General features: G+C 44.8%; 2 protein-coding genes and 1 long non-coding RNA gene across 16 annotated transcripts in view; 2 read left to right on the plus strand and 1 right to left on the minus strand.

Moving 5' to 3' along the window:
* The first annotated feature begins 18,145 nt into the window (after positions 1–18,145).
* On the plus strand, positions 18,146–74,073 carry ATIC (5-aminoimidazole-4-carboxamide ribonucleotide formyltransferase/IMP cyclohydrolase). Its single transcript, XM_040440769.1, has 16 exons — positions 18,146–18,297; positions 27,573–27,699; positions 28,891–28,967; positions 31,218–31,284; positions 31,375–31,463; positions 36,235–36,386; positions 36,468–36,624; positions 38,475–38,600; positions 38,858–38,965; positions 39,782–39,867; positions 41,724–41,813; positions 46,999–47,127; positions 64,041–64,133; positions 66,505–66,687; positions 66,780–66,932; positions 73,881–74,073. The coding sequence occupies exons 1-16, from the start codon at positions 18,285–18,287 to the stop codon at positions 73,998–74,000; spliced, it is 1,770 nt and encodes a 589-aa protein (XP_040296703.1). The 5' UTR covers positions 18,146–18,284; the 3' UTR covers positions 74,001–74,073.
* Positions 74,074–98,470: 24,397 nt separating this feature from the next.
* FN1 (fibronectin 1) overlaps positions 98,471–144,179 on the minus strand; it is a 67,960-nt gene continuing 22,251 nt past the window's right edge. Inside the window, exons 13-46 of one of the 14 annotated variants that reach the window (XM_040439693.1) lie at positions 143,811–143,932; positions 141,219–141,393; positions 139,465–139,641; positions 137,165–137,293; positions 136,945–137,034; positions 136,621–136,815; positions 135,296–135,568; positions 134,885–135,151; positions 134,005–134,099; positions 133,170–133,338; positions 132,968–133,054; positions 132,413–132,604; positions 129,587–129,859; positions 127,909–128,091; positions 126,712–126,801; positions 125,481–125,750; positions 125,285–125,401; positions 124,837–125,001; positions 124,547–124,702; positions 116,081–116,194; positions 114,581–114,850; positions 114,004–114,191; positions 112,925–113,012; positions 112,515–112,691; positions 112,315–112,404; positions 112,000–112,179; positions 111,290–111,379; positions 107,959–108,419; positions 105,491–105,629; positions 104,797–104,964; positions 104,558–104,683; positions 103,825–103,931; positions 103,099–103,282; positions 98,471–98,481 (exon numbers count right to left, since the gene is read on the minus strand). In XM_040439693.1, coding sequence (XP_040295627.1) covers positions 98,480–98,481; positions 103,099–103,282; positions 103,825–103,931; positions 104,558–104,683; positions 104,797–104,964; positions 105,491–105,629; positions 107,959–108,419; positions 111,290–111,379; positions 112,000–112,179; positions 112,315–112,404; positions 112,515–112,691; positions 112,925–113,012; positions 114,004–114,191; positions 114,581–114,850; positions 116,081–116,194; positions 124,547–124,702; positions 124,837–125,001; positions 125,285–125,401; positions 125,481–125,750; positions 126,712–126,801; positions 127,909–128,091; positions 129,587–129,859; positions 132,413–132,604; positions 132,968–133,054; positions 133,170–133,338; positions 134,005–134,099; positions 134,885–135,151; positions 135,296–135,568; positions 136,621–136,815; positions 136,945–137,034; positions 137,165–137,293; positions 139,465–139,641; positions 141,219–141,393; positions 143,811–143,932 — 5,609 coding nt within the window. In that variant the 3' untranslated portion in view covers positions 98,471–98,479. Of the gene's footprint in view, positions 98,482–100,285; positions 101,075–103,098; positions 103,283–103,824; positions 103,932–104,557; positions 104,684–104,796; positions 104,965–105,490; positions 105,630–107,958; positions 108,420–111,289; positions 111,380–111,999; positions 112,180–112,314; positions 112,405–112,514; positions 112,692–112,924; positions 113,013–114,003; positions 114,192–114,580; positions 114,851–116,080; positions 116,195–124,546; positions 124,703–124,827; positions 125,002–125,284; positions 125,402–125,480; positions 125,751–126,711; positions 126,802–127,908; positions 128,092–129,586; positions 129,860–132,412; positions 132,605–132,967; positions 133,055–133,169; positions 133,339–134,004; positions 134,100–134,884; positions 135,152–135,295; positions 135,569–136,620; positions 136,816–136,944; positions 137,035–137,164; positions 137,294–139,464; positions 139,642–141,218; positions 141,394–143,810; positions 143,933–144,179 lie in introns of those variants that run through there. The other 13 variants (XM_040439696.1, XM_040439695.1, XM_040439691.1 and 10 more) reach the window with 13 other exon arrangements.
* On the plus strand, positions 106,118–110,197 carry LOC121007632. The gene is made up of 2 exons (XR_005780448.1): positions 106,118–106,482; positions 109,919–110,197. It is a non-coding gene; the product is annotated as an uncharacterized LOC121007632 (long non-coding RNA).

The following is a 144,179-nucleotide window of genomic DNA, read 5'->3' on the forward strand; positions in this document are numbered from 1 at the left end:
CTGCAGGGTAAACCGTTCGGGCCGTAGGTTAGCGCTCTGGTAGAAACAGCCTTGTACCTGGCCTTCCATGGATTCCTCAGGTCAGGCGAGCTCATGGGCACCAATACGCTGGCTGGGTGCTTGCGGAAAGGTCAGCTCATCCGGCGCGGGTCCATCTATGTCCTCACCTTGGCCTCGTCCAAGACGTCACGGCCGGGGGAATCGGTGGCGGTCAGATACTTTCCCACGGACAGCAGATGGTGTCCGGTGCAGGCCTGGGAGGCTTGGCTGCGTAGTATTTAGTCCAAGCGGCATGTTCTCCCGTACTCGAACTAGGCAATGCCCGGCTAACCACCGCAGCCTTTCTTAGGTACATTCGGGTTTAGTTGACAGGTTCAGGGGTTGGTCCTCTCTGGATCACTGGACATTCCTTCTGCATGGGCGCGGCAGCTGCGGCGTCCATGCATAAGGTGCCAGTACATGTCAACAAACGGTTGGGTCATCGCAGTTCAGCGTGTTCCATGCGTTATATCCCGGATCCTTAATACGAAATGTCACTGGCTTTCGAGTTTTGGTTTTGTAGTTTCTGTTATCAAAGTCTTTTCAAACTCCTATGCATGGTTCTTTTGGCCCCTTTAGGCTACCCTTCGATAAGCAGTTCCGGCATAACTCTGCTGCTTCTAGGTAGGGGGAAGGGAGTATAGGCTTAGGTAGGGGACCCTCTCATCATGAGCCGATCCAAGCACAAGTGGTAGGCAATTAAGAGTGCCGTGTTTGTGTGAGGGGAGGCGGGGCTTTAATTATTTAAACCTGGCTCTCCTCCCCCCACTTGTCGGTTCGAATGCTTTCGACCCACCCAGAAGCCCTCTCTTCTTCTCAGGACTCTTCATTGGTGTGGCCCCCTTTAGGCTACCCTTCGATAAGCAGTTCCGGCATAACTCTGCTGCTTCTAGGTAGGGGGGGGAGGAGTATAGGCTTAGGTAGGGGACCCTCTCATCATGAGCCGATCCGAGCACAAGCCTTTGAAAAGAGTGAATGGGATAGAGAATACTTGAAGCCAAAATGTACAAGTATGGGAACAAAGCTGTCCGTTTACTAGCTAATCTGGCTAAGGGTCAGAGAATGCCTCAGTTCATATCCAGTCTTAAAGATGATAAAGGGAAGGTGGTTATTGAATAAATAAAATTGTAGGTCACTACTATGCGGCTTTGTATGAGGACACCCTCTCATCCCCACTAGTAGATACCCTATTAGACCATGTGAAATTACCCACTGTAAAACCTGAGCAACTCAAGAGATTAAATGCGGAGGTGACCCTGGAGGAACTCCAATTGGTCATTAAAGGCCTAGGAAATGCTAAAGCCCCGGGGCCTGACGGATTCTCGGGGGAATATTATAAGATGTTAACCACTTGCCATCTGGGCCTAATTTGCAAAACTGACATATCTCACTTTATGTGGTAATAACTTTGGAACGCCTTTACTTATCCAAGTCATTCAGAGATTGTTTTCTCGTGACACATTGTACTTCATGACAGTCATAAATTTGAGTCAAAATATTTCACCTTTATTTATGAAAAAATCCCAAATTTACCTAAAATTTTGAAAAATTCGCAATTTTCTAAATTTCAATTTCTCTGTGTCACGAGTTGGAGGTCCCAGGAAAGACCACCGCGTTGTCAAGCAATAAACAAACAGAAATCAGGCACAGACACACAAGAGTTCACCGCACAAACAAAAAACAGGGAAGGCAACACAGACAAAACATGAGCTCTATGTACCGTCAGCACAGTGGGAGAAAACCCCCACTGCGCCACTGTCCAGTAATACTCCAGAGGGGCGCGACTAAGCAACTCCTGGTATTCACTAGGGCCCCAGAAGGTAGGGTTAGGCTTCGCCGCAGGAAGTTGCCAGGGTCCACTCTGGAGCGTGAACTAGACAGTGACAGCAGGAACGAATTGGACAACAGGCACCAGAAGGCACCGACGGCACATAGGCATACATAACAGACAGGCAAACACAAACAGGGCAACCTATAACACAAGCAGGAGTACATAGCAAGGAAACAGGAGTGACAATGAGCAGAGAAGGACTAGCTCCACCAGTGGTATACTGCGTGGCCTTGCGCATAGCACTCTGCAGCTAGGCGCGCTGCAGCAAGGGCTTGCTGAACAGAGACATATGAATACACACAAGGTAACTAAAAATACAAGCAGGAGTTCACGCAAGGGAGCAGGAGTGGCAATGAGCAGAGAAGGACTTGCTCCACCAGTAGTAAACTGCATGGCCTTGCGCATACCACTCTGCTGAAAAGAAAGGTGCAGCAAGGGCTTGCTGAACAGAGACATATGAATACACACAAGGTAACTAAAACATAACTGGCAGAACAGATAACAGAAAGACAGGAAAGAGGACATCAAAGAGGACAGGAAAGAGGACGTCAATGAACAAGTAGGGAAACCCACAGAGCACAGACAGACAGACACGGATCCCATGGGTCAGCAGCATGGGAGAGAGAGTACAAACCAGGAGGACAGGACAAGACAACACACACCAGGAGAGCTGACCCAGAACTGAGGAAACCTCAGCCTTAAATACAGGTTCCATGAGTGCAGCAGAGAGGCCACACCCATGGAGCAGACAGAGAGGATTAACTCCTAATAGGCACACAGGGGAGTTAAACCATAAAGAACCACAAATAACACACAGAAACAAAACTTCAGCGAGGAGCGCCGAACGAGCAAGGACGGAAGGTCCCAGCCAGAGATAGTGGCTGTGACACTCCCACCCCTCTCCTCCCAAAACAGAAAACGGGAGGAAGTGGGGTAACAAACCAAACAGAACCAGGCAAGGGGACAGAAATCAAAGGGGTGACGAGGTACATGGGCCGGAACACAAAAGACGACCGCAGCCAGCACAAGCCCCTGAAAACCAGCCTGCACAGAAGGTCCGCAGCCAGTACGCCAGGGGAAGATAGCCAGTCAACACGGAAAACAAGTCAAGTGAACCGCACAAAGAAGTTACCTCCCCCTCCACTCTCCCTCCGGAGAATGACATGTCTGCCAAGAACAGATTGGCCAGACATGCAGACACCCCCTTCCGGAGGAGTGGAACCAGGAACGGGAACCAGACTGGAATACAAAGACAATCGGAATCAAAGGGGTACAGAGGTACACAAGCAGAACACATAAGACGACCGCAGCCAGCACGCAGCCCCTAGCAACCAGCCTACACGGTAAACGCAGCCAGTACGCCAAGAGAAATGCAGCCAGCCTACACGGCCACAAAAGTCATGGTGAACTGCAGTGTGCTAACACCTCCCCCTCCACTCTCCCTCCGGAGAATGGTATGTCTGCCAAGAACTGATTGGTCAGACATGCTGACACCCCCTTCCGGAGGCGTGAGTACATAGGCAGATACCTGCACCGATAACAGAAAACACAGCCGTAGGCAGAACTGCAAGCTAAAAGGCTACACCGGACGTCGCCCCTGGCAACCAGCATACATGGAAAACACCGCAGCCAGTACACCAAGGCAACCAAATCCGATACCTAAAGGCAGCATAAAGAGGGAAATACAGAATGCACACACACCACAGATAAGCAGAAAACAGAACAAAAAAACTCTGTGAAAGTTCACTTTCGCACAATTTATGTTTCTTTTGTGGAAAGAGGGGTCATTTTGTTTTTTCTTGTCCGTATGTTGAATCACAGGGGAAAGTGATAAAGAAAAAGAAAAAAAAAAACTCCCTCACACTTGGTAGTATGAATGGTGTGGTAGAGCAGACTGGTATGCAAGTTCCCTGCAGTTCCCGTTTTCTCCTTTCAGCTATGGTGGCGCTAGAGTCTCGAAATGTGTTTGTTGATGTTTTTCTTGATTGTGGTGCTGGGGTAAATTTAATTGACTTTCTGTTTCTTGAGGGTTTGGGACTAAGTATTTGCACGTTAGAGAACGAGATTCGTGTTTTTGCCATTGATTCTTCTCCTCTTTCTCAAGGGAGCCTTACTCACATTGTTCATGATATTCATTTAAGGGTGGGTGATTCACATGCTGAGATTATTTCCTGTTTCGTCATGAAGGATTTGCCAGCTCCAATAGTTTTGGGGTTGCCATGGTTGTCTAAACATAACCCAATTATAGACTGGCAGGCGAGACAAATCATTGGTTGGAGCAAGTTTTGTTCGGATAATTATCTTGTCACATCTATTTCTGAAGTGTCCGTTACGGCCTTGCCTCAGTATCTCTCAGATTTTTCGGACGTGTTTGCGGAGGGTGGGGCTCCGGAATTGCCCCCTCATCGTGACTATGATTGTCCTGTGAATCTCATTCCGGGGGCTAAGTTGCCCAAGTCTCGGCTCTACAACCTCTCTCAACCCGAGAGAGAGGTCATGCGAAAGTATGTCGCCGAGAGTTTGGCAAAGGGTCATATTAGACCATCTAAGTCTCCAGTGGCTGTAGGTTTGTTCTTCGTGAAGAAGAAAGATGGATCACTGAGACCGTGTTTGGATTTCCGGGAGCTGAATCGTATTACAGTCCGGGATCCATATCCCCTGCCTTTGATCTCTGATCTTTTTGATCAGATTGTTGGAGCCAAGGTGTTCTCCAAGTTGGATTTGAGAGGAGCATACAATCTGATCAGGATCAAGGAGGGGGATGAGTGGAAAACGGCCTTCAATACGCACGAGGGTCATTTTGAGAACCTAGTAATGCCTTTTGGGTTGACGAATGCGCCAGCGGTATTTCAGCGATTTGTCAATGGTGGGGAGGTTCGTAGTAGTCTACCTTAATGACATTTTAATTTATTCTCCTGATCTGAAGACCCATCAGGATCATGTGAGACAGGTTTGACGATCATGCGGGAGAATAAGTTATACGCCAAATTGGAGAAATGTTTGTTTGCTGTGCAAGAGCTTCCATTTTTGGGATACATGCTTTCTGATTCTGGTTTTCGTATGGACCCCGAAAAGGTCCGGGCGGTTCTGGAGTGGGATCGACCGGAGAATCAGAAAGCTTTGATGCGATTTTTGGGGTTTACGAATTATTATAGAAAATTTATTTTGAATTATTCCACGTTAGTCAAACCTCTTACTGATATGACCAAGAAGGGCGCTGATGTCTCTGTCTGGTCGGATGAGGCATTGCAGGCCTTTTCGGCTATTAAGGATCGTTTTGCGTCTGCTCCCATTCTGGTGCAGCCGGATGTATCTCAGCCATTCGTGGTCGAGGTTGATGCATCAGAGGTGGGCGTTGGGGCGGTGCTTTCGCAGGGTCCTTCTCCTGACAAGTGGGTCCCGTGTGCCTTCTTCTCCAGGAAGCTCTCGGTCGCCGAGAGGAATTATGATGCCTTTGAAGAATGGCGTCACTGGTTAAAGGGGGCTTCTCACCCCGTTACTGTGTATACAGACCATAAGAATTTGGCTTACCTGCAATCTGCCAAGCGTCTGAACCCTAGACAGGCCAGATGGTCATTGTTTTTTACCAGGTTCAATTTCGTGGTTACCTTTCGCCCAGGGGTCAAGAACGTCTCGCAGCTTCCCTGGGGGAGGTGATTCAGAAGATCCAGCGCCGATTTTGGCGGATGGAGTGGTGGTCTCCGCTCTGTACCCTGAATTGGAGATGGAGATGTTGGGAGCTCAGGAGGGGGCTCCTGGTTCGTGTCCCCCAGGGAGGTTGTTTGTTTCTGAGGGCCTACGATACAAGGTGTTCAAGGAACATCACGATACTGTTCTCGCTGGACATCCTGGTGGTAAGTCCACCTGTGATCTGGTGTCCCGGAGGTTCTGGTGGCCAGGTTTGCGTAAGAGTATTGAGAACTACGTGGCAGCTTGTGAAACCTGCGCTCGGTCTAAGGTTGCTCATACTCGACCGCCTGGTTCACTTCTTTCATTGTCTATTCCATCTCGTCCTTGGACACATTTGTCCATGGACTTTATTACGGACCTATCGAGTTCCTCCGGGAGAACAGTGATTTTGGTGGTAGTCGATCGTTTCAGTAAAATGGCTCACTTTATACCTCTAACAAGTCTGCCTAATGCTAAGACTCTGGCGCAGATTTTTGTGGATAATATTGTTAAATTGCACGGTATTCCTTAGGATATTGTCTCTGATAGGGGCACTCAGTTTGTCTCCAGGTTTTGGAGGGCGTTCTGCTCTCGACTTGGCATTCAACTTTCTTTCTCGTCGGCTTTCCATCCACAGTCGAATGGTCAGACGGAGCGTACCAATCAAAACCTGGAGACCTACTTGAGGTGCTTTGTGGCTGAGAATCAGGAGGACTGGTCCTCATTCTTGCCCTTAGCAGAATTTGCATTGAATAATCGTAGGCAGGAGTCCACGGGTAAGTCGCCATTTTTTGGCGCATACGGTTTCCATCCTCAGTTTGGTACCTTTTCTGGGTCTGGTTCCTCCGGGATGCCAGAGGAGGAGAGTTTCTCTTCTGCCTTATCCTCTATCTGGCGGGGGATTCAAGGGAATTTGGAGAGGATGGCTGAGAGGTATAAACGAATGGCTGACAGGAGACGTGTGACCGGTCCGGACCTGTGTGTGGGTGATTTGGTGTGGTTGTCCACTAGGAATATCAAGTTAAGAATGCCATCTTGGAAACTGGGTCCAAGATTTGTTGGTCCATATAGGATTTCTGCTGTGATCAATCCTGTGGCATTTCGACTTGATCTGCCGCAGACTTGGAGGATCCACGATGTCTTCCACAAGTCTTTACTAAAAAAGTATGTTAAACCGGTGGTACCATCGCCATTGCCTCCTCCTCCTGTTCTGGTCGAGGGAAACTTGGAGTTCGAGATCTCCAGGATTCTCGACTCGAGAGTTCTGCGGGGTTCCCTCCAGTACCTGGTTCACTGGAGGGGATATGGTCCTGAGGAGAGGATGTGGGTTCCGGCGTCAGATGTCAACGCCAGCCGTCTGGTGAGGGCCTTTCATAGGTCCCATCCGGATAAGGTTGGTCCAGGGTGTCCGGAGGTCACCCGTAGAAGGGGGGGGGGGTACTGTCATGCCCCATTCTGACGATGTACGGAGGTCAGCCAGGATTGCAGCACGAGTCTAGTATTTGTTTTGATGCTGTGCTGGATCCGCCTCGCATCAGGTTTAAATGGTCTCCAGCTAAAGTGCTCTGAGCGGATTATACTGTTCATTAGTGTCTGGGAAGTTTGGAAGAAAGGTTGGCTGTTTGTTCCTGCTCTCGGCAGATAAGTGTCTTTTCTTGTTTGGTTGTTTATATCATCTTACCCATCCAGGTTCTGTGCGAGCTGGCTGCTCCTTTCTCCCCACTTCACCATCTCAGGGAGTTCAGGGTTCTGTTAGTTTAGGCTGGTGGACACAGGAAATCTACCATCAAGGTTTGTCTGTGGGCTGAGCATTGCAGGGAAAGAGGTCAGGGATAAATTAGGAGGTGACCCTTCCCCTGTCTCTCGTCCAGAGCCTGGTTGGTGTGTTGTCTGTTTAACTGTGCACGTCCGCCGTGACACAGGGTGAATAGGAAAATGGATTAAAAGATCCCAGGTTCTGGCCCCTAAGGGGGAAAATAGTTATTAAATAAAAAGTAAAAAAAAAAAAACATCAAAATATTAAGTATAAATCACCTCCTTTCCAAATAACACATCCTAGATCTGAGTTAATTAAATATTCTTCTGAAATACTTTGTTCTTTACATAGTTGAATGTGCTGGCAACAAAATTACACAAAAATTTAAAAATGGAAATCAAATTTTTCAACCCATGGAGGTCTGGATTTGGAGTCACATTTAAAATTTAAGTGGAAAAACACACTACAGGCTGATCCAACTTTGATGTAATGTCCTTAAAACAAGTCAAAATGAGGCTCAGTAGTGTGTGCGGCCTCCACGTGCCTGTATGACCTCCCTACAACGCCTGTGCATGCTCCTGATGAGGTGGCGGACGGTCTCCTGAGGGATCTCCTCCCAGACCTGGACTAAAGCATCTGCCAACTCCTGGACAGTCTGTGGTGCAACGTGACGTTGGTGGATAGAGCGAGACATGATGTCCCAGATGTGCTCAATTGGATTCAGGTCTGGGGAACGGGCGGGCCAGTCCATAGCATCAATGCCTTTGTCTTGCAGGAACTGCTGACACACTTCAGCCACATGAGGTCTAGCATTGTCTTGCATTAGGAGGAACCCAGGACCAACCGCACCAGCATATGGTCTCACAAGGGGTCTGAGGATCTCATCTCGGTACCTAATGGCAGTCAGGCTACCTCTGGCGAGCACATGGAGGGCTGTGCAGCCCTCCAAAGAAATGCCACCCCACACCATTACTGACTCAATGCCAAACCGGTCATGCTGGAGGATGTTGCAGGCAGCAAAACGTTCTCCACGGCATCTCCAGACTCTGTCACATGTGCTCAGTGTGAACCTGCTTTCACCTGTGAAGAGCACAGGGCGCCAGTGGCGAATTTGCCAATCTTGGTGTTCTCTGGCAAATGCCAAACGTCCTGCACGGTGTTGGACTGTAAGCACAACCCCCACCTGTGGACGTCGGGCCCTCATATCACCCTCATGGAGTCTGTTTCTGACCGTTTGAGCAGACACATGCACATTTGTGGCCTGCTGGAGGTCATTTTGCAGGGCTCTGGCAGTGCTCCTCCTGTTCCTCCTTGCACAAAGGCGGAGGTAGCGGTCCTGCTGCTGGGTTGTTGCCCTCCTACGGCCTCCTCCACGTCTCCTTATGTACTGGCCTGTCTCCTGGTAGCGCCTCCATGCTCTGGACACTACTCTGACAGACACAGCAAACCTTCTTGCCACCGCTTGCATTGATGTGCCATCCTGGATAAGCTGCACTACCTGAGCCACTTGTGTGGGTTGTAGACTCCGTCTCATGCTACCACTAGAGTGAAAGCACCGCCAGCATTCAAAAGTGACCAAAACATCAGCCAGGAAGCATAGGAACTGAGAAGTGGTCTGTGGTCACCACCTGCAGAACCACTCCTTTATTGGGGGTGTCTTTCTAATTGCCTATAATTTCCACCTGTTGTCTATCCCATTTGCACAACAGCATGTGAAATTGATTATCACTCAGTGTTGCTTCCTAAGTGGACAGTTTGATTTCACAGAAGTGTGATTGACTTGGAGTTACATTGTGTTGTTTAAGTGTTCCCTTTATTTTTTTGAGCAGTGTATATAAACAATAAATATACATATTACATATCGCCACGTCTGAAAAGTCCAAACTATTAAAATATATTTTAAAAAATGTCCTATGCGGTGAGTGCCGTAACAGAAAACAATTAATAAATAAAAACTGTGTGATTCGCCATTTTATTTTAGTCACCTTGTCCCCCCAAAAAATAGGATCGGACTGTTCTATTATGGGCCGGACGTTCCATAAAATGCGGAATGCACGCAGTGTTTTATTTTTTTCGCGTGGTATCGAGTATTGCAATACTTTTTTATGGTATCAAAACCGAATCAAAATTTTGGTATCGAAACAACCCTACCGTACATAAGACAATCAGCCAAAAAATAAAAAAGATATGGCTTTCAGAAAATGGAGACATAAAAACATATTTTTTTGTTTAAAAAATGCTTTTATTGTTTAAAACCAAAATAGATTTAAAACAACCAACATATTAGGTATCGCCACATCCGTAACAACCTGCTCTATAAAAATATCACATGAGCTAACCCGTCTGGTTAACACCGTAAAAAAAAAAAAAAAAAAACGTGTCAAAAGATCAATTTTTTTTGTCGCCGACCATCACAAAAAAAAGTGTAATACCAAACGATCAAAAAGTAGTATGTACCCCAAAATAGTACCAATCAAACCATCATCTTATGCCGCAAAAAATTAGACCCTAAGACAATCGCCCAAAAGATAAAAAAGATTTGGCTTTCAGAAAATGGAGACCTAAAAACATGATTGTTTTTCTTTCAAAAATGCTTTTATTGTGTTAAACCAAAATAAATATAAAAAAATAGGCAAATTAGATATCGCCACATCTGTAACAACCTGTTCTATAAAAATATCACATGATTTACCCTTGTCAGGTGAAAACCGTTAAAAAAATTTAAAGCGTGCCAAAAAATGATTTGTCACCATACATCACAAAAAGTTTAATACCAAACGGTCAAAAAATAAAATGTACCCCAAAATAGTACCAATCAGTCACTTCATGCCGCAAAAATTAAGCCCCGTGTTCCCGTAAACAGTTTACGATCACATGTGGGGTGTTTCTGTAAAGTGCAGAATCAGGGTAATCAATATTAAGTTTTATTTGGCTGTTAACCCTTGTTGGGTTACAGGAAAAAATGAATTAAAATGGAGAATCTACCAAAAAGGTGACATTTAACCCCTTAAGGACGCAGGGCGTACCGGTACGCCCTATTTCCCGAGTCCTTAAGGACTCAGGGCGTACCGGTACGTCCTAACTTTAAATCGTTATGCCGGCGCCGCAGGGGTTAATCGGAACAGGATGCCGGCTGAAATCATTCAGCCAGCATCCTGTCACAACGCCAGGGGGGTCATGTGACCCCCCCCGTATCGACGATCGCCGCAAACCGCAGGTCAATTCAGACCTGCGGTTTGCTGCGCTTTCTGATCCCCGCGGTTCCTGACCGCGGGGATCAGAAACTTTAGTGTCCCTAAAATATCGATTTTCCACCCCCCCCCTGCACCCCTGCATGATTTTTTGCCGGCGGGTGGTGCAGGGGATGGGGGGGGAGTTGTGGGCGGTGCGGGAGGTGGGCGGTGCGGCAGGCGGGATCGCGATCCCCCGCCCGCCTCCCCTTGAATAATCGTTGGTGGTTAGTGGGTATACCAGGGTGCCAGCACATTGCTGACACCCTGGTATAAACGGCTGGTTTAACCCTTTCCATACCGCGGTCCATACAGACCGCTATATGGAAAAAGTTAACAGTAAGAGGGAGCTCCCTCCCTCTCCCATCGGGGGACTGCTGTGCCTTTGCAGCCCCCCGATGGAGAGAGCTCACAGACAGCCCCCCGACAGCCCCGTCGTTACCCTTCCCCGTCTGCGAAGTTCTGACCACAACTGAGCAGACGGGGAAGGTTCCCATGGCAACAAGACGCCGTCTCAGGCTAAAGGCAGAGATCTGTTCAGACAAAGTGTAAGTAAAATACAGTACAAAACACTATATGGTGTACTGTACTGTATTATACAGACATCAGACCCATTGGATCTTCAAGAACCAAGTGGGTCTGGGTCAAAAAAAAAGTGAAAAAAAAGTAAAAATCAAAAAACACATTTATCACTGATTAAAAAAATAAAATTCCCTACACATGTTTGGTATCGCCGCGTCCGTAACGACCTGATCTTTAAAACAGTCATGTTAATTACTTCCCAAAAAAGGTAATAAAAGTGATCAAAAAAGTCGCATGTACGCCAAAATAGTACCAATCAAACCGTCATCTCATCCCGCAAAAATCATACCCTCGCCCAAAAACTGAAAAAACTATGGCTCAGACTATGGAAACACTAAAACATGATTTTTTTTTGTTTCAAAAATGAAATTATTGTGTAAAACTTAAATAAATTTTAAAAAGTATACATATTAGGTATAGCCGCGTCCGTATCGACTGGCTCTATAAAAATATCACATGACCTAACCGCTCAGGTGACCACCGTAAAAAAATAAAAACGGTGTAAAAAAAGCAATTTTTTGTCATCTTACATCACAAAAAGTGTAATAGCAAGCGATCAAAAAGTCATATGCACCCCAAAATAGTGCCAATCAAATCGTCATCTCATCCCGCAAAAAATGAGACCCTACTTAAGATAATTGCGCAAAAACTAAAAAAACTATGGCTCTTAGACTATGGAGACACTAAAACATATTTTTTGTTTTAAAAATGAAATCATTGTGTAAAACTTACATAAATAAAAAAAATTGTATACATATTAGGTATCGCCGCGTCCGTGACAACCTGCTCTATAAAATGACCACATGATCTAACCTGTCAGATGAATGTTGTAAATAACAAAAAAAAAGTGCCAAAAAATCTATTTCTTGTTACCTTGCCGCACAAAAAAGTGTAATATAGAGCAACCAAAAATCATATGTACCCTAAACTAGTACCAACAAAACTGCCACCCTATCCCGTAGTTTCTAAAATGGGGTCACTTTTTTTGGAGTTTCTACTCTAGGGGTGCATCAGGGGGGCTTCAAATGGGACATGGTGTCAAAAAAACCAGTCCAGCAAAATCTGCCTTCCAAAAACCGTATGGCATTCCTTTCCTTCTGCACCCTGCCGTGTGCCCGTACAGCGGTTTACAACCACATATGGGGTGTTTCTGTAAACTACAGAATCAGGGCCATAAATAATGAGTTTTGTTTGGCTATTAACCCTTGCTTTGTAACTGGAAAAAAAAAATATTAAAATGGAAAATCTGCCAAAAAAGTGAAATTTTGAAATAGTATCTCTATTTTCCATTAAATCTTGTGCAACACCTAAAGGGTTAACAAAGTTTGTAAAATCAGTTTTGAATACCTTGAGGGGTGTAGTTTCTTGGATGGGGTCACTTTTATGGAGTTTCTACTCTAGGGGTGCATCAGGGGGCTTCAAATGGGACATGGTGTAAAATAAAAAAACAGTCCAGCAAAATCTGGCTTCCAAAAACCATACGGCGCACCTTTCCCTCTACGCCCTACTGTGTGCCCGTACAGTAGTTTACGGCCACATATGGGGTGTTTCTGTAAACGGCAGATCCGGGCAATAAAGATATAGTCTTGTTTGGCTGTTAACCCTTGCTTTGTTAGTGGAAAAAAATGGGTTAAAATGGAAAATTAGGCAAAAAAATAAAATTCTCAAATTTCATCCCCATTTGCCAATAACTCTTGTGCAACACCTAAAGGGTTAACGACGTATGTAAAATCAGTTTTGAATACCTTGAGGGGTATAGTTTCTTGGATGGGGTCATTTTTATGGAGTTTCTACTCTAGGGGTGCATCAGGGGGCTTCAAATGGGACATGGTGTAAAAAAAAAAACAGTCCAGCAAAATCTGGCTTCCAAAAACTGGCTTCTAAAAATGTAGTTTATAGAATGGGGTCATTTTTGGGTGGTTTCTATTATGTAAGCCTCGCAAAGTGACTTCAGACCTTTAGTGGTCCCTAAAAATTGTTTTTTTGTAAATTTCTGAAAAATTTCAAGATTTGCTTCTAAACTTCTAAGCCTTGTAACATCCCCAAAAATAAAATATCATTCCCAAAATGCTACAAACATGAAGTAGACATATGGGGAATGTAAAGTCATCACAATTTTTGGGGTATTACTATGTATTACAGAAGTAGAGAAACTGAAACTTTGAAATTTGCAAATTTTTAAAAATTTTTGGTAAATATGGTATTTTTTTATGCAAAAAAATTTACTTTTTGGACCCAATGTTAGAAGTGTCATGAAGTACAATATGTGACGAAAAAACAATCTCAGAACGGCCTGGATAAGTCAAAGCGTTTTAAAGTTATCAGCACTTAACCCCTTAAGGACCGGGCTCATTTTCACCTTAAGGACCAAGCCATTTTTTGGAAATCTGACCAGTGTCACTTTAAGTGCTAATAACTTTAAAACGCTTTGACTTATCCAGGCCATTCTGAGATTGTTTTTTCGTCACATATTGTACTTCATGACACTGGTAAAATGAAGTCAAAAAAATTATTTTTTTTGCACAAAAAAAATACCTAATTTACCAAAAATTTGGAAAAATTTGCAAATTTCAAAGTTTCAGTTTCTCTACTTCTGTAATACATAGTAATACCCCAAAAAATTGTGATGACTTTACATTCCCCATATGTCTACTTCATGTGTGAATTGTTTTGGGAATGATATTTTATTTTTTGGGGATGTTATAAGGCTTAGAAGTTTAGAAGCAAATCTCGAAATTTTTCAGAAATTTACAAAAACTAAATTTTTAGGGACCAGTTCAGGTCTGAAGTCGATTTGCGAGGCTTACATAATAGAAACCACCCAAAAATGACCCCATCTAAGAAACTACACCCCTCAAGGTATTCAAAACTGATTTTGCATACATTATTAACCCTTTAGGTGTTGCACAAGAGTTATTGGCAAATGGGGAGGAAATTTGAGAATTTAATTTTTTTGTCTAATTTTTCATTTTAACCCATTTTTTCCACTAACAAAGCAAGGGTTAACAGCCAAACAAGATTGTATCTTTATTGCCCTGACTCTGCCGTTTACAGAAACACCCAATATGTGGCCGTAAACTACTGTACGGCCACACAGCGGGGCGTAGAGGGAAAGGTGCGCCGTATGGTTTTTGGAAGGCTGATTTTTATGGACTGGTTTTTTGACACCATGTCCCATTTGAAGCCCCCTGATGCACCCCTAGAGGAGAAACTCCCTAAAAGTGACCCCATCTAAGAAACTACACCCCTCAAGGTATTAAAAACTGATTTTACATACGTCGTTAACCCTTTAGGTGTTGCACAAGAGTTATTGGCAAATGGGGATGAAATTTGAGAATTTCATTTTTTTGCCTAATTTTCAATTTTAACCCATTTTTTCCACTAACAAAGCAAGGGTTAACAGCCAAACAAGACTGTATCTTTATTGCCCTGACTCTGCTGTTTACAGAAACACCCCATATGTGGCCGTAAACTACTGTACGGGCACACAGTTGGGCGTAGAGTGAAAGGTGCGCCGTTTGGTTTTTGGAAGGCTGATTTTGCTGGACTGTTTTTTTGACACCATGTCCCATTTGAAGCCCCCCTGATGCACCCCTAGAGTAGAAACTCCATAAAAGTGACCCCATCTAAGAAACTACACCCTTCAAGGTATTCAAAACTGATTTTACAAACGTTGTTAACCCTTTAGGTGTTGCACAAGATTTAATGGAAAATAGAGACACAATTTCAAAATTTCAAATTTTTGGCAGATTTTCCATTTTAATATTTTTTTTCCAGTTACAAAGCAAGGGTTAACAGCCAAACAAAACTCATTATTTATGGCCCTGATTCTGTAGTTTACAGAAACACCCCATATGTGGTCGTAAACAGCTGTACAGGCACACGGCAGGGCGCAGAAGGAAAGGAATGCCATACGGTTTTTGGAAGGCAGATTTTGCTGGACTGTTTTTTTTTGACACCCTGTCCCATTTGAAGCCCCCCTGATGCACCCCTAGAGTGGAAACTCCAAAAAAGTGACTCCATTTAAGAAACTACGGGATAGGGTGGCAGTTTTGTTGGTACTAGTTTAGGGTACATATGATTTTTGGTTGCTCTATATTACACTTTTTGTGCAGCAAGGTAACAAGAAATAGCTTTTTTGGCACGTTTTTTTTTTTTTGTTATTTACAACATTCATCTGACAGGTTAGATCATGGGGTAATTTTATAGAGCAGGTTGTCACGGACGCGGCGATACCTAATATGTATACATTTTTTTTTATTTATGTAAGTTTTATACAATAACTTCATTTTTAAAACCAAAAAAATGTTTTAGTGTCTCCATAGTCTAAGAGCCATAGTTTTTTCAGTTTTTGGGCGATTATCTTGAGTAGGGTCTCATTTTTTGCGGGATGAGATGACGGTTTGATTGGCACTATTTTGGGGTGCATATGACTTTTTGATCGCTTGCTATTACACTTTTTGTGACGTAAGATGGCAAAAAATGGCTTTTTTTACACTGTTTTTATTTTTATTTTTTTACGGTGGTCATCTGAGGGGTTAGGTCATGTGATATTTTTATAGAGCCGGTCGATACGGACGCGGCGATACCTAATATGTATACTTTTTTTTTATTTATGTAAGTTTTACACAATGATTTCATTTTTGAAACAAAAAAAAATCATGTTTTAGTGTTTCCATAGTCTAAGAGCCATAGTTTTTTCAGCTTTTGGGCGATTATCTTGAGTAGGGTCTCATTTTTTGCGGGATGAGATGACGGTTTGATTGGTACTATTTTGGCATACATGCGACTTTTTTGATCACTTTTATTACCTTTTTTGGGAAGTAAGGTGGGCAAAATTTTAATTTTCTCATAGTTTTTATTTTTTTATTTTTATGGCGTTCACCGTGCGGGGAAAGTAACATGACCATTTTATAGATCAGGTCGTTACGGACGCGGCGATACCTAATATGTGTAGTTTATTTTATTTTTTTAATTTTTATTCAGTGATAAATGTTTTTTTTTTATCTTAACTTTTTTTTTACATTTTTTTGACCCAGACCCGCTTGGTTCTTGAAGATCCAGTGGGTCTGATGTCTGTATAATACAGTACAGTACAATATATATTGTTCTGTACTGTATTTTACTTACACTGAACAGATCTATGCTTTCAGCATAGATCTGTTCAGCACCATGGACAGCAGGACGCCTGAGCAGGCGTCCTGTTGCCATGGGAACCCTCCCCGTCTGCTCAGAACTTCGCAGACGGGGAAGGGTAAGCACGGGGCTGAGGGGGGCTCTCTCCCTCTCCATCGGGGGGCTGCAAAGGCACAGCAGCCCCCCGATGGAGAGGGAGGGAGCTCCCTGACCGATGACAGTTAACTTTTTCCATACAGCGGTCCGTACGGACCGCGGTATGGAAAGGGTTAAACGGCTGACATCTGCACAGATGTCAGCCGTTTATACCAGGGTGCCAGCAATGTGCTGGCACCCTGGTATAACCACTAGAAGCCAACGATCATTCATGGGGAGGCGGGCGGGGGATCGCGATCTCGCCTGCCGCACCGCCCGCCTCCCGCAACGCCCCCACCGCCTGCGACACCCCCCCCCCGCCGGCATCAAATCATGCAGGGGTGCAGTGAAAAATATAGATTTTAGCCACTCTAAAGTTTTTGATCCCCGCGGTCAGGGACCGCGGGCATCAGAAACTGCAAAAAGCGCAGCAAACCGCAGGTCTGAATTGACCTGCGGTTTGCTGCGATCGCCGACACGGGGGGGTCACATCACCCCCCCTGGCGTTGTCACAGGATGCCGGCTGAAGGATTTCAGCCGAAATCCCGTTCCATTTAACCCCTCGGGCGCCGGAATCCCGATTTAAAAGTTAGGACGTACCGGTACGTCCTTGGTCCTTAAGGACTCGGGAAATAGGGCGTACCGGTACGTCCTATGTCCTTAAGGGGTTAAAGTCCTTAAGGTGAAATAGGGCTGAGTCCTTAAGGGGTTAAAAATGTCATCTCATTTTTCCTTAAATTCTTGTGGAACACCTAAAGGGGTAACAAAGTTAGTAAAATCAGTTTTGAATAACTTGAGGGGTGTAGTTTCTACAATGGGGTCATTTAAGGGTGGTTTCCACTATGTAAGGGCTTGTTCACACGACCGTTGCCCCTTCGTGCCCGTGCTGTGGACCGCAAATTTCAATCCGCAATGCACGGGCACCGGCCGTGGGGCTGCCGCATGCAGATTACGACCCCATTCACTTAAATGGGGTCCGCATCCGTGATGAGGAATTCACACGGCCGGCGCCCTGTGTATTGCGGAACCGCCGTATGCGGCCAGCAATACGGCGACGCGTGCTTCCATTCCACAAAAAAATACTTGTTCTATCTTTTTGCTGAACGGATGGATCTGGACCTTCCCCGCCACCGCACGGACGTTGCCAATGCATTAGGGGCCGCGATCCAAACGGCCGCGTGCCCCCAATGGAAGCGCTCATTAGTAACAGGAAAATACCGGTAACTAACATTGTGCGGTAGAAAAAAAATTACTGGAACCGAAAGGGCCACTAAAATACCGATGTTGTGAGATATTTTCCTATCCGGCGAACTGAGCATGCTCAATACAAGTGACGTCCCCATCTGAGGTAGGAAAATATCTCAGAACACCGGCCTTGCCAGTCAGATACCGGCCGGGTGTCCCTCAATGTGAGCTGGCTAAACACTAGCTCTGTTCCGGACCTGTCCTCTAGTTTAGACACAACCATAATGACAGTGAAAGATGTAGCCGCCGGTGATCGCCGCCTCCCATCATCCAGAACGGTAATTCCGCTGCGTCACACAATGACTGCCCGCCTGCCTCACTGCAGCCTCTGCCCCGCCCACATCACTGACTGACAAGGGTGCTCGCCAGGCCCCGCCCCCGAAACGAGCCTCACTGCTGCCTCTTCCCCGCCCACATCACTGACTGACAAGGCTGCTCGCCAGGCCCCGCCCCCGAAACGAGCCTCACTGCTGCCTCTGCCCCGCCCACATCACCGCCCACAAGGCTGCTCGCCAGGCCCCGCCCCCTGGTTTGAGCGCTACATTAGTTCGGCGTCTGTCGTATTTTCCTGACATCTGTAAACCCCGCCCACCTCGTCCATAGGCCCGGACTGACTCTGACTGCTCCCACGTGTAGACGCGGGTCTAGTGCTGCGGCGAACATGGCAGAGCTGGGTAAGTGCTCCTAGTCGTGCGCCTCCTTCTCTCCCTCACATTCTCTCTGCATTTTTTTAGCCTGCTGTAATATCATCTATACTGACTGTATAATCAGCTCTGCTATATTCATCTTCTCATCTGTTACAGTTATATATAGTGTATTTATGATTATATGTATGTAGTGGTGTGTGTACACATAGTTCTGTATTTATATACGTATTGGGTTGTGTGTGTACATACATACATACATATTTTACACACAGTAGTTTGAGTATTTTGGATGCCTGCTCTTCCTCCCTGTAGTTTTTGGATCTGATACATGTGTAACTACAGGCCTAACAAAGCCCCCCTTTTACCCCCTTGCTGTGCATTACTGTGATGGCTATGATTGGTATTAATACCTGTAGTAATATCCGCTGTGTACACATGGTCTGACTTTGCTTTCTCTTCCACGTGGGACTTGGTATAGGAAGTTCCTTCTGGCAGTGATTGCTCCTAGTGAATGATCAGGATGTACAGTGGATGATGGGCGATGTACCTTATGTCTATTTTACAACTTTCCCTCTGAGATAACTGCAGAGACCTCTTTGTTGTGTGTCGGGTCTCGTGGCCTCTGCCGTATGATCCACTTTCTGAATAGTGTCCTGTGTAATTTCATTCTCCCTGCTCCATGTGACTATACAGAGAAGGCCTTATACAGACTAGACAAGGGTCCCGGGACCAGTTTAGGACACATGAATGTACTTACAGGGGTCGTTCTGGTAGAAGGGTGTAACTTATTGGATATATAATTTAAAGTGAATCTGCCACCTGAAAGGGGTTTTCTGAAACTTTTTTTTTAACTGGTGATGACCCTTCTCTTCTAGGTCATCAGTATCTGATCTGTGGTGGTCCGACACCCCCACTGATTAGCTGTTTGTGAAGCAATGGGCAGGCATAGCGGTTGTGCTTGGTATCACTTCTCAGCCCCATCCACTTCTATGGGGCCGAGCTGCTCCTAGGCCACGTGACCAATGAACATGACTGGCCCAGGCAAAGCTGCGAGAAGGCCATGGTACTTGCAAGAACACCAGAACATACCTATCATTTAAATGGTCTCTGAAAACCCCTTTAAATCTGTCTGATCTGCAGACAGCGTGTTATAGAACTGGTGGAATTGAGCAGATTAAAGGGGTTCTTTCTTCCAAAAAAAAAACAGCACCACATGTGTCCAAAGATTGGGGCTGAGGTGTAACACCACACATTCACTTCAGTAGAGCAGATCTGCAATACCCGAGACAACCCATGGACAATTGTGGAGCTATTTTTGGAAGAAGACATTCATGTTTCTCTAATCCTGGACAACCCCTTTAATACACATTTTTGTCTTGGCCCCTTTGGGGCAAAACCCACTACCTCTCTGATTGCCGGGGTCCCAATTTAAGTGTCCTTATGAGCGCTCAGAGAACTGACACAGACACACTGCTGAATCAGATTCTCTCTCCTTTATTCCACACAAGTATACATCTTTATAACACTACAGGTAATCGGAGACAAATCTGGCACACCACCAAGGGGCTGGAAATCAAAACGAATGATTTGATTAGTTATTCATAAAAGGCAATACTTCCGCACCATACTAACAATTAGTTTTTAATGGTTAAAAAGTTCCATAGCATCTTATCTCAAAGTTAGCATTCTCTAGCAGCACATCCTTAAAGCTACAGGGAACGCTGATAAGGGAGCAGCTGCCTTGGCCTTGCGGCTAGGAACATTTGATCTATATACACAGACTCCCTACATCCTGCTCGTTAATTTTCCACATATGCACAAGATGGAAGAAATACTCATACAAAATGGATTCTCATCCCTCACAGTTCCCCCATTTTGAGATCACTTGGAACTGACATCTTAACCCACGGGGACTCCAGTTGGGATAGGCCCAAATGGATTCTCATCCCTCACAGCCCCTTAACGCATAATGCCATAAATGCTCCATACGTGTAGTACAGCAGACACCGTCATAATGACAGGGATCGACGATGAATCTGAAACCCATGAGGTGCCGCATTCAGTAGCAATCGCAACATCTGTGAGAATAGGCAGAGGGATGCGGCTCTGACCTATACTAGTAGCCCCCACTGTGAAATTGCGGCGTTTCGACCAGTTAGAGCTATGGAGCGAGTCCATTGCGGGAATCGCGCGCCGTGTGTGCTTGACCTTATTTCTACAGAATCTTACTGACCGCTTTATGTCGCTATGATTCTGTGGAAAAAAGGCCATGCAGAGACGCATAGCATTATAAATCATGATAATGCTGTGCGCTCCTGCAAGTCCACAGCAGAGGATCACACTCGCACACTGAGCGTGATTTCCGCAATGGACTCGCTCGTGTGAAACAGCCCTTACCATGACAGGCTGGTGCCTGCTGAAGTTTTCCTGTCATGATAAACTGCCTGAAAAACTGCATGAGGCACAGCTCAGCAGGCAAAGCGGCAGAATCCCATTCACAATAATGAATCTCAATTGCACCCAAACTGTTGAATAACGGTTATCAAAAAGTTGTATGTAGCGCAAAAATTGTACCAATAAAAACTAAGTTCGTCCCGCCAAAAACAAGCCCTCATACAGCTCTGTAGACCGAAATATAAAAAACGTTTTGGCTGTCAGAAAATGGCAATGCAAACAATTTTTCCAAAGGTTTTTATTTTTCAAAAGTAATAAAACAAAAACAAAAAAATTAGGTATCGCTGTAATTCTACTGAGCTGCAGAATAAGAATGCTATGTAATTTTTAGCGCACAGTTAACGTTGTATTATCAAAAACTTGGCAGATTTTATTGAATTTTACCCCACAAATATTTTCTAATAAAGACATGGTAAAATAAATGGTGCAATTTAAAAAAAAAATAATAATTTTGTCCCGCAAAAAATAAGCCCTCATAGCCCTATATGTGAACGGAAAAATAAAGTTACGGTTATTGGAATGTGGGGAGAAAAAATCAAAAAATGCAAAAACCACAGTAGGCCAAGTCCTTAAAGGGTTTCTGTCAGCAGGAAAATGATTATTAACCCCTTCACGACTGCAATCCGTTTATATATGTGATATTTGCACATGCCCCGTGCAGCTACCACGTGTATAAACGTCAAGCCAGCTCTTTAATCCAAGCGCTGCAAAGCTTGATTGATCATGTGATGAGCGTAGGGGCGTCATCAAAGGTCCTATTGCTCACAGATGAAGACAGAAGAGATGCCGGCTGCACGAACAAGTGGATTAAGGTGATTTTTTATTTTTTTTTTAACCCCTCCAGCCCTATTTTACTTAGCATTCTGAATACAGAATGCTATTATTTTCCCTTATAACCTTGTTATAAGGGGAAATAATAATGATCGGGTTCCCATCCCGATCGTCTCCTAGCAACCGTGCGTGAAAATCGCACCGCATCCGCACTTGCTTGCGATTTTCACTCAGCCCCATTCACTTGTATGGGGCCTGCGTTGCGTGAAAAACGCACAAAATAGAGCTTGCTGTGAATTTCACGCAACGCACAAGTGATGCGTGAAAATCACCGCTCATGTGAACAGCCCCATAGTCCGGATTCAGTGCGGGTGCAATGCGTTCACCTCACGCATTGCCCCCGCGCGGAAAACTCGCCCGTGTGAAAGGGTCTTTATACTTTGCAATGGAAGAGCATTGCAAAGTATAGTACAGCCATCAGCCCCACTGGATCTTCAAGATCCAAGAGGGACTTGATAAAAAAAAAAAAAGTAAAAATAAATAATGTAAATTAAAATAAATAGCCTTTTCCTATAAAAATGCAAAAAAAAAACACGCACATATTTGGTATCACCGCGTCCGTATCGACAGTCTCTATAAATATATCACATGATCGACCCCGTCCAATAAACGCCATAACAAAATAAAAACTGTAAAAAAAAAGCCATTTTTGTCACCTTACATCAAAGTGCAACACCAAGTGATCAAAAGGGCGGATACACCCCGAAATAGTACCAATCAAACCGTCACCTCATCCTGCAAAAAATGATACCCTATTTAAGACAATCGCCCAAAAAATAAAAAAGCTATGGCTCTCAGACTATGGAGACACTAAAACATCATTTTTTGGGTTTCAGAAATGCTATTATGGTGTAAAACTTAAATAAGAAAAAGTATACATATTAGGTATTGCCACGTCCGTAACAATCTGCTCTATCAAAAATGTCACATGACCTAACCCCTCAGATGAATGCTGTAAAATAAATAAATAAAAACTGTTCCAAAACAGCCAATTTTTTGATCACCTTGCCCCATAAGGCTACTTTCACACTACCGTTCAGAGCGGATCCGTTTGGGGTCTGCCCAGACGGATCCGCTCATATAATGCAGACTTTGGATCCGTCTGCATTATATTGTAGAAAAAATTCTAAGTGTGAAAGTAGCTTCAGACGGATCCGTCCAGACTTTACATTGAAAGTCAATGGTGGATGGATCCGTTTGAAAATTGAGCCATATAGTGTCAAATTCAAACGGATCTGTCCCCATTGACTGACTTACATTGTAAGTCTGGACGGATCCGTTTGCCTCCGCACGGCCAGGTGGACACCCGAACGCTGCAAGCAGCGTTCAGGTGTCCGCTTGCGAAGCGGAGGCTGAACGCTGCCAGACTGATGCATTCTGAGCGGATCCGCGTCCACTCAGAATGCATTGGGGCAGTACGGATGCTTTCGAGGCCGCTTGTGAGAGCCTTCAAACGGAGCTCACAAGCGGAGCCCCGAACGCTAGTGTGAAAGTAGCCTAAAGTGTAATAATGAATGATGAAAAAATCCTATGTACCCAAAAATGGTACCAATAAAAACCAACTTTCTACAAAAAACAAGCCCCTGCACAAGACGATCGGCAGAAAAATTAAAAATATATGGTGTTCAGAAAATGGACACACAAACGTAATTTCTTTTTCAAAAATGCTTTATTATGTAAAACTCAAACAAAGTAGACCTATTTGATATCACTGTGTCCGTAACAACCTGCTCTATAAAAATAGTACAATATTAAAAATAACAAAACTGTCATTTTTTTGTTACCTTGCCTCACAAAAAAATGTAATATAGAGCAATTAAAAATCATATGTACCCCAAAATAGTACCAATATAACTGGCACCTTATCCTGTAGTTTCCAAAATGGCGTCACTTTTTGGGAGTTTCTACTGTAAGGGTGCATCAGGGGGGCTTTAAATGGGACATGGCATCTAAAAACCAGTCCAGCAAAATCTGCCTTCCAAAAACCATATGGCTCTCCTTTCCTTCTGCGCCCTGCCGTGTGCCCTTACATCAGTTTACGACCACATGTGGGGTGTTTCTGTAAACCGCAGAATCGGGGTAATAAATATTGAGTTTTGTTTGAGGGTTTAACAGCCAATGTGTTGAAGAAAAAAATTTAATAAAATGGAAAATCTGCCAAAAAAGTGAAATTTAGAAATTTCATCTCCATTTTCCTTTAATTCTTGTGGAACACCTAAACGGTTAACCAAGTTTATAAAATCAGTTTTGAGTAACTTGAGGGTTGTAGTTTCTACAATGGGGTCATTTATGGGGGGTTTCCACTATGTAAGCCCCACAAAGTGACTTCAGACCTGAACTGGTCCTTAAAAAGTGGGTTTTGGAAGTTTTCCTACAAATTTTAAGAATTGCTTCTAAACTTCTAAGCCTTCTAACGTCCTAAAAAAATAAAATGACCTTTCCAAAATGATGCCAAAATAAAGTAGACATATGGGGAATGTTAAGTAATATTTTATGAGGTATGACTTTTTGTTTCTGAAGCAGAGAAATTGAAACTTTGAAAATTGCGAATTTTTAAACATTTTTGGTAAATTTGAGATTTTTACATAAATAAAGGTGCAATATATTGACTCAAATTTATGACTGTCATGAAGTACAATGTGTCACGAGAAAGCAATCTCAGAATGGCTTGGATAAATAACTGTTCCAAAGCTATTACCACATAAAGTGACGCATGTCAGATTTGTAAACTTTGACCTGGACACTGGGGCATCAATGACCTTTGGTCATGAAAGGGTTAACCTGGCTGATATTAGTGATGTACAAATGTCAGCTGAACATAACTATATTAGTGCCAGCTCACTGCATGCCGCCGTTATTGAGAAAAAATAACTTTATAATATGCAAATGAGCCTCCTAGGAGCAGGGGGGTCGTTGCTCCTTGAGGCTCCGTTCTCCCACCTCTGGCCATGCCCTGCTACACTCTGATTGACAGGGCCAGGCACCGTTGGTCTCCGCTTGCCGACCCTGTCTCCTGTGGAAATCTTGCACTTGCTCCGCCCCGTTCAGTATTTGGCGCAGTGAGTGAAGCCGGCAGCTGGCGAGCGTCCTTCACTTTCTGCGACTGCACCGAATACTGAAAGGGAGGGCGTAGGTGTGAGATTTCCACAGGAGACAGGGCCTGCAAGCGGAGACCAACGCTGTCTGGCCCTGTCAATCAAGTGTAGCAGGGCATGGCCAGAGGTGGGAGAACGGAGCCTCAAGGAGCAACGACCCCCCCCCCCCCCCTGCTCCTAGGAGGCTCATTTGCATATTATAAAGTTATTTTTTCTCAATAACGGCGGCATGCAGTGAGCTGGCACTAATATAGTTATGTTCAGCTGACATTAGTACATCACTAATATCAGCCAGGTTAATAATCATTTTCCTGCTGACAGAAAGCCTTAAAAGAGGACCTGTCACCGCTCCTGACATGCCTGTTTTTAATAGCTACATGCATTCCCCATGTAATAACAATTCTGGAGCATCTATTCTTATGGCTCTGTGTTGTGCCATTCCTTTATTATTTCTACTAGAAGTTATGAATGAATTGCTAGCAGTCTGCAGTAAGGGTACAGAGGGGAGGTAACCAGGTGTGTAGCTATAGGGGAAGAATGGGAAGAAGCTGCTTTGGGGCCCAGACCCACAAGGGGCCCCCTCAGGAGGAGGACTAAAAGATTTTATTGCTACGGCCACCTCAACAGTATTATACAGGGACATTGTAGGAAATGGACAAAGTGGCTGCCGGGCCTTGTCTGAGAGCTCAATCTTTACGGTACTAGCCATAGGAGTGGGTGTTGCAAAGAAGTTGCTGAGGTAAGGGGGGGGGGGGGGGGGCTTCAAAAATTTGCTGTTGGGCCCAGTCAGTTGTAATTAACCAGTTGGGTGTGTGTCCCTGCACAGTCTGACAATGGCAGCACTGACTGGATAGAGTCAGACTGTGCAGGTACACCCCCCCCAACTGGTTACCTCCCCTCTGTACCCTTACTGCAGACTGCTGGCAATTCATGTATAACTTCTAGTAGAAATAAGTGGAATGGCACAACATAGAGCCATAAGACTAGTTGCTCCAGAATCATTATTACATGGGGAATGCATAAAGCTATTAAACAGGCATGTCAGGAGTAGTGACAGGTCCTCTTTAATGGCTATGTAACTTTTTTTTTTATTGCATTTTACTCCTTTTGGGCAAGAAATAATTTTTCTGTTGGATTTTAATAAAAATAGTCGTTCTGTCACAAAGGGTTAACCATCTAGCTGTGTGAATCTTTCACTTTGTGTCGGTCATCGAATACCCTTATTTAAGCTACATTCTTATCAGTAAGCTAAGGATTGAGCTTTGAGTGTTTAAGGTCTGAGAGCAGAGATAAGAAGTCCGTCAGCTAGCTGTCTGACGGAGCAGAAAGAAAATTCAGATCTTGCTAGTAGTGCATCTCAACTCTGTAAAGAGAACAGGACCATATTTTTAATAAAGACCAAATAGAAATAAGGATTTTTACCTCCTAATAGAGTACAGTGCAATAATAAAACAAATTGCCCCCAAAGGTGTTCATAGCCTTTAAAGGGGATTTCTCAATTTGGCAAATGGCATTTATCATGTAGAAAAAGTATCCCTCACCTGGGAGCAGCTAAGCCCTGTTAACTAGAATAGAGCTTAGCTGCGCCCAGTCCCGTGATACTAGTCGTGATGTCAATGGGCCTGCGGTAAACGGAGGGAAGGCTGCGACTGGAGTGCTGCTGCCTTCTCAAACAGCTGATCGGCGATAGTCCCGGGTGTCGAACTCCCAACTATCAGATGCTAATGATCTATCCAGAGAAAAGATCACCAGAAAGAGAACCACAGAACCCCTTTATCTTTCTCTACATGATAAATGCCAGGACCACCCACTTGACTGGGATCAATATATATTTTTGTGAGAAAAGATTCAGTATAACTTGTATTTTATTGCATTAACCCTCTGCTCGAATTGGGCTTGCTAGTCCAATGGGTGGTCCTAGTCAATGATTAACTGCTTTGTATCTATGGACATTCATGTTGTGATCGCTGATGAGTGCCCACCGGACTCACTGGATTCACTAAACCTTGACACTTATTGATCTAAATCTCTACTCGTTCTGGGCTTAGCATTCCAGTGGGACCATCCATAGAGACATAGCAGTCAATCATTGAATAGGGAGGAAGTCGGGCCTTTAGAAGGCTTGAGGCAACCAGAGCGAACAAACAGGTCCCCTGATCTCCACGCAGGGAAGCCATTGAGGCTCCCTGGAAAAAGGCTTCTCTGAATGAGGGAGCTGCTCTGACCTCCTGACAGCCCATAAACGCTTACGTAAGCCATATGCTTAGCAGTTTAATCATTTAGCTATAATGAGTGTTATGAGCTGCCAGGAGGTCAGAAATGGGGGGGGCTATATATCGAGCCATCAGAGCAGCTCCCTGATGGATTCGGTGTGAGGCAGATAGCATTTGTCTGCAGGCGCCCTGAAACCAAAATGAGTAAAATGCAATGATAAAAAAAATTGCTCCCAAAGGTGATTTGAATCAGTGGTGCGTATGAATAACAGATGGCCCTCTGCTACTTTCTCCTAGTAAGGGCTCATGCACACGACCTTATGTAATTTTGTGGTCCGCGAAACACGGATCCTCAAAAGGTAGACCTCTGTGTGATGTCCGTGTTGCATCTGTTTTTTTGCGGATCCATTATAACAATGCCTGTCCTTGTCTGCAAAATGGACAAGAATAGAACATGTTCTAGTTTTTTACGAAATGGACATACAAACATGAAGTCATTTCCGGGTTTTTTCCAGCCCTTTGAAATGAATGGTTCTGCATACGGACCTGTAAAAAAAATAACGTCAGAAGCATTCGTGTGCATGAGCCCCCTAATACTCTTACTTACCAGTAGTCCTGTATCCCATGCATCTAACAGGTATAAATATATGGACCCATTTATTTGAATATTGCGTTTTTGGTGTATGATAAAGTTGGCTTTGTCTTCCAGCTCTCTTCAGTGTGTCTGATAAGGCTGGGCTTGTGGAGTTTGCCCAACGGTTGAGCGCTCTTGGTCTGTCTTTGGTGGCCTCTGGTGGAACCGCAAAATGTTTGCGTGATGCCGGTCTCACTGTCAGGTAAATACAAGTTACACAAAATACATCCTCTTAGCTCCATGGGGAACATTATATCTTCTGGTGTATATTCTATACATTCTTTCAGACTGCTGCTTTTACGAATATTTTTATTTTTTGGTGGGGGGGACGGGACCTTGGTAATACAGCTAGTGTTTGCCTACTAGCATTTTCTTCATGGCAATTTTTTCCCCCTATCGAAGGTGATGTGAAAACCTGCTAAGAGGTACGGCATGCTGCGTTTTTTAAAAGAAGCCAGAGAGACAAACCCGCATAATTAAAAGGGTTGTGCAGGCAATATATATTGATTACCTATCATCAGGATAGGTCATCAATATCTGATTGGTGGGGGTCCAACACTCGGCACCCCCGCCAATCAGCTGTTTGAAGAGGAGGTGGTGCTTCCGTGGTGTTTCTTTCCGTGCCTCCGCACCACAAAAAATTAGAACACGTTCTATTAATTTTTTTTACGGTGCGGACGGATCACGGACCTATTCAAGTTGAATGGGTCTTGATCCGTCGCAGCCACCGCACAGATGTTGCCCGTGCATTGGGGACTGCAAATTGCAGTCCCCAATGCATGGAACGGCCGCACAACAGCCGTGTGCATGAGGCCTTAGGCTATATTCACAGCAGCGTTCTGAAATCGGCCTGCTGGAGTTCACCGGTTCCGACATTGATGCACATGGCTGAGCGCCACCAGACCCCCATTGACTATAATGGGGTCTGACGTTGATCCGTCTGGTTTCCAGCATAAGTGCCGACATTTGCGCCAGAACAGGCTGCCAGATTTCTTGACACTAGTGTAAACCTGGCATCAATCAGTCTCTGCCTGTCTGTAGCAGCCCCATGCTTTTCCTCCCCATGGCCCCTCCACAGACCTCTGTAATGTGAGCACGTGGCCCATCTCCACTGAAGACTGATCTGAGCCACGAACTGAGTTAGTAAAGAGGGGATTCTGATCAGAGAAGGAAGCATCTTTCTCTGATGAAATATATTATAAAGTCTGATATAACTGCTTCTGCTATTCATTTATGATAAAACAGTGAAAGGACAGTTCTTAATAATCAGCTCAGAATTGGGCTTTATGTATACATTTGGGCATCTGTAGCCACAGTCCTAGACCTCCTTTCATGGGGACAAAAATGATGGGTAAGCACTGTAATTAGTCTGCTTTTGCATCATGTTTTGCAGAGATGTGTCTGAACTCACTGGCTTTCCAGAGATGCTGGGGGGACGCGTGAAGACCCTCCATCCCGCAGTGCATGGAGGTGAGATTTTAATGCTGGTAACCTTTAAAATACATTCAGTACTGTACATGAAGAGGTTAATGATCCTTTATCACCGATTACATGAATAGTAAGTCAAAGGGGTTGCTCCAGAATAAAAATGTATCCCCTATCCACAGGATGGGTAATAAGTGTCTGGCCACTGGGACCCCTTAGGTTTGGGCAAGATCATAAATATTCCCATGAAAATGATATTAAGGATATATATCGCGATAATACCCATTTAGCAGAAGAAAAAAAACACTCAAAACATGTACTTGTTTCCTTCTAGCCCTCCTACATTAGAATGTCTCATTGATGTACCCATACAGTAATATATCTCCCTGTTACTCCACCAAGAACTGGGTTCCCATGTCCCCCCGACCTGATGGAGCGTCTGGTCAGGCGTGTGCCTTGCTGCTCACTTTATTCTCTGTGGGAGTGCAGAAGGTAGCAGCGATCAGCTATCTCTGGCACTCCCATAGAAATAGGCCATGCTAGCAGAAAACCCTGCTAAATGGGATGTTCAGTGTGGCCATTAGAGTTGAGCGACCTTGCCTTTTGGCAGGTTCGGGATTTAAGTGAATTATGTAATGAACTCTGTTCTCACGGAATCCATCACGTAATTCAATGCCGCATAATATAAGTGTATGGCCAGCCCCGAGGGTTCTGTTCTGCTGGCCATACACTTGTATTATGATGGCATGCAAAACGGAATGCCTCGAAAGGCATTGAATTGCGTGATGGCTTTCGTGAGAACGGAATTCATTAAGTAATTCATTTAAACCCAGAACTCGACCCTGCCAAAAGGCAGGTTCGCTCAACTCTAGTGGCCATCAGAAGTGCACATTGTCAAAAAGGGCACTTTGGCATCATAAACATGCCTTTCAGTCAAATAAAACATTGGGGGTCATTTTACTAAAGACTGGCGCTTCACATATTGTTCTTAGTAAATATCCCGCTGGTGGAAGATCCAATCAATTTATTAAAGGGCTCATGCACTTCTCTATAAATTTGTCGAATCCTCTGCTGTTGGAGCGCCAGAACTGAAATCTACTCTCTGCAACTTATTTTATTACTGCCAAAAACAGTCTCTTAATTCATTTACAAAAAAAAAAATGAGAATTACAAATCATGTGACTAAGAAACCTTCAGCTTCCTTAGGGCTCATTCAGACGTTCGTAGGTACAGGTCTGCATCCTTTCCGTAATTTTGCGGATACATTCATAGTGCCGTTCCATGGCCTCGCAAATAATATAGAGCATTGTCCTATTCTTGTCTGCAATCGAGGAATAGGCATTTCTCTATAGTGCTGGCCCTGTGCGTTCTGCAAAATATGGAACACACACACGACCGGTATCCGTGTTTTGTGGATCTGCAATTTCTGGACTGCAAAACGCGGCCATCTGAGCCCTTAAACACACTGCATATCACTGGTCTATGCCTCATCCTGGCTGCGCACCATGACAATATATAATGCTACCCGCCCCCATCACACACCAGAGACTATCACTACACACCACAGCCATATTGCCCCAGCCTGCAGCTCTTTGCCTAGCACCCACCGGAGCATAGCGGCTGTTATCCAGCGCACGGTCTCCTGGTTCCAGGGGTTTACCACTGGTAGATCTATTTCCTGGTGAGCTGAAGGACCTGAGGTGACACTATGTCCATGTGACCAAACTTTCCTGTGGGCGGAGCAACGCGGGGACGTTTTCTAGACAGCGTGTTGGTTTCCCTGGTTTTTGGGCAGCTGCTGGAGACATCTACACTGTAGATACGGGCGTACTGATGTGTAACGTGCGCTGGGCGTTTTTAGAAGCAGTCAGCACTGTTGCTAAAATACCGCGGTAATTAAAACTGCAATACCGCTGTTTCTTAATACCGATGTATGTCATGAACACTGGTATATCGCCCAACGTGGATCCTCTGTGCCCTGTTAAAGGAAATCTGTCAATGGTTTTTGCTGCCCATAAAACTGGTGGCAGGTTCCCTTTAGATTTGAGTGACAGTCCAGCATGGCACATGTGAATAGAAGCCTTCAGGACATGGCAATCGGAATACATTTCTGGGTCACCAAACTTTCTCCAGGAATCTGGTACCAATACCTTGTAATATTGCACTGAAGACCCAGACAACCAGGCCCCTTGTAAGCTCTTTCAATGAATTTAACAGGACCCTTCCAGAAAAGTTGCTTGTAATAGTTCATGCAGTACATTCACACGTGGCTCTGATTGGTTTCTTTTGTCACAGGTATCCTGGCAAGGAGCTCCCCTGAGGACCAGGGAGACCTTACCAGATTGGGGTTCACCTATGTCAGGTAGGGAGCAGGACACTTTATTTTGTGAAGGTAGAAATGATAGGTTGCTCATTCTTTAGATTATGATGATGGGATATGTTTTTCATACAGAGTGGTTGTCTGCAACTTGTATCCCTTTGTGAAGACTGTGTCTGCACCTGGAGTGACGGTGGAGGAAGCTGTTGAGCAGATAGATATCGGTAAGTGGCTCTTCAGCTATTTCCTCCATGAGCGATGTCATGGCTTTTAAGCTTTGCTATATTTTCTATGCAGGATTCAAGGACTTCAAACAGTATGTGCTGCATTATTGTCCTTGTGTAAGAAATTGTTTTATAAACCTCAAATTCAGAGTTAACTAGTGTCTTGGAGGGTTTCAGGATCTGGAAAGTCTATATTGGACTTAAATTAGTTTTTTTTGTGGGTGGGTTCTTCACAAGTGAATGGACGCATAGGGGAAAAGATGGTGTATACATGTATCTTCATCCCTACCAGTGGCTGTGAAAATAACGTCTGAGAAGAAGCAGTGTTTTGTTAGGATATAAGGTTGCTGGTTTCCCTTGTTTGTCACAGGTGCTGTGGATAGTCATCTCGCATAGCAGTCAGAAGGCTCGGAATATGTCTACATATCTGTGACTTAAAGGGGTTGTCTCACTTCAGCAATTGGCATTTCTCATGTAGAGAATGTTAACACAAGGCACTTGCTCCTTTGCTGGCTGGATTCATTTTTCCATCACACTATACACTGCTTGTTTCCATGGCTACGACCACCCTACAATCCATCAGTGGTGGTCGTGCTTGCACACTATAGGAAAAAGCACCAGCCTGTGTGCTCTCCTACTGTCCCGGCCTCCAAAAAGGCCGGCGCTTTTTCCTATAGTGTGCAAGCACGACCACCAATGATGGATTGCAGGGTGGTCGTAGCCATGGAAACGAGTTATGTATAATGTGATGGAAAAATGAATCAAGGAAGCAATATGGACTATCACAATTGTAACGAACGCCTAGCACCACGACCGGGTACCTCCGTTGATAGATGCTCCTAGTGCTTTCCGAGGATTCAAGCACTCCACTTGACACTGTCAGCACTGCAGACCCCACGAACCGCCGAAGCTTGGTGGAGGTCTCGCCGTCTCCTACCCACCCTGGACCTACGACAAGGCTCCAGGCTCCAGTGGGTGAACCTCTCCTAAATGCAGAGAGCAGGAACCATGAACAAGCTCTTACAAGAGCTTATACTCAGGGGAGTATTGTGATATAGCAATCCCCAAGAGTGTAGTTATCCCATTCCCCAAACATGAGCCAAAACTTCATGAAGGTATAAAAACAGGAACTCTCTCTTTAACACACAAGCATTTTATACACATCTTCCAACAAGGTTACCACCCACAGGGTTTTGTAAAAACAGCCAATAACCACGTACAATACACTCAGACATTCCCACACAAAATCCTCCCCTCTGCCCGTGATGGAATTACCTCACACTGGTTTGATGCAATCATCACAGGCAGGCGAATACACAATATCCTCTGTCCTGGAGACAACCGAGAAGTACCGTATATACTCGAGTATAAGCCGACCCGAATATAAGCCGAGGCCCCTAATTTTACCCCCAAAAAATGGGAAAAATTATTAACTAGAGTATAAGACTAGGGTAGGAAATGCAGCAGCTACTGGTAAATTTCAAAAATAAAAATAGATACCAATAAAATTACATTAATTGAGGCATCAGTAGGTTAAACGTTTTTGAATATTTATTTCAAAGAAAAACAATATGGTATCAACAATAACTTTAACAGTACAAAAACCAACTAAGGCCTCTTTCACACTTGCGTTGTTGGGATCCGGCATGCACTTCCGTTGCCGGAGGTGCCTGCCGGATCCGGAAAAACGCAAGTGTACTGAAAGCATTTGAAGACGGAACCGTCTTCCAAATGCTTTCAGTGTTACTATGGCACCCAGGACGCTATTAAAGTCCTGGTTGCCATAGTAGGAGCGGGGAGCGGGGGAGCGGTATACTTACAGTCCGTGCGGCTCCCGGGGCGCTCCAGAATGACGTCAGAGCGCCCCATGCGCATGGATGACGTGATCACATGATCCATGCGCTTGGGGCGCCCTGACGTCACTCTGGAGCGCCCGGGGAGCCGCACGGACGGTGAGTACACTGCTCCCCCGCTCCCCACTACACTTACCATGGCTGTCAGGACTTTAGCGTCCCGGCAGCCATGGTAACCACTCTGAAAAAGCTAAATGTCGGCTCCGGCAATGCGCCGAAACGACGTTTAGCTTAAGGCCGGATCCGGATCAATGCCTTCCAATGGGCATTAATTCCGGATCCGGCCTTGCGGCAAGTGTTCCGGATTTTTGGCCGGAGCAAAAAGCGCAGCATGCTGCGGTATTTTCTCCGGCCAACAAACGTTCCGTACCGGAACTGAAGACATCCTGAACGGATTTCTCTCCATTCAGAATGCATTAGGATAATCCTGATCAGGATTCTTCCGGCATAGAGCCCCGACGACGGAACTCTATGCCGGAAGACAATAACGCAGGTGTGAAAGAGCCCTAAAGCTAAGAGTTAAAATCCTTCAAAACTGGATTCCTCATCGTCTGTATGTCCAAACAGAGCTTCAACTGTAGCTGGTGTGAGGTTATCAGGTTGTTTATTTATTTTTGTTCCCCCTACTTCATACTTGTCCAGGGGGAGGGGGGGCTCTGCAGGGGTCGGTACTTACTGCCGGTGTAAATCTCGCAGTCTGCTCCCAGTGTAAATCTCGCGGCCCGCGTGTCTCGCGAGATTTACACTGGGAGCTTGACAGAGGTGCCGCGCGGACGTGCTGGGAGCTGACCGGAGCAGCTGTAAAGGTAAGTAACAGCTTCTCCGGCCCCCAACATGTCATGGTCTGTATTATGGCAATGTAAGTTGCCATAATACAGACCTAGACTCGAGTATAAGACGAGGGGGCTTTTTGAGCACAAAAAATGTGCCAAAAACTCGTCTTATACTCAAGTATATATGGTAATTCAATGATCTCTCAGGACAAAGGACATCGCCAATACACACAGAGACAATGGAACAGACCTCCCTACTCAGCGTATACAATGTCGCACCCTTTTCAATACACAGACATTTAATATCCCAAAATGGCACGAATTAGACCAGGAGTTCAAGTTAGTCCAAGTCCTTTGTGAACAAATGAGGCCTGTCTGATGAGAGGGCCCATAATCCTGGGGCAAGAGGCTGGTAGCCAGGCCCCTCCAAAACCCAGTGGTGAGGTTGGTTTCGCCACAACAATACATTAGTAAGTGCCTTGTATTAACTTTCTCTACATGATATATGCCTCTTGCTGAAGCGAGACAACCCCTTTAAAGGGGTTTTCCCATCGTTAGGATATGCCCCCATTGTCTGATGGGTCCGGGTCCCACCTCTGGGACTCTCTCCTACAATGAGAACAAAGCGGGGAGAGTTGTGCCTGCAGGACCCCAGGTTTCCCAGGGTCCGGCCACCACCAAGCGCTACTACCATACAAGTAAATGGGAGCACACTGCACACACGCGGCCCCCCGCTCTCATTAATTTCTATGGGGCTGATGGAAAGTTTAGGCGGCCCCATAGGAATGAATGGACGGTGGCTGCGCATGCGCAGTGCGCCCTCCAGTACATTTCCCCGTTCTGTTCTCCATGTGGGTCTTAAAGGTGGGACCCACACCTATCTGACAATGGGGGCTTATCCTAGCTTTATGCCTCCATTGTATGTGATGGCCAAACCCCTTTAATCCTATATTACACTGCCATTTTTTGGACAGATAATCCCTAACGAGTGTTTGTGATCATCTAGCAGTATAATACTGCCGCCGATTGCAAACACTCGCTCATCGGGCAATCTGACTTTCATGTAAAAAATAAATAAAAAAATTGACATTTGCGGGAGGTGGTGGTGTCTAGTAACAATCAAGCCTGATGAGTGTTTTGGTGGAGAGCCACCATTTGTAATGGTTTATGAAATAAATGGATTTTTAGCATCCTTCATTCAGGCAGTGAAACTTACTATTAGGACACACTTACCCCATATCGGTTTTTTTGTTAAAGATGAGGGCTTTTGCCACTTACGATATGATGTTAATATGTAAACTCCTGCATGATAACTTTAGATCGAAATCGCTGTCGCAAGCAAAACTTTTAGCAGAACTGAGGAACTGTAAGATCCTCTAATTGCTGTGTGCAACTGCAGTCCTTCAGTGGTCAGGCAATGAAACCACCCATCTAGACCTGTACTCGCCTAAAGCCCCAGAGAAGTTGTATTGCAGAGCTGATCTGGGTCTTCTAAGACCCAGCAGCTCATGCAGACTCTCAGCCCCCAGGAATCATATGACTGCTGGCAACGGATCCAGGCAGTGGCCTTGTGCTTCTTGATCTGTATACACGGCACTCGTTGAGCGCTGTGTATACAGGGATGGTGATAAACCATCCCTGTCTTCTCTATGGGGAGTTCTGCTGTCAGTGACAGCGGGCTCGCCGCTCCAGCAGCTGCAATCTGTGCCGTGCAGAGATGTCCGGCCCGCCTGGGTGTTTAGTGTCTGTGGGAAGTTGGGAACTGGTTAAGATTCCTTCTATAAAGTTCACGTGGATTTGGCTACCATCACGAAACTGTGTATGAGTTGCATTTTGTTCATATTTAAAATGGTCTTGTGGTGAAAGGAAGACACAGTGGGCCTTAACTGAACACCAGCGCAGGGGGTGTATATGGAAACCAATCATTGATGTGATTGCTATAGACCACTGCTGCTCCTCTATCTGTACTGGTTATAATACCGTACCGCATGTGTAATGCATAATGTAATATTTAGGTATTCCCATTTTTTATATATATGAATAAAGGATCCACTTTTTTACTTCATTTGGAGTGCTGCCTCATCTTTGTAAAATATATATATATATATATATATAATTTTTTTTTAATGCTTCTTTTTGATCCAGGTGGTGTAACATTACTTCGTGCAGCTGCCAAAAACCATGCACGTGTCACTGTCCTGTGTGATCCCAGCGATTACAACAGTATAGCCGATGAAATGGAAAAATCTGATCTGAAGGACACAACCCTAGAGAGACGATGCCAACTGGCTCTCAAGGTATATTTGAGATGGGCTCAGAAATGTTCTCTATAATGTTCTATTCCCTCCTGCTATTGTATCTTCTGCTCCTCGTTTCAGGCTTTTACTCACACAGCACAGTATGATGATGCCATCTCGGATTACTTCCGTAAGCAGTATAGTAAGGGTGTATCCCAGCTTCCCCTGCGATACGGAATCAACCCTCACCAGGTGCCCGCTCAGATCTTCACTCGTGAACCACGGCTTCCATTGACTGGTAAAGGACCAGCCTTCATTTCTGTGTGATCTCAGGGATTGCATAATATATTACAGACTGGTGAACCCTAACCTGCAAATACCACTGAAAAGGAATCGATGGTAACCCGCAGGGTGAATGTGTAACTTGGCATCAGACGGCTTATTTTGTTTGTGCTCTTGGTTCAAGATTGCAAGTTGGTAATGATAACCAAAGCCGGAGTCACGGGCTATGGGGCGATTTGACCACTGGGTTGCTGTGTTCACTTGGCATACAATGAGCAGACTGTCATAAGAAACGCCATAAGCACGTTTATACATTTACTATACTGAAATAAGCCTAAATCAATTTATATATTTTTTGGGCCCCTTTAGAAATGAACGGTTCTTTGTGCCGTCCGGCAAAAAAATGTGGCTTGCAGCGCGTCAATCTATGCTGTGGATTTCACCCTTTGCAATGCTTAGGGTGACATCCTCATGCCACACGTTTGTTGCAGATTTTTTGATTTTCTCTCTGGATCTTGCTCACCGTGTGGGTACTTTCAGACATGGCAGGTTTGTTGTGGAAAGTTCTGCAAATGTCCTTTTCATTTGAATGAGGCTGGCGGACATTTGTGTGCTTGCTGCAGAAACTACTCCATTGAGAGCCAGAATTTTCAGTCGCCCAAACGTCTTCAATAAATCTGCCACATGTGAATATAACTTGTCCGTTCTTATGCACTGTGAGCTACCTGAGGAGTTAGTCTCTTTAAGGGCCCATTCACATGACCGTATATTTGTGTCCGCATCCGTTTTGTAATCTTGCAGAATGGATGTGGACCAATTCATTTTAATGGGGCCGCAAAAGATGCAGATGGCACACCCGCGTACTGTCCACATCTGTAATTCTGCTCCGCCAAAAAGATAGAACATGTCCTGTTCTTGTCTGCAATTGCGAACAAGAATAGGACTGGCTGTTCCCGCAAAACACAGCCTGTATCTGTTTTACGGATCTGCAATTTGCAGGCCACAAAAACTCGTATGGTCGTCTGAATGAGCCATAAGGGTGAATTATTTGTATTTTTTTTTTTTTTTTTTAAGATGTTAGCTGAAGGGCTATGGGAAGTATGAAATTCAGTACATACAAGCTTTTTTTTTTTTTTGGGGTGGTTTCTGTGGTTTTTCAGTGGCAAAAAAAAATCCCTAACTACTTTTCGAAGCTTTAGGAGGTTAAGTTTACATGGGTTTGTCTACCTGCTCACACCTCAGTCTATTGCCTTGTTTACATGTCGGTGATTGTGATCCAAAACCAGGATTGGAGCCTCTACAGACATGGGCCTCATGCACACGACCGTAGGTGTTTTGCGGATCCGTGAAAAAAGGGTGATGCTCCGTATGGCTTTTTTTTTTTTTTTTTTTGTGGATCCTTTGTAATAATGCCTATCTTTGTCTGCAAAATAGAAAAAAAATAGGACATGCACTATTTTTTGTGTCGGAATGGACATACTGATACGGACAGCACACCGTGCACAAATGAATGGGTCCGCGTCCTATCTGCAAAAAAAAACTGAATGGAAACAAACAACGTTCGTGTGCATCTAGCCATAAAGGGAAAGACTGTTCTGTGTTTAGAGCCGCACCTGGTTTTGGCTCAAAATCACTGACTAGTGAATGAGGCCTAACTGTCCCGGCAGAAAATAGTTTGTCAGAATTCACTGGATCCGGTTACTGCCCTTCACCACTGGACCCAATCGACTATAATGGGGATCTGGAGGGGATTCGGCTGGACAAAATCAGGTTCTAGTCGATGCGGTCTGGCAGTGTTCAGCTGGGTCAGGTAAATGGAGGTGTGAACATGGCCTTATTACGTTGTCTTCTGTCTCCTCTCTGCAGTACTGAATGGATCTCCAGGGTTCATTAATCTGTGTGATGCACTGAACGGCTGGCAGCTGGTGAGAGAGTTAAAAGCTGCTGTCGGTCTCCCTGCAGCCACCTCTTTTAAACACGTGAGCCCTGCAGGTAATAATCCTATGGATTTCATGCTTTACACTTATCAGTAAAAATCCTACAATAGTCACTGTATGTAATATGGTAATATCCTTAACAGCATTTGCTTTTACTGAGGGTAATAATTTTTTTTCATCTTGTACAATATTCATTATCGACTAGAAATTGTCTTAAAGAACAAAGCCCGTATTTCTCACTTTTATCCTACATTCATGCATACTTTGTTTAGCAGCAGGGGCATAGCTTGTAATATCACTTTCTACCACCAGGTGCCGCTGTTGGAGTTCCATTGACAGAAGAGGAGGCTAAAGTGTGCATGGTACATGACCTATATGCCACCCTTACTCCTTTGGCAACTGCCTACGCAAGAGCCAGAGGTAAGTGCTTGCTCACTGTCTGAGCTTCACATAATAGCACAAGCTCTGTGTAGTCATATATGTGCCAATAATTGAAGAATTTTGCCAAGATTTGACGTTATCCCCTATCCACAGGTTAGGGGATAACTAGCTGATCGCAGGGGATTCAACCGCTGGGACTCCCAACGATCTGAACAGGGGTCCTGTTCCCCCGGTCTGATGGAGCAACAGGTTGGCCATGTGCCGTGCCACGCCAATCATTCTCTATGGGACTTCCAGAAAAGGCTGAGCACTGTACTCTCTCAGGTAGTCCCATAAAGAATGAATGGACCTATGATTCCTCCCCCTGTTTTTGGGATTGGTGGGGGTACGAGCAGTCAGATGCCCGTGGATATGGCATAAATGCAAAACTGGGCACAACCCCCGTTTAGGCTACTTTCACATCTGTGTTTTTGCTGGATCCGTCAGGGGCTCGGCAAAAACGCATCAGATATATAATACAACCATTCCCGATACGGCACCATTGACTTACATTGTGTTTGATGCTGGATCTGTCTTGCTCCCATGGGAACACAACCAAACAGAAGGCATTATGGTGGACTCCGTTCAGTTTTGTCCCCATTGACAAAGAATGGGGACAAAACTGAAGCGTTTTCCTTCAGTTTTGAGATCCTCTGACGGATCTCAATACCAGATGGGAAAACACAGATAGAAAATTAGCCTTCATGAATGGTAGGCAAGACGACACACGCCTCAAATGTATTGCATTGGCTTAAAAAGGTTTCACTAGCTCAACTTTTTATTGCTGTACTGCCTATTTAACTGTTTACCTCCTAGGTTCTGACAGGATGTCGTCTTTTGGGGACTTTATTGCCATTTCTGATGTGTGTGATGTTCCCACTGCAAAAATAATCTCCAGAGAGGTATGAAGATTTCAGGGACGGAGTAGCTGGACTAGTGGGAGTTGACTAGATTGACTGGTTTACCAGAATGTGCTGCTAGCAAACAGTGATTCTCTCTGGGGACGAGCGTAGCGACAATCGCTGCCTGATCATTGCCTATGCATCCGCAGGTGTAAAGGAGCCTTTACACTGGAATATTTGGTGTCTGGGTCTCCAGAATGTGAAACCAAGTGCTCTTCAATGTAGTGTACGGGACCACATGTCTCGCTTTTTAGTCCCTAAATTAGAATCTAAAGTGGTTTTCCAGGACATAAAAATCTATTTCCTATGCTCAGGATAGGTCATCAATATCTAATTGTGCGAGGGGTGGTGGTGTAATGCTCAGCACCCTTACTGGTTTGCTGTTTGAAGAGACTGCAGTGCTCTGACAAGTTCATACTATACCAAGCACCGCGCCGTACATTGTATAGTGTCCATGTGACCAATAGAAGTGACGGAACAGGCTTGGGAAGAGGCTGCAGTGCTCACCCAAGAGCTGTGGCCTCTTCAAACAGCTTAGCATCGTGGGTGCCAGGGGTCTGATCCCACCGATTTAGATATTGATCACCTTTCCTGAGAGGTTATCCAGGACTTAAAGGGAACCTGTCATCAACGTTATGCTGACCTCACTGAGGGCAGCATAAAATAGTGACCGAAATGCTGATTTCAGCGGTGTCACTTATGACAGTCGCAGAAAAATCCATATCCAGATGGCGACCAAAATGGTTGCCAATGCGACTTAAAATTTGCAGATGGTGACAAGACTTTTTAGTCTTGTTGCCATTTGCGACTGTACCGCCGTGCTCCTGCGCAGCCTAAGTTCTCTTCAGTAGCACAGTGCAGAAGGAAGGAGTCCCTCCCTCTCCACTGTGACGCGGCCGCCACTACCACCAATGGGGATATAGCAGGGAGGAGCTGTCGCCACTGCGCCGCCAATGAATGTAAAACATAAGTATAGGCAGCGGTATCACAGACCCGGCCTCAATAACAGGGCATGCGATACGCAGCAATTAACCCCTCAGGTGCCACATCTGAGGGGTTAATTGCCACAGATCGCATGCCCTGTTATTGAGGCAGGGTGCTGGGTCTGGGATACCGCTGCAGACAATTGTATAAAGGAGTTAGAGGACCTTTTCATGGGTCCAAAGAATATGAACTTAGTAGCAGGCTGCATAGAGCGGCGCCCAGGGATCTAAGTTACTATTATTCCTGGGCGCTGCTCCGTTCGTCCTCTGTGGCCCCCGGTAATTTCAACGTTCAGAGCAAGGAGGAGGAGACGCCAGTGTCTCTCCATCTCCCTGACAGCAGCGCAGTCCAATCACAGCTCAGAGCGAGGGAGTTTTTTTTTTTTTTTTTTTTTGTTTTTTCTCCCTGGCTCTGAGCTCTGAACCCACACCTACAATGAGAACTGAGCCGGGAAATGAACAGAGGGCGGCTGCGCATGCGCAGCCGCACTCAATTCATTTCTATGGGTCCGCCGAAAATAGCCGAGCATTGGCTCGGTTATTTCCTTCTGCCCCATAGAAATGAATGGGAACAGGGGCCACACGTGCCTGGTGCTCTCCATTAACTTCTATGGGAGCAGTGCTTGGTGGTGGACGGACCCTGGAAAATTCGGGGTCCTCCAGCCGCAGCTCTCACCGCTCAGTTTTTGTTGTATGTGCGGGTCCTATCAGACAATGGGGGAATATCCTAGCAATATGCCCCCATGTCTGAGATGGGAATACTCCTTTAAATGCAAGTCTTGATGATGGATCATCCTGAGTAGACTCGGCTTGATTATTTAATCTGCAGTCATCAGAGTTAGTAATTGTGTTCTCTTAATCGTGCTCTGATAGGTTTCTGACGGTATTATAGCTCCAGGCTATGATGAAGAGGCTCTGAAAATCCTCTCCAAAAAGAAGAATGGAAGTTATTGTGTCTTGCAGGTAATTAATTCTCATGCCGAGCATGTTTTACTGATGGCTCCTGGGTTCCATTATACAGTTCAACTAAACCATTTTAAGAGATCTAACTGGAAAAAGCTGAAATTCTGAAAATCCGTTTTAAATATAGAAGAACTTAAATTCCTAATTTAAGCAGCCTGTATTTGGGTGTGACGTGATGGATCTCCCCCCCCCCCCCCCAAAAAAAAAAAAATCTGAATTTCATTATCAAAATTGCAAGAATTAACCCTTTATTTGCAGAAGTATGTAGTAGCTGGCGGTACATGGCTTGATCCCTTGATTGGGTAGTAAGCACATCAGATAGGAGATTGGAGGCACATGTTGTGGTGGTTCTGTTCATGTGCTGCTAGTATGAGGTGGGAGTGGGTACATTTCTCATGGTTAGTGGACAGCATCTTTAGGGCACTGTTTTTGGAGCCAAAGCCAGAAGTGAATCCAGCAGGAAGTACTTTCTTTATCTTATTCTCTTCCCATTTTTTTTTTTTTTTTTTTTTTTTTAGCCAAAGCGGGTTGGATCACAAACTGCACCAAAAAGTCGTGTGTGACATCATTTGTTAATGTCTTAAACAAAACACACCTTTTATCTAAAAGGAAGGCTTTTAGAAGATCTGTAGCTTAATACACCTAGAAAAAGGGCCATGATTGTTCCTCACCGCCAGGTGAAATTAAATTATAAACACTGTAGTGAAGTATAAACCAAAATATGGCACTGCAAATTAGGGTTGTATCGAATTATCAATACCTAATCGATACTTTTGTACCCTGATCGATTCAATACCAGGATTTGCCTTTTACCGATACTAGACTGCGCTTTGAGCCATGTTCTCCTCAGCAGCACAGTGGAGAAAGAGGCAGTCTCTCCCTCCCACCAGTGAGAAGATAGAGAGGAGGGGCTGTGGCCACTGCGCCACCCAATGAATTTAAAGGGATTCTGTCACCTATTTTTACCCTATAGAGGTGCAGACATGCGCGGCTAGATCGCCGCTGGCATGTCCGCAATATACCTGTCCTATAGGACTGTGTGGTTTTATTGAGTGTAAAAAATTTATATATATTTTTTTTTTTTTTCGCAGTGTTCGTAAAAACCTGCTCTATAAAAATACCACATGACCTAACCCCTCAGGTGAACACCAGAAGTGTCAAAAAAGCCTTTTTTTTTTTTTTTTTTTTTTTGTCACCTTACATCACAAAGTGTAATAGCAAGCGATCAAAAAGTCATATGCACCCCAAAATTGTACCAATCAAACCGTCATCTCATACTGAAAAAAATTATCGCCTACATAAGGCAAAACAGCAATTTTTTGGGTTGCCTTGCCTCACAAAAAGTGTAATATAGAGCAACCAAAAATAATCTGTAACCTAAAATAGTACAAACTGCTGCCACCACCTTATCCCTTTAGTTTCCAAAATAGGGTCACTTTTTTTTTTTTTTTTGTAGTTTCTACTCTAGGGGTGCATCAGGGGGACTTCAAATGTGACATGGGGTGTTTCTGTAAACTACAGAAACGGGGCAATAAATATTGTTTAGTTTGGCTGTTTAATCCTGGCTTTGTTAGCAGAAAAAAATGATTTAAAATGGAAAATCTGCCCAAAAAAGTGACATTCTGAAATTTCATCTCCATTTTCCATTCATTCTTGTGGAACACCTAAAGGGTTAACACGTTTGTAAAAATCAGTTTTTAATACCTTGAGGGGTGTAGTTTCTAAGGTGATTTTTCTATTATGTAAGCCTCATAAAGTGACTTCAGACCTGGTCCTTAAAGTGGGTTTTGGAAATCTTCTGAAAAATTAAAAAATTTGCTTCTAAACTTAAGTCTTCTAACGTCCCCAAAAAATAAGATGGCATTCACAAAATGATCCAAACATGAAGTAGACATATGGGGAATGTAAAGTAATAACAATTTTAGGAGGCATCACTATCTGTTTTAAAAGCAGAGAAATTGAAATTTAGAAAGTTGCGAATTTATCCATATTTTCTTGTAAATTTTTTTTTTTTTTTTTTTTATAAATAAAAATTTAATATTTTTCAAATTTACCAGTGTCATGAAGTACAATATGTCACGAGAAAACAATCTTAGAATGGCTTGGATAAGTAAAAGTGTTTTTAAAGTTATCACCACAAAGTGACACATGTCAGATTTGCAAAAATTCAGTCTGGTCCTTATGGTGAAAAATGGCCCGATCCTTAAGGGGTTAAGTGTTCTTGCAAAGCAAGACCACTTACATTATTATTATAGCCAAATTTACCACCCTAACTCCTCCCACAGTTTTTACACTACATAGACAGTAATATACCGAAATGTGTGAATTGTTCCCGATTGGTGTGCTATTACTTTGTGGAACATTTCGCAGAATGGTTCACGAAACATTGGCATTTTTGTGACTAAATTAGTCCCATAGGAATGAATGGCGGAGTGTTCAAAACTAGATTTCTGGGGAAATTGTGTGATGTGTTCTTGCCGCCACCAGTAGTCTGCAACTGAAGTGGGCGGAGTAACTGGGTGGAGGGGCTTGAGTAACTGTGGAAAGGTTGGACTGAGAAGAGTAACTTTATGGTGTGGGCAGAGTAACTGTTTGGAGTGAGTAAAGATGGTAAACCTTACACTAACCAATTGATCAAATTTAAAAAGTGCACATGGCAAGCTTGATAGAGCGAGAAATGCATTTCAACTTTTATTTATAGAGCACGTTTAATTGCAATATTTACCAAAGTGCTTCCCGGTGACGTTAAAACATCCATTTACAGCTGTAAAGTGAGAGTAAATATCCCAGCATGCATTGCAGCAAGCATCTTCAGAGGAGTAGTCACATGACGTCCCCGCCCACCTCTGTTCCTATAGAGACAAGAGCCCCTCAGACTTCTGTACGGACACAGCAATAGAAAGCACACCCCAGTCCCAGCAGTTAAGAGAGGTCACTTCACTGGCGGTTGCCATCTTCAAACGGTTGTAGTTTAAAAATTATAAATCCTACAGCATAGAGCTTTATATTGTGAAAATCACAAGACCCAGACCTACATTTTGATGCGTAGTATGTCTCTAAAAATCTTAGAAATAAAGGCACAGTCGCAGTTTAGAAATTGCCCTTCAAATTTGAGGTGGCTAGAGTGGAGTTTCAAGGAATGTCAATGGGCGGCGTGAGTTGCAAACAAATGGTCATATTGTGAAAACTATCAGGACTATGGCTTAGCCGTGGACATTTTTAGTGGCAGCAGGGATTTCTGAATGTTTTGATATAATAATTGTGTAGGTGGTCTTGAAAATGAGGGAGTGGTGGCCATTTAGAAATCATGTCCTGATTTTTCAGCTCACACTCTAGCTTTTGTCAGCTCCCACTCTCTAGTTTTGAACATTCCGCCATTCATTCCTATGGGACCAATTTCGTCACAAACGCAGATATTTTGTAAACCAGTCTGCGAAACGTTCCACAAAGTCATAGCACACCATCGGGAACAACTCAACGTTTCAGTATATTACTGTCTATGTAGTGTAAAAACTGTGGGAGGAGTTAGGGTGGTAAATTTTGGCAATCATAATATATGTGAGATAACTGTAAGTGGTCTTGCCATGCAAGAACTCTTAACTAGAGTGGGAGCTGAAAAATCAGGACATGCTAAACGGCCACCACTCCCTCATTTTCAAGCCCACCTACACAAATCTTATATAAAAATGTTCAGCTATCCCTGCTGCCACTAAAAATGTCCACGGCTAAGCCATAGTCCTGATAGTTTTTTTTTTCTCAATATGACCATTTGTTTGCAACTCACGCCGCCCATTGACATTCATTGAAACTCCACTCTAGCAATTTCTAAACTGCGACTGTTCCTTCATTTTTAATATTTCAGAGACATACTATGCATTAAAATGTAAGTCTGGGTCTTGTGATTCTCACAATATTTAGCTCTTCGGATTTATAATTTTTAAACTACAACAGTTTGAAGATGGCAACCGCCAGTGAAGTGAGACAGTTGGAGCAGTTTGTTTTTAACCGCTATTCTCTGCCCTTGCTGTAGAGTGAGTTGCCATAGGAACCCAGGTGTGTGAGTAGCTTTTGTCACTCTGCTGGCTAGAGTGTGAGCTGAAAAATCAGGACATGATTTCTAAACTGCCACCACTCCCTTATTTTCAAGCTCACCTACACAAATCGGCTGCTAATGTTTTTATAAATGTATGTTTTAATGTAACTGTGAAGCACTTTGGGCAACAAAATTGCAATTAAACGTGCTATATCAATAAATGTTGAAATGCATTTCTCATTCTATCAAGCTTGCCATGTGCACTTTTTAAAGTTGATCAATCAATTGGTTAGTGTAATGTTTACTATCTTTACTCACTCCAAACACTCAACAGTTACTCTGCCCACTCCATAAAGTTACTCTTCCCAGTTACTCCAGCCACTCTGCCCACTACAGTTGTACACTACTGGTGGAGGCAAGAACACTTCACACAATTTCCCCAGAAATTGTAGCTTTTCTAGTTTTATATGGTTTCCCTTTTCACTGTAAAGAAGAAAAATGCAAGCTCTTAATGCTGGATAGACATTTAAAGAGGACCGTTCACTGGTCTCGATGTTACAAAATTACTTGGCAGTGTAGAGCTTTATTAGTAGATGTCGGGGCATATTATATATTTGAATTTTTTTTAGATGCACTGCTCAGTTCCCAGTCTACCTTGTATGCTAATTAGTAGCATTGGAACAGGGAGGAGGAGACTGCCGTGTTTTTCTATCCTCTGGATAGATCATTAGCATCTGATCAGTGGGGGTCCCCCAGGACCCCCGCTGATCAGCTGTTAGAGAGAAGGCTGGAGCGCCACTGCCTTCTCAGTCTCCCTCAGGCCCATTGACGTCACGACTAGTATCACTGGCCTGTGCGTGGCTAAGCTCTATTCAAGTCAACGGGGTTTAGCTGCGCCCAGGCCAGTTATACTAGTCATAATGTCTCTGGGCTTGTGGTAAACAGAATGCCGCTGCGCTCCTGGAGCGCTGCTGCCTTCTTAAACAGCTAATCGGGTGGGGTCCCAGATGTCGGACCACCGCCGACCAGATGCTGCTGATCTATCCAGAAGATGGATCATCAGTAAAAAAAAAAAAAAAACTGCAGAACCCCTTTTAAGTAATTTTTACAGGTGCAGCAGACATTCGGTATTAATGATCTATCTCCCTTTAGGTGGATCCGACTTACGAACCAGAGAGTGCAGAGATTCGAACCATCTTTGGCTTGCAACTGGAACAGAGGAGAAATGATGCGGAGGTAGACAGCTCTCTTTTCAGCAATGTGGTCACAGCAAAGAAAGAGGTACAAACTTCCAGGCCATCTGTTAACATTTTAAAGGGGTTTGCCAGAATTTAGTGGCCTATCCTTAGAATAGTTTATCAATATCTTTTCGGTTGGGGTCTGACTGCCGTAGTGGATGGAACTGGTTACTGCAGCAATGCTCTCATTCTGGACCAGATCAGTGGACTGTGTAGTTCTAGCAACGAAGCTACTGCAGAACAGCTGAATGGTTGTGGACCCATTTATTTTCAATGGGGCCGGAAAAGATGTGGACAGCACACAGTGTGCTGTCCGCATTTCCGTTCCGCGGCTACGCGAATAAATTGAGCATGTCCTATTCTTGTTCGCAGCTGCGGACAAGAATAGGAATCCTCTATTAAGTGCCGGCAATGTGCGGCATCAGTGTTTTGCGGTCCGCAATATGCAGAACGCAAAACGCTACAGATGTCTGAATGGACCCTAATCCAGAATCCAACAGAGTACAAAACCAGAACATAAATAATAAATAAATGAAAACACCTTGTGAGTGCGTTCTAAAAATTTGAACGTAAACCAAAAGGTGTCCAAGTGATTGACAGCAATTTCCAAAGACAGTGTCTCCTAACGGTCAGCATTTCAGGACGACGAAAGACTATTCCTGCTAGTGATGGATTAGCTAGGTCAAATACCAGTGACTTGCCATCCATATAGAGTGGAATTTTGACATGGAGGACTGCTGTGTGGAGAATATTTTCTCATACAGGTGGAATTCACCAGAGCAACCACCTCAATTAACAAGTGAGTTTGGGGGCTTTTCCAATGTCGGGTGATGACCAATTTAGTCGCCATAAGTATGAGTTGTCACTATTCTATACGGACGAGCGATGCTGTTATCTATGCAGAGAAGTGCCATCTCTGGTGTTTCTAGTCTGTGGGAGGTAAATTCAGCTATCCTTTATAACTCTTAACTCATGTTTTTACATTGATAAGTGCACCAATGTATAAACACCCCATTGGTTTGCATTGCTTTTAAAAGTATCCGGCATCACAAATACCAATTGCTTACTTTCTCCAATTGTGTGCTCCTGGTTTTAAAGGACATCCATCACTCTGATTTTGGACCGTTATCTACAGTAATGAGTTGTACTGCAGATATGGAGTCGTTATTATTTATTTTCCCTTTTGTCCTCGGACTGAGAGGACTCGCCTCCAACCTGGTAGGGACAGGAAGAATAATTTTGACTCTCCTCCGGCTCTTCCTCAGTGTCTTGCTGTCCCTCCAGGTTGGAGATGGCACTTGCTATGAGACAGTTTCTGTTCTAAGGCAGGCAGAGGTGGTAAGGAAAAAGGGAATGCCTTATACACATGAGGGAAGCAGGCAGCAGCCGTGCCATAGTTGGGTATTAGGGTGCAGGGGAACCCTTCAAGATCCCTGCTCCTTACCTCCTGCTCAGCGCGTCGGGCGTGGAGGTCTATGTGACCGGACACTCAGGGATTCCCTCAGCTTCTTTGGTAAGCTCCCCATTGCGATCAGATGCCTTCGGCACTCACGATGACGCCACCGGAAGTCATATGCGGCTCACGTGCGTTCCAGGAGGTACTTCCGGTCTGTGGAACGCACGCTGAGGGGGCGGAGCTATAACTGGTGCACAGTATCATAGCTGAAGTCGCCCACTGATCTGAGGTCTGCAGGTAAGAGTATTTAAAGGGGATCGGAGGTGGTACAGTTAAACATGTCTGAGCAGGGTACTGGTCAGATGGAGTCCTCTCAGGGACCTACTATTGTAAGGAAGATGGTCTCTGAGGGGAATGCTGGTTATGTTACTTAAGCTAACCCCCTTGTACCTCTGTCTCCCTCTTTCTGTATGTGTGCAGAGTGATAAAGATGGTACTCGGAAAGCAAAATCTAGTCCAAAAACTAAAGTGTGTTTATGTTCAGTTAAAATGCCTGATACATATAGCAAAAAACTCTGCAAAAAGTGTACCTCTAATATGGCAAAAGACCTGGTCCTGTTTGTTAGGGAGGAACTAAGGGATGTAATTGGGGAAGAAATGAGATCTGCCCTAGCTGAAAATCCTGTAGTGTTCTGGGGACATCTAGCTCAAAACATAGGGATACCAAAATGATTGTTTTCAATCTCGTCATCTGCAAATTCCAAACAGGAATCCGATTCAGAGGATCCGGACTCTTGGGATTCATCTGGGTCTTATTCAGAATTCAAAAACTTCCTCTTTCTTCTGAAGATACAAAAGAGTTAGTCAAAGCAATCAGGGCGACTATGGATCTTTCGGATGAAAGGGTCCATAAATCCATCCAAGATCAAATGTTTAGTGGTCTGGAACAAAGTTTTCATAGTCCACAAAAACATGCAGGAATTAGTAAAAAGAGAATGGGATAGAAATTTATCCCTAAATCTGAGACGTCTTCCTTTTAGTGAAGAGGATGAGGCCTTTCTAACAATCTGCCCTAAAGTTGACGTGTCTGTCTAAACTAGTTAAAGGGGCAAATGTGCTTCAATTTGATTACATGGGGACGCTAAAAGACCCCCATGGACAAGCAAGCAGATCAGACTTTAAAGATCTGGGAGGCTGGCGCTGCTCTATTCAAACCTAATCTGGCTGCCACGTCCGTTTTCTAGATCCTTGAAAAGGTGGTTGTTACAGTCAGAAGCTCTCCTAAAAGAAGGGGCTCCTTATGACACACTAAAAAGACTCCTCCTTCCCTCTGCTTTTGAAGGCAGTAGATTTCTTGTCAGAATGATGGCAAAAGCCACTGGACTAGCAGTAGTGGCTAGGAGAGCTCTTTGGTTGAAATGTTGGGCTGGTGATATCGGTTCCAAGATGAAATTATGTAGTTTACAGTTTCATGAAAAACAGATGTTTGGCCAAGATTTAAACTATTTTAGAAAAGGCCTCAGACTCAAAGCCCTTCCCTAAGGATACAAATAAAAGAAAATTTCCCTTTCGAAGAGTTGAAAAAGGGGGTTCCTTCCAGGCAAAAAAATCTACTAGGGAAACGCATTGGTCCAAAGGAAAAAAATCTGACTGGAAACAGAGGCTTCCTGTTTACCCCAAAGAAATACAGAATCTTCTAAACAATGACTCCAGCGTTTAGGTGGGAGGAAGACTGAAGTTTGGGAAGAATGGGAAATGGGAAGAATGGGAAAACATCACAGTAAATCCTTGGGTATTAAATATTATTGCGAAAGGTTAAGATATTACCTTTCGTCTTCCTCTTCACTTAAACGTCTTCAGAGTAACCCCAATTCAGAGATCGGTCTTACAAGAAAAAATGGAAGAGGGTATTCGGAATCTATTAGCTCAAAGAGCCATTATCCTGGTTCCTTTCTCACAACAAAGGGGCTATTATTCGACAGTTTTTCTGGTAAAAAAAAAAAAGATGGACAATTACGACTAATAATAAACTTAAAGCCTTAACAGGTTCATAAAATACGACATTCAAAATGGAGACCATAAGATCCACAATAAATCTGTTAGGAGATTTTTTGGCATCGATAGATCTAAGATGCATATTACCATATTCCGGTGTCCGATACATCTCTGAAATTTCTCCACATAGCAGTTTTTTGGGGGAAGAAACTACATTTCCCCTCACCCATGACGGCACCCCATGCGACCAGGGACCTCCCATCCGGGACAGGAAACCTGAGAAGATAAAAGGTTCACACCCCCACCAAGCACCAGTTCAGGTTTCCTGGGAAGCTCACGTTGGTTCTCACCTACAGCCGGGGGGAGGCCCAGGTTCTTATCCGGTGGGTGGCCTCCCCCAGGTGGCGTCATGCTCTCCGGGGCTGCTGCCTACAGTCTGTGCTTCTTCCCCCACATTCCGGTGCTGGCCTGAGGGAGCCGCTGTGGCCGTGTTCAGGCGGCTTCCCTCCTTGCTCCCGGGTTGCCCGTCTTCCTGTCGGCGTCGGAAGGGGCGTCTGCGCATGCGCGCTCCCTGACGCGGGGGGGCGGGGCTTGACCCGGAAGTCGGGTTGAGCGCCGATGTGTGCCCTGGCGAGTCTTTTAAAATATAAATGCGGCAGAGGGGGGGAACCCAGCCGGCTGATGTGGCACACAGTGTGGTGCTGAAGAGGCTCTTTGTGGCAGCAAGATGTCAGAGCCGGCAGACGGACACGCCGAACCCCTGGAACCCTCAAGGCCCGTGAGTCCGGTACCAGTCCTGAGGAGTGGGGGCTAAAAAAGGTGGTGAGATATATCCTTTTTTTATTAATGGGGTGTTATCTGCTTGATTTGTGTAGGTGGCAAAGCCCCCCAAAAAAGCGGCCTCAAAGACGAAGCATAAGGAGTGTGCAGGATGTAAGGTCCCCCTAGCTTCCTCCTACTCTAAGCCGTTATGCTCCCCATGTATTGATAAATTGGTGACGGAGGAGTCACGGAGCCTTTCCAGGAATATGCGATCTTTAATAAGATCTGAAGTGAAAGCCTCCCTAAAATCCTTAACTGCGAATCGCCCGTGGTCTCCGGGAAGATCTCCGGATATGAGGGATTCGGATATAGACCATTCTGACGTGGAGGAAAGAGAAGCAGGCCAGTTACTCTCTGATGATACTAATTCGTCAGCAGAAGAGGAAATAGGGGGATCCCTTTTCTCGCCTGAAGATACCCAAAACCTCCTTAAAGCGGTCAGAGCGACGATGCAGTTAGAAGAGGTGAAACAGGCTAAGTCGACAGCAGACGTTGCCTTTCAGGGGTTAGGTCCCAGAAAGCAGAGTTTTTTTCCATTCATGAGAATGTGCAGGCATTAATTAAAAAGGAATAGAAGAATCCTGATAGGAAGTTTTTTGTTCCAAGCTCTGTCAAAAGGAAATATCCATTTGATGAGAAGGTAGCAGCCTGTTGGGACAAGGCCCCTATCGTTGATGCTTCGGTGGCGAAGATTGCCAAGAAGTCTGCTCTACCGTTCGATGACCTTGGTAACCTATCTGATCCTCTGGATAAAAAAGCGGATTTTTACTTGAAGGCCTGGGAATCATCCTCTACCTGCTTGGGGCCGGCGGTTGCAGCGTCATGGGTCTCTAGGTCACTACATATCTGGCTGGAACAGTTAGAGCAGCATCTCAGTGAGAAGAAACCCAGAGAAGTTTTGGCCTCTCTTCCCACCTTTTTTAAGGCTGTTGATTTTTTTAGCCGATGCCTCCACAGATATAGTTAGGTTCTCAGCCAGATCATCCGCCTTATCCAATGCAGCTAGAAGAGCTATTTGGCTAAGGTCCTGGAAGGCGGATCAGGGTTCTAAGGCTAGGTTATGCTCTATCCCCTGTGAGGGTGACAGGCTCTTTGGATCTTCCCTAGATGATATACTTGAAAAGGCCTCAGATAAGAAGGGTTTTCCAGCTCCTCAACGCCCCCCCCTCTTTTCGTAGATACCAAGGCAAAAGGGTAGGCAGTATGATGAAAGGGAAAAGGATAGATTTCCTAAGAAATCCGGAGGTTTCCTCTTTAAACCCCAAGATCAAAGGCCCAAAGATAAGCAATGATGCCGAATCCCAGGTAGGGGGAAGATTATCTCTTTCTCCCAGCCTGGAAGAACATAACCAAGAACGGCTGGATCCTGGGTGGGGTTGGAGAAGGGTTCCGGCTGGAGCTTCTGACTCGTCCCCAGGACTCGTTCAGGCTGACAGATTACCCCAAGGATCTAGTCAAGAGACAGGCCTTAGAATCAGAGGTCCTGCTGCTTCTGCGAAAAGGGGTGGTTGTCCCGGTTCCGCAGGCAGAGAGGGGCTTGGGTTTTTACTCTCCTTTTTTTAGTAAAAAAAACCCAATGGCTCCTTCTGGGTAATCCTAAACCTGAAGGAATTAAACAGATTCCTCAGCTACAAAAAAATTTGCATGGAGACCATAAGGTCGGCCATAGATCTCCTATCAAAGAACTGCTGGATGGCGACTCTGGACTTAGAGGACGCGTACTACCACGTGCCAATTCATGTGTCCTCCCAAAAATATTTGAGGACTGCAGTCTGGGTTCAGGGGGAATGTCTACACCTGCAATACAGAGCCCTCCCCTTTGGGGTTTCTCAAGCCCCCAGAATCTTCACCAAGGTGATTGCGGAAGTAGCCTCCTTCCTAAGGTTGTCAGGGGTTCCGTTGCTGCCATACTTGGACGACTTCCTGTTTGTTTCCCAGACCAAGGAAGGCTTGATTCAAAACATCGAGGTTTCCTGCGCCCTGTTAAAGAGCCTGGGCTGGAAAATAAATTGGAAAAAGTCTTGCCTAACACCATCCTAGAGTTGTGTATTTTTAGGCATCCTTTTAGACTCCCGAGTAGAAAAGTCCTTCCTCTCGCCCGCCAAGATATTTTCCATCAGGGAGCATGTTTTGGATCTTTTCAGATCCTACCTCTGCTCGTTCAGGAGGGCAATGGCAGTGCTAGGCCACCTGACAGCAACCTTTCCAGCGGTCCTATATGCACAGGCTCATACAAGGAAGCTACAGTCATGCATCCTGCGCCAATGGGACGGCTGCAAGCAGTCGTTGGACCGACCCTTCCACTTATCCGCAGAGGCGAGAGTGTCTCTTCTTTGGTGGACTGTGACAGAGAATCTCTCAGGAGGAGTACCATGGGCCTTTCGGGATCCGATGGTAATTACAACAGACGCCAGCCCGTGGGGTTGGGGGGCCCACTCGGAGAACAAGGGTTGGCAAGGGAGGTGGGATTTGAATACCAGGAAAGCCACCTCGAACTTCAAAGAACTGAAAGCAGTAGAGATGGCCTTTAAAAGCGATAGCTCCAGACGTATCCTTCAGGAACATAGTCCTATACTCAGACAACTTGACTACAGTGGCATACATCAACCATCAAGGCGGAACAAGAGTACCTTCTCTGGCGATACTGTCACCAGATCTTTCAGCTAGCAGAGCAGAAACATCTATCCCTGTCGGCAGTCCACATAAAGGGGAAGGAGAACATAGTAGCCGATTTTCTGAGTCGCACCCAGCTAAAGCAGGGCGACTGGTGCCTAAACTCAGGTCTTCTCCCAGTTAACGCAGAAATTCGGCCTCCCTACGGTCGACCTATTTGCCTCCAGAAAAAACAGGAAAGTGGAAAGGTTCTTCTCCCTAAGTCGTCTGGACGATCCAACAGCCTTAGACGGACTAGCACAGAACTGGACTCGGGAGGAGGGTTATGCCTTCCCTCCGTTTTCCCTAATTCCGCGGGTCCTGAAAAAAGTCCAGAGGGAGAAAGCAACGATTACCCTAGTGGCCCCAGTGTGGCCGAAAAGGTCCTGGTACTCCTGCCTCCTAGACCTAGCAATAGCCCCCCCTTGGATTCTGTCCCCTCGGGAGGATCTATTATATCAGGGCCCGATCCTGCATCCCAATCCAGGAATTTTGCATCTGGCAGCATGGAGGCTGAGAGGGAGATTTGGTTAGGTCGGGGTTTGTCCCAATCTGTAGTTTCCACCATTTTGGGAAGTAGGAAAGCCACCACGGCCAGAAAATATAATAAAATCTGGGAAGTCTTTTCCTCCTTTTTAGGGATCAATCCTGACCCCTTCTCTCCTCCAAATGTCTCTAGGGTCCTAGATTTTTTACAAGCTGGCTTGGATAAGGGGCTTAGGGCTTCCACCCTAAGAGTACATGTGGCAGCCTTGAGTTACTTCTTCGATTCCCAGCTGGCCCTGCATCCTTGGGTTAAAAGGTTTCTGTCGGCAGCCTCCAGGATCCGCCCTTCGATAAGACCCTTGTCCCCTCCTTGGGACCTTAACACGGTCTTGACGGCTCTGTCACAGAAACCTTTTGAGCCCTTGTCAGACATACCCATAGATATGCTCTCTTTGAAGATGTCCTTTTTACTGGCCATTACTTCAGCTAGGAGGATCTCAGAAATTCAGCCCCTCTCGGCTTTTCCTCCTTATACTCAGGTCTTGGACGACAAAGTTATTATTAGGCCTCTCCCGTCCTTCCAGCCAAAGGTGGTTTCGGACTTCCATAGAAGTCAGGATGTGGTCCTTCCATCTTTTTGCCCTAATCCCTTTAATAGTTTAGAAAGGGAGTATCATTGCCTGGACGTCAAAAGATGTCTGCTTGCTTATTTAGAGTCTACCTCTGCCTGGAGGTTGGAAGAAAACCTCCTTATTCAATTTTGGGGTAGAAATAAGAGGCGGAAAGTGTCCACGGCAGTTATTGCTAGATGGGTTAAAAGGGCCATTTCCGAAGCCTATTTAGCGCAGGGTCTCTCGCCCCCTTCAGGGTTTGGAGCCCACTCCACCCGAGCGGTAGCTACGTCCTGGGCCGAGAAGGCGGATGCCTCCCTGGCCCAGATTTGTAGAGCAGCAACTTGGAGTTCTCAACATACCTTTTTAAAACATTACAGGCTCCAACTTCACGCGGATTCTGCCTTTGGTAGGAAGGTGCTTCAGGCGGTTGTCCCCCCCTAGTTTCTCATTAATAGTCTATCTCACATGGGGTGCCATCATGGGTGAGGGGAAAACAACATTGCTTACCGGTAATTGTTTTTCTCGATACCCATGACGGCACCCCCAAAATTTTCCCTTCCCTATAATAAAAGTATATTAAAAAAAAAATAAAAATAAAAACCTTTTAGTTGTCCTTTATTAGATTATATGCGGAGTAGCCCGCTACTTCCTTATTGGTAGTTTTCTCTCTTAAGTATTGAAGAGATATAATGTACCGTATTGGATCTCTCTCTCTTTTCTTACGTGTATTCACCTCCGGAGTACTGTTTATTACTATCACTGGTGCTTGGTGGGGGTGTGAACCTTTTATCTTCTCAGGTTTCCTGTCCCGGATGGGAGGTCCCTGGTCGCATGGGGTGCCGTCATGGGTATCGAGAAAAACAATTACCGGTAAGCAATGTTGTTTTCCAGTTCCAAGTACTTCCCTTTGGCATAACCTCCACCCCGAGAGTGTTTACCAAAGTAATGCTAGAGCTGGTGGCTCATTTAAGAAGGCGAAACATCCTAATTATTCCCTACTTGGACGATCTGTTAATTGTTGTTCAATTACTTTTATTGACAAGAATACAGAAAAATAATCATTTGGACTGAGTCCAGGCGAAATCAAATGGCATTGTCAACCGCCGACTATCCTCAAGACATCTGAGATGACCTATTTTATGTGAAATACAGGCAATATTAGCGAACATGAAAGGATTACATATAGATGACAAATCTACTTTCCTAAGGGGGAGGGAGAAAAAAAAAGGGAGGAAGGGAAGGGTAAAAATTAGGTATACCATTTTCTTCTATGTATAGACATGGTCTAGCCAGTTTTGGGATGCTTGGGTTCTTTTAAATAAGATCCAAGGGGTCCAAGTTCTGATATATTTCTCATCTGTTCACTCATCCTCCGCCGACAACTCCTCCATTCTGCGGATATGTTCAAGTTTGTCTCTAATGTGTGGGGTGACGTGAGACTTCCAGTATCTTGGTATGACCAGGCGTGCGACCTGCAGAAAGAATCTTAGGAGTCCACCCTTTAGAATGGGCCCTGGGAGCATAAATAATATTGCCCCTTCAAGGGTCCACTGTACCGAGCTACCGCTCACCTGATTATACAGATTATTCAAGGCCTTCCAGAAGGAAGTCAGACTAGTACACTGCCACCATATATGGGACATTGAGCTCACCTTCCTGTTGCAGCACCAACATAAATCTGAACATGTGGGGTAAAAAGAATGTAGGAGTGCTGGGGTTCGATCTGTTAATTGTAGGCAACTCTGAACAGACACTGGAATACAATCTGTTCATAACTTGTTAGACCCTTTATCAGACAGGTTGGTTAATAAACTGGAAAAAATCAAATCCTTGCCCATCTCTGAATTTACAATTTTTAGGGGTCCGTCTAAATTCTACTCGTCAAGAAACATTTCTTACAACCCAGAAGGTGATGGGGATAAGCAAAAAGGTTGCAAAATTTCAAAATCGATCTGTATGTACAATCAGGGAGGCGATGAAGCAACTGGGTTTTTTCCCTTTTGTGCATCCCGGCAGTAAAATGGGCACAGTTCCACACTCTGGATATTAGGGTGTTGGGAAAGAAGTCAGGAATCATTAGAGGGGAAAGTTCAAATTCGCTTACTAGTAAATCAGTCCCTGCAGTGGTGGAAAAATACAGAACATCTGATGAGAGGAGTTCCATGGAATCCCAAACATTTGAATAATTGTTACGACAGATGCAAGCCTTTGGGGATGGGGAGCGCACTGCTCTCATCTCTTTCCAAGGCAAATGGTTCAACAGTCAGAGATCCCTTTCTTCAAATCAGAGGGAGTTGATGGTTGTCTGGGAAGCGATAAAGGCATTGTCTCATTACATAAAAGGAAAGGACATTCAAGTAAGGACTGACAACACAACAGTAGTTGCCTACTTAAATCATCAAGGAGGAACAAGAAGCCTAGCTCTGAGCCAGTTCACAGAAAAAATATTTTCTTGGGTGGAAGTTCACTTAAGAGTCCTGTCAGCTGTACATATAAGGCTACTTTCACACTAGCGGCAGGACAAATCCGACAGGCTGTTCACCCTGTCGCATCCGTCCTGCCGCTATTTCGCCGGACCGCCGCTCCGTTTCCATTGACTATAATTGGGGCGGAGCTCCGGCGCAGCACGGCAGTGCACAGCGAAAGGCCGCTGGACTAAAAGTACTGCATGTCTGACTTTAGTCCGGCAGCCTCTCACAGCGAACTGCCGTGCTGCGCCGGAGCTCCGCCCCTGTCCACATTATAGTTAATGGGGACGGAGCGGCGGCATGGCGAAATAGCGGCAGGACAGATCTGACAGGGTGAACAGCCTGTCGGATCCGTCCTGCCGCTTGTGTGCAAGTACCCTTAAAGGATCCCTAAACACAAGGCAGAACTTCTTTAAAGCGAACCTGTCACCTGGATTTTGGGTATAGAGCTGAGGACATGGGCTGCTAGATTGCCGCTAGCACATCCTCAATATCCAGTCCCCATATATTGAGGATGTGCTAGCGGCGATCTAGTAGCCCATGTCCTCAGCTCCATACCCAAAATCCTGTTGACAGGTTCCCTTTAAAGAAGTTCTACTTAAGAAATCTGCCTTTGGGTTTAGGGATCCTTTTAGATGTATAGCTGACAGGTTCCCTTTAAAATCAACAGAATGGACCGTAGAAAGGCGTATGCCTTTCCCCCTCCAACTAATTCCCAGGGTTCTAAAAAAGATCTGGCTAGACAAGGCCGTGTTATTCTGATAGCTCCTCTGTGGCTGAAAAAAAAACATGGTTCCCCTTGCTGAAGACAGTGTCCGTTCAGAGCCCATGGATTCTTCCTTCGAAACAAAATCTATTGTCACAGGGTCCTATCTGTCATCTCAAAGTAGAAAGGTTACATCTGGCAGCATGGAACCTGAAAGGGTGATATTGAGGTCTAGGGGTTTATCAGATGCCATTATCAACACCATGACTGCCAGCAGGTAAGTAGTGACTTCCACAATTTACGCTAAAGTTTGGAGGTGCTTCTGTAGCTGGTGTGCAAGCCAGAATCTCTTACCAGAAGTTTTCGGTTCAAGCAATTTTAGGATTCCTGCAGTCAGGATTTGAGAAGGGATTACGTCCAAATACATTGAGTACACATATCGGCGTTAATCGCTGTATTTGATGAAAAAATTGCGGATCACACATGGGTTATCCGTTTCATGAAAGGGGCAGACAGGTTAAGACCATTCCTAAGGCTCCATTCACATGTCCGCTATTCTGTTCTGCATTTTGCAGAACGGAATTGCAGACCCATTCCTTTCTATGGGGCCGCACGATGTGCTGCCCGGATCTGGAAATGCGGGTCCGCAATTCCATTCCCGAAAAAAAAAAAATAGAACATGCCCTATTCTTGTCCGCAATTGCGCACAAGATTAGGCATTTTCTATTACAGTGCCGGCGATGTGCAGTCTGCAAGATGCGGAACGCACATTGCCGGTGTTCGTGTTTTGCCACATGGATGTGTGGATGGACCCTTAGACCTACTGTTTCTCCCTGGGACCTCAATTTTTAGTGCCATCAGGCAGGGTGGATTTTGATTTTAATCACTAGTCAGTAAAGCTTGATTTAAATCATAGTTTTCTACATAAAGACTAATTCTTGCTGGTATAACTTATAATATGCAAGTAGATGAAGATTTTTAGAATAATAACTTTTCATATTAGTTTAACATTTTTGTAACAGTAACATTTTTGCTGTGAAGAAGAGGCATGTGATCTCTGCTGAGTCAAATTCAGTTTTGAGAACTGCAAAAGTAAACCAAGCATCTGTGATATTATTGGGCAGTTTCTCTGCCTACAAGATATTCTTACAAAAACCTCTGGAAGAGCATGACATTGAATGGATTAATGAAATTTATTTACCAAAAAAATTACACACATAGAATGTGTCGGCAGATAGTATTCAGTATATTGGGCAGACTAGATGGGCCAAATGGTTCCTATGAATTAGCCCCTGGCCCTATCTTGTATGAAGGATGGCCTTATGCCTATCCCATGCATGCTTAAACTCCTTCACTGTATTTGCAGCTACCACTTCTGCAGGAAGGCTATTCCATGCATCCACTACTCTCTCAGTAAAGTAATACTTCCTGATAGTTTTAAACCTTTGCCCCTCTAATTTAAAACTATGTCCTCTTGTAGCAGTTTTTCTTCTTTTAAATATTCTCTCCTCTTTTACCTTGTTGATTCCCTTTATGTATTTAAAAGTTTCTATCATATCCCCTCTGTCTCGTCTGTCTTCCAAGCTATACATGTTAAGGTCCTTCAATCTTTCCTGGTAAGTTTTATCCTGCAATCCATGTACCAGTTTAGTAGCTCTTCTCTGAACTCTCTCCAAACTCAAATTCATCGGGGGCCGCATCAGCAGTTTGGTCACCCTCAAAGGGCCAGAAAACTTAGTTGCTTGGCCCTTGGGGATCTCGGACGCCACTTCCACACTTTGGCCGGGGGCTCGGTGGAGCTGATGAGGTGTTTTATCCTAATGAGAGAGATTTCATAATAAGTATTTTGAGATAATAGCAGCCCCCCCCTTTGCCAGTAATAACAGCCCCCCCTTTGCCAGTAATAACAGCCCCCCCTTTGCCAGTAATAACAGCCCCCCGCCAGTAAAAGTATTGTACATAATAAAAAAAAAAAACATACTTACCTCCATGTCAGTGATGCGATGCAGGCCTCTTCTGGCCTGTGTCCCACGCTGTATGGCTCAGGCAGTGCGATGACGTCATCGCGTCGCCTGCTCCGGCCTCTGATAGGCTGCCGGCCTAGTGCCTGCAGCCTATCAGAGGAAGGGAAAGAGACACGCCTCTCCCTCCCCTACCGCAGCACAGGCAGGCATCTGTATCGCTGTCCTGAGGACGGCGATACAGATGACTGGAGATGAGCGCTTCCACAATGGAAGCGCTCATCTCCCTGTGCCCCGCCGCCAGCTCGCTCGCCTGCCGCATATCGGCGGCGGCTGCGCGGGCCACATGACTAGGTCTGGCGGGCCTTGTGTTTGACACCCGTGCCTCCAAAGTATCAATATCCTTCTGGAGATATGGTCTCCAGTACTGAGCACAATACTCCAAATGAGGTCTCACTAGTGCTCTGTAGAGCGGCATGAGCACCTCCCTCTTTCTACTAGTAATGCCTCTCCATATATACCCAAGCATTCTGCTAGCATTTCCTGCTGTTCTGACAGTCTGCCTACCTTTAAGTCTTCTGAAATGACCCCTAAATCCCTTTCCTCAGATACTGAGGTTAGGACTGTATCACTGATTTTATATTCTGCTCTTGGGTTTTTACGCCCCAGGTGCTTTATCTTTCACTTATTAACATTACATTTTAGTTGCCAGATTTTTGACTATTCCTCTAGTTTTCCTAAATACTTTTCCATTTGGTGTATCCCTCCAGGAACATCAACCCTGTTACAAATCTTTGTGTGATCAGCAAAAAGACACACCTTACCATCGAGGCCTTCTGCAATTTCACTGATAAAGATATTAAACAATATGGGTCCCAGAAGAGATCCCTGAGGTACCCCACTGGTAACATGACCATGGTCTGAATATACTCCATTGACTACAACCCTCTGTTGCCTGTCCCTCAGCCACTGTCTAATCCATTCAACAATATGGGAGTCTACGTACAGCCTTATTCTACATAATTAAAAAACGAATCTTTATTTCTTGATGGAATAACCTTTGGATGGTAATATATTTTCCTCGAAGCATTTTATATAAAAAAAAATCTGATTTAGATTAAAAAAAAATTATATCTATAGAGAGGTATCTATATCCTCCCTTTTGAACCGTTGTCAGAAGCCTCTCTGAGGTATGTCACTAAAGACCTTTATTTTTGGTGGCAATTACCTCAGCACGTAGAGTAAGCAAAATTCAAGCTCTAAAAATAGTGGAACCCTTCTGTATTGTGAGAACAATTCTGTCTGAAAACACATTAGATCATTCATCCCAAAGTTGCATCAAATTTCCACAGACAAGAGGAAATTATTGTCCCATCGTTTTTGTTCAAACCCAAAAAACAGAAGGGGAAGAGCAGTTCCACAGGTTAGATGTGCGTAAGGCTGTTCTACTCTATCTAGAAACCAGGAAAACTGACTACTTATTAGTCCAGTTCGTGGAGCACATAAGGGGCATAAGGCCACAAAGAACTCATTGTCTAGATGGATAAAAATGGCCATCTCTGAATCGTACAAATCTGTAGGAATATCTCCACCAGAATCTTTTACAGCACTCTACAAGATCTGTTTCAGCATCCTGGGCTGAGTAGGCGAGCGCTTCATTAGAACAAACATGCAGGGCAGCAACGTGGTCAAGCCCTCACACATTAAACATTAGAGTGGATACTAGGGCTAGCCAGGAGCTCGCCTTTGGTAGAAAGGTGCTTCAGGCCATAGTCCCTCCCTAAACAAGAAAAAATGAATCTGTTATATCTCGGGGTATGCCATCATGGAGGATGAGAGGGAATGAATCCTACATGGATTCCCCCCCAAAGGGAATAAAAATTGGATTGTAGATAGGTGGAGGTGTGTTGGTGTGAATGCAAAAAAAAAATAAAATCTTTATATACACATATGAAGTAAAGACTCTCTAGGCCAGGCATCCTCAAACTGCGACCCTCCAGCTGTTGCAAAACTACAACTCCCAGCATGCCCAAACGGCCTACAGTAGGGATGCTCAACCTGTGGCCCTCCAGCTGTTGTAAAACTACAATTCCCATCATACCCTGCTGTCGGCTAATAGCTGTAGGCTGTCCGGGGATGCTGGGAGTTGTAGTTTTGCAACAGCTGGAGGGCTGCAGGTTGGGCATCCCTGGCCTACAGGTATCGGCCTACAGCAGGGCATTGTGGGAGTTGTAGTTTTAAAACAGCTGGAGGGCCGCAGTTTGAGGATGCCAGCTCTAGGCTGTTCATAAAGACACTGAGGAAGAGCCGGAGGAGGGTCAAATGTATTCTTCCTGTCCCTACCTGGTTTGGAGGCGGGTCCTCTCTCAGGGTATGACGTCATGAAAAGGGAATTACCGGTAAGTAATTTTATTTTTATTTTTCCTTCTTGACAACTGGCTGTTCGTTCGGGGTGAAGCACTGCATTTTACATGCATAGTACGAGAATAAGGGATACGGCTACATTGTTTCTGGGCAGCAGATTGTTGTTTAGATCAAGCAATCTGCTGCCCAGAAACAATATTTTTCTTGTCTGCACAAACTACAGTTTCGCTCTGTTATCAGGTGATCAGCTGCACCTTTTAGACGGGCAGATTGTCCAGAACGACATACCAGATAATCTGCCGACTATCGGGCCGTGTAAACCCGCCATTAGCATGACACTGCAGTCCTCGCACTGTATTTCAGTCCAGCTTTGAGTGCTGACAGTGGAGGAGCCAGGGAAAATAGGAAGATTAAAAATGGTGATATGCACTCCTTATCTGCAGTACTACGATTACTGTAGATCAGTAGTGCCCAACCTACGACCTGGTCTTTTAAATTGCAACTTACTAGGACTGCATTTCTTGCCATGGCTTCATGAGGTTCTCCCATAGTGTGCTGTGCATGTGTCATCGCTACGCAGTGTAAACATGTGCACCGCCAATCAGATTAGCGGCTGTGAGGCGCATATGCTTACACTGTGTAGTGATGACCTATGCAAGAACTGGAGCACCTCTTGGAGCTGTGGCAAGGATTGCAGTTTACTAAGGGGACTCCTCTGATGTCCGCTCTTTTAAAGGCTGCATTTAATAATAAGAAATAACAAGGCTGTTTTGATCCAGTTGAAATTTAATAATAAGAGCGGGCCTCAGAGGAATGCAGTCACTTTAGCAAAGGCTGCATTTGCTGCTAAAGAGAGCAAAACCTGTCCTGCGCTCTTTGCTTACGGACGATCATCTGCATTCTGTACAGAGAATCAACTTGAAGAATTTTTGAGCCAAACATTCGAAAGCTGGTTTCTGAAAAACATCTGCAGATTAATGAAATGACTTCAAATCGGGAGAGCAGAAATTATTTTAGTATCTCTTTCTAACTGTTAACTATATTGCTAGAATCATTCCACTTTTAACATTTGCATGTGTTCTGGCCCACGAGACTTATATCATGTCGAGTGCTGCCCTCAGACGAAAAAGAAAGGTTGGGCACCACTGTTGTAGATAGTTAAAGGGAATGTCACCCCGATTTTGGACTATCTCATACAGAATCTATGTTGGCTCTTTATTGTGAGTTTATTGGGTGCTGTTTTGCACATTTGCTATTTTGTACATCTGATTTAAAACCTATCTGACATCACTGTAAGCCCCTGTTCCCATTATCGTGATAGTTTCCATTTATAACAGTGTTGCCACTTAAAGTCTGTGCTGGATCTGTTTCCAAATCTGAGGTCACACAGATTTTCTGGAATTTGTTGACAAGGAAAAGTTTGCAGACTGCTTAAATCTTGCTATCAAAAGTATTGGAACCCCTGATAGGAATTTAACTTTTTTCTTTTCAGCTCCATGAGTCTGCCATCAGAGATCTGATTGTAGCCACAATTGCCCTGAAATATACCCAGTCTAATTCTGTGTGCTATGCCAAGGACGGACAGGTAAATGAAACTATAATGTCCAAGATACATTTTAAAGTGTCCAAAAAAAGGGTGTGTGCCCTTTCACAGGGGAAGTGTAATTTATGCTGCTGCTGGTGGTAGTTTAAGGATGGAACGGAGCATGTGCTTCCGTCTCGGTGAGCAGGACAAAGAAATTAGAAAGCGTTAATAGCAGGTGGTGCTATACAGACAGATTTAATTGAAATCTCAGATCCAGGTGCTGGTTTGAAAACTTGAGAATATTTTTCATGGGACAACTTCTTTAAACTTGCTCCCCAGAAGGAAGAAGACAGTCTCTCTAGTGCCACCTGTTGCTAGCTATCCTAGAAGTAATTATCTGACCCCCTAAAAGCTATGGCTAGGTATATTGGCCAAACCAGAGACCCACCTGTAGACAGTTGTTTTTGCCCCTCACCATTACAGAGCAGGGCACTGGTTGGATCGAAGACGTGACTTTCACGTAGCTCTTGGGGTATTGAGGTTGATCCGGCAGCATTATATAGCTTCCAGGCTGTGGCCACAGGAAAACATACTATGAAAATTCAATGCCAATGTCATGTGCCAGAGACCATGATCAACATGGTGCTTAGGAATCGGAAACTTGACGAGATTTAAAGGGAACCTGTCAGCAACTTTATGCTGACCTCACTGAGCAGCATAAAATAGTGACATAAATGCAGATGTTAGTGGTTGCTGAGAACCAGCATCATAATTATTGGAGCCCAGGCCTTGAGAAGAGTCACATCTACTTGAAAAGAGTCCTGGTTATTCCTAATCTCCTGCTCTCCCCGTCCATCTGCTGATTGGCAGTTCTCTGCTAGAGAGAGAGAGAGAAAACTAGGTAGAAGACTGTCCGTCATCTGCAGGGAGAGCAGGAATTCATGAATAACCAGGACTCTTCTCAGTTGTCCTTGACTCTTTTCCAGGCCCAGTCTGCAATGATTGTGATGTTGGTTCTCGGCAACCACTTGGGCTACTTTCACACCTGCGTTCGGTGCGGATCCGTCTTTTATCTGCACAGACGGATCCGCACCGATAATGCAAACGCTTGTATCTGTTCATAACGGATCAGTTTGCATTATTCATAATTTTTTTTTTTTTTTTTAAAGTCTTAAGTCAAAACAGATCTGTCCCCATTGACTTACAGTGTAAGTCAGGACGGATCCATTTGGCTCTGCATCATCAGGCGGACACCAAAATGCTGCAAGCTGCGTTTTTAGTGTCCGCCTCAAAAGCGCAACGGAGACCAAACGCAGCCAAATTGATGCATTCTGAACGGATCCTTATTGGGGCTGAACTGATCCGTTTTGGGCCGCTTGTGAGAGCCCTGAAACGGATCTCACAAGCGGACCCATAAACGCCAGTGTGAAAGTAGCCTTTTAAATGAAAGACCGCTGAAATCCACTCTCCTGTCTCTACTTTCATGCTGCCCATACTAACGGCAGCATAAGTTGATGACCGGTTCCCTTTAATAATGGAGAACTTGTCGGGTGATTTTCTGCCGCCCTAACTGAGAGCAGGATTTAATGCAGAGATTAATTCTGTGATGTGGATCAATATTTGAGTAGAAAGCAGAGTTAGGCCTCTTTCACACGACCGTTTTTTTTCCTCCCGTTTACGGGCCCTTTTTTGCGTTCTTTATACTGAACCATTAATTTCAATGGTTCCGAAAAAAACCAGAATGTAGTCCGTATGCATTCCATTTCCGTTCTGTTGAAAGATAGAACATGTCCTATTATTGCCCGCAAATCGCGTTCCGTGGGTCCGCAAAAAAAGGAACACATACAGAAATACATCCATATGTCTTCCGTATCCGTTTCCGTTTTTTGCGGAACCATCTATTGAAAATGTTATGCCCAGCCCAATTTTTTTCTATGTATTTACTGTATACTGAATATGCCATACGGAGGAACGGAACCGAAACTGAAACAAAACTGAACAACGGATCCAGAAAAAAGCCCACAACACTGAAAAAGCCATACGGTCGTGTGAAAGAGGCCTGAATGCTGACAGGACTCCTAAGAGAGACAGTAAGAGTCTTGATGACCCAATCCTTGTAGGTTGACAACCTTCTCTGTACACACTGATAGTGATTGACAGCTGTCTCTCTGTGTGGACATGGTAATCAGGACTCTCACTGTCTCTCCTAGGAGTCCTGTCAAGATTTACTCTGCTCCAAATTATATAAACCCATATATCACAGAGCTCAGCTTCTTTCTGTCATATTCTGGCTGCAAAAATAACCTGACAGGTGTTCCTTAAGTTGTATATGTAAAAATAGGACTGTAATAATGTCTACAGCTCTTCATTCTGCAGTTGTACTGCCTCTTGTTTTACTTTGGTTTTATAATCCTCTGTCCCTTTCTGGCAGGTGGTGGGAATGGGTGCTGGGCAACAGTCCCGCATACATTGCACCCGGCTTGCCGGGGACAAAGCTGATAACTGGTGGCTGCGGCACCACCCACGTGTCTTGGGAATGAAGTTTAAAGCTGGTGTGAAGAGAGCTGATATTTCTAATGCCATTGACCAATATGTGAGCGGTACTCTCGAAAAGGTAAGTATTAGGAGTGAACATGTAGGACATGATTACTGTAGCTTCCATTGAAGTGGTCATAAGAAGCTGCATTCGTGTGCTCCTGTCCTCAGGAGGAGCTCGAGCAGTGGAAGTCCCTGTATGAGCAGCCCCCAGAACTGCTAACCCCAGAAGATAAGAGGCAGTGGATCTCTACCTTGACTGGTGTTTGCCTGAGCTCTGATGCATTTTTCCCATTCCGAGACAATGTGGAGCGGGCAAGGAAGGTGAGAGTATGAGCAATTGTGAACACATTTGTTTTATGTACAGACTTAAAGGAGTTATCCGATTAATTGTATTGATGACTTATCCTTTGGTTAAGGCCTATTGCACACGGACGTTTTTTTTCCCCGTTTACTGGCCGTTTTTTGCGTTCCGTATACGGAACCATTCATTTCAATGGTTCCGCAAAAAAAACGGAATGTACTCCGTATGCATTCCATTTCCGTTTTTCCGTTCCGTTTTAACATAGAACATGTCCTATTATTGCCCGCAAATCACAGTCCGTGGCTCCATTCAAGTCAATGGGTCCGCAAAAAAACGGAACACATACGGAAATGCATCCGTATGTCTTCGTTTCTGTTCCGTTTTTTGCTGAACCATCTATTGAAAATGTTATGCCCAGCCCAATTTTATCTATGTAATTACTGTATATGCCATACGGAAAAACGGAACAGAAACGGAAACACAACGGAAACAAAAAACGGAGTAACGGATCCGTGAAAAACGGATCGCAAAACACTGAAAAAGCCATACGGTCGTGTGCAATAGGCCTAAGTCATCAGTATCCTATCAGCAGGGGTCCGACACACGGGAGCTCCGCTGATCAGCTGTTAGAAGAGGCTGGCGCTCCGTGAGTGCTGCAGCCTCTTCCTAGGCCATGTGATGTCGCCATACATCGGTCACATGGCCTAGTTGCAGCTCAGCCCCATTGAAGTAAATGGGGCTGAGTTGCAATACCAAGCACAGCCACTATACTATGTATGGTGCAGTGTTTGAAAACAGCCAGGCGCTGACTGCACTCGCCATAGCTCCATTGAGCGTGGCGGCTCCCTGGAACATCTGATCGGCGGTGGTGCCAGGACTCTGTGCCCCCGCTGATGTCATGGTGATGACCTATCCTGAGAATAGGTCATGATTATAGTTACCTGGAAAACCTCTTTTAATACGGCAATAGTACTGAAAATCTGACACCACATATTGCAGTTTAGTGGTAGATGCAAGATCACAAGTTATAGTTGGTTAATATGTTAAGTTGCCTTTTGCCTGTTCCCATACGTTACAATGTACAGCCTTGAACCGTACCTTGAGTCTGAGATCTGACTTTGGTCCATGGTGCACAATATTTAATTTATTTGCCTATGAATGGAGAACAATGCTCTTTTCGCACTCACAGGCGCTATACCCATGTCTGCTGTAACTGCTGGGATCGGAGAAGACTCTGGTCCTGGTCATCCAACCCCTTGGATGCCACAATGGATATCTATTCTTGTGGAAGCCAATTGGCATCCTTGCGATGTATTGATATGGCAGCCGAGAGCCTAACAAAAGCCCCCAGATCTGTATGCACAGTGCAATTGTAAAGACTTCAGACCCTCTCTCTTTTTTTACATTTTAAGTTCTGGCCTTGTGCTAAAATCAAAACCAATTAAGTTCCCCCCCCCCCCCCCCCATCAATCTGCACGCAATACTTCATAATGAGAAAGTGAAAAAAGAATTTTCAAAATTTTTGCAAATTTATATAACAAAAAAAGACTAAAATTTCTCATCTTGACACTTTAAATTTAGCTATTGGGTCTCCCATTTCTCCTCTTCACCTTTTAAATTGTTTCTACACCATGATTGGATTCCACCTGTAGTAAATTGAGCTGATTGGACATGATTTTGAAAGACACAGCCTTGTCTATATAATTTTATATTAGCAAAGAACTGCCTGTGGAGATCAGAGACTGGATTGTGTAGAGGAATAGATCTGGAGAAGGGTACAAAAATTTCTGCTGCACTGAAAGTTCCCAAGAGCAGTGACCTCCTATAATTAAATGAAACAACCAGGACTCTTCCTAGAGCTGGCTGCCCCTCAAAGTAAGTAATTAAGGAAGAAGGGCCTTGGTAAGAGGTGCACATTTGGTTCTTGGTCACTTTGGCTGAGCTCCAAATATCCTGTGTGCAGATGGGAGAAACTCTCAGATCACCCATCACTGCAGCATTCCAACAGTTTGGGCTTTATGGCAAAATGGGCAGAAATAAGCCTCTCCTCAGTAAAAGACACGTGAAACTCCTCCTGGAATTTGCTAAAGAACACCTAAAGGACTCAGACTGAGAAATTAGATTCTCTAGTCTGGTGAAAACCAAGATTGAACTGTTTGGCCTCAATTCTAAGCATCATGTCTGGAGAAAACTAGGCTCTGCCAATCACCTGTCTCATACAGTCCCTACAATGAAACATGATGGTGACAGCATCATGATGTGGGGTGTTTTTCAGTTACTGGGACAGGGAGACCGGTCAGAGTTGAGGAAAAGCTGAATGGCACAAAGTACAGTTTCTTAATGAAAACCTGATCCAGAGTGCTCTGGGCCAAACGTTCACCTTCCTACAAGATTGGCCCTCACCACACAGCCAGGACAAGACGGGGAGTAGTTTAGGAACAACTGTGTGAATGTCCTTGAGTAGCCCAGCCAGAGCCCTGACTTTAAACCCAATCGAAGATCTCTAGAGAGACTTGAGAATGGCCGTCCACCAATGGTCCCTATCTATCCTGCCAGAGCTTGAGAGGATCTGTAAAGACGAATGGCAGAACATACTCAAATCCAGATGTGCACACTTTGTTGCATCTTACCCAGGAAGACTGGAGGCTGGAATTGCTGCCAAAGGTGCTTCATCTAATTCCAGAGTAAAGGATCTGAATACTTGTGTCAATGCAAGACTTAAATTTTTCATTTTTTAATAAATTAAAAAAGGTTTTGAGTATTAGGTTTTCACTTTCTCATTATGGGTTAATGAGTGCAGAATGCTGACGAGAAACTAGAATTTTTTTTATTTTATTTTGGCTCAAGGCCACAACACAACAAAATGTGAAAAAAGCAAAAGGGACTGAAGACTTTCCAAATACATTGTAGGCTAATAGGCCTTTTCATTGTTACTTTATCAGGCTAATATTTGTTCAGGTCCCCTAGTAGAACTAACTAAAAAACTTTTTTTCTTTATTTGCCCTGTTTCTGAGATATGAGACTTCTAATCTATATGTAAGTTAGGCCTCATGCACACGAACGTTGTGTGTCTGTTCCGTGCATTGGGGACCACAATTTGCGGTCCCCAATGCACGGGCGGCGGCCGGGACAGATCAAGACCTATTCAACTTGAATGGGTCTGTGATCCGTCCACAAAAATTATTTTATTTTTACTTTTGTTTTGCGGTGCAGAAGCACGGCCAGAAACTCCACGGAAGCACTCCGTAGTTCTTTCGTGGGGTTCCGATCCCTGCTTCCGTTCCGCATCTCTGTGATTGCGGACCTATTCAAGTGCACACGGGTCGGTGCCTGTGTATTGCGGACCCGCCGTATGCGGGCCACAATACGGCTATGGGCACACAGCTGCCGTGTGCATGAGACCTTAGGGTTTCATCCAGAATTATAAGGCCTCTTTCACACGGGCGTCATGTTTTTGGCCCGGATAAGATGCGGGTGCGTTGCGGAAAAAATGCGCGATTTTTTTTTTTTTTCTTTTTTTTTTCCAATGCGAGTGCAAAACATTGTAATGCGTTTTTCACGCGCGTGAGAAAAATCGGCATGTTTGGTACCCGAACCCTGACCTCTTCAAAGAAGTTTGGTGTTGTGTAGATTTTATTATTTTCCCTTATAACATGGTTATAAGAGAAAATAATAGCATTCCTAATACAGAATGCATAGTACAATAGGGCTGGAGGGGTTAAAAAAATAAATAAAATTTAACTCTCCTTAAAGAGGACCTTTCATCAGTATAATTTTAATAAACTAATAACCCTACCTAATAGTGCGGCTTCCACTGATGTTCCCCACCGAATGTTGAAATAATAGCCCCGTTTGTTCTGCTGCAGCGCCTGTCACTCAAGCGCTTTTTTTGTATGGGGCGTTGCTAAACTTTTTTCTTTGCTATGGGCCTTGGCTGAGAGCGCAGCCAATCAGAGCGCTCCTCTCTCAGCCAGGCAGAAGGAGCTAAAGTGCAGCGATGTCTAGGGGATGATTATGATACTTACCCTGCCGCTCGTACCGCTGCTTCCACACCCGTCGCGTCCCTCGGCCGGTCTATCTGATCTTTCGCTGATCTTTCTATCTGATCTGCCTGGCTGAGAGAGGAGCGCTCTGATTGGCTGCGCTCTGAGCCAAGGCCCATAGCAAAGAAAGTTTAGCAACGCCCCATACAAAAAAAGCGCTTGAGTGACAGGCGCTGCAGCAGAACAAACGGGGCTATTATTTCAACATTCGGTGGCCGATTTAAAAAAAAAAAAAGGGGAACATCAGTGGAAGCTGCACTATTAGGTAGGGTTATTAGTTTATTAAAATTATACTGATGAAAGGTCCTCTTTAATCCACTTGCTCACGCAGCCCGGCTTCTCTTCTGTCTTCTTTGAGGAATAGGACCTTTTGATGACGTCACTACGCTCATCACATGGTCTATCACCATGGTGATGGATCATGTGATGACCGCAGTGACGTCACAACAGGTCCTTTTCCTGTGCACAGCAAAGATGAAGACAGAAGACAAGCCGGGCTGCGCGAGCAAGTGGATTAAGGTGAGCTAAATCTTTTTTTATTTTTATATATTTTTTTTTAATTTTTTTTTTAACCCCTCCAGCGCTATTGTACTATGCATTCTGTATTAAGAATGCCATTTTCCCTTATAACCCCATAGAACAGCCCCATAGAAATTAATGGGTCTGGATTCAGTGTGGGTGCAATGCGTTCACCTCACGCATTGCACCCGTGCGGATATCTCGCCCGTGTGAAAGGGGCCTAATATTGTTACATCATTTAATCCACGTGGTAAATAATATAGCATAATTGTTGGTTGTTTGTTAAAAGGGAATCTGTCACCATCAGGGTTGCCAACCAGAATTTTTCTCTTTTCTGGACAACTTATCCCAAAATCACGGAAAGTCAACTTTTTTTTTTTTTTTTTTTTTTTTTTTAAGGACAATTTGGAAAACCATAATGTTCTATAGCTTAAAGGGATTATCCAACCCCTAAAATGCCCCTCTAACCCCTTTTAATATACTGATGAGAACTAATTTCCAGAGTTTAATGTGAGCTGTAAAATGATGAGAATTACCACCAAAATCTAGTCAAGTACCACCAGCCTAAAGGTGGCTTTAGGCTGGGTCTACACGTCGACATTTGTCGCGCGACAGATTGGGCACAACTACACTGCAACATTTTGTTGCGCAACATTTTGTTGCACCAATGTCGCATGACAATTTTTATAATGGCAGTCTATGGTGTCGCACTGCGACGCGACAGTCGCAGAAAATCCATTTGAGATGTATTTTTCTGCGAGCGTCGCAGTCGCAGCATGTTGCAGTGCGACACCATAGACTGCCATTATAAAAATTGTCGCGCGACAAATGTCGTCGTGTAGACCTAGCCTTAGATGGGCCGACTGAGCAGATTCCTTCCCAACCGTCGGCTGCACGTTCAGTAAAGGAGATCTCTCATCCTCATACAGAATTGTGGTTTCTGAGCAGCAGATAGCTGTTTAGACCACATAATCTGATGCTCAGAAGCCATGATTGGTGGCGCCTGCACAATAGAGGATCTCCCGATGAGTTTCGCTCGTTCATCAGGTGATCGGGAACGGTTGTTCCCAATAATCTGTACGATTTATTGGTGTCTTTTAAAAAATTCACTGACACATCTATTTTTTTTTTAGTTTTTTTTTTTTTCAACGGACACAGGAAAATGTTGCCTATTTTTATGGACTGTCCAGAAATTTCTGTACTGTTGTCAATCCTGGTCACCATGATCTTGGACTGTTATCTGCAGTACTACATCCAGAAGTACTGCAGATAAGGAGTCTAGATCCTTCTTTTTCTTTTTTTCTTTCTTTTTCTTCTCCCTGCTTTCCACCTCTGGGACCTACTGTCTCAAGAATGGCGACCAGTTGTGAATGGTGAGGACACCATGCATGCTTGGCTTTCTCCATTCACTGCTATGACTTCTGAAAATAGCAGAGTAAGTGCTTTCCTAGCAGTGAATAGGGAGAGCCATGCATGCACAGCTTCCTCTGTGTGACCTAATGCTATTGGACATTTATGGCATATCCTGTGAATCGGACAACCCCTTTAATCTCATAATTGGAAATGGTTAAAGCGACTTTCCGGTTCTAGGGTTGTCCCAAAAAATTCACATTAACTGGGGAATGAACAGAACATTTACCTGGTGATCTCTTTTTCATCTGTTTAGTTTCAGATCTGCTAATTCTTGGGCTCTTAATCTGCGATCCAAGATGGCCACACAGCTTCTCAGACTGCCTAGTGCATCGGTAGTCCAAGACTTTCTGCTTGTCCATCACTGCTCTTGGATTGGCCAGCACTGTTCACATGAGCAGTGCCAGCCAATCCAAGGGCAGCAGGAAGTGTCTTGGGCTACAAATGCACATTATGCGCGAGGCAGTGTGTGGCCACTTGGATGGCAGAAAAGGAGCTCAAGAATTGATGGATCTTCAGCTAAGAAGATGAAGAAAAGATCACCAGGTGTTCCCAAGCTAATGTGAATTATTTTTTTTATAACCGGAAGGTCTCGCTAAAGTTGAGCCAGTGTGGCTACAGTGTCCAAGAGTGGTTTCACACGGTACAGATTTGTGTGCAGGAAATCTGCATTAATTGTGCACTATTCAGTGGGTTTTCATGCAGATTATCTGTATTCACAACCCCATTTCTTATGTTATCGACACCATTGACAGCAGATCAATTGCTGCACCTTAGAGGGAAAAAAAGCAAAGTGTACATGAGATTTGTCAAATTTTATTCAGTTTGCGAGAACTGTATTGCACTGCAGTTTTTCTGCACAGAAAAAAAACAAGCGTAATCTGCAGTTTGTGCAGCCACCCTTAGAATTTCAAGTTGCATGTTGTACTTCTGGTGACAAGTCTATACAGCTGTGGTTATTTCATGCTACTTCTAATCGCTCTATTTTCCTTGCAGAGTGGGGTTCAGTTCATTGCTGCTCCGTCTGGCTCTGCAGCTGACAAATTGATCATGGAAGCATGTGATGAGCTGGGCATTGTCTTGGCACACACCAACCTGCGACTCTTTCACCACTAACATTCCCAAACAAAATAACACTTTCTTTCGTTAGATTATCTTTGCACTGTTACAATAAAACTGTTATATTGCATTTGTAGTGTTTGATTTATTCTGTTTGTGTCTATATAGATGTATATCATGTTAAAAGAGGAAGGAAATCTGATTCCATATACTGACAGGCTGATGGCCATAGAAAAAAAAATAAAAAATTTATGAAAATGTAAAAAGCCCAAAAGATTGCCAGCAAACATGTTTGTTTACGTGAAAATATATTTATAAAAATAAAACTATATGTAATAGGATCTTCCACGTCCATAATGACCCATTCAATAAAATAATCAAATTGCTGGGTTTTTGTTTATTCCACTTCACAAGAAATGCTATAAATATCTCGATCTTTCCTCCCCCCCCCCCCCCCTTCTAAAAAAATAAAAATAAATGGCCCCAGTAAAACTCCACTGACGGAAAATAAAAATAAAGTCTAAAAAGCTTTTAACTGTAAATCAGTATACCATAGAAACATCTGACAGATCTAAATCACTGAAGCAGCAAATTTTGTGAAACTAAATTTGTGTCAGAGTTTAGCCAACCAGTTCGTAACGAACTTTGCAAAATTTTGTCCGGCAGATGAACCTGAATCTTTTCAGGTTTTTTTCAGACTAATCTGTAAAACGGCCCTTAGCTCCAGTTTACTGCACATGTGAGCACCCACCATCTTCCTTCCTCGTGCTTTTTCCCAGCTGACATGACCCTAACAGGAAGTGCAAGGGGCTTGCCATGATTGGCTCATCCAGGCTGTCGCTTGTGAGCCAATCAAGAAGGAAGGTGCCCTTGCAGATCAAGCAGAGCGTCATTCTGTGTTAGGCTGTGAATGAGGGTGGATGGGTCTTAGGGTACTTTCACACTAGCGTCAGGATCCATCCTGCTGCTATTTCGCCGGACTGCCGCTCAGGAGCAGCACGGCGAGAGGCAGCCGGACTAAAGTTGCACATGCAGTACTTTTAGTCCGGCGGCCTCTCGCCGTGCACTGCTGTGCCGGAGCTCCGCCCCCATTATAGTCAATGGGGACAGAGTGGCGGCACGGCGAAATAGCGGCAGGACGGATCCGATCACAATCGAAAAGTCACAATAAAGCTTCTATTTTACTGCCAGCGACATGGAAGGGAAAGGCTAGAATTAGAAAAAAGAATTGTGTAGAATAGGGAAAACTGTCAGCCAGGGAGTGAGAAATGCCTTAACACAGTGGCTGCAGAACCTGAAAAGCAGCTACCTGCAAGGACATCATTAATTCCATCCCCCCCTTTTTTAGCAAAAAGTAAAAATACAAAATTGTTCGTGTTTTCTATCCAGGTGCTAGCAAATTTTTTATTTTTTTTGCTAACTTTAAGAAAGTAACATACGTATGTCTTACGTGGGGGCTACATTGGAATGCTGAGGAGGAAGCAACATTAACTGAGGAGGGTGGTGGCTGCAGCAACAGCAATAAAGAGCAGAGGCAACGTACCTCCTAAAGAACAGCCAGGGATCTGGTGATGCTGTTGACACTGTGGGTGGGTTAGGCCCAAAACATACCAGAGTTAAGCCAAGCTCTGCTGCCTGTAGCTCTGTCTAGTATAGCATTTTTTTTTTTTCTCCACAAGGTGGGAACACAAAGCCACAGCCATGTGCAAAATCTGCAGCATTAAAATAAGCTGTGGGCGTGCCAACACAATCATAGGTACCAGAGATGTATTGCAGCATGTAAGGCGCCATCACTGATCCTTTGGGAAAATACAACTGGCCAGCATTCCCAATCAGAACAAGTCTGTTCTCCTGGTCCTCTTTGTGGCAGCCAACCCGAATCCCCATGCAATACAGTGTCTTTGTCATCACCTCCTGCTAATCCTTTGCTCCATCATGAGACATCTATAACAGACTGTTTGGCCATGAAAAAGTTATTCTCCTCCAGCAATTAGCTTGTCTACAAGCTGAACCCCCTACCTAGCCACATTGCTGGCGGTGCAGTTGCTGCCATACTATTGTAGTAGTGCCTTGTGCGCTCACGTGGTGGAGAATGCAGGCCGCTCCTTGCGAATCTCGCTGTTTGGCAAGCTACACTCCATGGTGGACACCTGGAGCAGCTGTTACAAAAAGGGACAGTACATGTCTTTCACAGCCCAGTGGGTCAATGTTTTTTTTGCAGATGTGGAAATGCAGCACCCCAGCAACATGGCCAGGTCTTTTCAACCACCAACCCATGAATTCTTCGGGACTGCTCCCACAGCAGGAGATGGGCTCCAAGCACAGACACTCAGCCCATCTCTAAAAGCAGCATGCAACCAGGAGCCATAACATGGCGAGGCAGCACCCCAGCAACATGGCCAGGATAGGTCCTTGTGACCCCCCCAACCCCACAAATTTTTCGGGATGGCTCCCACAGCAGGCACTTATCTGCCTCCTCCATGCATGGACACTCAGCCCAGTAGCATGGGACCAGGAGCCGTAACACATGGCGAGGCAGCACTTTCTTGCCCAGCTTCCAGTGTCATCTCGGAGAGGATTTTCAGCACCACAAGGGGCGTGACACCCAAACAGACCAAGTTGTCCTCTGCCAGTGTCCAAAACATCACTTTTGTCAAAAATAATCAAGCCTAGATCTATGAGGATTTTTACACTCTTCTGGCTGAGGCCGATGAATAGATCAGGCCCTGCTGATTATGCCTCATCTTGCTACTGTTGCTGTCTACCTGCATGCTAGCCTGCCTACCATCATGTTCCGTAAGGCTGCTGCCTGTCTACAGGTACCATATGGCTGCTGCTCCTCACTGCTTATCCCCTACTGCCACCACTATTGACGCAAAGCATCCACCACTACGACCATCCATATACAGCACACCTACTGCCTTGTTTCATGCTATGCTGCTTCTGCTACTATTGCAGCCAAGTGCCTCTAATGCCCTACCCTTTCTACAGTCACACTGTACTACTCCTGCTCCCAAATTATCCCAAGACTATAAAATGCCCCTTCCCATACGCCGGCCCCCTCACAACAAATATACTTACCTTGCTCCCCGCGTGCCCCTGCTTCTCCCCGTGTGTGGATGAAAACATCCAGTGTCGGGGGGAGGGGGAGCAGCCAATGGCAAGCGGTGACAGGGACAAGCCTCCCTAGCGTCACCGCCTGCCATTGGCCCCCCTGACACTGGATGTTTTCATCCGCGCACGGGGAGGGGCAGCGGCAGTGCGGGGACCAGGAGCGCCGCGGGGAGCCAGGTAAGTAGAATCAGGGTAAGGGGCCTGGCTTATGGGGGAGCATTTGTTAGTGTCAGATAACCCCTTTAATTTTTGCAAGCTTCGGAATATGAAAACATGTGTCAGCATGGTGTGTTGTGAACAATTTTAAAAGTGCTTTTACCCATAGCTAGGTATGTCAGTGTCCCTCAAAAATTATTCAATATTGCGGTCCAAGAGCTTGGGTAGTAAAAAAGCAAAAATCATAGAAAATTAATGAAAAGAGCAAACATTTCTCGCCCAGTTTCCTTGGGGGACACAGAAGACCTTGGGTATAGCTCATCTCCATAGGAGGCGTGACACTAAGTGAAGACTGTTAAGCCCCTCCTCCACAGCTATACCCTCAGCCTGGAGAGAGAGACTGCCAGTTTTTTGCTTAGTGTCCAAGGAGGCAAGACACTCCCTGCTCTGCAGGGCTGGTTTCTCCTTGTTTCAATTTTAGATTTTTACTTTTTTCTTTTTGTTCCAGATCATCAGGGATAACAGAGTCGCACTAGACCTCTCTGTTCTCCCGGGGTTGAGCTGCGCCAGTGCCGGTCACCCGCACTGCTGCCTCCCCCACAGAAGGCAAGGTGGATCAGGGCAGCCCAGCTCCCCTACATCCCGCCAGCGCAAGGGTCGCCCGCACGCCAAGTCCCTCTTCCAGCGTCCTGCCACTACGGTGCCAGTAGCTGAAGGGGCGACCCTGCTGGAATGGACCGAGGGTGAAGACGGCTGTGGTAAGAGAGAGGCTTCTCCAGCCCTACGTCCCACACCCCCCACCCTGGTCTCCTGCGTGCCTGACCCCCATACTGGGCCTCTAGTCCCCTGCTGGATCTATGCTGGCCCCTGGGGTGCCGCAGAGCGGCAATCTCCTTCTGCTCCCTGCCTGGCCCCCATAGACATGCAGCCAGTGGCTGTCCCCACAGCCAGCTACAGAAGCGGCGACATAGTTTATTTCTCTGGGTCCCCCCCCCCCCCATCTCCTACCGGAGTGTTGCTCAAAGCCTGAGGCTCCTGACGGCTGTAGAGTAAGGCCTCACCTCCGGCCGACATTGGTATCCCGGTGCGGCCGGGCGCCGCAAAAATCTTAGCCCAGGCTTCGCGGCCTGCTAGGCCGCCATTCCGGGTCCCTGACTCTTCCGGCCGCGGGGTGGGCTCCCGCGGCCGGCAAGCCGCCATTCGAGCCCCTGACTCTTCCGGCCGGCGGGGTGGGCTCCCGCGGCCGGCAAGCCGCCATTCGAGCCCCTGACTCTTCCGGCCGGCAGGGTGGGCTCCCGCGGCCGGCTTTGGGCTTGACTTCTATGCAGCAGGCCCCGGCCGACCGTTGGTGCCGGTCGGTGGGGCTCCGCAAATTTTGGCTCAGGCTTCGCGGCCTGCTGGGCCGCAATTCCGACCGGCCCGCGGGGTGGGCACCCGCGGCCGGTTTTGATGCGTCACTCCCCTCAGGTCCCGGCGGTACATACCGGGCGCCGCAAATTTAGACCCCGGCTTCACGGCCTACTAGGCCGCAAAATTCCGGCCTCTGGTGGAGGGGGCGGGAACTTCTCCAGGCGCGAATTCTTCCCGCCGGGAGGTTCCTCCGCCCCCAGGGGATCGCAGTGCCGCCCTCCAGGCCGGATCCATGTTAACCCTTTGGGTACAGGCCGGCTCCCAATGGGCCTGTATGGCTGGCCCCACTTTTCCTGACTATCTGTGCCCCTATAGGTGGCCCCCCTTTAGCCTCAGAGAAGCTGTGTTTTTAATGAAAAAAATAAAAATAAAAAAATAAAAAAAAAAGAAATAATAATAACAGATTTCTATTGGACTGCACAGGACGCTGCAGCCTCATCAGTAGTGCTGCATGTCTGCATGCCCTCTTTCCACAGGTGGCATAGTGTTGCGCTCCCAACCTGCGTCGGTGCTAGGGCATTTCCCCTTTTAGGTGGTTTTTCTGCCCTCTTCCAGGATATGGCGCTGGCCAAGTGCATGCGGCCCTTCCGTAGGCAGCATTCATCATCTCTCCAGTTATGGTGCCTGCCATGTGCATCCCCCCCCCTCCTAGGCGGGATACTGCACTCTCCCTGGCTGCCGGCTGGCCATGTGCATGACCCCCTTTTAGGCGGAATACTGCACCTTCACCGGATACGGTGCTGGCCATGTGCATGACCCCCTTCCATAGGCGGAATGCTGCACTCTCTATGGATTTGCTGCCGGCCATGTGCGTGACCCCCTTCTCTAGGCGGAACGCTGCACTCTCACTGGATTCACTGCCGGCCATGTGCGTGACCCCCTTCCATGGGCGGAACGCAGCGTTCTCACTGGATTCGCTGTCGGCCATGTGCGTGACCCCCTTCTCTAGGCGGAACGCTGCACTCTCACTGGTTTCACTGCCGGCCATGTGCGTGACCCCCTTCCATGGGCGGAACGCAGCGCTCTCACTGGATTCGCTCTCGGCCATGTGCGTGACCCCCTTCTTAGGCGGAACGCTACACTCTCACTGGATCTGTTGCCGATCATGTGCATGACCCCCCTTTTTAGGCGGAATACTGCACTCTCACCGGATACGGTACTGGCTATGTGCACGACCCCCTTCCATAGGCGGAACGCTGCACTCTCTCTGATGTGCTATGATGTACTTATGTACTATGTTGCTATGCTGCACTCTCACTGGTTTCGCTGCCGGCCATAGGCATGACTCAGGCAGCATACATACATCCCTCCGTCTGTGGTTGTTTTCTCACAGGTACGTTGCTGGCCATGTGCATGTACCCCATACATGGCGGGGTGCTTGCACTCTCGCTGGATCCGCTGTCGGCCATATGCATGACCCCTCTTCCGTGGGCGGTGTACGCACTCTCGCTGGATTCGCTGCCTGCCATGGGCATGCCTTCCTTCCTTCCTCAGGTGACATACACACATTCTCACTGACTGTGTTTGTCTCTGACCAGTACGATGCTGGCCATGTGTATGACTCCCATACATGGTGGGGTGCTCGCACTCTCCCTGGATGAGATGCTGGCCATGTGCATTACCCCCCTTTTTTTCTGGGCGGCATGCTACACTCTCACCGGATACCTTGCTGGCCATGAGCATTGCCCTCTAACATGGGTGGAACGCTTGCACTCCCATTGGATACGGTGCTGGCCTTGTGCGTGGCCACCCCTCATTCCATGGGCAGAATTTGGCACGCTCATGAGATTCACAGCTGTCCTTGATGGCTGTGCTGGACTTGTACATATCCCCCTTCATTGGCAGAGTAGTTGCACTCTCGCTGAGTTCAGTGTTGGGTGTATTATTGCACACTCACTGAATGCTAGGATAACCCTGTGCATGTTCCCCTTTCACTAGGTGGACCTCCTGCGTTCCTGCTGGATTATAGGGTATGTCCTGCTTCTCTGAAGTAGGTACGGCTTTAAGCATCACTCCCCTTTGGGACCGGCCTTTGCACTCTTGCCGACTGCAGTTTGCCTGATACAATTCCCCCCTTTCGGGGCGGACTGCTTGCGTTCCATCGCATGCTATACTAGGCTTGTGCATAACTCCCTTTCAGGTTGCACTTTGCAATTCCGTACATGCTGTGGCACTCTGTGGCGAGCCCCCTTTTTCGCTGAATTAACCTTTTTGCAGTGAGCGGACGTTCTTGTGCGTTGTTTGGGCCGTGTATGCCTTCTCCTCCTGTAGGTGGGTTGGCCTTCTCACTGCTTACGGGCTGCTCGTACGTATGCCTCATCTACTTCCTGCGGCATACTTTTGTTTTCTTGGGAAACGATGCTTGCCGCAAACCTTGCACTCGTCTCTAAGGAGTTCATTCTGTCCACCTGACTCGGACGGGCTCTACTTGCTCTCTGCTGCACGGAGCTGTGTGGTACTCATTCATTTAGTTGGCCCTTCATCCCAGGGAGTGTTCATGGGTCCTAGATGCGTGCCCATTCGTCCTTCCGCGGTATTGCTTCCCTGCGCTAGTGGTCACATGGTCGAGAGTGCGGTTGTCTGGAGCGCCCCTCGGATTCTTCGTTGGCTCTGGCAGGACTGCGGTTCCCTTGCCTGCTGCAATTTCCTCCTCTTCGGATGTAGTGTGGTATGAGTCCTTCCTCTTGGCGCCTCTACGCTTCAGTCTGATCTGCTACCAGGTGCGGGCCGCTTTCTCTGGAAGGTCACCCAAATTCTCTTGGGTGCTCGATTACCCAGGTCCGGTGGACCTCCGCCTTGGGTTCTTCAGGGTATTCGCCTTTTGCGAGGCGGTGAACCGGGCATCTCACAGTGTAGCAGGGTTCTGCTTTTGAGCTGTCCTATGGCTTCCCTGTTGCCACTCCTCCGTTCGGTTGGAGGGTGTTACGCCGGCCTCTGTCTCGACTACCTTATCTCGCCGGCTCTGTTTGGCTCCCGCTCGGTACAGATCACTCCGATGTGGCTTCTGTCCCGCCAGACTTCAGAGGTTGTTCCTTCACTGTCCTCCCCTCTGGGGAGAGCATGGTTGTTCATGTGGATGGTTCCGGTGTTCCTTTTGGCCTCGTACTGTCTCCCTTGTTCACACTGACTGTATTAGCTGTGCCTATTTACCGAGTCTACCGCGTTCTGTCTTCCCGCTGAGTGCAGATTGCGTGGTCCATTCTAAGACAATGGTCCTGCTGTAGACTTACCTTCTCGGTAACTTGGGGAGGACTACCTTTCGGTCCAGATTGTCCTTTGATCTCCTACACCGGGACTGTAGAACATGGCTACATCAGCATGAACTTTAGCCTGTCTTGTCCTGGCGGATGCTGGGCGGACCCTTTGGTTCCTTTCCGTCTGTCCTTCTGCTCCCCCACTTGGGTGGATACGGGACAACGTTGCTCGGGGGCCGACGGGACCAGTTTTGTCGACTTCTGCCCGTGTTACTGGTCTGCGCCTGATCACATTTGGTTTTTAGCCCGCTTGCCAGGCGACTCCAGCGGGTTCGCTACTGTCCGCTCCTGGCTGTATTTCGGCCAGGATCTGTCGTAAGACTTATGATTTTTTTTATCTGGGGTTCTGTGGGAAGCTGTGCATTCCCCACTCTGACTTTTTCTCTCCCCATGGTTCTGTCTTTTTTCCAGTCCGGCCTGGACCTGGGACTGGGATTCCTTTACTTGAGGTATCAAGTGCCAGCGCTGTTCTTCCTCTTCCAGCGTTCCCCGGCCCTCTGGGCCTGTCAAGACCTTCTTACTCGAAATGGCTCTTTGGTTCCTCTGTACTGTCCTTCGGTACCGCCCTGGGAACTACATACTGAGTTCTCGGCGCTCCAATCTTGTCCTTTGGAGCCGTTACAGAAGTTCTCTCTACCCCGCCTGTCCTGTACGGTTGTGTTTCTGTATCAGTCGTGTCTCTGACGGGTGCCTGAATGGCCCCTTTTTGTTCTGAGCCTTCTGTCTTTTCCCAGGACAGGGCTGTTCTACATCCCGTTCCTTCCTTCTGAAGGTGGTGTTTGCCTTTCGCTTCAACACTTCACCGATTTGGACGTTGTTTGGGCCTTGCAGTTTTTACTTGGAGATCTCCGACTCTTGTCGACGTTCGGTCTCTTGGGTTTCCTGGAGGTCCGCGCTTAGAGTTGACGGACTCCAGGGTGGTTTTCCTCCGCTTTATCAGATTGGCTATTGCTGAGGTTACCGCACCGTGGGCAGGATTCTGCCTTTGCTGTCACCGTTCATTTCACCAGAGCGGTCGGTGCCTCCTGGGCCGGAGGCATTGGGCTTCGGCCATGCATTTGAGCAAGGCGGCCACAGGTCTTCCTTGCACGCTTTACAGAGTTCTACAGGGTGCATACTCTGGCTTCGGCGTATGCTGCCTTGGTCCGCCTGGGTCTGCAGGCGGCGGTTCCTTGATGCCTTCGGGTGCTTCGCCTTGGAGCTGTGGTCCCTCCCCTTTTGGACTGCTTTTGAACGTCCCAAGGTCTTCTGTGTCCCCCAAGGAAACTGGGCGAGAAAACGAGATTTTTGTATAACTTACCAGTAAAATCTCTTTCTCGCTCTTTCCTTGGGGGACACAGCACCCACCCATTCGTTGTTTTTCTCTACACGGTTTCCGAGTTTGTGTTACCCGTTGGGTAGTTGGCTTGTTGGTTCCTTGTTGGACTTTGCCTTTTCTCACTGCTTGGACACGCAACTGGCAGTCTCTCTCTCCAGGCTGAGGGTATAGCTGTGGAGGAGGGGCTTAACAGTCTTCACTTAGTGTCACGCCTCCTATGGAGATGAGCTATACCTAAGGTCTTCTGTGTCCCCCAAGGAAAGAGCGAGAAAGAGATTTTACTGGTAAGTTATACAAAAATCTCGTTTTTCCTAAAAATTCCAAGTCCTAGCAGATTAGAGGGTGTTATATTAATATATTTATTTTTTGACTACTGCAACTTATTACTAATCGGTCTCCCTCTCACTAATCTCTCCCCCCTTCAGTCTGTCCTACAGTTGCAAGAAAAAGTATGTGAACCCTTTGGAATGATATGGATTTCTGCACAAATTGGTCATAAAATGTGATCTGATCTTCATCTAAGTCACAACAATAGACAATCACAGTCTGCCTAAACTAATAACACACAAAAAATTAAATGTTGCCATGTTTTTATTGAACACACCATGTAAACATTCACAGTGCAGGTGGAAAAAGTATGTGAACCCTTGGATTTAATAACTGGTTGGACCTTCTTTGGCAGCAATAACTTCAACCAAACGTTTCCTGTAGTTGCAGATCAGACGTGCACAACGGTCAGGAGTAATTCTTGACCATTCCTGTTTACAGAACTGTTTCAGTTCAGCAATATTCTTGGGATGTCTGGTGTGAATTGCTTTCTTGAGGTCATGCCACAGCATCTCAATCGGGTTGAGGTCATGACTCTGACTGGGCCACTCCAGAAGGCGTATTTGCTTCTGTTTAAGCCATTATTTTGTTGATTTACTTCTATGCTTTGGGTCATTGTCCTGTTGCAACACCCATCTTCTGTTGAGCTTCAGCTGGTGGACAGATGGCCTTAAGTTCTCCTGCAAAATGTCTTGATAAACTTGGGAATTCATTTTTCCTTTGATGATAGCAATCCATCCAGGCCCTGACGCAGTAAAGCAGCCCAAAACCATGATGCCCCCACCACCATACTTCACAGTTGGGATGAGGTTTTGATGTTGGTGTGCTGTGCCTCTTTTTCTCCACATAGTGTTGTGTTTCTTCCAAACAACTCAACTTTGGTTTCATCTGTCCACAGAATATTTTGCCAGTACTGCTGTTTTACGTATCGTAGATTCGTTAACAGTGATGTTAGCATATGCCAGAGACTTTTGTAAGTATTTAGCTGACACTAGGATTCTTCTTCACCTCATTGAGCAGTCTGCGCTGTGCTCTTGCAGTCATCTTTACAGGACGGCCACTCCTAGGGAGAGTAGCAGCAGTGCTGGACTTCTCCATTTATAGACAATTTGTCTTACCGTGGACTGATGAACAGCAAGGCTTTTGGAGATACTTTTATAACCCTTTCCAGCTTTATGCAAGTCAACAATTCTTAATTGTAGGTCTTCTGAGAAATCTTTTGTGCGAGGCATCATTTACATTGGGCAATGCTTCTTGTGAAAAGCAAACCCAGAACTGGTGTGTTTTTTTTTTTTTATAGGGCATGGCCGCTGTAACCAATACCTCCAATCTCATCTCATTGATTGGACTCCAGTTGGCTGACACCTCACTCCAATTAGCTCTTGGAGATTTCATTAGTCTAGTGCAGGCATCCTCAAACTGCGGCCCTCCAGCTGTTGCAAAACTACAACTCCCAGCATTCCCGAACAGCCTACAGGTATCAGCCTACAGCAGGGCATTGTGGGAGTTGTAGTTTTACAACAGCTGGAGGGCCGCAGTTTGAGGATGCCTGGTCTAGTGGTTCACATACTTTTTCCACCTGCACTGGGAATTTTTACATGGTGTGTTCAATAAAAACATGGTAACATTAATTCTTTGTGTGTTATTAGTTTAGGCAGACTGTGATTGTCTATTGTTGTGACTTAGATGAAGATCAGATCACATTTTATGACTAATTTGTGCAGAAATCCATATCATTCCAAAGGGTTCACATACTTTTTCTTGCAACTGTAAATGCTGCTGCTGTATCGTTTATATATCCACCCGCTATACTGATGCTACTAGCCTGTGCCAGTCACTTAACTGGTGGCCCATCCACTACAGAATACAGTTCAAACTTCTCACCCTCACCCACAAAGCTCTCCACAGGGCTCCACCTCCATACATCTCCTCCCTCATTTCCATCGACCACCCTACTCCATGCTCTCCATTCTGTTAGTGATATAAGATTAACACACCTCTCACTCCCATCTTCAAGACTTTTCTCAAGCTGCACCTACTCTCTGGAATGTTCTGCCCCAAAATACCAGGTCAACTCCCAACTTCCCTACCTTCAAACGTTCCTTAAAGGGGTTCTCCAGGTATTAAGAAAATGAAAATAATTAAATAATACTTTATTATAAATATATTCTCAAATACCTTTCATTAGTTAGAATGGCTTGTTTTCTCTAAGGAGTAATCATTAGGAGAAATAAAATGGCCGCCGTCCTATTAGTACACACAAAACTTGTCCTAATCACACAGGAGAACAAGTTACTTCACAACTTTGAGCTAAAGAGCTGCCTCATCCTCCTCTCTGCTCTTCTTGTCAGGGATTATGACCCTCAATACAGCTGATAAGCTCTACAGCTGAATCTCTGAAGGAAATGAGTTTATGAGGAGACATGAAGTACAGAGAGGATGGACAGGACGGACTGTGGTAATGTGGGGCTGTGGTAATGGAGACTGCATACAAGTGCTGCTGACTAATAGGACAGCGGCCATTTTATTTCTCCTAATGATTGCTCCCCAGACAAAACGAGCCATTATAACTAATGAAAGGTATTTGGGAATATATTTATAATAAAGTAATATTTAATTATTTTCTTAATTCCTGGAGAACCCCTTTAAATACACATCTTTTCAGGCAGGCTTATCAAGCTTCCAAAAAGGACTGTTCCCCGAGTAACCCCTCCCCAACTTCTAAAGCCTGAACTCAATCTTCGAACAGTCCCACACCCAAAGCAGATCAGCCTTCACCACTGCTGTCAGTACAATATTGGCTTGACTACTACAGATCACAATCAACTTCCTTTTGTGTCACCCCCAACTCCTCATCGATTGTAAGGTCTTGCGAGCAGGGCCCACTCTAGTGTTTCAATTTTTTATTTTAGCCAGTCACGTTGTGATGTCTTTTGTTTTGTACATGAACCCTCTGAATTATGGTGGCGCTATATAAATATTATTATATACAAATTTCCAGGGCAATTGGAGCCAATTTGATTCAGCCCAAACAGATTGTGGTCTGAACAAATATTTTTAAAAATTTGCTGAACTTCGAATGGTTCGCTCATCTCCTAGTGTCATTTTCAAAATTTTGGGCCCTGACTGTACAGTTACAACTCAATTGCGCATGCTGGAATATTCTGAAAGTACACCTGAAATGACAGGTATCCTTTGTTAGTCGCTTACATAATTAAAATGCTGTATACATGTGATGAAGCTGTAACTACTACAATGCCTATACAAACAGCGGTAGTGTGCCATCTAGCCAAATGTTTGGCATTGTATGTAGGAGGATCTCTGCATGCAGGTTCAATAAGGATCATATAATCTGGAGATGCTTTAGACTCTGCAGTCCTTTATCTTTCTGGTAGGAAGTAAAGGACCGGCACTCGCAGTAAGGTATGATCTTCAATCTTTTAGTCCTCTACATGGCGAAATAAAGAAAAATACTTTTTTTTTGTCCTCTACATGGCAAAATAAAAAACAATTGAAGATCATACCTTACTGCGAGTGCTGATCCTTTACTTCATATTGATTTATGGGACGCTGACCCTGGACGCGAGCACCGCAAGGCTGATAATCAGAGTGCCGGCTGTTTCTGTTTCTATTTTATCTTTCTGGTAGGTCAGATCTTAGAAAGGTATTCATATCTCACTCATTTACAGCATATTCATAAACGTAGATAGATGCAGGTCCCAACTCTAGGATAACCCCTACCTGCCATATTTGTTGTAGAAATTTTTGCAACTATCAACCAATACATCTGCATCCTTGTGCTTGCTGCAGAAACACCACTACAATGAGTGGAATGGATTTTTCAGTAGCAAATTTCTGCAACAAATTTGTGTGAATCTACACCGATACCTCGTGCTGGGCCAGAGTTGGTGGTGCATGACACAGCATGATGTGTTCTGGGATTTCTTAAGTCATAGTGCACTCCCTCAGGCCTGTCACTGGGCCTAACAATCCAAATAATTTGCACAGAGTTTACTTGCGAGCTCATAGTAGACTTTTTTTTATTAAGGCCTCATTCACACATAAGTGGATTTTCTTGGACCATGGTCCGCGAAAACCCAGCCTGCCATCCTGCTGAGTGCCTGCCGCCATTGGTTGCTATGACGCCGTACGATTCATGCCGCCGCCGCTGTACAGTAATACGCTCGTATGATCTATACAAGTGTATTACTTACTGTACAGCGGCACGAAGCGCACAGCGTCATAGCAATCAATGATGCTGTGCGCTCAGCAGGGCGGCAGGATGGGTTTTCACGGACCAAGGTCCAAAAAAATCCATGTATGTGTGAATGAGGCCAAAAGATTGGAGCGTTTACAGTACCTCTAAGGCCACATGCACACGACAGTTTTTTTTTTCTCTGCGTCCGTTCCGTTTTTTCTGGGCTGATCGAATGGTTACCCATGCATTTCTATGGAGCCGTTAATATTGCGGTGTAGTCATCCATTTCTTTTCCACGTCAGCTGTCCGTGTTTCCCGTCCGCAAAAAAAGTATTGCATGTCCTATTCTTGTCCGCAATAAACGTTTTGCGGACCCATTGAAGTCAATGAGAATGAAGCCACCCGTATGTCATCCGCATCCGATTTTTTTTTGTGGATGGTTGCTGGGCAACCTGTATATACCTGTATCCTGGGTGAGGATATTTAAATTTCAAGAATTACAGCCTTCAGTGGTTTTTTTTGCGGAAACACAACCTACAAAATTTGCGGACAAACGGAACGGATGTGGATGTAAAAAAAAACAGGAACACAAATCTGCTATTGGCTGACCGCAAAAAACAACTGTCATGTGCATGTAGCCTAAAGCCAAGGATTTCATATGGAGACAATTTTTTCCTGACCAAAAATAAAAATTTTAGTATGCTTCTCTTTTGTGTGCTGCTGCTGCAGAGTCGGTCCGATGCTGTGTGTACAAAGTCAGTGCAGCAGAAATGTCAGTGTTTCTACTGAATTTGACTTGGATTACTATAGCATCCTGTGGCAATCTATTATTATTATTATTTATTATTATTAAAGCGCCATTCATTCCATAGCGCTGTACGTATGAGAAGAGGTATACATACATAATACAGACAATTGCACTAATTATAAACAAAACGAGTTACAAACTGGTACAGAAGGAGAGAGGGCCCTGCCCGTGAGGGCTTACAATCTACATAGCAAGGGAGAAGGACACAGTAGGTGCGGGTGAAGTTGGTCATGGCGGTATAGAGGCAGCAGGGTCACTGGTTGTAGGCTTGTCTGAAGAGGTGGGTTTTCAGGTTTCTTTTGAAGGATTCCACTGTAGGTGAGTGTCTGATATGTTGGGGTAGCAAGTTCCAGAGTATGGGGGATGCACGGGAGAAATCTTGGAGGCGATTGTGGGAAGAGGTGATACGAGGAGAGGAGAAAAGGAGGTCTTGTGAGGATCGGAGAGTGCATGTGGGGATGCATCGGGAAAGTAGCTCAGAGATGTAGGGAGGGGACAGGTTGTGGACGGCCTTGTATGTATTTGTTAGTACTTTGAAGTGAATTCGCTGGGCAATGGGGAGCCAGTGAAGGGATTGGCAGAGGGGAGATGCAGAGGAGTAACAGGGTGAGAGGTGGATTAGTCGGGCAGCAGAGTTGAGGATAGATTGGAGGGGTGCGAGAGTGCTAGATGGAAGGCAACAGAGGAGAGTGTTGCATTAGTCTAGGTGGAAGATGATGAGGGCATGTACAAGCATTTTTGCTGATTCAAAGTTAAGGAAAGCACGGATGCGGGAGATGTTTTTGAGTTGGAGGCGGCAGGTGGTGGAAAGGGCTTGGATGTGCAGTCGGAAGGAAAGGGCAGAATCCAAGGTCACTCCAAGGCATCTACAGAGTGTTTCTCACTTCAGCAAATGGCATTTATCATGTAGAGAAAGTTATAACAAGGCCCTTACTAATGTATTGTGATTGTCCATATTACTTTCTTTGCTGGATGGATTCATTTTCCCATCACATAATACACTGCTCGTTTCCAGGGATTACGACTAGGGATGAGCAAATCGACTTCGGATGAAACATCCGAAGTCAATTCGCATAAAACTTTGTTCTAATACTGTACGGAGCAGGAGCTCCATACAGTATTAGAATGTATTGGCTCCTGTGAGCCAACGTTATTGCTCGCGAGACATCGCGTGATAACTTCATAAATTAATTTGTATTGTAAAAAAACATTTCCCAAACTCTGGTTTGGTTCCGAAGTACCACTTGGAACCGAAACAGAGTTCGGTAAAGGGTTTTTACCAGTAGAAATGAATTTCTGAAGTTATTATGCGACGTCTTGCGAGACTTCGCGAAGTAATAACTTCGGCTCATCGGAGCCAATACATTCTAATACTGTACGGAGCGCTTGCTCCATACAGTATTCCAACGAAGTTTTATGCGAATTGACTTCGGATGTTTCATCGAAGTTGATTCGCTCCTCCCTAGTCGTAACCCCTGGAAACAAGCAGTGTATAACATGATGGAAAAAATAAATAAAAAATAATAATGAATCAAGCCATCGCCCTAGACTACGTAATGATGTGCAGCTTTTCTGAAGCAGAACGTCTCCATTCTTTTAAATGGGGGGAGATAATCCTCACAGAAATCAGCATCCTAATCAATGTGTAAAAATCTGCACCTGTGTAATTTCTGGAGGATTTTTCCACCACAGGTTTAGGCATCCTTAGTGCAACAGCTAGTGATGAGGGAAATATTAAATTCGATTTGGCTGCTTTGCTGAATTGTACAAAAAGAAATTTGCTTTGTGACGCGTTTCTTTGTAAGTAGTGGGGTCATTGTACCCCTCAGATGCTGTGAGGCATCTGACAACAATAATACAGTGTAAAATAAAAAAATAAAAATAAATTTAAGATTACTTACCGGTAATCACTTTTCCCTGAGCCCATTTCAGCACCCTTGAGAGACCGCCTCCATCCAGGACAGGAACTTTCGTGGAGAGCACTTAAGGAGGGATATCTCCCCTATACCACCAGTTAATTGCGAAAACTTGTCCTAAAAAACATTTAATATAACTCACTTTTTTATTTTTTAAATATATATATATATATAGATATATATACAGTACAGACCAAAAGTTTGGACACACCTTCCCATTCAAAGAGTTTTCTTTATTTTCATGACTATGAAGGCATCAAAACTATGAATTAACACATGTGGAATTATATACATAACAAACAAGTGTGAAACAACTGAAAATATGTCATATTCTGGGTTCTTCAAAGTAGCCACCTTTTGCTTTGATTACTGCTTTGCACACTCTTGGCATTCTCTTGATGAGCTTCAAGAGGTAGTCCCCTGAAATGGTCTTCCAACAGTCTTAAAGGAGTTCCCAGAGATGCTAAGCACTTGTTGGCCCTTTTGCCTTCACTCTGCGGTCCAGCTCACCCCAAACCATCTCGATTGGGTTCAGGTCCGGTGACTGTGGAGGCCAGGTCATCTGGCGCAGCACCCCATCACTCTCCTTCATGGTCAAATAGCCCTTACTTTCAAAGTTTTCCCAATTTTTCGGCTGACTGACCTTCATTTCTTAAAGTAATGATGGCTACTCGTTTTTCTTTACTTAGCTGCTTTTTTTCTTGCCATAATACCAATTCTAACAGTCTATTCAGTAGGACTATCTGCTGTGTATCCACCTGACTTCTCCTCAACGCAACTGAGGTGCGGTCATGGGCTCATGGAAAAGTGACAGTAAGTAATCTTAAAATTTCCCTTACGCCAATGACAGCACCCTTGAGAGACAACTAGTATAGTACCTAGCTAAGGGTGAAACAACTGCCTGCAAAACTTTCCTGCAAAAAGATAGCCGCTCCTTAGAGTCTAAGTCTAATCTGTAGGGACGAAAGAAAGTACACGGAGACTTCCAGGTAGCGACCCTACAAATTTGCTCTAGAGATGCTTCAGCCCTTTCTGCCCAAGTAGTAGAAATGGATCTGGTAGATGAAGCACCAAATCCAAAAGGGCAGAATTCCCCCGCTAAAGAATAGGCTAAGGTGATGGCCCCTACTATCCATCTAGATAGTGTTCTGGAAGAAACTTTATTACCTCCAAACTGTATAAAAAGGAGGATTTTCTCCATTGATTAGTGACTATAAAACTTTCTGATAGGCATCTTTTGACATCTAGACAGTGGAGCCTCCTCTCTTTCTCATTTCTCATTCTTTGGGTCCTGACACAAGGATGGAAGAATAATATCTTGAGTCCTATGAAACATGGAGACCACTATAGGTAAAAAGGAGGGATCTGGCTTAATGAGCACTCTGTCTTCCAGGATGTTAGTATAAGGGGGAGCGGCTGAGAAGGCCGAAATTTTGCCAACACGCCTGGCCGAGGTAATCGCCACCAAAAAAGCAGTTTTGAAAGACAAAATTTTTATAGGTAAATCCTGCAAAGACTCAAAATATATCATATATCTAGATAAAACTAGATTAAGGTTCCATTCTCCTTGATCTAACTGGTTTCTGCTTAGAAAGTCTGCCACCTTGTTCTCTACTCCCTTTAAATGTACAGCTTTGACGAAGGGAGCATAAGGAATGACCAGGGAGAAAAAATGTCTGTGGTTAAGGACATAAGGTTTTTTGATTTTGTTCTTCCTTGCCTGTTTAAATAAGAAATGACCGTGGCGTTGTCTGAAAACATTTTTATTCCTTTCCCTTGTATTTTGGGTAGGATATCTCTTAGCGCTAATAGGACTGCTCTGGGAGTCCTGACTCTCTATCGAGCTCCATACTTCCTGACGGACCTCCCCCTGAAAATAAGCGCCCCACCCAGACATCTGCTCCTGGGTGGGGCGCCTGCTCCTGGGGATCCCAATGTAGGCCCTGAGATAGATTTGCAGGTTCTAGCCACCAGGTTAGAGATTTAATCACCTGAGGGAACAGGGAAAATAGGGCGTCTAATGGGGATATAGATCCCTGCCACTCCTTTAGAATCTGCCACTGAAGAGACCTGGAGTGAAAAAGGGCCCAATTGACCGCAGGTATTGTGGAGGTCATTCTGCCCAATACAGTCATCCTGTGTCTGATGGTTCGATTCTTTGAGGTTACAAGGGACCACACGTCTTCTATTTGGGATACTTTGTGTTGAGGAAGAAAACAACACTGGTTCAATGAATCCAGGATTAGACCCAGAAACATGCATCTTTGGGAAGGTATCAGATTTGACTTCCCCCAGTTTATTTGCCATCCTAGTTTTGTCAAGATTTCTGTTACTTCCAGAAGATGAGAGGTTAGCAGATTTCCAGATTCCGCCACCACCAGGAGGTCGTCCAAATAAAGGATGACCAGAACGTCTCTCTCTCTCTCTTATGTGGGCCATAACCTCTGCCATTACATTTGTAAAGAGTCTGGGGGCCTGGGAAATGGAAGCGATGAATTTGACCTTCCATGAATACTGCCACTCTGAGATATTTCTGGAAATCTGAATTGGAATGTGATAGTAAGCATCTTTTATGTCTATGGTGGTCATGACGCAGTCTTTGTAGAGAAGCTTTATTGTGGACTGTATAGATTAAATTTTGAATTTTTTGTATTTCAGAAAATTATTTAAGTCCCTCAGATTTATGATCATCCCGAATGACCCGTTCGGTTTGGGTACCAGAAAAAGGGATGAATAAAAACCCCTGCCCTTTTCAGAGTCTGGAACAGGAACCATGACCCTTTTTTCTTTTAGAGAAAATATTTCTTGTTTTAGAGCCAGGTTTCTTGCAGAACCAGTCTTTTATGATGCCTAATATCCACGGGCTTAACGAGATCTCTTCCCATGCCTGAAAAAATAGAGAAAGTCTTTCCCCCACTGGACAGAATCATTAATTTCTAACGATAATTTGTTTTCCCTTAGTCCTAACAGCAGCACAGATGGGGCTAACCACCCCCCGTGGACTGGTAGGACCGGCGGAATTTGAATGAGCCCAAGTAATAATTAAACACTTAAACCTCCCCTATAAAGGAGGGAATCACCTCCAGCCCATTGTGTTATAGCAAGAAAAAAACTAGTCTTACTAGGGTGGGAAATTTGTGTGCTGCTGTTAGGACTAAGGGAAAACAAATTATCGTTAGAAATTAACGATTCCCTTACGTCCTACCAGCAGCACAGATGGGGAGATAGCAAGAAGAACCCCTAGGGAGGGCCATCATGCCTGGCAGAACTAAGTATAGTCTGCCCAAGGGCCGAGTACTCAGCTAATCTGGCATCTAGTCTATAATGGGAGATGAATGTTGATTTAGAGCTCCAGAACTTTTGATCTAGCCACATAGATCCGGAGGCATCTCGAGACATCCAAAGGATGTATAGCAGGTTCCTCGGAGAAGGTAGAAGGTCTAGAAAGAATCGGGAGGGATATCACCTGGTTGATATTCTGGAAAGAAGGAACCTTAGGCCTAAAGTACGGGAGAAATCTTAAAAGGACCCGGTCTTGCAAAAAAATGGTATAGGGCTCGTGCACTGATTGAGCTTCAAGCTCAGAGACCCTGTTGGCCGAAGTCACAGCGAGGAGAAAGACAAGTTTTCATGTGACAAACTTGAAATCTACCTCCTCTAAAGGCTCAAAGGGGGGAGATGTTAACCCCTTGAGAACTACTGATAAATCCCACAGAGGAATGGGTTTCAGTACTGTAGGCTTTAATCTTTCAGCTCCTTTAAGGAACCGTTTAATGAGCGGGTCCTAAGAAAAAGACTTGTTGAGACAAGCTGAAATGGCTGAAACTTGAACCCTCAAGGTAGATGGAGCAAGGCCTATGTCAAGGCTATCTTGCAGAAACTGAAGGATGATGGGGAGGGGCGGATCTGCAGACGCCACCTCCTTTGAGGAACACCAAGAAGAGAATATCCTCATAATCCGTGAGTGGACTCTCTTAGTAGAGTCTGCTCTTGAATGAGACAGCGTTCTCAGGACCGACTCTGAAAGCACTTCTATTCTGGGAAGGGACTGATCAACCTCCAGGCTGTTAGGTTGAACCTGTGCAGATCTGAGCAGAGGTGAGTGTCCCACGACACCAGGGTCTGCTGAGGGGGGGGGGGGGGGGGGGGAAACGGAGTCTCCAAAATTTCCCTCGACTCATTTGGGTAAGAGCAAAACCTCTCCACCTTGGCGTTGAACCTTGTTGCCATAAGATCCACCTCTGGCATTCCCCACTTGAGGACTATCTGCTTGAATATCTCCGGATGTAAAGACCACTCCACTGTTGGAAGACCGTGGCTCAACTGATCCGCTATCATGTTGAGGGAACCTCGAATGTGGATCGCAGATAAGTGGTAAAGGTTCAACTCTGCCCAATCCAGAATCACCCCGATCTCTGATAAGAGGGGAAGTGATCTTGTGCTTGTTGATGTAAAGTACCGCAGTCATATTGTCTGACTGGACTTTCACCGCTTTGCCCCAGAGCTGAGGGGCGAAGTGAAGGAGGGCTAGCCGGATAGCTCGAATCTCACAGAGATTGGATGAGAGGAGCCGCTCCGAGGAGACCAGGATCCGTGAACTGGAGAATCGTTTAGATGAGCGCCCCAGCCTACTTGGGATGCATCTGTTGTCAATATGACCCAGGTTGGCTGGGTCATAGTCTTCCCGTCTTAAAGATGGCTCCACCATCTGAGGGAATGCAGAGTTTGCCAAGACAGGGAGTTCAGCCCGGCGGGGCTGCCATTCCATTTGGAGAGGACCTCCGACTGCAGCGGCCGGAGGTGCCATAAAGCCCAAGGGACTGCTTCCGCAGACGCTGACATGAGCCCCAACATCTTCATGAGAGTCCGAATTGGAACTCGCCGAGGCACGGATAGGAATTCTGCCGTGTTCTGTATTCGGGATCTTCTTTCTGGAGTCAACCGGAGAGACATCCCAACGGAGTCTATTATAAAGCCTAAATATCTTACTGAAGTCGACGGGCTCACGTTCGACTTCTGCCAGTTGATGATCCACCCTAGGCGGAACAAAAAGGAAATCGCTACATGAAGATGGTGGGTCACGACCACAAAGGAAGAGGCTTTTAAAAGCCAATCGTCCAGATAAGGAATGATGGTCAGTCCTTGGAGTCTTAGAGCCACCACCACAGAAACTACCCCCTTGGTGAAAGTGTGAGGGGCAGAAGAAATGCCGAAGGGAAGGGCAACGAACTAAAGGTGTCTGGTGACACCCGACACCTGGACCGCGATCCTGAGATATTTCCTGGAAGCAGGATGAATCGGGATGTGCAAATTTGCATCCTTGAGGTCCAGGGTTGCCATCACATCTCCAGGATTGAGAACGTGAACCACTGACCTGATAGTTTCCATACGGAACCTTATTTTCCTTACGTATCAATTGAAGAATCTCAGTTCCCGGACGCCTTGGGAACCAGAAACACTCATGACATTCAGGACCCAGGGATCCGAAATCTCTCTGATCCAGATGTCCTTGAAGTGGGAGAGTCGACCTCCGACGGGAAGATGAGGCAGGGGAGTGGGGAAGTCTTCTGGCAGGACGGCAGGAGTAGCGGGAGTCATCCAAGAGCCTCGAGGAGGCCCGTAGTCAGGAGGTGGATTTTTTTTATCCTTGGCTCCTTCACGAGTGCGCCTCGAACCTCTTCGCTGCGCTCCCCAGTCCCTCCGGGCTCTTGACTGCTGGTCAGACCTACCACCACGGTTTTGTCTGCCCCGCCCCCGAAAGGACTGTTAGGGAAGACTCTTCTCCTTTTTATCTGACAGGTCTTCCATAATCTTATCAAACTCTGAGCCGAACAAACGGTTGGGCTCAAAAGGAAGGCTACATAAATTATATTTAGAGGAATTGTCAGCGACCCAAGGCTTAAGCCACAAAGGCCTGCGGGCCGCTGACACCAGGGCCATGGTTTTGGCCGCCAACTTCAGCGGTTGTTGCGCTGTATCAGATAGGAAATCCATCGCCAGGTTGACAGTCTTGAAAGCCGCCAGAATGTCGTCCCGAGACCCCTTCTAATTCACATCCATCTTGATCTGGTTTAAATCGAGACCGGAAGAAGGTAGAAACTTCTGTAGCAGCGATGGCCGTAAACGCGGAAAGCTGCAGCTGCCGTATAACCTCTCCTGAGTGTGCACTCTGCTCTTCTGTCAAGGGGATCCTGCAGACTCGACCCATCGTTCGCAGGAACCAGAGTGCGCTTGGACAGTTTGGCAATAGCCATGTCCACCTTGGGAATGGAACCCCACGATTCCACCAAGGGTTTAGCCATCGGAAACCTGGTTCTGAATCTTTTATGTCTGTGAAGGTTCTCATGCTGTCTTGACACCTTTTTCTGGGAAGTCTTTATCACTTACTGACTCCAATTAGGATAATGGAATCAACACCTCTGACCCCATGCTGGGTATAATTGCCAGATGTTGATTCAGTTACATATTTATTCCCAGAGAATTCTTGTACAGTCACTCAGAATTGAGAAAGCTCGTTGGAAGAACGAGTGAAACGTTTTCAAGAAATCTACAGTACGTCCAGTTGCCTTGATTTATTCTTTACAGATCTGAATCTTTTAGTTAGAATCTGACCTTTTTCGGATTTCTTCCACTCAGTGCGCATGACAGAGAGGAGGGTCTCATCCGCTTTAATGACACAAAGTGCCTGACTAGCGGGATCAGAGGACTCCCCCAGGTCAACATCATGGTCCCCTGACCTGGTGGACTTAAGTAACTTTTGCGTCTTATCAGGAGGAAAGCAGCATGAAGTAAGCTCATCCGAGGAGGAGGAACCCAAGGAGACTACAGAAGGTCTCTACTGGAGCCGAAGACTCCATAGGAGTCTGAGTAGGAAGCCTCTCATCCAGCAGGCTTATAACCCCTTTGATGGATCCATCAACATAGGTCTTCACCCACTGATTCATATCCTGCATCGTAGGTTCGGTGGCAGGTTGGACCCTCGGACAGCAGCCGTCACACCTGGAGTAGGGACAGCTATCCTCCAAAAGCCCGCTACATCATAGCACGATAAATGTTTCCGCTTGGAACCCGCCTTTCTGCCATTTGAATCCCGTGGAGACGACATCACTGCGGGGGAAAAAAAAGGACAAGTAAAACATTTGTAAACAACCAATAAATGTTTCAAGAGAAAGGTAAAAGAAAGGCAGACCGGCAGAAGCTGAAAATGAGGACCAGAAATAAGGCACCAATAAGTGGAGGAACAGCAGCTTATAGGACTCTGGGAGCTAGCTTAAAAAGCATGTGCAGCCAGAGAACGACCTGGTGCACAATGCTTCCTTAAATAGGGGAGGGGATGGGTTCAGAACAGAGTCCCCACCCCCAGAGGAGAAAAAACATATCAGTTTCCCCCCCAGGAAGGAATACAATAAATCCTCCAACGGAAGGAAAAAAAAAAAATCGCCATTATATACAAAAAAAAAAAAACACAAAAGGCCGCAAAATCGCGTCGCAAGTAAATATTCCGGAAATGACGTTAAAGATTCCAACATCACTTCCGGAAGATGGCGGCACCCAGCGGCCGCAAGGAAGAGGACGCCGAAAAAACGCACCACAGCAAAGCACCGCTGCGCAGCGCCGGCAGCAGGTAAGCTGCCTGACAAACCATCTAGTAAAAGCGGAGGCAAAGCCCGCAGATAAAATGAAAAAAAAAAGATTCCCCCTAAGAGAGGGGGAATCACCGCCTACCTACCTGTCCGGAGGACAGAAAAAAAACACGTAGCGGTAGTAGCAATATTTGGTTTAAATGCTTAGGTCGAAGCGTCTCATGCTTTTTTTTTTTTTTTTTTTTTTTTTTTTAAAGGTATACCTCTGCACGTCTGTCCAAAAGATGCTTTAAACTACCAAGAGCCTCAAAAGGTAAGGCTGCCTTTTTTGACATTTTGGCGATAGGAATAAAAAGAGTTTCTTATCAGGCTTATTCCATTCTCTTTGAATTTATGTTTTCATTTAAAGGAGAACTCTTAACCTTTTGTGCCCCAGGTCACCAAACATTATGTCCTGGGCAGACTTTGGTTCCCTAGGAACATCCACTTTCATAGTAGCTCTAATAGCTTTCAGTAGGGATTCTGTATCCTCAGGGGAAAATAGAGGTCTGCTCATGGCTTCTTCAGCTGAAGATGAGCTTGAATTTTCCAGGATTTCTCCCTGCTCATTCTCATCTGAAGAGTCCGAATCGGATATTATACTAGCGTGACTTTTCATTTTCATTGAATCCGAAACTTCAGAATTAACAATATCTTTGATACTTTGAAGTAAAGATGGGGATTCCTCTTCAACCACTTTGTTCACACAATGCTGACACAGTAACTTAGACCAAGAAGGGGTGAGCCTTTTCTTGCACATTCTCCTCCCCCCCCCCCCCCCCCTTTGGATTTAGTGGTAGATTTCCTGGGGCCCTCTGATATTCTACAAATAAAATAAGAGAATAATCCCCATTAGATCTGGTATCATGACTCTCCTGGATATCAGTGCGCTGGGTACTCATCATCCATGATAGTGGACAAGGATTGAGAGTTTTCCATTAGAGATTCACTGAGGATCGTAGGCTGGCTGGGCTCCTGACCACGCACTGAAGGGTTTAAATACTAAAAGGGTCGGGACCCTGCTGATGCATCCATGCGGCCTCAGTACCAACTTCCTTCTCCTACTTCCCGAACGCACTCCACGTGCGTTCCGTCTTGCACACAGGGCATGTGAATAACTCAAACCCCGCCACCCCCGCCTTTGTAAGCTTTGAGACAGGGAGGAAGGCAGAGTAAAGGCCCCCTCTCGGTTATGCTGGGACTTCCCAGGAACACCAGCCCGATAAACTATCCAGAATGATGAATCCCAGGCTTAGTAGGCGGCTCTGAGAGGAGACTTATGCCGCACCAGGTAACCCCCATAATAAAGTGCCTGCGGGGCTCCTGCAGCCTAATCCAGCTCTCCACAAAATGTCCTATCCATAGGACAGGAAACCGAAAACTGGTGGTATAGGGGAGGTATCCCTCCTTAAGTGCTCTCCACGAAAGTTCCCGTTTCCGGTCCTGGGTGGAGGCGGTCTCTCAAGGGTGCAGTCATGGGCATAAGGGAAAAAAAAATATCATACTTTCATCCATTTTCTAGCGAACAGCCAGCCGCCATCTTAAATGCAGATTAGCGATAACATCATGTCGGCCGGTTTGGCGACGTTAAATGTCAACGTTCACAGGATTTTGTGCAAGATCTTCAATCAAGATGGTGGCAGCCAGCTCTTCTCAGTCTAACGGTTGAGGCAATTATGATTTATTTATTTTTTACCGCCATTCAGGGAAAAATCGATTTGCCATCACAAAGCACGAAGACATTTGGCTTTGCGGCAAATCAAATTTTTCATGAAATTCGGATCAAACTCTCTCAACACTAGTGAGCGCAAATGATTCGGATTAAGTTTCTTTTTTTTTTTATTGTGTGGGGGAAAAAACACTAATACAGTGCCAGCAAAATGTATCAGATTAGATAAAGCTCATTCTCATACACTTTGCCTTTTTCTTAGGTGCGGAAATTGAGGATTTTGAAATCTGCAGCATGTCATTTGTTGTTGCGTTTTTCTTATGCAGATGTCATTTTTTTAAATTAAAAGACAAGATCTACAAAAAATGTAAATCAAATATGCAACAAAAATACAATAAATAGTACGGATTTGTGTGTGAATTTGGTGCGGATTTCATGTGGATTTTCTCCACGTAAATCTACACTTTGTGTGGGTACCTTTATGGATGCTAAAATGAGCCTTTATTATGGTGAATAAATGAAACACGAAGGAGCCACAAAGAACACACTAAAATTTTTAAGATCTTTTTATTAAAAGAAGAGTCATCTGTCCACAGTAGTAAAAGCTTGGCACATACAGTATAAAACAAAAAAATAAAAACAAAATCACCAAACCATAATTACATCCGATTCAATTGCCATCATTTTCTAGGTTTCAGAATTACTTTCCATAGTTAAGTAGAAGGAATCCTCTGAAGATGCAGTAGACATTGATAAATAACACTGAAGGAAGGTCAGGTATTAGTAAGGATTGTGCGGAAAAAGGAATTAAAATTGTGCACAAAAGTAAGAGACATCAGTGTCAGAAGCAGCCAGTAGGCGCTGCATTGGTAATATTTAAAAAAAAGCAGAATTGGTCCCTGCGGCCCTTTAAATTTACCTATTGACATCAACCCACCCTGTAGCCCATTGAGAAGAGCAATACACTGCAGGGTTATATGGGCCAAAACAAGGCCCCTATTTCACACAGGATTTTTTCCTTAAAGGATCAAAACGGTAACACTGCCCAGTATTAAAAACTAGCCATTTCTCTTTGGTTTCCCAGATCAATGTAAGCAAAATAAAAACAAAATTACAATCATTGAATACTGAACGGCGTGGAAGTACTTCAGATGAATGTTGAAGCTTTTGTGTTAGTCAGAGGGGGAGTTCGGCCTCCTCCACCCCACTCTGCTGCTCCACCAGGTCAGCTATAATGCACGTAACGCTGTTGTAAGGGGACTCAGTTCTTGGTCTGTTCAGTATGTGTGTCTGCTTGCAGGCCCAGAGGAAGGAAGCACTCAATAGGACATTTCACATTCTGCAGAGAACAGAGAAAAGGGTTACATGGATTTAAAGAGGCAAAATAGGGTTTATGGAGGAAGGTGGGGGATAAAACCACATATATATAAAAAAAAAAAAAAAAAAAAAAAAAAAAAAAAAAAAAACACACAACACACACACTCTTCTCTCTGGTACTCTGACCTTCTAGGACAGGCCATATACATGACACTCATGTTGGGAGATCTTGCCAATTCCTAGGCCATCCCCAAATATCATAAGTAAAGCAACCATCCTGGTATTGGTCAGGTTGGATTAAGACTTCTCCGATTCTTCATCCCACCCCCAAGAATGCATTTTTACATGGGACATTTCTGAACACGCAGCCGCAACCACAAGCTGTTTTTATCAGTTTTGCCAAGTTGTTTTTGTGCTCCATGGATGGTACAAGGGATGCTCAGGTTTTCAATGTGCATCGCTATCATAAATCCCTACGGGAAGGAGTTTTTCCTGAACCGCATGTGGCTGTCTGAAACTGGCCTCAAGGACCCTTTACACTGCCTGATATTCTGGCAGATTATTGCCAATAAGAGTCTGTATGAACGCTCGTAAGAAATAATTGGCCTGTTAAAAATGTGCTGCCGTTTACCCGATGAACAAGCAAAACACATTTTTTTCGGGTAATAGATCGTTGGTGCAGACACCTAAATAGTTTGTGGCCAGCAGATCATCATGTCTAAACAGCTTCTGCTGCCGGCAAACAATCATTCTGTATGGAGGCAAGTGATAGCCCATGTAAGCTGTGCCGCCTTCCCAAAAATAGTCTTCTCCATCAAACTGTGTAAAGGGGCCTTTAGATTTAGATTACCAATGAGAGGTCTTACTTTTGTGTCTCTTTAAAAAAAAAACATGCATGTATTTTTTGAAACCTGTTAAGTTAATGTGGTAATTGTCTATACAGTTTTTTACAGGTGAAACACCGCTTTAACAAGTTTCACCTGTTAAAATAAATAAAAAGTAAAGTTTGTCTAGCCCCAACTTTTTTTTAAGTCATGGCCTATCCTCAGATTATGCCATCATTAGCTGATGGACGGGGGTCCGACACACCGCACCGCTGCCAATCAGCTGTTCAGTGTAGCTCCCTCCCTGGAAGTCAGCGCTGGAACTACACTGCACACGTCACCCTTTAAAAGCAACATGTAAACCCACCTTTAGGGTGTGTTCACACCGCGTTTTAGCCCTTTCACTGGATTTTCTATCAGGAGCATACACTTAAGTAATCGAAAACCTGTTCAAATGTATACCGCAGTGGATCCATTCACTTTAATAGGGCAGGATTAAACTTTGGACTTTGACCTGCTTTTCGTTTGTTTCATTTTTTTTTGCTGGACAGAACGATGTAGTATTCCACACTATTCTCTTCAGCAAAATAAAAATAAAAAATCCGGAAGCCAACAGGAGGCAGATCAGAGTCCAAAATGTAATCCTTTGGTACACTACATTAAAGTGAATGGATTTGTTGCAGTATATATGTTTAAATACAGTTTTCAGGTATACAAGAGTTTGCCCCCAATAGAAAGCCCAGTGTAAAACGGGCTTGTCTCACTTCAGCAAGCGGCATTTATCATGTAGAGAAAGTTAATACAAGCCACTTACTAATGTATTATTATCCACATTCCTTCCTTCTCTGGCTGGAGTAATTTTTCCATCACATTATACACTGCTCATTTCCATGGTTATGACCACCCTGCTTTCCAATAGCAGTGGTCGTGCTTGCACACTAAAGAACAAAAGTGTCAACATCTCTGGTGGCCAAGACCTGGGTCACGCACATAGGCTGGAGCTTTTTCCTGTAGTGTCCAAGCACGACCACCGCTGCTGGATTGCAGGGTGGTCGTAACTATGGAAACGAGCAGTGTATAATGTGATGGAAAAATAAAACCAGCCAGGGAGGGAAGAAATATAGATAATAATAATACATTAGTAAGTGGCTTGTGTCCACTTTCCCTACATAATAAATGCTATTTGCTAAAGTGATACATGCCCCTTTTAACCCAGCCATACAGCGGCAAGACCTGAAAGAGGAGGGTTGTTGAGTAAATGTCTCTAGAAGGATTGCTACAACATCCACGTGTCTTCTACTTACATAGTTCTGCTGGTATTTTTGTGTGTATTGGGAAACTGTGTGCCCGGTGGTGTCAGGGGAAACTGCTGCACCTGGTCTTCTGCAGTTATCACAGCGCCAACCCTGTCAAAACAATAAGGACTGGTAAATAGACATGGCGTCATTTTGCTCTCGGAGAACACTCTGCATGGGCCGCTTTCAGATTTTCCTTAACTACACAAAATATTAGCGATGCCTATACAGGCTTTACACATGACCATGCATCTAGATTAAAAACACAGGGGCACATTCATTATCCTCTGTAGGCCATAAAACTAGCAGCAAAAAGTTGCCAAGTTTAGCGCACTCTATGATCAAAATTGTGCAACTTCCTGGGGGCTTGGCGCCCTGCTCACTACTTTTCAAAAAAAAAAGGGTGCAGAGCGGGGCCATCTTAGCCAGCCCACAACATTTTTTATAATAAACGCCAGGAAACTGACGAACTATAGTGGAAATCTACACCTGCTCCCTAGCTGCCATTTTGGTACACAGATGCACAACAATTATTAGGCGGTCATCTCTGATGCAAGTGGGGGACAGCTTAGGACCAGTGTGCAATACACTGGTCTTTATCAATGTCCTTCATAGCGCCATGTATGAAAATAAGCTGAATACTGTAAACATACCTGTTGTCCTCCATAGCATGTGCAAGAGCAGATGGCTCCCAGGTATTCCTTTTGCCACTGCTCACCAACATTATACATCTTCCCATCATCATAGCAAGTAGCTTCATCTGTAAAAAGAAAATAATAATTTAAATAAAAAATAAAAATATAGTAAAGTAAATGGACAACAACATTTATTAGGATTACAACCATGTTAACATGTGCCCTTATGTTCACTCCAGATAAGGCATGTCCACGTGTGACTGAAATGCTGTGGATTTGCTTTGCAGAAGTGTGCAGCTAGTCTGCAGCATTCTACAGTAACAGCAAAGTGAATTAGGTTTTTAGAAATTCTCATCCACTCGCTGCTGGGATAAAAAACCAAACAAAAAAAAAACAGCACGTTAGATTCTAGTCACGTGTGGACAAACTGTTTTGGGTTGCCTAATTTCCCCTAAAACTCCCTTGGCCTCCTTGTGATGATACTGCCAGGTGAAAGCAGCTAGCTAGCTCTCATTTCCCTTACAGCCTGGCCACTTCCCACCAGAGCAAAGCCCCTCTGACTAACAGGAAAGGCCCAATGCAGGACCCCACTCTAGTACATCCATATACCCTAATGGAGCATATGGAAAAGGCGCTCTCTACAACAGACTACCCCGTTAACTTAAGTCAATGCTTGCACCACAATACTGCAGTAATGAGAATGGCACATACGGATTCTCACCATTTCAACTGGACATACAAATATACTTACGAGGTTCACACTTGAACTCGCCCTTTCCATTTCCAAGACAAGTGCAGCTCATCATCTGTCCGTTCTCTCCACGGCGGTCCCATTTCTCACCAATCCTGTGGTTGATTCCATTGTCATGGCACCATTCTAAGAAACATGAGAAACAGACTAAGCAGGAAGCCACAAAGGGTGTGCATTCTTGAGGGGCTAAACAGCCAGCAATCTTGAGAAGGAGCTTGAAACCAATGGATCATACTCACTTGAGGAGTCACATCTGAAGTGTCCACTTCCATAACCTAGACACTTGCACCAAAGTTTAAATCCAGACTCAGAGATACGTTCCCACTCCTGCCCGACTGCGTAATTTGATCCAGTGAAGGTATCATAACAGGTATCCTCAGCAGGTTGTAATGCACCATCAGGAACATCTGTAAGAAGAGTGCATTAAATCAGGACAACCCAATTAACCCTAGCAACTGGCAGAACTGGGAATACAGCTCTGGTGTATGATGCAGGATGTAACTGTACAATTAAGTTGTGTAATGCATTATAAATGTATTCAACTTTTTGTGTGGATTAATTTTATACGGCAACATTACACAAAGCTTAAAGGGGAATTCCAGTTACATTAAGTTATCCCCTATGCAGAGGCTTGCGGATAACCATCAGTGGGGTTCTACCGCTGGTACCCCCACTCATCACAACAGGGACCCCGTACCCCCTGAACAGAGCAGCCTTACTTGGCAGTCTCCAGAACTCCAATAGAAATGAATTGAGCAGCCATGTGCATGCCCAATCGGCTGCTCCATTCATTTCAGAGGGCTGCAGGGAGTATGGACCCCAGTTCTTGTGATCAGTGGGGGTCCCAGCGATGGGACCCCCACCAATCTAATAGTTAGGGGATAACTTAACCGGAATATCCCTTGAAAATATGGTAAAAGTTTGTGTTCTTACCAGAATTACTGACGGTCACCAGTTCCTCAAGGACCTTGTGGCGATCTGATCCTTTAAGCGCCTCCACAATTATATTGTAAGTGACTCCACGGCTGAGACCATTTAGTCTGGCACTGGTAGATGTCCCAGGAACTCTAAACTGTAGAATGGTTGATGAAGACACAGGTCAACATTATATGTGAGGGCAGCATAACGTACTGAGAGACACCCTGACTGTAGTGGTGCGTCATTTGTCAATATGAAACAGTTTTCAAAATGTTTATCAGGTGCAGATAAAGCCCAACACAGAGCTTGAAGACCTTCATATTCACCCCCCACCACTCCTTCCAACTGATTGACAGCTTTCTCCCCATTACTGTGCATAGGCAGAAAGGTATCAATCAGCAGCAGGAGGGCAAGGGAAAAAATGCTGCTCATAATTACAACTCCTGGCTCACACTGCGCTGCACCTCATAAATAGATTTTATGAAGACTTCTCTTTATTGACAGGTTAGTGGCACTCGACTATCAAGGTATATGGCTAACATAGTTCCTTTAAAATCCCATGTTTTCCACTCTGCACTGTGTAAGTGAATGCCACCATACAATATCTGACAAATATGCAACATATAAAGACATGCTGCAGACATGGGAATCCATACTACACCCTTAGAGGTAGTCTCACCACAGATTTGGCTATTAAAAAGGGGTTGTCTCATCTCAGACAATGGGGCATATCGCTAGGATCATCTGATCGGTCCGGGACCCGCACCTATATCGAGAACATAGCTCTGAAAGTGGTGTAGGGCGCAGCCGCCCTCTAGTCATTCTCTATGGAGCCGCTGAAAATGGCCGAGAGCTCGGCTATTTCCGTCTGGCACATAGAAGTGAATCGGAGTGGTGGCCATGTCATGTGCAGTGCGCTCCCATTCACTTCTATGGGGAGAGCGCTCAGTGGTGGCCGGACCAGAGTCCTCCAGCCACCACTTTGCGGGTCTCCGTTCTGGATATAGGTGCGGGTTCCAGCGGTGGGACCCGCTCCTATAAAACAATATAGCATCCTAGTGATATGACCCCATTGTCCGAGATGAGACAACCCCTTTAAAACACAGCGCACTGCACGGATTGACAAAAATACAGCACGGATTTGTGTGTGGATTTCACACCAAAATTCTCATGCGTTGCTTGCATTTTTTTGTTCCGGATTTAGAGCAGATCTCGTCCTTTGCATTGCAAAATATGAAAGCCGCAGAAACAACTGACATGCTGCAGATTTCAAAGTTCGAACAGCAGGTCAATTTCCGTATTGAAAAAAAAATAAATAAATAAAAAAGCCAAAAGGGTCTTGATATTCCCTGCTGCAGGAGGACATGTCCAATTTATGATGAGGTGTATGCCTCATCATAAATTAGTCACATCGTCTGTTAACCTAAAACAGAAACAGCTCTGAGCTGCCATAGATTTCTGGCTTCATTTCTGCCAGAATACAGACGTAAATAAAGAAAAATTTGACAGGACAGCTGTCTATTTCCCCCCCCCCCCCCACACACACACCTTTTTGGGAAAGTGGCGAAGGGTAGCAAATCTGATAGATTTAACAATTTATTTTTAAAGTAACACCTGCGACTTAACACCACTTTTCAGGCGCAAGAGAAACAAGTCTCTCCCAAAGTGTCATTCACTTTGACGGTAACGTATTGTGCTACGTTTTTTCAGGGTAGAAAAATATGTATTATCTGCAACATTTGCAGGTAGCCTCAGAGCTTTTGGTCACCAGAATAATACGTTTCAATCCCCCTCCTGATCCAAAGCTTTGTTTTGGCTACATCACATCTTTCCTAATATGTGAATGGGATGTTTGGTGCAACAAGGGTGTCAACATTGCTTTCAGTGCACTAAAGCTCCACTCCTAGTGCCTAGCCCTTCCCTCCCAGCTTCGATTGACAGTCAGAAAAGATTTCATCATCACTGCCTGATCCCATCAATCAATGCAAAGAGGGAGGGGATGGGCGCTAGAAGGAGCAGAGCTTTGTTTAGAAGAGAGCAACGGTAACTGCCTTGTTGCACCAAACAGCTCATTTACATATTAGGAAAAATGTCATACAGCAGGAACCACAGATTCTGAAAGGGACAGAAACCTTTTATTTTTGTGAGCAAAAGCTTAACCAACAGTCCACTTTGTTTAATAGGGAAGTCTGTGGTGAAAGACTCCCATTAACTTCATACAGTTTTTTTTTCTTAAGCATAAAGCACTCTTTTTACTGTAGTGGAAATGGCCCTATGCTGCATGAATGCCTAAAGCAGCATACATTTTATACTGCGTTCTCTCCTCCTCATGAAAATAATATTAACTGAAAGGGTAAACATGCCCATGACTGGGTCTTGTTAATATGCACACAATCTAAAGTACTTTTGTAGACCAAAAACTTTAGAATTCATTATCTACTAAAATCAACGGTATCAAAATGTATATATTTTAGCATATTTACCTCAATAGGAAGAGATTCCTCCTCACCCACAGGATGACAAGAAATTACATATTCAGTGGTCTCCAGAAGAGGTCTCCATGAAATTGTAGTTTGTGATGACACTTCCTGTACACCAGTATCATTGATCTGAGGTGCCAAGCCTTCAGGATAAGGCCCATCGAAGTCTCCTCTGCTGATATGGTATCGGTCAAATACTTCGGGATACCTGTCTGGAGTAAATTGACCTGGTCTCACAGGGGAAGCAGTGGTGGGGACAACAGGACTTCTAAAGCCATGTTCCTCAATGACCTGTCCTTCATGAGCAGAGCTGGATGGTCCGACAGAGCCTGGAAGTTGGATACCGTTACCATTGTCAAACGTTTTCTGTGCAACAAAGGGAGTTTTCTCTGCTTCGGAGGGTACGTCGAGGATTTCAGGGCCCTGGCCGGGGTGAGGGAGGGTAACCAATACAGGGAGCTCGTCTGGCCAAAAAAAAGGGTTAGGAGCAATAAAAGCAAAGCATTAGTTATAGCAAGCAGCAATGATTTGTGGTACCACTGCATCTAGCAGACATGGTACTGAGAAAATTGTAAATTGAATTGAATTCTGTGCTGTAAAGAAGGCACCTTAAATCAACTGGAGAGTCTGAGTAGGGAGCTGAAATATTCATTAGTTTAAGTTAGTTTGACACTAGCATTACAACCATCCAGCAGAAGACCCGCCTGTGAAGAGTTCATTGTATCCCGCATATCCGGAAAAGGCTGAAGTACCCCCAGGCCTTATTGACTAGAATGGGACCCAGACTTTTTTCCAGCATTAGTGCTGGGATTCAGCCAGGTAAAAAAAAAATGGTGCTTGCCACGATAGTCAATAGGCTCCAGCAGGGAAAGGCAATATCTGGCTATGCCGGATACAATGAACTCTGGAAGCCTGTTCCTCTGCTAGAGCAGCCTGCCCAATGGTTGTAATGCTAGTGTGAAACTAGTCTTACTGCTACAGATACAAAACTGTACTTTTGGTAGACTGATATTTCAGCTTTATACATGGATCTCCCATTTTAAAATAGAATTAAAATAAAATTATGAAATTACAGATATAAATTTGTTTAATTACAAAAAAGAAATTTGCTCAATTTAAAGTCTTATTTAAAATTCTACAGTTAAAGGCATCGTCTGAGCTACAGATATTGATGACCTATCCACATGTTAGGTCATCAACATCACATAGTGGTCGTTTGACACCTGACTCACCCACCGATCAGCTGTTATGGGCGGCTAAGGCGCCAGTCAAATCACTACAGTTGAGGTCTGAGTGGCTCCAGCACCAGAACACAGCTCCATTGAATGAGAGTTGGATGGAACTGGTTATTGCAGCAATGCTCCCATTAAAGTGAATGGGAGCAGCACTGCAGTAACCAGCTCAGTCTCCTACACAATGGACGGTGCCGTGTAGCTTTAGGGCAGAAGCAACTCTCTAACAACAGATTGGTTGGCGTGCAGGGTGTCAAACCCCTGCCAGTCTGATATCGTTCTATCCAGAGGATAGGACAGCAATATAAAAATCACATTAAACCCCTTTAAGAAATTAAGTTACCCAGTGTATAGTGTGTGTGTTGGATGCCAGAACCAGACTAGAAAGTATCATTACAAAATAATTCAGAATATATTCCCATAAAAAAAAAAAAAAAAAAAAAAAAAAAAAAAAGGGATATGCCCCCATTGTCTTATAGTTGCGGGTCCCACCACTGGGACCCGCACCTATATCGAGAACAGAGACCCGAAAGTGTAGGACAGCGCACTGCGTATGCGCAGCCGCCCTCCATTCATTTCTATGGGGCCACCGAAAATAGCAGAGCTCTGGCTCGACTATTTCAGTCGGCCTCATAGAAATTAATGGGAGCATGGGCAGCGCATGCTCGGCACGTTCCTATTGACTTCCATGGGAGAGGCGGGGATTAGCGCTTGGTGGTGGACGGTCCCAGCGGTGGGACCCGCACCTATCAGACAATGGGGGCATATCCTAGTGATATGCCCCCATTGTCTAAGATGGGAATACCCCTTTAAAGTATAGTTACTAGTCAATTACAATTAATTTGGTCACAATCACCACACAGATTATGCCTCAAAGCATATTAGCGCAACAGGCAGTAAAAAAAAAAATAAATAAATAAAAAAAACCTATGCATTGCATAGTGGCAAAAAATAAATAAATGTGAGCAGCGTGCAAAACTACAAATTGCAATGCACTACAAGCCATTTTTTTTTAAATGAGACTCCATTTGCATTAGGCTAGCTTCACACACAGCAGACGTCCCAGGCCGTGTTTGTAGAGATTCCCTTTTTAAATCTACCTTGATGCGTATTCTCTCCTCAATATTCTCCATATACCCTTGGAATACAGACTTAAGACAGGTAATGCAGTGGATTTCCACCATAGATTTTTGCCCTTTGCAATTCACAGGGTGAAATGAAATGCTCGTCAAGTTTTGATGCGCATTTTGCTGTGGAAACTCCGCAGCAGGAATTCTGGCTCATGTGGACATACCCTTAATGAACCAAGTATGACAGGTGGCATGAAACAAATCTGTGTTCCAGCTGTGTACAGGGGGGGATCTGAATGGAGGAAGCAACATGGCAGATTTGAAAGATCAACTAAGGCTACTTTCACACTAGCGTTTTGGCTTTCCGTTTGTGAGATCCATCATGGGCTCCCACAAGCGGTCCAAAACGTATCAGTTTTGTCCTAATGCATTCTGACTGGAAAAGTATCCGCTCAGAATGCATCAGTTTGCCTCCGATCAGTCTCCATTCCGCTCTGGAGGCGGACACCAAAACGCTGCCTGCAAGACAGATCTGTCCTGGCACACAAAGTAAGTCAATGGGGACGGATCAGTTTTCTCGGACACAATAGAAAACGGATCCGCCCCCCATTGACTTTCAATGGAGTTCATGACTAATCCGTCTTGGCTATAGAAGACATAATACAACCGGATCAGTTCACGACGGATGCATGCGGTTGTATTATTGTAATGGAAGCGTTTTGGCAGATCCAAGATGGGGCCGCAAAAAAACGCTAGTGTGAAAGTAGCCTGGAGGGGGAACACACACAACAGATCTGAATTCCAAACTAGGTAATTATGCATCATTTTAAAATCTAATGTGATCGGCGTAAGCTGCAGCAACAGGTTACATGGGAAAGGCTAATGGTACCCGCTTATTGCCACCACAGTAAATGTTGGCCATCTTAAGTCCTTAATGGGGAGGGTCCACAATAATGCATGTATACTACTTTCAGATGTGGGGTCTGTTTCAACCTAAATCTTCAATTATCAATATATAAAATGTAAAAATACCTGTCTTCTTCCGGCCAGTAAGAGGCTCACTCTTCTGGTTATTCCTGACAGCAATGACGTAGATTATGTATTCTACACCAGGCTCCAAGTCTAGAGGAAGAAAAAAAAATTTGAGAGATAAACATCATGAAAAATTACAATAAAATTTGTTCAATAAAGGTGCCGACCACTTATTTCTTCCTCTTCATTGCATATACACCTGCTACAAAGGTGCCCAAAAGAAACACACACATAGGAAGAGATGCTGCAATAGTAGCTGAGTAGTTTTGTAACTGCATGTATTCTAGCTACTGAGTTACTTAATGAAATCCATCTGTATAGCGCCCCCTGCTCTTTGCCATGTTTTTAATTTCTTTCTCCTGCTTATTGAAAAAGGAAGCAACATGCTCAGTTCCATTCTTCAACTGTCACTAACTGCAGCAGAAAGGACCCCCCCCCCCCCCCCATGAGAAAGGACATACCCCCTAAGCAGACAGCTTGCAATAAATCTAATAGAACAATTGAAGCAATGAATAGGGAGATCTCTGGATCCATGTGAGGTACAGGACTGGTCCTAGCTTTGTTAGAAAGGAGTTTGTGTGTCCTAGATTATATACAATTTTCATTTTTTACATGGATCATGGGATAACCCCTTAAAAGATGGAGGTCCTTGCAATAAGACACTAATAATAACCATGTTACGTGGACAATCTTTAAGAGGTAGCACTCACTAGTGATGGTGGCCTCGGTGGTTCCTGCTGGAAGGCGGGGCAGATGTTCCTTGGGCACTCCACCAACTCTCTCATACTTAATAATGTAACCTGTAATACGGGAGCGAGGAGGTTGCCAGGAGAATAAGAGAGAGTTGGGTGTGCTGGTCAAGAAGCGCAGATTGGACGGGCTGTCCACAGCTGTAAAACCAGTTTGAAAGTTATTCAGAAGTTTACATAGTGAAAAAACAAAAACAAAAAAAAACAAAAAAAAAACTGTAAAATATCAAAAAGGAAGCCAATTATGATTGTACACTTCTCAGACAGGATCATTACCTGTTGATGCATCTACAATGACAGGGGAACTGCGGGCATTGTCATTTAAGGTGTAAAGGTAGACCTTGTAGTCTGTTCCAGGTTGCAGTCCTGGAATACAAGTTTATACAAACTTATCAGATGTTGAGGCTCCACCCTATATACAAAAGCCCAGCTATATCCTACAAACACGCAACGATCCATGAAGAATGTAACGTTACCTGTGATTGTGTAGGTTCTGACATCAGGTTTGATCACCCTCTGAATAGGAGTCTGACCTCCAGAAGGTACTGCTTCAATCAGGAAGCCTGTGATGGTTTCCGTCTTGGTGCGCCAGGTAAGGGTTATTGTCGTTTCTGTAACATCTGTAACACGTGGACGACGAGGTGGACTGATGTCTGACAACAGATAAGGAGAGGTTAGCTCAGCTAGTCACAGAAATAAGTGTAAAAAGTATTTTGCTCAAGGCAGGGAAGCAACTGGAGTGGAACAACTCTGCCATGAAAAGAAAACTGGTCAAGGTGTAACTCAAGTCCTGGACAGGGGCATTAGATTATGAGCATTGGTGTGAGAGACTTCTTAGTCATGAGAAAATTGAGGAGACTACATGTTGTACTGCCTGGATACTTACTTTCAAGGGTAGAAACTGTTCCTTGCAGTGGCAGACTTGTCATCCCATTTTTCACTGCATATACATGGACTTCATACTTGGTAGCAACCTGTTGAATAAAACATGAAATCACTATAGCCACTGTATTTTAAAAAAAAATAAAAAAAAAATAATGAAAAAAAATTTAAGAATGAAACATACATATCTGATATATTTCTTTTCAATATAAATACATTTTTGACAAGTGACAACGTGAAGGAAAAAAAAAAAAAAAAAAGTCTAGTGCATAAACCACACTCAAGACATACTGATAGGAAACTTGAGTGAGCCTGATGCAAACGTCTAAAGCGCTGCGGAATATAGTAGCACTAGATAAGTGCATAAAATAATAAAGGTGTTATTCAGTAATAAATATTGATTACCTATCCCCAGGATAGGTCATCAATATCAGATCGGTAGGGGTCCAACACCTAGAAGAGGTTTGGCGCTCAGAGCAACATGGCCTCTTATGCCATGTGACATGACCGTACATCAGTAAAATGGCCTAGTTGCAGCTCAGCCCCATTGAAGTGAATGGGACTGAGCTGCAATACTAAGCACAGCTGTTGTACTACGTACAGCACTGTGCTAGGGAGAGATGCATGGAGCCGACTGCGCTCGCCAAAGCTTCAGTGAGTGTAGCGGCTCCCCACAACAGCTGATTAACAGGGGTGCCGGGACTCAGACCCCACCAATCTGATAATGATGACTTAATCCTGAGGATAGGTCATCTTTATATATATTACTGGATAGCCCCTTTAACAAGCTACCTCTCCACAAGTGTTCCATGAGAGACATGTTGGCTTATTCATATGCATCACTGAATACATGGCTTAATACAGTTGCAGCCCTCATTTTTCTACCCATGTTGATCTAAGAGGTGGCAAAATGTAACCCCAACAGGTTATTCCTATGCCTTTTTGAGTTTGCTTTGGGTACTCCCATTGTTAAAATACTGATAGGGCAAATGTTAGGAGCCAAGGAACCTAAGTACAGTTGTCTAAAAATGGGGAAATAGAATTCCATGCTATATAGTTTCAGTGGCGCCAGCTGATGCTCACCATGAGTCCAGTAATGGAGGTGACCGTTGTACTAGCTGGGAGGTCAATCTCTTTCATGGGCCCAGTTTTTTCCTTTGGATTCACACGCACACGATACCCAGTAAGTAGGACATTAGGTGCATGCCAGCTTATTGTAAGGCCAGTTGGTGTCACTTGAGAGAACTGAAGATTTGTTGGTGCAGGAATTGCTGCAAGACACAAACTGAATATTTAATACATGAGGCTAAACTTAAAAAAATAAATAGATGGTGAATATTAAAAAATAAAGAGAACATGCATAAAAACATGCAACGTCAAGAACAACGCCATAAAATCCTCCTCAAACATGGATTATATGGACCTTCCATGCCAACACTACATTAAAAAGATATTACATCTACATTTTAGTTGCTCACTTGAGCCAACAGCCAATGCAACCATGTTGGTGAGGCTCCATGTATGGACATTAAAGATGCATTCTTGCACACAAGAAGTGGAAGTTAAATAGACATGGAAAGTGGTGAAAAACAACTGGGTATCAGTGAAGGGGGCCGACAAGAGGAAAGGACACAAGGAACATGCCATGCGTCCCAGATACCTGTACTCTGGACTCCAATGAGGGGCTTGCTTTCCAAATCATCGTGCAATGCCACGATGCTCACAGTGTACTCTGTGCCTGGCCTGAGACCGTGCAATTCTGCAGTGTCATCATCAGACTCTGGTGCAGGAAACAACTCTCTGACTCCATCCTCAGGGCTTGAGTAGGTCACTCGGTAACCAGTAACCTGCCCCTCTGGGACATCCCAGGTAAATCTAATTGAATCAGCTCCCACGTCTGGGAAGGTCAGTCCCTTGGGTCGGTCAACGTCTGTCAGGCAAATTAAAATCATAAAGCAGTTAGCAGCAAAGACAAGCAACAGAAGAAAGGCAGCAGGAAAGGAAGCAAATTGCAGCATTTTCACTTACAGGTAACATGCCCAAGCTACTACTCAACAAGTCTCTAATAATCAGATTTTCAGCTCACAGCAGTAATGCCACTAATGTGAGAGCAGAAAAGGATTGGCATGATCTAACCTTGGCTTGCTTTAACATTTATTGCATCATTAGGCCTCATGCACATGACCATTTTTAAAAAAAAATTCTGCATCTGATCTACATTTTTTGGCTTCAGGCCCATTAATTTCAACAGGGCCGCATAAAATGCAGAGAGGATACAGTGTTCAGTCAACATCCATATGGCCGTCCCACGAAAAAAAATAGAACATGTCCAATTCTTGTCAGTTTTGCGAACAAGAATAGAAATTTTGACAGAGCCTGTGGAAACTGCAGGATTCACATGGCCGGTATCCATATTTAGCACATCCATGGTTTGCAGACCGCAAAACACATATGGTCATGTGAATGTAGCCTAAATCACATTTCTGCAAGTACAGATTTAGGTGGAGAAGCTCTAGCTAAATTCCCAGTAAGACCAAATGTAACCCCTTCAATCCAGAGGACCCAACATAGTAAAAATACTATACTAGGGTCCAGTAGCAAAAAGGTTAATACGTTGATATTACATTAAGCAGGACTGTTTAGGGGGATTCTCATGTGTGCCACATGTTAAAATAGTTCTCACCTAAAACTATGAATTAAAAATTATAGGAGCAGATGCAGATTTAGAACCACCAGTTGCTGAGCTAGCATTTGTAAATCAGGCGGTAGTATGAATGAAGCAACAGTTTCCTAAATGACAAGAGTAGGAAGCTCTCTAATTGCAGAAGCTCAATATATAAAATTGTCTTATTGCATTAATACCAAAAGCAATTAGTGGCTGCAATCAATGCGTAAAACTGGCAAAATTAGTTTGTAAAAAGCCAAGTCCATTACGCCCTGGATTCGGTATTTAGCATTACTGGTACATGTTTGTCGACCATGGCGGTGCAGAATGGTTAACCGGTTTTTGCTCATCAACCTTGTCAAGAGAACATCTTAAATCTAGTCATAGTTTTTACTGTCTGGGCACAAAGTAGAATATTTCATAAAATAGTACTAAGAACAAGAATAAAAACACAGGAGAAAAAAAATTAAATAAAAACTGCATCGGGCTACGCACTGGTAACGGCTGTTTCGACGAGGGGCTCGCTCTCTCCATTTATACCCTGGGCATACACGCTGACCACATACTCAACAGTTGGTTGAAGTCCCACAATAGTCATCTCAGTTTGATCTGTAAAAAATAAATAAAAAAAATAAAAGTAAATGCTGTAGTGTTAGCTTTAACCGTATGTATTTTGCGGTCCGCAAAACAGGGATGATGTCAGTGTGCATTCTGTATTTTGCGGAACAGAACAGCTGGCCCCCAATAGAACAGCCCTGTCCTTGTCTGTAATGTGGACAATAATAGGACATGTTCTATTTTTTGGCGGAACAGAAAGCACACAGAGTACCTACCGATTTTGTTGCGGACCCATTGAAATGAGTGCTCCGTGCTCAAAATGAGTGCAAAAAAAAAAAAAAAAACGAACAAGCAGAGGCCTTAGGCCTCTTTCACACTTGCGTTGTCCGGATCCGGCATGTACTCCACTTGCCGGAATTACACTCCGGATCCGGAAAAACGCAAGTGTACTGAAAGCATTTGAAGACGGAACCGTCTTCCAAATGCGTTCAGTTTTACTATGGCACCCAGGACGCTATTAAAGTCCTGGTTGCCATAGTAGTAGTGGGGAGCGGGGGAGCGGTATACTTACAGTCCGTGCGGCTCCCCGGGCGCTCCAGAATGACGTCAGAGCGCTCCATGCGCATGGATGACGTGATCCATGTGATCACATGATCCATGAGCTTGGGGCGCCCTGACGTCACTCTGGAGCGCCCGGGGAGCCGCACGGACGGTAAGTATACTGCTCCCCGCTCCCCACTACACTTTACCATGGCTGTCAGGACTTTAGCTTCCCGGCAGCCATGGTAACCACTCTGAAAAAGCTAAATGTCGGATGCGGCAATGCGCCGAAACGACGTTTAGCTTAAGGCCGGATCCGGATCAATGCCTTTCAATGGGCATTAATTCCGGATCCGGCCTTGCGGCAAGTGTTCCGGATTTTTGGCCGGAGCAAAAAGCGCAGCATGCTGCAGTATTTTCTCAGGCCAAAAAACGTTCCGTTCCGGAACTGAAGACATCCTGATGCATCCTGAACGTATTTCTCTCCATTCAGAATGCATTAGGATAATCCTGATCAGGATTCTTCCGGCATAGAGCCCCGACGACGGAACTCTATGCCGGAAGACAAGAACGCAAGTGTGAAAGAGCCCTTAAACTAATATTAAAAAACAAAAACAAAAACATAAAACAAAAAGAATAACCTTCGAGGAAAGAACATTTTATCATTTCATATTTTTGATAAAAAGCCAGCAGATATATACAATAACCTTGTGTCAAAAAATAATAAAATAATAAAGATGTTTAGGTCTTATCCCGAACATGTAACCTGCTGCCTCCTTCTCCATCTTTACTACACCAAGTGTTCTATCCATTGGTCCCCCCCCCCCCCCATTTTTCTTTGTTTTTGACATTGTACATAGCGCTTGAATAGGGCTGATCTGCTCTCCTAGGCCACGTGACACATTAACGTGTCGTCACTCGGCCTAGGAAAGCCAAAGACCAGGCTGCAGCGCTTACAGGTGCGCGGATGCCTTCTCAAACAGCTGATCGGTGGGGGTACCGGGTGTTAGATCCCCACCGATCAGATACTGATAACCTATCCTAAAAGGTCATCAGTATAAAAATCTTAGAAAACCCTGTTAAAGGGGTTTCCAGTGATAGCGATTTTAAAGCAAGTGCCCACAGCCAACCTGCGGAAAACAGAAGATTCCCTTACCTGCTTCAGTCCTACAGTCTGTTTACATCCGATGGGCATGGTCACATGCACCGCTCCAGTGGTGATTTGGTCACAAGCAGCAAGTCAACACTGAAGCCAATCGTTGGCCAATGCACCACCAGATTTAAACAGTGCAGGAACCAGAAGATTGAGATGGAGGACCGGAGCAGACTGCGATCACTTGCTTAAAAATGAATATAACCGGAAAACTCCTTTACGGAGAGCAAGTACCTCCCCTAAGAAATGTAAGTATGTTAGAGAGATCTAGTGGGTAAAGGAATCATTACTGGATGTACTATATACATCTTTCTTCCTTCTGGGAGGGAGCCTTCATGCATGTATTATTTTAGAGAAGAACCCCTTTAGTTGTTTTAATGTTCTTTTCGATATATCAATTAACTCATTAGAGCAACAGTCTCCTAATATATGGATTGCACAAGTCTATAATTTGTGCACAATGTACCACATTTTTTGCTTTTACGAGATGCACCCAGTTTTAGAGTAGAAAAATAAGAAAAACAAGATTTTTGTATAACTTACCAGTAAAATCTCTTTCTCGCTCTTTCCTTGGGGGACACAGAAGACCTTGGGTATAGCTCATCTCCATAGGAGGCGTGACACTAAGTGAAAGCTGTTAAGCCCCTCCTCCACAGCTATACCCTCAGCCTGGAGAGAAAGGCAGCCAGTTGCGTGTCCAAGCAGTGAGAAAAGGCAAAGTCCAACAAGCCAACTACCCAACGGGTAACACAAACTCGGAAACCGTGTAGAGAAAAACAACGAATGGGTGGGTGCTGTGTCCCCCAAGGAAAGAGCGAGAAAGAGATTTTACTGGTAAGTTATACAAAAATCTCGTTTTCTCGCCCAGTTTCCTTGGGGGACACAGAAGACCTTGGGACGTTCAAAAGCAGTCCAAAAGGGGAGGGACCACAGCTCCAAGGCGAAGCACCCGAAGGCATCAAGGAACCGCCGCCTGCAGACCCAGGTGGACCAAGGCAGCATACGCCGAAGCCAGAGTATGCACCCTGTAGAACTCTGTAAAGCGTGCAAGGAAGACCTGTGGCCGCCTTGCTCAAATGCATGGCCGAAGCCCAAAGCCTCCGGCCCAGGAGGCACCGACCGCTCTGGTGAAATGAACGGTGACAGTAAAGGCAGAATCCTGCCCTCGGTGCGGTAACCTCAGCAATAGCCAATCTGATAAAGCGGAGGAAAACCACCCTGGAGTCCGTCAACTCTAAGCGCGGACCTCCAGGAAACCCAAGAGACCCGTTCGGAGATCTCCAAGTAAAAACTGCAAGGCCCAAACAATGTCCAAATTGGTGAAGTGTTGAAGCGAAAGGCAAACACCACCTTCAGAAGGAAGGAACGGGATGTAGAACAGCCCTGTCCTGGAAAAAGACAGAAGGCTCAGAACAAAAAGGGGGCCATTCAGGCACCCGTCAGACACGACTGATACGGAAACACAATCGTACAGGACAGGAGGGGTAGAGAGAACTTCTGTAACGGCTCCAAGGACAAGATTGGAGCGCCGAGAACTCCGTATGTAGTTCCCAGGGCGGTACCGAAGGACAGTACAGAGGAACCAAAGAGCCATTTCGAGTAAGAAGGTCTTGACAGGCCCAGAGGGCTGGGGAACGCTGGAAGAGGAAGAACAGCGCTGACACTGATACCTCAAGTAAAGGAATCCCAGTCCCAGGTCCAGGCCGGACTGGAAAAAAGACAGAACCATGGGGAGAGAAAAGTCAGAGTGGGGAATGCACAGCTTCCCACAGAACCCCAGATTAAAAAAAACATAAGTCTTACGACAGATCCTGGACGAAAAACAGCCAGGAGCGGGCAGTAGCGAACCCGCTGGAGTCGCCTGGCAAGCGGGCGAAAAACCAAATGTGATCAGGCGCAGACCAGTAACACGGGCAGAAGTTGACAAACTGGTCCCGTCGGCCCCCGAGCAACGTTGTCCGTATCCACCCGAGTGGGGGAGCAGAAGGACAGACGGAAAGGAACCAAAAGGGTCCGCCCAGCATCCGCCAGATGCCAGGACAAGACAGGCTATAGTCCATGCTGATGTAGCCATGTTCTACAGTCCCGGTGTAGGAGATCAAAGGACAATCTGGACCGAAAGGTAGTCCCCCCAAGTTACCGAGAAGGTAAGTCTACAGCAGGACCATAGTCTTAGAATGGACCACACAATCTGCACTCAGCGGGAGGACAGAACGCGGTAGACTCGATAAATCGGCACAGCTAATACAGCCAGTGTGAACAAGGGAGACAGTACGAGGCCAAAAGGAACACCGGAACCATCCACATGAACAACCATGCTCTCCCCAAAGGGGAGGACAGTGAAGGAACAACCTCTGAAGTCTGGCGGGACAGAAGCCACATCAGAGTGATCTGTACCGAGCGGGGGCCAAACAGAGCCGGCGAGATAAGGTAGTCGAGACAGAGGCCGGCATAACACCCTCCAACCGAACGGAGTAGTGGGCAACAGGGAAGCCATAGGACAGCTCAAAAGCAGAACCCTGCTACACTGTGAGATGCCCGGTTCACCGCCTCGCAGAAGGAGAATACCCTGAAGAACCCAAGGCGGAGGTCCTCCGGACCTGGGTAATCGAGCACCCAAGAGAATTTGGGTGACCTTCCCGAGAAAAGCGGCCCGCACCTGGTAGCAGATCAGACTGTAGCGTAGAGGCGCCAAGAGGAAGGACTCATACCACACTACATCCGAAGAGGAGGAAATTGCAGCAGGCAAGGGAACCGCAGTCCTGCCAGAGCCAACGAAGAATTCGAGGGGCGCTCCAGACAACCGCACTCTCGACCATGTGACCACTAGCGCAGGGAAGCAATACCGCGGAAGGACGAATGGGCACGCATCTAGGAACCACGAACATTCCCTGGGATGAAGGGCCAACTAAATGAATGAGTACCACCCAGCTCCGTGCAGCAGAGAGCAAGTAGAGCCCGTCCGGGTCAGGTGGACAGAATGAACTCCTTAGAAACGAGTGCAAGGTTTGTGGCAGGCATCGTATCCCAAGAAAACAAAAGTATGCCGCAGGAAGTAGATGAGGCATACGTACGAGCAGCCCGTAAGCAGTGAGAAGGCCAACCCACCTACAGGAGGAGAAGGCATACACGGCCCAAACAACGCACAAGAACGTCCGCTCACTGCAAAAGGTTAATTTAGCGAGAAAGGGGGGCTCGCCACAGAGTGCCACAGCATGTACGGAATTGCAAAGTGCAACCTGAAAGGGAGTTATGCACAAGCCTAGTATAGCATGCGATGGAACGCAAGCAGTCCGCCCCGAAAAGGGGGGAAATTGTATCTGGCAAACTGCAGTCGGCAAGAGTGCAAAGGCAGGTCCCAAAAGGGAGTGATGCCTAAGGCCGTACCTACTTCAGAGAAGCAGGACATACCCTATAATCCAGCATGAACGCAGGAGGTCCACCTAGTGAAAGGGGAACATGCACAGGGTTATCCTAGCATTAAGTGAGTGTGCAATAATACACCCAACACTGATTTAGCGAGAGTGCAACTACTCTGCCAATGAAGGGGGACATGTACAAGTCCAGCACAGTCGTACAAGGACAGCCGTAAATCTCATGAGCGTGCCAAATTCTGCCCATGGAATGAGGGGTGGCCACGCACAAGGCCAGCACCGTATCCAATGGGAGTGCAAGCGTTCCACCCATGTTAGAGGGCAATGCTCATGGCCAGCAAGGTATCCGGTGAGAGTGTAGCATGCCGCCCAGAAAAAAAGGGGGGGGTAATGCACATGGCCAGCATCTCATCCAGGGAGAGTGCGTGCACCCGCCATATATGGGAGTCATACACATGGCCAGCATCGTACTGGTGAGAGACAAACAGTCAGTGAGAATGTGTGTATGTCACCTGAGGAAGGAAGGCATGCCCATGGCAGGCAGCGAATCCAGCGAGAGTGCGTACACTGCCCACGGAAGAGGGGTCATGCATATGGCCGACAGCGGATCCAGCGAGAGTGCAAGCACCCCGCCAAGTATGGGGTACATGCACATGGCCAGTAACGTACCTGCGAGAAAACAACCACAGACGGAGGGATGTATGTATGCTGCCTGAGTCATGCCTATGGCCGGCAGCGAAACCAGTGAGAGTGCAGCATAGCAACATAGTACATAAGTACATCATAGCACATAAGAGAGAGTGCAGCGTTCCGCCTATGGAAGGGGGTCGTGCACATAGCCAGTACCGTATCCGGTGAGAGTGCAGTATTCCGCCTAAAAAGGGGGGTCAGCACATGATCGGCAACAGATCCAGTGAGAGTGTAGCGTTCCGCCTAAGGGGGTCACGCACATGGCCGACAGCGAATCCAGTGAGAGCGCTGCGTTCCGCCCATGGAAGGGGGTCACGCACATGGCCGGCAGCAAATCCATAGAGAGTGCAGCATTCCGCCTATGGAAGGGGGTCATGCACATGGCCAGCACCGTATCCGGTGAAGGTGCAGTATTCCGCCTAAAAGGGGGTCATGCACCTGGCCAGCCGGCAGCCAGGGAGAGTGCAGTATCCCGCCTAGGAGGGGGGGGATGCACATGGCAGGCACCATAACTGGAGAGATGATGAATGCTGCCTACGGAAGGGCCGCATGCACTTGGCCAGCGCCGTATCCTGGAAGAGGGCAGGAAAACCACCTAAAAAGGGAAATGCCCTAGCACCTACGCAGGTTGGGAGCGCAACACTATGCCACCTGTGGAAAGAGGGCATGCAGACATGCAGCACTACTGATGAGGCTGCAGCGTCCTGCGCAGTCCAATAGAAATCTGTTATTATTATTATTATTATTTATTTTCATTTTTTTTTATTTTTTTTTTAAAAACACAGCTTCTCTGAGGCTAAAGGGGGGCCACCTATAGGGGCACAGATAGTCAGGAAAAGGGGGGCCAGCCATACAGGCCCATTGGGAGCCGGCCTGTACCCAAAGGGTTAACATGGATCCGGCCTGGAGGGCGGCGCTGCGATCCCCTGTGGGCGGAAGAACCTCCCGGCGGGAAGAATTCGCGCCTGGAGAAGTTCCCGCCCCCTCCACCAGAGGCCGGAATTTTGCGGCCTAGTAGGCCGTGAAGCCGGGGTCTAAATTTGCGGCGCCCGGTATGTACCGCCGGGACCTGAGGCGGAGTGGCGCATCAAAACCGGCCGCGGGTGCCCACCCCGCGGGCCGGTCGGAATTGCGGCCCAGCAGGCCGCGAAACCTGGGCTAAAATTAGCGGAGCCCCACCGACCGGCACCAAGGTCAGCCGGGGCCTGCTGGGCATAGACGTCAAGCCCAAAGCCGGCCGCGGGAGCCCACCCCGCCGGCCGGAGTGTCAGGGGCTCGGAATAGCGGCTTGCCGGCTGCGGGAGCCCACCCCGCCGGCCGGAAGACCGCCGGTCGGAAGAGTCAGGGACCCGGAATGGCGGCTGCGCAGGCCGCGGAGCCTGGGCTAAGATTTTGCGGCGCCCGGCCGCACCGGACTACCAATGTCGGCCGGAGGCGAGGCCTTACTCCACAGCCGTCAGGAGCCTCAGGCCTTGAGCAACACTCCGGTAGGAGATGGGGGGGGACCCAGAGAACGGGTGCCTGTGCTGATTTCCACCCATGTTAGTTGCCGCTTCTGTAGCTGGCTGTGGAGACAGCCACTGGCTGCATGTCTATGGGAGCCAGGCAGGGGGAGGGAGGCAGAAGGAAATTGCCGCTCTGCGGCACCCCAGGGGCCAGCATAGATCCAGCAGGGGACTAGAGGCCCAGTATAGGGGTCAGGCACGCAGGAGACCAGGGTGGGGGGGGGGGTGGGGGACGTAGGGCTGGAGAAGCCTCTTTCTTACCACAGCCGTCTTCACCCTCGGTCCTTTCCAGCAGGGTCGCCCCTTCAGCTACTGGCACCGTAGTGGCAGGACGCTGGAAGAGGGACTTGGCGTGCGGGCGACCCTTGCGCTGGCGGGATGTAGGGGAGCTGGGCTGCCCTGATCCACCTTGCCTTCTGTGGGGGAGGCAGCAGTGCGGGTGACCGGCACTGGCGCAGCTCAACCCCGGGAGAACAGAGAGGTCTAGTGCGACTCTGTTATCCCTGATGATCTGGAACAAAAAAGAAAAAAGTAAAAATCTAAAATTGAAACAAGGAGAAACCAGCCCTGCAGAGCAGGGAGTGTCTTGCCTCCTTGGACACTAAGCAAAAAACTGGCTGCCTTTCTCTCCAGGCTGAGGGTATAGCTGTGGAGGAGGGGCTTAACAGCTTTCACTTAGTGTCACGCCTCCTATGGAGATGAGCTATACCCAAGGTCTTCTGTGTCCCAAGGAAACTGGGTGAGAAAAATATTTTTGATCAGACGAAAAATATCTAAATTAACTTTCCTCTCCAGACGGCACCGCTACTCTACACATCCTGCCACTCCTTCCTGCAGCTCCCAGTTCTTCTTCTGCACAGCATCAGGTCAAAGTGCATGCATTACATCATGGCACTGTACTCAGGACAGCGAGAGCGAGCCCGGAGAAGAACATTGGGCGGCGAGTCCAGCCAGCGCTAACAGGGTTTAACTAACCGCTCCCTGAGCCTGCTGCATAATAGTGAGTGCTTTCATAATGGAAGCGCTCACTAGTGTTCACATTTTAAGACACATTGCAATTTTCCCCACACTTTTTATTTTCTTATTTTTAACACCTATATAAAATATCAAAACTTACAATACTATATGAACCTAATCTTACCTGATGGTACAATTTGAGAAATGGTCTCACCCTCCCCACTTTTGGGCACACTAGTAACTCTATAGCCAGTGACAGGGCCTGGAGATGGTGTCCATCGTATATGGATGCTTTCATCCTGGACCTCAGTGACCTTCATCTCTGTGGGCTGTTCCACACCTGTTATAGTATTAAAAAAAAAAAAAAAAAGATATATATAATCCGTTTTAAGCCTTGAAAACTTGACGGTATTCCAATGTGCACCCACAAGCTTCATTATGTGAAAATGTACATACTTAGCTCACCATGTTTACCTGTGGCATATACAATTGTGACAGGTTTGCTGGTGGCAGGACTGTCTCCTCGGCCAGTGACTGCATATACAGTAATGGTGTAACCAACGCCTGGTTTCAGGTTATTGATAGTTGCAGTATTAGAATATCCAGGCACTGTGAACTCCTGAACTGGACTCTGACCATCTGTGCAGACAAACAAACATTTATTTTTTGGAAAGTAGTAATAAAAGACAATGACACTATATAAATAAGTGTTTCTGAACTCCAGTGATCAGGGCCCACCTGCCAGTCATATTTTTAGGATTTCCTTAGTATGGGGCAGGTGTTATAATTAGGGTCCATGAATCAAGACTTCCCACAGCTATTCATTCTGCGAGATATTCCCAAATCATTACTGGCAAGGGGGCCCAAGGACTGGAGTTGAGGAACACTAATATAAATGTCTTCACGTCCAATGGCATCTTACCAGTCTCAGAAGAAGTAATTCTATAGTACCGCACATTCACTGCAGGTGCATCCCAGGTAATGGTAATAGTATTGGGAGCAGAAGACGTTGCTTTTAGATCAGTTGGGATATCAGACACTTAAAAATAAAAATATATGAATTAAATTATTATTTTAGATGCATCAAACGTGAGGATTACAAAAATCCAAACACCTACCCGTAGCCTGTTGTCCTACAAGTGGTAAGCTCTCCTGAGGCCCACTGACCGCAGTGATGCTCACAATGTATTCAGAGCCTGGAATGAGGTTCGTAAGGGTGATCGAGTTGCGAGATGGTGGAATTCTTTCCTCTCTAGGACGCCCAGCTCCACTCTCCAACTGGTACTTGACTTTGTAGCCAGTGATGGTGGCACGGGGAGCAATCCAATGCACAGTAAAGGAGTTGGTGGTGATTTCAGAAAAGTCAATTCCAGTTGGGGAGTCCAACGCTGTATTAAGAGCACAAATATATAAGAACTATTAAGGTTTATGAATCTAAATATTTATTTCTCTACAGAAAATGAATTAATCATCAACAATAAGATGTTAATAAACGGCACCATAATATTCACAAATGATAATCCATACACATGTAAAAATCACGCAACGGATCGTTTTGTTTAGTCACTTTGGGAGTCTATAATGATCTTCCACCATAAGTACTGTTGCACTTTAAAAGGCCAAGTTCACAGATCCTAAATAATAACTTATGTGAATGAACTTCTATGATCTTTTGTTTCATTTTTAATTTTTTTAAGTAAATGATCTTTTAGGGTGACGGTTAGGTATTGCACCGTAAGGTTTGCCCGGTAGTCAAGTAAAGACGTTAAGCCCGAAATCGTTCTTCTGGCAAGAATGCAACCTACATAGAGGGATTTAATATCTCCATACTACTGGTTGAAATGAAGGTATCTAAGGCTCCATGGAATGAAACGCCCAAATAGTAGTTAACATCTGTTGCATGTCCTTTCTACTGCTCAGCAACTTCTGAGTGAAACCTGCTGGTATGAGGGACTGCAGCTGTTACCACATCAAAGCAGTTTCTGTATGGGTGCAAATTAACCCTTTGTGCCAACTTAAATCCAGATACAGTACTGCACATTATTATCTAAAATCCTATGTCAGCATTGGCATAAATAGAAAATACTGTAGTTCCAATAAGCCATGTCACCCAATTTTCCCAGATTTCTGAACAAAAAATAAAATTAAAATAAAAAAGCAAGTTACAGAGTGACGTTTCCCAGTTCTACAGATATGCAATCAAGGAATCTGGGAAACTTGAGTGCAATGACTATTGTTTCCTGCTGTCATTTTTGGAAAACATTTTTATAGAAGCAAAAACATTAAGGAACAATTTACACACACTTTTTTTTGTTTGAAGATTTATAACATTGGATTTCACATGCTTACTTGTTCTGTGCACACCAGTAAGTTCAGTGCTCTCTCTTTCTTCATAAACAGAGTGAACGTTGACCCGATACTCCGTAAATGGCAGCAGATCTTTAAGAAAATAGAAAAAAAAAAAATGAGGGAGATTTACTGATCTAGAGAATTCTGACTCAGTCTGCATCAAAATCTGGCATACATGCTTTGCACCACATTTAATTAGGCGATTTAGACATTTGACTTCAACAAGAGCGGACTGGGAACTTAAAGTGGCCCTGGAAAAAAAAAAAAAAACTAAAAAACTAAAGTGGCCCCATGCAGTACTGTAGGGCAGCAAAAAGTACCGCCGCAGCAGAACCAAATACCACAGTGCAGCACAAAATACTGCTACAGGATTCAATTGTATCACCATTCTGAGGAGTTGAGGAGGGCACCAGCAGCTGCCGGCCAGGTGCCAAAGTAACTCATGCTCCTAGCAATAATTAACTCTTAGAACATCAGCTTGTTATGAACCCAGATGGTGGCCATGAGTAGGGTTTGGGTGGCCCCCTGGGCTTTGGCCCACCAGGAAATTTCCCTGTAGGATCTATGGCTAGTCCGCCCCTGGTCTTAGGGTGCATTTAACATCAAATTATCTGACAGATTGCATGACCAATCATTGGTCCAGATGGTCGTTTACACACACAGATCTTTTCTTATACACATACTCACCACCCCCCCCCCCCCCCCCAACTATTGGTCTGATTGGACAAAAAAAATTGGTCAGATAATCTGTTGGTGTAAATGCACCTTTAGAGGAAAAGGGGGCACGGGATCAGTGGGAAAGGACATGGTTTATAAAGTAAGATTCTGCAAAAAAATTTGTGCAAAGTAAGCCAAGCATTAGGTGGTAAAAAGTTAAAGTGTAATATGTCCAGCAGGATTATACAGTGTGAACCACTGATAAATCTGGTGCATCTTTAGACTGCCTGGTCAAAGTTATGCTGTCTAAATACAACACAAGATTAGTAAATCTGCACCAATGAGCAAGTTTCGGAGTTCCTTGTAGCTCAGCTTGATGTTCCCAGTACTTTCATTAGACAGACCCTTACTACAGTAAAATATTGGCGGATCAAAATGTGCACGTATACATATTTAAAAAAAAATTAAAAAGATCAATAAAAAGTCTGATAAAAATATAAGGACTATACATTTTAAACCCCATCCCAGGTGCAAACTTACTTGTTAGCACAACCATACTATCAGATGGAGAAATTGACAGCTCAGTGACATCATCTGGTTTCTTCACTGGAAAGAAGCGCACAAGGAAACTGGAAAGCTCGATGGACGTTGGTGGAGCCCAAGTGACGCGCATTGTGACAGGACCAGTATTGGTGAAGCGCAACTGAGTTGGGGGTGGCACAGCTAGAAATGTGCAACATTGAAAAGGAAATTACAAAGTACATCCATGCACATTGAAAATATTATATTATTATTAATATATACACACACTACAGTAATGGAACGCTTAAATATTAGTTTAAGGCCTCTTGCACACAAACGTTTTTTCTCTCCGTTCCGTATACGGAACCATTTAAGAAAAAAACACACACACACACACACACACGGAATGTACACCGTATGCCTTCAGTTTCCGCATTTCCATTCAAAGATAGAACATGTCCTATTATTGTCTGCATAACGGACAAGAATAGTACTGTTCCATGAGGGGCCAGCTGTTCCATTCCGCAAAAAACAGAATGCACATGGGCATGATCCATTTTTTTTTTGCGGAACGCAAAATACTGAAGAAGCCATACGGTCGTGTTCAAGAGGCCTAATGGTGGAAACGAAGGTTGGGCTATAGTAAAAATGTCTATGACCCAAGAATATTTATTTTATAACCTATTAACTACAGACCTTATTTTAATCTTACAATATGAACTTTGTTAAATCAGGGTTTAGTAACATCTAGGTACTGTGTTACATATCCTGTGACAAGTCAGTAATGTTATATATGTGATTACTTTTATCACTACACCCCTCTTTGTCCTATATGTGACTGACTTGAATCCTACCCAAGTCTGTATAGGTTGATACTTTTTAGGGTCCAAGAGATATATATATATATATATATATGCAGACCGTTAGCATGCCTGTAGCTGTGCTATACCCAGAAGATTTAACAAAACAAAGTATATGCTTTATAAAAATCAAAAAAAGTAATTTACATGGATAACCAAAAGAGGCATATACACTAAAATTATTCCAGCAGATCGAACCAAAACCTAAGCAGCAGCAAGCACTATTGAAGTTTCATGCACTGAAGGTGGACAAAGCTCTAGGTGGATCACCAGCAAAGACCATCAATTAATTTCAATAAGAATAAAGCTAAAGCACAAGTGCAATTTAAGCATGGCAAGAGCATACTCAGGCCAATTTGGTACCATTAGCAACTAAATAAAATGAAGTGATAGGTGAATTAATACAATTTTCTAGGCCAATACACAGCATTACAAAATGCATTTGCCATGCTCTGAAGATTTTTTTTTAAGCTGACCATACAAGATACTGTGTGTGGGGAGCTCCCGACCCGCCCACGACAGATGATATCAGGTTAGACAAGGATTAGGCAAACTGATTTTGCCTTAGCCTTTTGTTCTCCCAGGAGATAAGCTGCCGCCAGAAGTGTCTGGCAGTGGCCTTCTCTGCTCTCCCCATAGAATACACGTTCAGCCAAGTGTGTGTGTGTAATAAATTATAATATATATAATTGTTCAGCCAACAGCTAGTCAATGTGTTTGGGAGCCTTAAGAAGTGCCACATCAACACTAGTCAAGAATCCCACTGCCCTACAGCTGTCCTGCTGGTGAGCACATAAAGCTCTGCCTCTGCATATTTGCAAGGAGTGTACAATCACCGGTTTGTTGCACGAGTGTGGTCGGGGTGCTCTCTCCGCCGCTAATGAGGGTTATGACGCTGATCTCATAGTCAATGCCGGGCTCCAATCCTGAGACCTTGTAATACCCCTCAGAGGGGTGCACAAATTCTTCATAGATGGGGACAGACTCTCCAGCAGCAACCACCGTGATTCGGTAGCCAATAATGGTGGTGGCGTTAATGGGAGTCCACCTCAGATCAATGCTGGTGTCAGTTACATCGACAAACTTTAGATCAGTGAGCTGGGGAATTTCTGGCAGGGCGATGCATGTCAAAAGAAGCAAAAATTGGTGGTTGCAAGAAAGGAAGCAAAGCAAGTCAGTCAAGGATTGCATAAAATTACAGGCAATTACTTGATATTCCAAATGTGTCGGATTCAATTAAATACAGAATGGAATTGATGCATAAAGATTTGCAAGCTTGATCAGATAGTACCCAGATTAATATACACATGCCATAATCATGTGCAACCAATGTACTTCGGAAGCAATTGTTTTGGCATTATTCATACTAAGCAAGTAGTTTTGCACATCATTTCCAAGTGGAGAAATCAGTTTTGTAAAATAAACTGCAGATTCTATATTCAAACCATCTTTAGATGCAGTGGTGTCATTTTTAGGGTAGGTTAACACAGTTTTAGCAGAAGGTTTTGAGGCAGGTTTTTGTAGCCAATGCCAGAAGTGGATTTGAAAGGAATCAGATCTACTTCCGGCTTTGGCTGAAAAAGCTGCAGAAAAATCTGCCTCAAAAACTTCCCCAATTATCCAAACTATGTGTGAACCAGGTGGATTTAGATGAGCAGATAATAGTTCAAGTGATCACCGACACGAGCAACTACCAAGTGAACGTTCCAGCAGACCGCTAGCATTTAAATGAAAGGATTATCGTGTAAAATAGTTGTTTTTTTTCAATCGTATAATCATTTATATGCCAACCTTCGCAGGGCTCTATCATCAAGAAAGTTCACAATCAAAATTTACATAACGCAATTCATCAACGACAATGATGGTACTTGTTCGCATCAATGACTTCACAGACGTTGAACAAGATTTTTTGGATAGCTAGTTCAATCGTTAAACATTTACATGCCACGATTCTCATCCATCACTTGCATTCAAATCGTAACAATCATCTGCTCATCTAAATCCACCTTTAAGCTCCACTTCATTGCTGTCCCCACTGGAAAATAGGAAAGTGATTATCATATCTACCACCTTTATGGCACGGTCAAAGAAAGTAGCCAAAAACCAAAATGGCATGCGGCTGCTGCAAATTTCAAATTTAATGTTAAAGGACTTGTCCAGCCTAGGAGCCTACAGCCCCAATAGTCCTAAACAAAAAACACCCCCCCAATACGTCAATGCTAGAGACATGCTGGTGAAGTGCCATTTAAAAGGGTTTTCTGAGACTTAAAATACTGTTGACCTATGCTCAGGACAGGTCGCTAAGGTCTGTGATTGGCTGCAGCAGTCTCAGGTCATAGTCCTCAGGGGCATCTGGGAACAGGGCAGGGGCGCAGGCATGGCGAGACCACAGACAGATGAGTTTTTTGTTTTTTTAATGGGGCACAGATTAGGATCACTGGGTTTGTCGGTTCCTAGGCTGGACACCCCCTTTAAGTTAATGCTTCAGTGTGCCAGGACACAGCCGTTTTATCCTCTAAACCGTACTCTCATCACCATCTGCCCAGTTTGGCCTTACCATTAATCAGAATTGCTTAAATCAACTAAATTATATACATTGGAAACAGTCGACTTATGAGTGTTGCAAAAATGTATATAAAATCAGTTTTCTTGTGGCACCCTATTTACTACTGAGACTTCAGGCTGTAATTTACACCTTACGATTGACTACTAAATTAATGTCAGGATTTGTAAATGAATCAACATTTGCCGCAAAGTATCAAGATACAGCTCAAAATCCCTGGACACACATTGGCAGGTTTTGGCTTGGAGCAGTGCAGCAAATCCAAACAGCAAAAGTAAAGCTGCCTCAGCAAATATTAGCAAAGTAGAAACTAATGCTTAAAAAGGACAAGTCCACCTAAAATCAATTTACCATCTAGGTTTTCTCAAATAAAGCTAGGATGTAACCTCATGGTATGAATGATTTGTCTACGATTCTGGCTTTCTAAAGTGGTATCTGAAACTTTCTAGGTGGAGTCAGCCTTCACATGCAGCAGAAATATATGCAACCAACAAGATATTTGACAGTATCAATTTTAACAGGCAAACTAAGGAGAGAAAAAAAATAATAATGTTTTTAAATTTTTTTAAAAAAAGGAGGGGGGGGCACCTTGCATAGATAGCAAGATTATAGAAGTGAACGGTCATGGACTCCAATAATAATGAAAAGTCACACTTGGCACAGGGGTAACAAGACTTCGATCCAACTCATAGTTTGGCGAATAAAATGTATGAGTGAATTAGAGCTAACAGAAACTAAATGTTGAAAAAACAAGCACTTTCTTATATGCTGGACCTTTATATGTTAATACCTGTGAAGGTGGTTTCATCTTACTTCCCATTATCCATGCAAATCAAAAGCCTACATACATGAGGTAACGCAGGCATTGAATTTGCATGTCAACTGCTAATCGCCATGAAGACTTGACCCTCCATCCTGTCTGTTGCCTACCTGTGCTTATGGCTGACTGTATAAAACCCATTTGATAAATGGTTATATAGCAGCTTGCTATAAGCAATCAGGCAGATTTAGGAAAAGGACTGTTAATAGCCAAATTCATCAATCCCACAAGTCAATACCTAAAGCAATAAATAAAAGACACAAGATCGTTCATCATTACCTTGAGTAATTATTTTGGATAGGGGGACACTCTCCTCGTCTCCCTTAATTGCATAGACGCTGATATTATATTCCACACCGGGACTAAGGCTTTCAAAAGTGAAAGAAGTCTGCCTTGCATCAACATCCTCCTCGGTGGGGTAGCCAAGCTGCCTATCTGTGGGAGCTGAGGTTATCCTGTATCCAGTAACGCCTGAGGAGAAAACAGAGGAAATAACCTGTCCTGTTATAGAGGATAAGTGGGGTTCCCATACGTGACATACCCACTTATTTGGAGATCTAGGGTTCTTAGACCCCTGTTACCAATGCAGAGTGGCTAATTCTTGTTGCATATACTTTAATGGAAAGGTGGCCACACTTGCACGCAACTCTCTACAATGAAGTCTATGGGTGTTACAGAAAGAACCACCCATTTCCAGAATTCCAAAAGACTTCAATGGAGAGAGAGAGGGGCACACAAAGTACTTTGAATTGGCTAAGAGGGGTCAAGGGCATAATGATGGGAATAACCCTTTAGTGTACAGTTTTCATGAAGTTAAATATCCTTAGCCATTACCTGGAGATGTACTTCTGTCCCAGTAGATGGTCAAAGTAACAGAATCTGGACTTGGGTGGAGACGGAGGTTTGTTGGAGGGGAAAGAGCTGTAAGAATTGAAAGGAACAAAAAACTGTTACAAATGTCAAGATGTTAAACTCAAGGTTTAAGCAAACCGTGAAAGCAAAAAATTAAATAAATAAAAAAGTCACCGATCCTTACGTGTCACAACAGTCTTTGTAATTGGAGATTCACTCTCTTCACCATCCTTCAAAATAGAGATGCTGTAGGTGTACTCAACACCTGGGGTAAGACCAGAGATTACGATGCTGCCAGACTCAGAGATAACTTCTCTGGGTGCTTCACCGCCTTGACTCGGACGCACATCCAACTAGCAATATGAAAAGTATCAGAGTTAGGAGGCTGTTGTGTGGAATATAATCCAATAAATAAAATGTGGGACCTACTACTTGAAGAAGTGTAGCACATAATACTCACCCACCCTCCTGAAAGAAAGCATGTTATAGAAGGAAAAAAAATATATATAAAAACCCACATAAAATAGATTTTTTTATATACCTATCAAATATTCCAAAATTACAAAATTTGAGGAATAAGATTTTGAAGAATTGGCTTTGCTAATTTCATAAGGGAATATACTTTAACAAACTCAGACAAAAAAAAAAAAAAAAAAAAAAAAAAAAGTGTATAGATTTCTTTATAAGACCTTAATCCTAATGTTACTACCCCGCTATACTTATACAGCCATGGCTTTCATATATAGCACTAATGAAGGCTAAAACATTTGAAACCGCTGTATGCAAGCTGTAATGGATGCCTCCATACTCATCAGGCTATATCTACACTATACAATAGCAGTTCTGGATAGATAACTGCCCACTATCATAGTATGAGGATTTATTTCTTTGCTGTATAGATATAGACAATTATAGGAAAATCAGTCAGTTCAGGTTCAAGGCATTATGTAAGCCTCTTGTGATCTGAGTGTTAAATGGCATCCAATACCACAAACTGATATTAGGCTGTAGGCGCATACCTTAAATCCAATCCTGGGTACAGGAGTCCAAGTAATGACTATCGTGGTCTCTGTAACTTCTGTGTTGTATGGAGGGATTGAACCTACAGGTTCCACTGCAAATTCACAGTGAAGAGAATTTGTAAATCATCACAGCAGATTAGTTATATACGCAAACACATAGCGGAAAATGAGCATACATTTGCATTGATTTATCTCCCACACAGTTTTAGCCCAAGGGATCTGTACGGGATGTTTACAGCAGTCTGTTCTCAGAGTGTGTGCTCAGGACCCCACTTATGAGTCTCATGAGGTTAGTTCAACAAGGCATCATTTGCTCCAGCCTACATCCTGCAGACGGCTTGAAGTGGTTACACGACCACTGCCAAGATCACAAAATATTCCACTTTGCTTTTCATATCCAACAGGCCTGGCAAATCTGTAACCCACTCAAATGTTTGAAGAACAGTCAAGTGGTGTTTTAAGATGCAAGCTAAACTTCAAACTAGAAATGAGCAAATTAGAAATGAAAAGTGTGATGTGTCCGGACACAAGAAAGAGTTTGAGAATTCCTAGCCGGACAGCGATACATTTCTAGAATACTAAATAGTTTGAGCCTTCACTGCTGCACAAAAAATAGCAACACTTGGGTAGAAGAGGTGCGTAACCAATACATAGCCTGGGTACAGAGTATGAATTGTGGCTGCCACAATTAAACGTATACACAGAAGCAAACTGTTCTAAATAAACATTCTAGATTTATGAAGTGCTATGTGGATCTTTAAAGGGTAGAAAGTATTGCAATAAAGGTTCTTGGAAGATGTGCCGCATCCGCAGTCAGAAATGTGATGTCAGTTTTATTAGACAGTATTAGAGAGGGTGTCAGAACCTTTATACTTACAGGTTGAGAATATTCCATTAGTTGGGTTACTCCTCTGATTTTCCTTCAGAGCAACCAGAGAGACCGTGTACTCTGTTCCCGGTAGCAGGTTTTTAATTTTGTAGCTCGTTGCAGGTGGATTTACTTGAAGCTGAGTAGGCTGACCGCCTCGGGTTTGACCCACCGAAAGAAGGTAGCGGTTGATCTTAGAACGAGGAGCCGTCCAAACGATAAGGACCGAAGATTCGGTCAGGTCCTCAAACCTCAGGTCGCTTGGGGAATCCAATTCTAGAAAGGTAAAATACATGGTTATGCCCAAGTGAAGATTTAGTGCCAACACAATTAGATGTATGTGTGTTTTACAGATCCCGTATTGCTGATAAAATAAATAAAAATTATTAAACCATTCCTCACCCAAAGTATTACACTTACTAGTTGGAAACTCTCCCACAAGGGGCTTGCTCTCCTGTCCACGATTAACTGCGTACACTTCAAATCTGTAGTTGGTTCCAGGTTGTAAATTAACAACTTCTGCAAAGGTGCTTCTGCTGACTGGTAAAGTGTAAGGTTCACGACCTTGAGAACCGCCTGGTGTCACCACAACACGGTACCCTGAAACGTCACTTGGTGGGGAATTCCATGAGATTACAATCTTAACATCAGATGCTTCAAGCAACTGCAGTTCAGTGGGTGATGGAACAATCACTGCATCAAAATAAGAAAGGGTAATGAAAAAAAAAATTATATATAACTCCATTTTGTTTTATCATCATATTATACTCGCATATCCACTATGGGAAACTTGTGCTGATGACATGGGAGTGAAAAAGTAGCCGATCCTAAGAGTTTGGTCAATTTAAATTGACAGGATAACAATTAAACAGGATAAACGTTACTTAGGAATAATCCAAGCTCTCCAGTCAGAGTCAAGTTGCTTGCCATCTACAGAACCTTGCACAAGATTAATTCTAAACTCAGAACCAAAGCAGCACTCCCATGTTTTTCTGTATTTCCATGAAGTTAGAAAAACAGTCATCTAACTTAAGAATGTTTCTCTATTCCTCACTCCACAAGCCGAATAAAAACTGCTACGCCTGCTGTAAAAGATTCTTTATCCACCACATACACGAAACAGAGACAAAGGTGTGTCAGTGCATCTGTATTGTATTTGGCACAGTGCCCTGAGCTCCTTATGGAGTAGCGCTCCGAAAAATTGTGTTTTGGAAGTTTGTTCATAATTAACAGAGCTTTGGGAAGTTTACATTTGATACATCAAAAACAAGCAACCAATAGAAATATCTGGCATGTTTTTTCAGACACTATGGGGCAAATTTATTAAGAGGTCTTGCGTTAAATTTATTATGAGGCACAGGCATCTTAATAGATTGGAAGTATCTTCTGGCAGTCTATAAACCAGAAAAAGCAAATGTATACAAGCTGCCACAGATTGGCCTTACAATTTACAGGTAGATTTGTGCTAATCTAAACAGAATTACCATTTACGTCAGTTTCTGGGGTAAATTGCAGTAAATCTGTCAGGTTGTGAGAGGACATGCCTCTGCTGCTAATCTGCACCTACTGTTGCAAAGTGTCATAAAATAGATTTAAAAACCCCCACAAATTTTAGCCCAAAATGTCACAAAACTAACTTACACCTTTTCATAAGTTTCCCCCTTACAGGTTTAAAATGGGGAGTTTCTAGCTCTAAGCACATGCTGATCCACCACCTACAAAGACATGCATGCCCTTTGATTTACCAGTTTGGGGGGTCCCTGTGGTTTCCTTTTGGATCAGAATAGGGGAACTCTCTTGACTGTCTTCTACAGCATAAATTGTAATGTTGTATTCAACTCCAGGATAGAGGTCAGTGAGAGTTACTGAAGTTGCTGTATCTGGAAGAATAAGCTCTGTGCTAGAACCTTCTACAGTAGGAGTGTAGATAACTCTGTAGCCTGTGGAAGGAAGAAAAACCATTAATTTCTCCAAGAGAAACTTCGGTAAATACAAAACATAATAGGCATTCATCAAAGGCTACAGTCTAACCTACAGGTAGCCAATGATGACAGCACTGAAAGCCTCACCTGTGATAGGAGCCTGAGGTTTGGTCCAGCTAATTTCAATAGAAGTGTCATCAACATGTAGAATGTTATACTCTGGAGGACTGTCAGGGGCTAGAGAATAAAGTAAAAATTAATAGATATCAATTCTCAATGTCGTAACTAACCAGAACTCTATACTGTAAAAAGAAATACCATTAACATAGAAAAACAAAAATACCACCTTTTTCATGGTCACACTCACCAGTTGTCTGAGATGTGGACAAGATTAGGCTCTGCTCTCCCTCCTGGGTGATCTCGTACACATTGATGTTGTATTTACGACCAGGCAGTAAATCTGGGATGTTGACTGATGTAGTGGTTTTGGGGAGATCTAAAATAATACAAACAGTTTTGATGAGACCATAGAATAGTTCAAATGCTACTATCTCCAAATGGATCTTCCCTTAAAAAGGGTTCTCTTGAATTTCAAACATTGATGGCCTATACTAAAACATACGTCAATGTTTAAATCAACGGGGGTCCAACCACTGACTTGCGCCAATCAAGACAAAAATTATGGACCCCTACTGATCAAATATTGATGGACTGTCAAGAAAATGGAGAAAGTGCTTAGTTTGTAAAACTGATTTCTGAATAAAAGCAGTTCTAGTCTTTTAACCCAAAGGTGCAGGATCTTTATTTAAATCAACACTGGCACTCACACACATTCTCGAGAGAGTACATAACAAGTTAAAGGGGTTTTCCAGGTCTGTATTGATGACCTATCGGAGAGGGTTTGACACCTGGCACCCCCACTGACCAGCCGTTTGAAGAGGCCACACAGCCCCAAGTGAGTGCTGCAGCCTCCTCACAGCATATTAAGCATAGCAACATCCATTGTATAGCGGCTGTGCTTGTACTGAATGGGACTGGGCTGCAAATAGGCCATGTGAACGTGGTGTCACAGAGGTGGTCTAGCGAGGCGACAGTGCGTGACCTCTTCAAACATGATCGGTTGGGGTGCTGGGAGGGAGTTGGACCTCCACCAATCAGGTACTGATGGCCAATCCTGAGAATAGATCATCTATATTCTACTTCCGGACAACCCATTAATGATAGTTTTATAGGTTTATATAAGCTATGGTTTGTCAGCCACACACCTCTGTGTATACCAGAACGCATCGTTGACAAACAATGGATCTGTATAGGGACAAACGATCATAGTAGTGTTCATTCACTCCCCATACAGAGGTTGAGTGCAGCTCCCACGAGTGGGTAATGATCAGGAATGAATGGTTTGCCCCCAATCATTGCACTGTGTAAAATGGAAAACCCTTGGCTGATGGAGAAGATTTATCAAACTGGTGTAAAGTAGAACTGGCTTTATTGCCCAAAGCAACCAGATTACACCAAAGCAGCTGTGAAAAAATGAAAGGTGGAATCTGATTGGTTGCTATGGGCAACTAAGCCAGTTCTACTTTACACCAGTTTGATAAACCTCCCTCTTAGTGTATTAGTGTGCGTCATGGTCTACCAACTTTAAAGCAAGGTTTTTAATTTAGTTCTCCCCCTTTCATTCTTCGTAATGAAAATGGTTAGAGATGCCAGATACCTGGCTGCATTTCTGCAGTATGAGGTAACTGTACATTCATACTAACGTTTAGGAGGGGCCAGGAGAGTAGAAAACAGTTTTGGAACAGAGTTCAGCTCCATTGAAGACAGCAGGGTAAGATGTCTTGCTTACATCACCTTTCTCTGTATCATATGGGCATTGGCCAAGTGCCACGTTGGGCACTGGTCAACCTGGAGTCCACCCATGACACGACTTGCTACCTTTTAAAAAAGTTTAGTAAACTTTACGTACCCAAGTTGTGTAAAGTCTATTTTTACCGAACTTCCAATCTCACAATAATACACCAATGTACTGTTGAAGCTCATGAAAAACATACTGTAGTTCTAAAACTATGTAAGGCTACTTTCACACTAGCGTTCGGGTGTCCGCTCGTGCGCTCCGTTTGAAGGGGCTCACGAGCGGTCACGAACGCATCCGTCTGGCCCCAATGCATTCTCAGTGGAGGCGGATCCACTGAGAATGCATCCGCCTGCCAGCGTTCAGCCTCCGCTCCGTGAGCGGACACCTGAACGCTGCTTGCAGCGTTCAGGTGTCCGCCTGGCCGTGCGGAGGCGAGCGGATCCGTCCAGACTTACAATGTAAGTCAATGGGGGCGGATCCGCTTGAAGATGACACCATATGGCTCAATCTTCAAGCGGATCCGTTCCCCATTGACTTACAATGTAAAGTCTGAACGGATCCGCTCAGACAACTTTCACACTTAGAAAATTTTCTAAGTTTTAATGCAGACGCATCCGTGGTTATTTTACCCAGATATTCATGAGTTTGTAACCTTAAAAAATCAGCTGTCCCTCAAAAAAAAAAAAAAAAAAAAAAAAAACACAACCCCACAGGCATTTTCCACAATCTTGAAATGAGGTATGCCCGCCAGGAATTTTTCACACTACTAGATTAATAATGTTACTCTGATGGAAATAAGAGGCACTTACCCAAATAGCGCTTCTCATCTCCTTCTTCACTAAGTTCATATTCAACACGGAATCCAGAAATTGTATCAGATGCAGAGACCCAGGATATCACAAAACTGCTAGAGGTGATCTCGGTCACAGACTCTGAAATGGCCACCAGTGGTGGAAGACGAGTAGTTTCTCCAGTTTGTGTTGGACCTTTAAATAAATGGACATTTAACGTATATGGCGCATACCAGTTACATTTTAAGTTATAGCGTTTCCAATGAAAACAAAAAAAGCCTACTAAAATAATAGCTGCTGAAGTGATTGTTACTAGAGTCTGTACCTGGAGTAAATATACAGTTTGGACAACACTAGTAAATGATAATTTTAACCAAAACTTAAAATGGGCATATGTTAGCACATCAGAACACGATGGTGCTATAGGCAATTTAGTAATTCCAAAGATACTAATTCAAACATAACAACCAATATGGACACTTCTTGCTGTTGGTTTTCCAAAAATTGCAGCCACAACTGAACACAAAAATGCAATTAAAAACCATAAGAACTACAAGAATTCATTATTAAACATTTTGATTAGAGACAGGTCCATTCCGAAACTATATATGACTAGGTTCCTCCCACTGTGTTATCACAATTCACTTGGTATATCTAAATCTTTTTCAATCAAAAGGAGGATCAGCTCGGCACAAGGGAAGGTTCCCTCGAATTGATACAGATCAAGTCTACCTTTTGAAACCTAAAAATCTGAGGGAGAGCAAATCTCCTAAACATGATGTGAAAGACATTCTCTTGTATTGATGTATTCTGAAGATTGATTAGGCATTCACATCGGAGTTTAAAATGCGTAAGCAAGGAAAGAAACATAGCAACTTCATAAATGTCCAGATGGGAAAATCCCCATGGTTTAAGAATCAATGCTTACAAGGAGTCAATATAGGAAAACCACCTTTTAAGATATTCCATGTCTAAACATTCAAGAGCAGGGAAAAACCATTTCTTTTGTTCTTTAAAGGGAACCGGTCACCAGTTTTATGGTGTCCTAACTAAGGGCAACATAAATAAGTGACCGATTCGCTTAGCAAAATGCTGGGTCACTTTCTTTAATTGACCCAGTCAATCTGCCAACATCTTGTATTGAAAAGCTCCAGCTCATAATGATGAGTCCGGAATAATCATGAGCTGATGCTCCCCACCCACCTGCTCCTGATTGACAGTTTTTTTTCCATATGAATCAGCAGCAGGTGGGCAGGGGAGTGGCTATATCTCTGAATAAAAAACAAAAAAAAAAAAAACAAACGCTGGACTCCCTGACATCACGCTGGACTCAAATCAGCTCATTAGCATGCGGCATCTTTGTGTGTATATTATGAGGTAACCATCTGTCACACCAGTAAGTGAATACATCTAAGGTACTTTTTAGTAGTTAATGATTGTATATAATTAGATTATAATCAAATATGCACATGACAGGTTCCCTTTAAAGCAGACTTAGCTTTGTTATCTATAAAGTAAACATTTAGATGCTTAGAGTCTCTCTCAAGTGCCAGATTTGTAGGAGCAAAATCCTTTGCAGAGAGCTGTACAATTAGAAAAGTCTTTTTGATGAGAGATGCAGGCAAAATGTTAGAGCAAACAAAAATTTATAAAAATCAATCTTTAGTCGAAGTAATGTCACCTTGACCCATAGATAATTCTGGTATTTTCTTAAGAGAAGCATAGATATAAAAGAAAAAAAAAAGATGTTCAAAAGTAGAGGTAGTACTTACCCCCTAATGTGGTGGAGGTAGTGGTGAAATCAAATCGGGTAACCTCCCTCTGGCCATACTGAAGAACGCTGACAAGTTGCCCCTCATACATCACTCCTGGTTTCAAACCAGAGATTGTGTAGGAATTAAGGTGTCCTGGAATGGTTGCTTGTTTCCAGTTACCTTGTTTGTTTTTCTGGAAATAGGCAAAAAACTAGAAGATTACACCAAAGGAAACCCAAGGCTTCAGTGGTAGACAATAAACTAGCATTGATTCACTACAAATCGGGTTATTAGCGTGCTCAATTTACTATCGCAGGAAGAGACAAAGGGATATAGAGGGTCGTTTACCAATTCCCCAGACCAGTTTTCTAGCATCAAGTTGGAAACAGGTTTAAAACTTTTAAAAAGCAACGGTGCCTAGATGTCAGTGCAGTTGGCAATTTTCACACTGCTCTTAAGGGCTCATGCACACAAACTTATTTTCATTCCATGTCCGTTCCGCAAATAAAAAAATAAATAAATAAAAAAAGGGGCCAAAAGTGTGCAGAAGGAGGCAGGCCGGAACGCTGACACAACTCTTACCAACATGTGTGCTAGAAATCTAGTACACTCCTCCTGGCTACAGTAGAGTTCTGTTCTGGCACATAGAAGCAGAAATTGCAAGAAGTGTATTACTTTCTTAATAAATTTGTTGCATTTTCCGTCAACTGGATTTTTACTCTGGCTGGTCTTTAGTACATAACCCCTATAATCTCCAACAGGGCCGATCCTACACGGGGTGCAGTGGGTGCCCCGCACCCCAGCGCTGTCACCCGAAAGGCGCCGAGCGCAGGGCCGGACTGGCCTGCCGGGATAGCGGGAAATTTCCCGGTGGGCCGGCAAGCCTGAGTGCCGCGGCCCTGGTGACAAGTGGGGGCGGCCGCGGCCGGCGGCAGGGCAGAGCAGGAGATGAGCGCCTCCATTGCGGAAGCGCTCATCTCCATAGTCATCTGTATTGCCGTCCTCAGGACGGCAATACAGATGCCTGTGCTGCGGCAGAGGAGGGAGAGGTGTGTCCCCTCCTGTTCCTCTGATAGGCTGCCGGCTTAGTGCAGGCAGCCTATCAGAGGCCGGTGCAGGCGGCGCGATGACGTCATCGCGTCGCCTGAGCCGTATAGCGAGGGACACAGACGGAAGAGGCGGCCTGCATCGCATCGCATTGCTGGAGGTAAGTATAAGTGTATTATTTTTTTTAATTTTTTTATATAGGTACAATACTGGGCTGGCACATAAGGGGGGACTACTGGGCTGGCACATGATAAGGGGGGACTACTGGGCTGGCACATGATAAGGGGGGACTACTGGGCTGGCACATGATAAGGGGGGACTACTGGGCTGGCACATGATAAGGGGGGACTACTGGGCTGGCACATGATAAGGGGGGACTACTGGGCTGGCACATGATAAGGGGGGACTACTGGGCTGGCACATGATAAGGGGGGACTACTGGGCTGGCACATGATAAGGGGGGACTACTGGGCTGGCACATGATAAGGGGGGACTACTGGGCTGGCACATGATAAGGGGGGACTACTGGGCTGGCACATGATATGGGGGGCTACTGGCACATGATATGGGGGCACTCTGGCTACTGGCACATGATAATGGGGGGATCTGGCTACTGGCACATGACATTTATTTTGACTTGTCAAAGCCGTTGACTAAGTTATTGTCAAAGCAAATTGGTGGGGCTGAAGTTGGGGGCTGAAGTTGTTGCCATAGAAACATTGTAAAGGGGAGGAGTTAGTAAGATAACCACGCCCATGTGGGGGCGCCAGAAATATTTCTGCACCCAGGCGCCTGTGACCCTAGGATCGGCCCTGATCTCCAATGCACTTAACACTCCATACCAGAGCCTTCCTTGGGGGAGCAGTCAGATGACCGTATTTCTAGGTCTGCATCGGTTTCGCAAGTTTGTGGAACATGTGCGGACCCATTCATTTCAATGGGGCCACAAAAGATGTGGACAACACACAATGGTGTCCGCATCCATAGTTCTGTTCCATGGCCTTGCAAAAAAAAAAAATAGAGCATGTCCTATTCTTGTCTGAAATTGCAGACAAGAATACGCATTACCATATAGGGATGGCCCTGTGTGTTCCGCAAAATGTGGAACGCCCACGACCGGTATCAGTGTTTTGCGGATTCACAATTTGCGGACCGCAAAACACTTAGAGTTGGCTGAATGTAGCCTTCTGTAGATGGCGCGGCTAGGACACAGCAACATACAGACCCAACTACGTTTATTCCCATTTCAGATTATTATAGCGCAATTTATTCCATGGCGCTGTACATATGAAATCTGTTGGTTTCAGAAAATTATCCTATTTCTAATATATGTGTACACATTAGTACCAAGTGTAGAAATTTGTTATCGTAACACTTCACAATTTGATAAAACATTTTTGAGGATGTGTAAAGAGTGAAAAATATGATGGAAATGTATCAATTAGCTAACTTACAATCTTGAGTTCCAATGGTTATTATTGAAACGTCTTAATACTATTCTAATGGCACTTCTACAATGAGGTCCAAGTAATTATTATTATTTTTTTTTTATATGAGACTTACAGGCTTCCAGCGCAGGATGTACTGCTTGATGTGCGATTGCTGAGGAGCAGTCCACTGAATAGGGTGCGAGTTGGGGTGGTTGGCATTCTCAGTGATGATCACCTGCACAGGTCCAGTTCCAGCTGTTACAGAAATCAGAATGACATTTTAGGAAGAGCATACATATGGCCGAAATCACCAACTGGGCAAAGAAAAGAATAGAAATTTTCACTTCTTTGAACAAAAATTAAGAGACACGGCAAAGACTGTAAGGCATTTGTGTTTACTCTACATTTAACTTGCTCCTTCAGTAAAAACAGACAATCTATACTGTAATATTTCTAACCTAAAAGGGGTTGGCCTTTCAAGATAGAGCTGGGATTACCCACA

The sequence above is a fragment of the Bufo bufo genome, chromosome 7, assembly GCF_905171765.1.
Source record: "Bufo bufo chromosome 7, aBufBuf1.1, whole genome shotgun sequence".
Classification (NCBI taxonomy): Eukaryota; Metazoa; Chordata; class Amphibia; order Anura; family Bufonidae; genus Bufo; species Bufo bufo.

What these genes read in the sequence shown, in the direction of transcription:
- ATIC (XM_040440769.1), top strand. An exon ending in TGTTGAGCAGATAGATATCG is followed by an intron (nt 31,464 to 36,234) that starts GTAAGTGGCTCT and finishes TTTTTGATCCAG; the next exon opens with GTGGTGTAACATTACTTCGT. An exon ending in ACCACGGCTTCCATTGACTG is followed by an intron (nt 36,625 to 38,474) that starts GTAAAGGACCAG and finishes TCCTCTCTGCAG; the next exon opens with TACTGAATGGATCTCCAGGG.